The 144179-nt window shown below is 38.6% G+C and overlaps 9 protein-coding genes and 2 long non-coding RNA genes across 72 annotated transcripts in view; 3 read left to right on the forward strand and 8 right to left on the reverse strand.

The window, feature by feature from the left end:
• The window catches only part of cast (calpastatin), a 42729-nt gene extending 34887 nt beyond the window's left edge, over nt 1-7842 (forward strand). For 20 of the 43 annotated variants that reach the window (XM_077193431.1, XM_077193534.1, XM_077193745.1 and 17 more), the window contains 8 exons: nt 82-195; nt 285-389; nt 956-1048; nt 1136-1189; nt 3558-3683; nt 3779-3862; nt 5633-5738; nt 6296-7842. In XM_077193431.1, coding sequence (XP_077049546.1) covers nt 82-195; nt 285-389; nt 956-1048; nt 1136-1189; nt 3558-3683; nt 3779-3862; nt 5633-5731 — 675 coding nt within the window. In that variant the 3' untranslated portion in view covers nt 5732-5738; nt 6296-7842. Of the gene's footprint in view, nt 1-81; nt 196-284; nt 390-955; nt 1049-1135; nt 1190-3557; nt 3684-3778; nt 3863-5224; nt 5258-5632; nt 5739-6295 lie in introns of all 43 variants that reach the window. The other 23 variants (XM_077193395.1, XM_077193485.1, XM_077193692.1 and 20 more) reach the window with 4 other exon arrangements.
• A 1489-nt stretch (nt 7843-9331) lies between these two features.
• Nucleotides 9332-14274, reverse strand: LOC143704515 (E3 ubiquitin-protein ligase RBBP6-like). Its single transcript, XM_077197443.1, is given in 10 exon segments — nt 9332-9407; nt 9607-9746; nt 9848-9944; nt 10023-10099; nt 10101-10112; nt 10357-10398; nt 10912-10948; nt 11060-11159; nt 11439-11606; nt 14211-14274. Coding segments are annotated over 10 exon segments (813 nt in total).
• A 437-nt stretch (nt 14275-14711) lies between these two features.
• cd8a (CD8a molecule) lies at nt 14712-18000 on the reverse strand. Its single transcript, XM_077248095.1, has 6 exons — nt 17884-18000; nt 17102-17413; nt 16595-16687; nt 16382-16486; nt 15718-15757; nt 14712-15323 (listed from the first exon to the last, which is right to left on the reverse strand). The coding sequence occupies exons 1-6, from the start codon at nt 17954-17956 to the stop codon at nt 15272-15274; spliced, it is 675 nt and encodes a 224-aa protein (XP_077104210.1). The 5' UTR covers nt 17957-18000; the 3' UTR covers nt 14712-15271.
• Nucleotides 18001-20732: 2732 nt separating this feature from the next.
• LOC143696903 (uncharacterized) lies at nt 20733-36294 on the reverse strand. Of its 4 annotated transcripts, none has more exons than XR_013186082.1 (9): nt 36142-36292; nt 28064-28171; nt 27887-27912; nt 27437-27583; nt 23740-23832; nt 23472-23569; nt 23295-23320; nt 22850-23000; nt 20733-22484 (listed from the first exon to the last, which is right to left on the reverse strand). XR_013186082.1 is itself a non-coding variant. In XM_077193775.1 (9 exons), the coding sequence occupies exons 4-8, from the start codon at nt 27500-27502 to the stop codon at nt 22919-22921; spliced, it is 318 nt and encodes a 105-aa protein (XP_077049890.1). In that variant the 5' UTR covers nt 27503-27583; nt 27887-27912; nt 28064-28171; nt 36142-36294; the 3' UTR covers nt 20733-22484; nt 22854-22918. The 4 variants fall into 4 exon arrangements, 1 of the variants encoding a protein (XP_077049890.1); XR_013186083.1 differs by having other exon boundaries at nt 22854-23000; nt 27433-27583; XR_013186081.1 differs by having other exon boundaries at nt 27433-27583.
• Nucleotides 36295-41246: 4952 nt separating this feature from the next.
• Nucleotides 41247-50254, reverse strand: cd8b (cd8 beta). Of its 4 annotated transcripts, none has more exons than XM_077193961.1 (7): nt 45926-46087; nt 43821-44168; nt 43111-43203; nt 42935-43021; nt 42611-42644; nt 42208-42260; nt 41247-41512 (listed from the first exon to the last, which is right to left on the reverse strand). In XM_077193961.1, the coding sequence occupies exons 1-6, from the start codon at nt 45969-45971 to the stop codon at nt 42242-42244; spliced, it is 627 nt and encodes a 208-aa protein (XP_077050076.1). In that variant the 5' UTR covers nt 45972-46087; the 3' UTR covers nt 41247-41512; nt 42208-42241. The 4 variants fall into 4 exon arrangements, with proteins under 4 accessions (XP_077050076.1, XP_077050068.1, XP_077050064.1 ...); XM_077193953.1 differs by having other exon boundaries at nt 41247-41530; XM_077193971.1 differs by lacking the exon at nt 41247-41512 and adding an exon at nt 50127-50254 and having other exon boundaries at nt 42188-42260; nt 43821-44002; nt 45926-46091.
• On the reverse strand, nt 49575-56696 carry zmat1 (zinc finger matrin-type 1). Its single transcript, XM_077193907.1, has 7 exons — nt 56452-56696; nt 54868-54974; nt 54697-54783; nt 54469-54601; nt 54113-54373; nt 52768-52858; nt 49575-52167 (listed from the first exon to the last, which is right to left on the reverse strand). Exons 1-7 carry the CDS (start codon nt 56579-56581, stop codon nt 51183-51185), a joined length of 1794 nt encoding a protein of 597 aa, XP_077050022.1. The 5' UTR covers nt 56582-56696; the 3' UTR covers nt 49575-51182.
• A 533-nt stretch (nt 56697-57229) lies between these two features.
• On the reverse strand, nt 57230-83160 carry entpd2b (ectonucleoside triphosphate diphosphohydrolase 2b). 3 transcript variants are annotated; one of them, XM_077193937.1, is made up of 9 exons: nt 83120-83160; nt 62822-62985; nt 62391-62541; nt 59968-60127; nt 59537-59764; nt 59107-59376; nt 58919-59038; nt 58219-58353; nt 57230-58035 (listed from the first exon to the last, which is right to left on the reverse strand). In XM_077193937.1, the coding sequence occupies exons 2-9, from the start codon at nt 62910-62912 to the stop codon at nt 57826-57828; spliced, it is 1365 nt and encodes a 454-aa protein (XP_077050052.1). In that variant the 5' UTR covers nt 62913-62985; nt 83120-83160; the 3' UTR covers nt 57230-57825. The 3 variants fall into 3 exon arrangements, with proteins under 3 accessions (XP_077050052.1, XP_077050033.1, XP_077050042.1); XM_077193918.1 differs by lacking the exon at nt 83120-83160 and adding an exon at nt 63808-63994 and having other exon boundaries at nt 62868-62985; XM_077193927.1 differs by lacking the exon at nt 83120-83160 and adding an exon at nt 63808-63944.
• LOC143697018 (uncharacterized) lies at nt 82652-85262 on the forward strand. Its single transcript, XR_013186132.1, has 3 exons — nt 82652-82755; nt 82844-82964; nt 85155-85262. It is a non-coding gene; the product is annotated as an uncharacterized LOC143697018 (long non-coding RNA).
• Nucleotides 83472-115418, reverse strand: grin1a (glutamate receptor, ionotropic, N-methyl D-aspartate 1a). Of its 11 annotated transcripts, XM_077193802.1 has the most exons (23): nt 114746-115398; nt 108128-108262; nt 105108-105284; nt 101997-102059; nt 101143-101240; nt 99934-100055; nt 97488-97662; nt 97091-97235; nt 96726-96812; nt 96463-96598; nt 95420-95547; nt 95151-95315; nt 94833-94951; nt 94129-94241; nt 93888-94036; nt 93655-93812; nt 93045-93206; nt 92684-92793; nt 92207-92352; nt 91803-91856; nt 89650-89676; nt 89107-89217; nt 83472-85451 (listed from the first exon to the last, which is right to left on the reverse strand). In XM_077193802.1, exons 1-23 carry the CDS (start codon nt 114992-114994, stop codon nt 85383-85385), a joined length of 2898 nt encoding a protein of 965 aa, XP_077049917.1. In that variant the 5' UTR covers nt 114995-115398; the 3' UTR covers nt 83472-85382. The 11 variants fall into 11 exon arrangements, with proteins under 11 accessions (XP_077049917.1, XP_077049938.1, XP_077049995.1 ...); XM_077193823.1 differs by lacking the exon at nt 101997-102059; XM_077193880.1 differs by lacking the exons at nt 89107-89217; nt 101997-102059 and adding an exon at nt 90229-90274.
• On the forward strand, nt 88862-97081 carry LOC143697009 (uncharacterized). Its single transcript, XR_013186121.1, has 7 exons — nt 88862-89148; nt 89494-89591; nt 91147-91321; nt 91869-91987; nt 92194-94047; nt 94144-94187; nt 96540-97081. It is a non-coding gene; the product is annotated as an uncharacterized LOC143697009 (long non-coding RNA).
• A 9499-nt stretch (nt 115419-124917) lies between the features above and the next one.
• On the reverse strand, nt 124918-140640 carry LOC143697027 (cholesterol 7-desaturase nvd). 2 transcript variants are annotated; one of them, XM_077193981.1, is made up of 7 exons: nt 140015-140640; nt 133895-134083; nt 131389-131567; nt 131181-131306; nt 127460-127579; nt 126176-126352; nt 124918-125305 (listed from the first exon to the last, which is right to left on the reverse strand). In XM_077193981.1, the coding sequence occupies exons 1-7, from the start codon at nt 140439-140441 to the stop codon at nt 125144-125146; spliced, it is 1380 nt and encodes a 459-aa protein (XP_077050096.1). In that variant the 5' UTR covers nt 140442-140640; the 3' UTR covers nt 124918-125143. The 2 variants fall into 2 exon arrangements, with proteins under 2 accessions (XP_077050096.1, XP_077050101.1); XM_077193986.1 differs by lacking the exon at nt 133895-134083 and having other exon boundaries at nt 140015-140533.
• Between the last annotated feature and the right edge of the window lie 3539 nt (nt 140641-144179).

A 144179-nucleotide genomic window follows, 5' to 3' on the forward strand; every position in this document is an offset into this window, starting at 1 on the left:
GTAGTGTACTTCATGTTTAATCTGAAAAGCATCTCAATGTTAATTTAAACCTCTCTCATTTCTCCTCATTCTGTTCTTTAGCCTTCAGGTTCAGCTTCAGATGCTTTAGATGCTCTTGCTGGTGATTTTGTCGCTCCTTCTTCTGCATCTAAAGTTCAGTCTGCTGTCTCTGTACCTCCACACGCTGACAGACAGGTACATTTCTAGTTTATCCATATTTTCACATATTATACATGTTCATACTTTCCTTTTATACTGATTTTCTCTTCTACTTTTTGGTGCAGTTGTCAGAAAGTACCTCATCAGCTTTGGATGCCCTGTCAGACACTCTGGGAGACATAAAAGCAGCCCCTGAGCCTGCCCCTGTCCCGCCTAAAGCCGTCGTTAAGGTAACACACCTTTTTAATAACTGTGTCTTTCCACTTTCCATACACACAACTGTGTACCAAGCAGAATCAAGGCCGACTCACACCAAATCTGATGCGATTACATGACCAACACTACTTATTTTTGTAATTAAAAAAATACTATCACCATAAAACTACAACAACCGATTGTAGGACATTTTGAATTTGGTATAGACATCATCTGCCTTTTAAATAGGTCATATAATTAAAAAAAGAATAATTTTCATTGGTCTTTTGAGAATAAGAGTTTGATGCACTATGAAAACAAACCATAACAGCACCCCAACTTTCTCTTCAGTTCCAAAAAAAAAACATGTTTATTTGTTAAAGAGATATTATGTGAGATGATACACCAAACTTTGTGTTTCCTGGTATTGTGTGGTGCCTGCAGCTCTGTATATCCTTCCGTAGTATCCCAGTGTTAGGAAAAACTTGGCTGAAGATTATCTTACTGACTCGTAGTGTATCTTTTCACAGGCTTCTTAAAGGTAAAATATGGTCATGTAAACTATATTATGACAGTACTGCTTTTTCTCTTCCCACCACAGGAAAAGGATATAAAGGAGGAGAAAGTGAGTAAACCAGGTGAGAGAGACGACACCCTTCCACCAGATCATAGGTTCAGAGAGGAAGGCCGAAAGGTGACTTTTGCTTCTCCATTATGTATCAAACTACAATACTTATGTATTAAAACTAAAAATGTGACAAATTTTCCACTTGTTCTTTAGTCTTCTCCACAGGCATTTGAAGCATCAAAGCCGAAAGACGTCAAACCAAAGCAGGTACTTTATGAATCACTGAGTGTATACGATATATACTGTATATATATATATATATATATATATATATACAGTGTATATATATATATATATACAGTGTATATATATATATATATATACAGTGTGTATATATATAAATAAATAAATAAATAAATAAATATATACATACAGTTGTGGTCAGAATTAATGGCACCCCTGGTAAATATGATCAAAAATGGCTGTAAAAAATAAATCTGCATTGTTTATCCTTTTGATCTCTCATTCAAAAAATTCGCAAAAATCTAACCTTTCATTGAAGTAAAATAATTAAAAGTGGGGGGTAAATCACATTATGAACGTTTTTCTTTAAAACACGCTGGCCATAATTGGCTCCCTGTTATTAAATACTTCTTGCAACCTCCTTTTGCCAAGAACACCGCTCTGAGTTTTCTACAATAATGCCTGATGAGTTTGGAGAACACCTGACAAGAGATCAGAGATCATTCCTCCATTCAGAATCTCTCCAGATCCTCCAGATTCCCAGATCCATGTTGGTGCTTCTTCTCTTCAGTTCACTGCACTCATCAGGTTAGGGAACTGGGACGGTCATGGCAGAACCTTAATTTTGTGCTCAGTTACACATTTTTGTGTTGATTTTGATGTTTGTTTTGGACTGTTGTCCTGATGGAAGATCCAACCACGGCCCATTATAAGATTTCTAGCAAAGGCCGTAAGGTTTTGATTTTTTATCTGTTGATATTTGCTAGAATCCATAATACCATGCATCAAAACAAGATGTCCTGGTCCTCCAGCAAAAAAATAGGCCCACAACACATAAGATCCAGCAGTATATTTAACCATAGGCATAGGGTACTTTTTATCCGTTTGCACCAAACACATCTGGTGGGTTTGCTGCCAAAAAGCCCATTTTTTGAGGCGAGGAGGATTTTTCTTGAAACTCTCCCAAACAACATGTGGTGATGTAGGGGTGGTTTGAAATTTTTTTTTAAGGCTTTTTGACCCCCAAGACTCAAGTAATATCTGTAATTCTCCATCTGTGGTCCTTGGAGAGTATTTGGCCACTCAAACTTTCCTCCTCACCGTGCAATAAGAAAATGTTGACACACGTCCTCTTCCTGGCAGATTCGAAACATCTTTATTTGATTGGAACTTCTTAATTATTGCCCTGATGGTCAAAATGGGGATTTTCAATTCTTTAGCTATTTTCTTAAAGCCACTTTCTATTTTGTGATGCTCAACAAGCTTTTGATGCACATCAGAACTATATTCTTTGGTTTTACCCACTGTAATGGATGATTAAGGTAATTTGGACTTTGTGTTTCCTCATATTTAAACTCTTGTGAAACAAGAAGTCATAGCTAGACAGTTTCCTAGTCAACCTGGTGTGCTAAAAAAAAGGTGAATATTAATGGGAATATACTTCAGAGATATTTTACTCATAAAAAATTCTAGGGGTGCCAATAATTGTGACCAACGTGTTTTGGAGAAAAACATTTATTTCATATTGTGATACACCCCCCACTTTCAATTCTTTTACTTCTACACTTTTAAATTTACTATAATTCTTTTTTAATGAAAGATCAAAAGGATAAACCATGCAGATTTATTTTTATAGCCATTTTTTATCATATTTACCAGGAGTGCCATTAATTCTGACCACAGTTGTATCTGTTTTGAGAATCTCTTTTTTTTTGTTTAAAAGAGAGATCATGATTTCCCCCACGATTCTGAATAAACAACTAAATAAAATAATGTGTACTTTACTAGAGGTTGACAAAATGTTATTTTCTGCAGTCCATTTAAAAATATTGAATTCATTTAAATGAATTGTTTTTTTTAAAGGCTTCAAAGAATGATTTAATGATTCGCTCATAAAGACTTCATATAAAATAAAATAATTTTTTTTAAGTCACTTGTTGCCATCTCATGGCGTAACGATGTAATGATACAATCTTTTTTGAAGAGTCATGTTACTTTCAAAAGGTGATTTGCTCCATTTTGAGACGAACTTTTAACTTTTATCCCAGTTCTTATGTGATCATTTGAATTATTGTAAGACAGAAATAATGATAATGTGTGGTTGAAAAGACTTTTTTTTGTTTGTTAAGCTGTTTCATGAACTGCTTTCTCTGGCTCAGTGGCAGCGCCAATGCAGATTTGAATGTTTCACTGTGATCGTACTTTTCAAAGGTTTAATAGCTATAGCCGAATCGTTGTCATTTAGGAATAAGATCACAAATCGTGTGTTTAATTCGAGATTGCGATCTTTTAACGATTAACCATCCAGCTATAATACTGTACAACTTCAATAAACAATAGCTAAAATTCTACAAATTTGTTTCATTTGACTGTTTGTCTGTCCATCTCTCAGACATTATTCGATGACACAACGGCCCTTGACATGCTGTCTAGTGATTTTTCTGCAGTACCGACCATTAAGCCCTCTGCACCTGATGCCCAACACTTCACCCCTGAACCAACACCGCCAACCCATAAGGTACCATAAACAAACCTGCATAAATAACTAAATTATCCCTCTAAATTCTTTACACTAGTACTATGTTTGATTATTTCTATTGTCTTTGTTTACAGGCATCAGGTCCAGTTTTGGATCAGCTGGCAGGCAAATTGATTCCCAACCTGACCGACCCCAAAGCCAAAGACAGCAAACCAAAGGTAAGAATCAGTACACAGGTCAATTGTCATTATGGACACTTTTCACAGATACCCCTTTTCCACCAAAAAAGAACTGGTTCGGAACTGGCGTTGGTTCAAAGTTTGTTCGAGTTGTTTCAACTTACGAACCTTCTCAGAACCTGTTTGTTTTTCCACTGACTAGAGCGCCCAGCGAACGACGTCGTTACGTCACTGTGTACGTCGCTATACGTCTTAGCTAGAAACGCTTGCATGTACAACATTACTTTGGGATTATCTCTACCTCGTGTACCAAGAAGGCTTTAAAAACAATTGAAATATTTAAGTCTTTTAATCTTTTCCTTTGATATGTAATCTTTTCTGATTAGTTATATACCCCTGTCTTGTGTCTTTTTTTTCTTTCCGTTTGTTTGTTCTATATTGTGACTGTTTTCTTCTTTGCTTACATAATGTTTTCAATAAAAAAAAAGCTAGAAACGCTTGCGCCAACTTCAAGCATAACAATTACAATGGCGGACTACATTGTGTTTCTGCAAATGTTTCTCCTGGCTTTGCGGTCAGAAAAGATATTTAGAACACATCTAAACCCGCCCCCAGCCCCCGACGTAAGCATGACGTGGTAAAAGAACGGTTCTCTGGTTCTAGTCCAGCAAAGAGTTGGTGCCGCTTTGGAACCAGTTTTCCTGGCCAAGAACCGGTTCTTTGGCTATCGAAACACAAAGAACTGGTTCGCGAGTAGGCACCGGCTCCGAACCGGCTCTCAAAATGCTTTGGTGGAAAAGGGGTATGACTGTGATGATGCATTTCCACGTTTTTTTCCCCCACATTTTCATTTTTAACATTTAACATTTAATATACATTTAGTCCTATACAATGTGTCATATTATCTTGGCAGTAAATTACAAAATCCAAATTAAAGCCACTGCGAGGGTGTTTCTGAGGCAGTGATGGCAAATTTGTCATCTTTCTCTTTTCTGACTTCTGTAATCAGTCTCTATATTTTTCCCTCTTTTTGGAAAAGTCATGGCTATTTTATTTTGATATTAGAGCACATGGGAATCCAAATATTATATTTGCTGTCATCTCTTATTCACCACTACAGAAGTTTACCTAACTATGATGACTTCCGCTTCTGACAAACCCAGAAATGTGAAAAGGGTCCTTTATCTTGATGTTGATCATCATTTTTTTCACATATTCTGGACATTCTGTTCCTTCAGAGAATTTTTTTTTTATTTCCCTAATCTTCCTCTGAAAAAAATATGTAGCGGGATAAAAAAGTAGGAAAAATTATGCTATTACTGTATGAGCACCAGGCTTTCCCCCCAGACCCTTTATACTGGTTCAAGCCAGTTTATTTCAGGGGTCTCTATCTGATTACAGGCAAAGGGGGTCAAACCAAAGTCTAAGCCAAAGGTAGGTTCTATATGAATTGAAATGCATGAATTTACTTCTTATACAGTAGCTTCGGCTCAGGAACGGCAGCATGGAGAAACACAAACTAAAAATCCCATTCGCTCACCATTCCATCAGCTGAAACGCAATCACATGGCTGTATATATGCATATTCATCCAAACATCTGGCAGGTTTGCATTGTTTGAACACTGTAGCTGGTCTGATACTCAAAGGCTTTGCATTTATAAACTGCTGAGGAGTCATACAGCATCCGGACACCTGATTATTTCATTTGCACACATGTAGTGCTGTTATGCCACAAAGCCACCCACCATATGCTTGAAATGTTTCCATGGTTTGGTTTGTATACTTAAAATTCTGATTTTGTGTCCCAGAAACAGTCAGTAGAAGATTCTTCAGCCATGGATCAGCTGCCCGGTAAAGTGAGCTCAGATGTGGTGCCTTCATCTTCCACGAAGGGCGGAAACAGATAGATTGCACGTCAGTGCCTTTACAAACCTTTTTGAATTTAATTTAAGTTTTTATATTATATTTACACTACTGTTCAAAGGTATGGGGTCAGTAAGAATTTTTAATCGGCAAGGATGCATTAAATTGATCAGAAGTCACAGTTAATTCCAGATTCCATTTCAAATAAATGCTGTTTTTTTGCACTTTCAATTCATAGGAGAATCCTGAAAAAATAGTTATATTGCGGTTTGGTTTCCAGTAATGATATTACGCATATAACTGTTTTCAACATTATTAATAATAAGAAATGTTTGTTGAGCAGCAAATCAGCATATCAATCATGTGACACTGAAGACTGGAGTAATGATGCTGAAAATTCCATCACAGGAATAAATTAAGTTTTAAAATATATTAAAAAAGAACACAGTTCATTTAAAGTGTAGTAATATTTCACAATATTACGTTTTTTACTGTATTTTGATTAAATAAATGCAGCCTTGGTGGAGACTTGGTTGACATCTTACCAACCCCAAACTTTTGAATTATAACTATTGAAAAATAACTATTTCATGTGATTTATTTCTCAGATTTATGGTGCGTCTCCTCATCCCTAACACAAGAAACCATTAAAGGGAGCTGCTCGGACAAGAAATATATTTTATGGTGGACACGGAATAAAATGAAAAAAATATATAACTGCACAGAGACTCTTAAACATGTATTTTTTAGAGCCCCCCTCCTCTCTTCCCCTCAAGCAAAGCAAAAATAAATCAAATGGTCTTTTGTGTCCTTGTGACTGGTAGAACATGCATGTACGGAAAGCGCATGTATTGTTCTATTTTCCGTCATCTATTTTTGGTGTGGTGTTGTGATATAATTTTTTCCACAGTAAAAATATTTTACCCCATATATTATTTTTTATTTTATTTTTTCCATCTTTAACTGGGGGTCTCTACAGTCTTCCGGTTCACAGACATGACCGTCTATTGCTGTTCGAGGATCTATTGAGAAACTAGTAGGTTATGACTTCATCGTTTACAGTACAGGAATTCCTGTAAGGAATTGCAGATTATGATTATGATTATGATGCCTTTTGAATGCTGTTGTATGTTTGTATGATGACACTAGTCAAAAGAAGGTTTGTGTGGGAGGTGTTTTTTCTTTGTAGTTTGTTTCCTTAAGTGCACTTACATGGATGCTCTTGGAAATAACTGTAAAATGATTTTGCTAACACTAAATGAACCATTGGCCTGTTGTCATCACAAAAGCCTTGGGAAATAATTTCACTGCTAAAGTTTTTTTTACTTGATATCGGGGGTCAAAAAAGAACTGTTTAGCTTAAAACCAAGGTTTTAAATGTATTTTTTAGAGCCACTAATAAATTCACAGGTGTTGCATTAGATGTGTTGGAAAAACTCGAATCGGTTTTAAGGGCAACCACAACATTGCTATTTTGTTTAACATCAGGACTCTTTTTTTCGCTCTAAAATGCTCAAATAGCTTCCATAGCTGACAGTAGAAACAAAAATATGACTTTTAAACCCAACGGTGTCTTCCATATTTTTTTGCTCATAAAATCTTCAACAGATCCAGACAGGTTTTTCTAGACTCTTCAAATATGTTGTGTACTATTAATTGTGGCAGGATGGTATTTTCAAGAAGGGATTTTTACTCTTTAAAAAATAAAACTAATAAGAAACATAAGCCCTTTTTGTTGGTTTTGTTAGTTTGGAATGTTCTGTTCTTTAAGTCTTTATGCAAATAAAGACGTAATGATGATAGGGGCGCCGATACATTGTTTTTGGGTGTGTTGACGGCGTTTGCTTTCATTAGAACTGATTAAGTCCATCTTTATGTATGTTGTGATCAAACCTGCAATGTATTTAAGACCCTATAGAAGGACAATGTGACGTTTCTGGAGAATTACAAAGCACGCAAGGGACAGTGTTGCCAATTCCTGGCTTTTTCCACAGGTTAAAGGTCACTCGCCCATTGATATTTTTGGTTTCTCAAACCATTGTATACCTTCAGAACATTTCGTATATAGCCTATGGAATGAGTTTATGAATGGGATTATTTTATGACACCTTTGCATCCTCTTAATCTGCCAATAAATAGGCAATCTCAAGCGGGACATTTTTTAATCTTTTTTTTTGTGTTCCAAAAACATAAGGTAGGACTAATAAAGCTTTAAAACAACATCAAGGTGAGTAAATAATTAGCCTATTGAATTTCCATTTTTGTGTAAACTGTGCCAGAGACAGTCACAGAAAAGAAGGTGTGAAGAAGCAAATAAACTAAAAAGATAAAAGTGCACCAATGATTGTTATGTATGGCAGTGTTTTAAGCTTAAAACGTACTTTTTACTGGTTATTTTTAGACCACCAATTTTTGAGATGTTATCTGACTTTTTTATTGTTTTTTTAAATTCATTCATTTATCAGCAGCTGCCTATTATCTGCCAAGTTATTTCCATAGCCATATGATGATTTTTAAATCAGTTGATGCTGTTTTACTGCAGCTTTGTCTTTTTCCTCATCTGTCGTTCTGCATATAATTGATTTTAATTGATATTGTTACATGACATTGTTAGATTGGATGACTTCATCAGAACTTGCCATACTTTGACTTTTAGTGATTTGACGCCACTGGGTTGTGTTATAGTATTTATAACTACAGTATCTGTATATAAAACAATAGAAGTGCAATCTCCCCATTTAGATAGATAAGTAAACATGCGTGTGTGTGAGAGAGAGAGAGAGAGAGAGTGAGTGAGTGAGTGAGACAGACCGACACAGGGAACCTGCCCAAGTGGGACATGGAGACTGAAGTTAAGTTTATCTTTCAGAGAATTGTCATGTATCCAAGTGGTAAAATTTCTTAAATCTATCATTATTTGCTATTGTTTCTATAACCTTTATTCCATTAAAATAAAAAATAAAAAACATATTATACACAGTCAAACCAAAATTTATTCGGACACCTTCAACATTTCTCACATTATAACAGTTTATTCGCTATAGTTTAGAAAATGTTGATAAAATATGAGAACTTTTATCTTTTTAAAGAAGAGTTATCAAATTGATATTTCACTAGTTTTGGCCATCCTTCTGTTAGACTGTCTCTCAAATGAATCAGGTTGAATATCTGCCCGCTGTTAAATTTAAGTACATTATTAGATAATACCAATTTAGGTCAACCAATTACCAAGCAAAGCTTAATTTTGTTTAGTCTGTGGTGTAAAAATGTCGAAAAAACACTTAAGTAAAACATAGTCAGGTCAAAGTGTATGAATAATTTTTGATCCCAAAGTTTTATACATTTTACTGGTAATTTTTGGTTATAATATGTCACAGTTTACTTTATTTTGCTATCCTCACTTACATAAATGAACTACAGTGCCCTGCACCCACTAGTAAAAAAATCGATCAAAAATTATATCTGGCGTCCAAATAAATTTTGGTTTGACTGTTTATATTTCTCAGTTTCTTGATGTAAGCGAGCTTGATGATTCTCCAATGCAGGACTGAAAGTCTCTGTCTCAGTATCGTGGTCTCTATGGTGTGTATTCTGGTCTATAGTTTCCCTCTCACATCACATCCCTTCTTTGATGGCACTAGATCTTATGAGGATGAGGATGAGGATGAAGGCTGGTCCGGGAAGGGCGGCTTCTCTTTCTTCCCAATAGCATAGGCTGCACTAACAGATCAAGCGCAAACAGACCTTGTGTACCGTGATGGCGACTGTGAGATTTAAACAAACACTAGAACATCCACCAGGGCCAAGTACCCCGGACAGCAACATAGTGTCGGCCCAGATCTGGCCCACGTCTGAGCCGTGTAGAATACACGTACTGGATCTGGGCCGACGCTGTTGCTGTCCGGGGCAATATACTCACGCATCCATAATGGGAATGAAGTATTTCCCACTGTGGTCCATCATAACTCCCTTCTGGTCAGAATCCTCCACCTCCACCAGGAAACTATGAGGAATCCCAGAGCATTTCTGTAAGCCTTTACCAGGAGCAAAACACTTGTCCTGTGAATTCACCAGTGACATTCAAACTCTGACCACACGAGCAGAACATGGGTCAAAGAGCTCAAGTTCACAAAAGCAGTGATCTCTGAAAGCCCGGTTACCCCATTGGTTGGACAGTTTTTAATGTGCTGTCCTGGGATCCCACAGCGGAAACAGACGTAGTTGGGTAGAAGCAGTCCAAGCATCTTCATCTCATCAATGATGAACGTCAGAATCGGGCATCTCTCACAAATGACATACATCAACTTCAAACCCTGCCAATGTCTGAACACTCACCTGCTGGAATAATAGCACAGACTGGTCTGGTAAATTACAGCTTTTATTTTGTCCTCCTCTGATGCATTTGACTCAGCCCAGATTCTCAGTCTGTTTCACAGGCATTCGCAAGCTTTAATGTTTATAACTGATACGTATATATAAGAGAATAAAGCAGCTTGTGTGTGCCATTGTGTGATTTCTGCTCAGTTTGTTCTGCAGTTTAACTCAAGCAACTTCACTTTATAATTTGTTTTGATTTTCTGCACGAAACACTTTTGTTGTCGTCTTTATGACACTTTAAATCCAAGTCCAATACAGTGCAGCAGAATGTATTTCTCATTTATTTCAGTACCTTTAGAAGCTGATCCGGTGAAACGGATGAAGAATCACCAATCTGCTGCTGAAATAAACATGAACACAAACACACAAGGCTTATTCAGGACAACAATGAGGTCAGCCGGTCTAGAGGCTTGTCTGCAGAAAGCCAATCAAAATGAACACGCAGGGCCTTGAATGTCGGGGAATCAATACGTTTTATTGCATAGCGTTGCAGTGAATGAGATTTATTCATACAAAATATGCATTTGAAATCTTACAATACTGCACACAGAATGAACATATTATTTAAAACCATTGTGTAAGTGGAACTGGTCTTACCTTCGTCTGGAAACAAGCAAATGTATTTTCCTGACAGTTTGATCAAAACATTTTAAAACATATAGTGAACGTTTATCTGTCACGTATGGGAGGAACCAGTCGCCTGTGTGCCATACGTTACAAATAATAATACACATCAAAATGGGAAAACAGGTAAAAGTGCTCAAATATTCAATTAAAAACTTAACAAAAGGGAGTTATTAGACTTGATCTCACTAATCATGATCAATGCAACAGCTTTTCTACATACTGTTTTTGAAGATCCACTTGACGGTTCAGACCGATTACTGCTAAACAAAACACCAAAGAGTTCAAATGACTAAAACGCCAATGATGGACTGATGATTCTTCACATTACATCTAAATGATGAAAGTTGTGTTCATGTCACGTGACTTACTTGACAAATCCTTTGTTTGTGGGTTTCAGTCTAGCAGCAGGGATTCGTCTTATGATGACTGAGGTGTTGTTGGAGATGAGGGCTTCATCATCAGTGTATTCTGCCAGCAGAAAAAAAACAATAAGACCCTTAGTCTCTCTCTCTCTCTCTCTCTCTCTCTCTCTCTCTCTCTCTCATACACACACACACACTGACAGAAAGTAGGCTACCATAGTTTCTTTGAGTTCCAATAAATAAGGTATTACTATTTGACACCATTGCTGTCATAATAACACTACAGTACTACAGCAGCAGATACATTAATGTTTTTATTGAACATTGTGATTTTCTAAAAGCATTAACTTATTTGTGCTCTGAACTGATTTGTAGATGAACTCACCTTCTCTAGTTTGTGCGCTGCTGAACTGCAGGCCACAGAGCTTCAGTCTCTCGCGTCTCATAATTCGGTGTTTCAGCTCTCTCAGGGTGATGTGAAGTCCTTCAAACTGGACCGTGTAGTTGGTGAGTTTACTTGGAAACTTATAATGAGCACAAGGCAAGTTGAGTTCTTGTGTTCAGATTCCACCACACAACAATTTAAACTGATCAATCGATCGACTCAGATATCAGCTCAATAATCGTCGAAACAGTAGCCTGGCAATTTTTAGACTGGGCACTTTCATGTCCTTTGATCATATTTTATTAAAAAAAAAACATTTAATTTAGAAAAATTTACACTTTCCTAGTTAACTTTGCAATGAAAGTACTGTAGGAACTTTTTACCGATAGTCTACGATGATTTTTTCCCCTTTTTAAACATCATTATAGATGCAAATATTGCTGTTTTGTGCTTGTCCCACACTCAGACTTCTGATCTTCAATAATAAAAAAGAAGTGTAAAAAATTTATTTATCTTTTTTTCATATATGACTGTAAACAGTATCAGTAAAATAATCAAAACATTGTGGTATTTAAGGTCAGAGAACTATTAATGTGATTTTATATACAAAATGTAGTTGTCCCACAGTATTGCCATCATTTCCACCACATCGCTGTAATGTCCCTTTTAAAATGCTTTTTTGAAAGATTGTTTGGGTAGTTTCTATGGAAATAAACAATGTCATCACAGCACATGTCTGACATGGAGGAGATTTTTAATTTCTTCACCAACTTGGAGAAGAAAACTCAAGGTAAATCTTGCTTGAAATGAAAATATTTTAATTGTATGTCATTTCCAAACATGGCGTAAGATGAATTGAGTTTGTAAATAAATAGATTTTTTAACTTAAATATATGTATTTTGCATGCATGCAATGCTAGCTACCAATTCATAGCTAATCTGTAATACTAGCTTGGATTTTTTTTTACAAAATACTGCAGGATTGTCATTTCCACCGTCATCATTTCCAATACATTCCTTCTTGGGTGGAAATGACAAAGGCGAGGTGGAAATTACATTTATGCTTACAAGGTGCAATTCATAGATTGTGTGGCTACATATGTATATTTTATTTATTGAAATGTACAATGCTAATATATTTATTCAAATGTTTTTTTGTTGACATGCCTTTTCATCTATTTTTAAGATGCCGCGGAAGTCAAGTGCAGAAAGGTCTCAGTCCTATACCAAAACAGAACCAAACAAACTAATGACTAATGAGATTAATGATTTGTTAAATGGAATTGTCTGTTTCAAAGTTTCAAATAAATGTCTTCTGTTTTTCTACATGGACGTTCATTCATTGTCATTTCCACAACACCCAGTCATTTCCACCCCTCATAACTTTCTTAAAAATATCTACAAAATTCTAATCACTCATTAAAAACTTCTGCATATGGGATAATGGTCCACTTAATATTATAACACAAGTAGTTATTTTTCTTAAATGTATCTAACCAATCCAATATTATATTTCAGGTTGTGGTGGATGTAAGCTTTGTGTTTTGGCCTCACGACAATTATTTACTTAATCCACAAATCTATGGTAATTGCAATATAGGTATAAACTGGTAATACTATGTGTGAAAGTGGTCTTACACTGTTAAGAAATGATCTATTTCATAATATTTTAAAATAATAATCAAATATTTACATGTGATGGAAATGACATTTGTTCAGTGCGGATCGTAAAATATGTAAAAAAAACATACACAAAAAACACCAATTTGTCTTATAATGTAAGTGCGTTCTCTTATGGATCATTAAACTAGACTAGTTATATTTAACTGTTAGACTGTGACAATTTTGATTTGAACACTTTCCCCCCCTCTAGTTCACAAGGCCAAAAGCGCATGTAGTTGAAGAACCACCCAGACACGGAAGATTGTGGAGAATGATGCTGATGAGACCGTCAGATTTACAGAAAACATCAAACAGAACGTTGCCATAGATACTGATCAAGCGCGTTCATCTAAAATTCGCTATGACGTCACATGCTCCTGAACTAAACTACAACTTTCAGCAATGCAAAACCAGTACAGGCTTGTTTTAAAAAAAAGTTTTTAAAAGTGTTTTTTCTTCTTCAAATACTAGCATATATGTTTTGTGTTTGCTAATAAAGCACTGGGAATTGGGAATTGTTTTGCATGCTGTTTTAGTTTAGTAGGCTACCCTAATATTTGCGTCCTTGACCTAACAGACCCACACCTTTACTAAATATTACTTTTGGCATGCTATGCTAGTGGTGGGAATTTTGAATTAAGTAACTCGGAAAAAAATAATAATTCATTGACGTTGCATATTTACGCCAATAGGTGACGACAAATGAACGACAGTCTTACTCTAATCAGCAAATCAGTGAACAACTGATGAAAAACTTCAACGATAGAACGATAGATAGAACGATAGATAGATAGACGATAGATAGATAGATATTTCAAACTTACGGTGGTCTTAAATCCTAACATGAGATAGCCTATCATTAAAGGGAGCTCATTGGACCTTAAAGCCTTATTCACTTAGGAAAATATCCTGTTGCAATGTTAAAGTTTTTTTTTTCCATTTGATTTATGAAGTTAAATGAGAATCGTTTAGGGTCTGCTCAAGGTTTTACACTTGATTTTCAGAACCGCTTATAAGTTCACAGGTGTTGCGTTACATGCGGTAAAAGTCAGAATCTTTCACTTTCACTTTAACTCAATTGTGTTGGTTTAAGGGCTGCCGCAAAATTACCGTTTTGCTTAACATCAAATGTCAAAATAGCATCCAGCTCATGACTGAAACTGAAATACGACATTTAAACTAAACATTGTCTTCCAAAAACGTTTCTTTCTGCTCCTGAAATGTTGAACGGATCCAGGCAGGTCTTCCTAAAGAGATCACAGACTTGCTTGTGTTATTAATACAACAATTCGTTAGTTTGCTTTGTTCTTAAAATCTTTATGCAAGATGAACTAATAAGGACTCTGGGTTATACTTTAGATTAGGGTCCAATTCTCACTATTAACTACGGCTTTTGCCTCAATAAAGTTTGCCTCAATGTGGTAAAACAATAAAATCATAATGTTGTGATTAAGCCTGCACTGTATTTACACATTAACACCACCAGCATATCTGGAAGATGACTTTATTCTTGGGTTCCAAGTAACCTCCTGGGTTATTTAACCTGAAATTGTCCATTTTAAATTCTTCATGTTCTTTACTATAGGATGAATGCATGACACAGGCCATCACTTTACCCAAGAGCCTTTTTTTCAATTGAATTTTGTTTATTTACAATTAAGTGTAGAAACAGACATCAACAGGAAAGCAATTTGTTCTGTAAAGCTGAGTTGCTCTGTAAATAATGTATGAGTCTACATGTGAGGTTTATATCACTTACAGCCAGCAGATGGCAGAAATCTCTTTTAAACAGGTTACAATTATACAACGTTGTACTTTGAAGCCAGACTTGCTACAAATGCAACAATTTAAGCCATGATAAGCCCCAAATAATAAGCCTACATTGAAGCAAAACATAAAACATTTCACCAGGAACAGATTAAGACTATCAAAAACCGCATAAAGAAAAGATGTGATTATTGTCAGTGACAGTAACAGATACAAAGACATAACTATAAAAATCACCTACATTCATTGAAACAGAAATCCTGAGGTTTGGAACATTTTCATTTTGAAAGATTAAGATTGAATGTTCTACAGACTGAATAATAATAAAGGAGGAAACCACTTTTAAATGTACTTCATGAAAAGAAAACTGAACCAACCAAAACATTCCTGCTTCTTTACTGGAACTAGAAGTGGTTGTTGGGCAGTTTAGCGTGGCCAGCGTGTCTGGGTTGAGCTCTGAAAATGACAAATTGAGATGTTGAACAGAAACTATATTGTATTAAAGGGATAGTTCACCCAAAAAAGAAAATTCTGTCATAATTTACTCGACCTCAAGTAGTTCCAAATCTGTATGAGTTTCTTTCTTCTGTTGAACACAAAAGAAGATATTTTAAAGAATATGGGTAACCAAACAGTTGACGGCACCCATTGACTTCAATAGTATTTTTTTTTTCTACTATGGAAGTCAAAGGGTGCCGTCTACCTTTTGATTGCCAGCATTCTTTAAAATATCTTCTTTTGTGTTCAGCAGAAGAAAGAAACTCATTCAGGGTTAAAACAACTTGAGGTCGAGTAAATGATTTTTGGGTGAACTATCCATTTAATGATAATTTGTGTCACTGTGACTTACTGTCTTTTGTAATGGTGGGGACACCGTCTGGTTCTTAAACCTGGAGAAGAAAAAAAAAAAAAAAAAGAAATCCTTCAACAAGATTTAAACAACTAAGTTTGCCAAAACTTAATCAGTCAAAAAAATCATGAAAACATGTTTTTGTGAACATGAGCATAAATTTGAAATGTGTAAATCTAAAACTAAATTAGTGTCCTCCCATGTGGGGCTCGGTCTATGACCAGAACCCTTCCTCATTAGTTTAAAATTTAGGATTGCATCTTTAAAATGAGACCTGTGTGCTCTCTACTCTAGGTAAGAAAGGGCCTACTTAAAATAACTTATTTTTAAGTGTAATTACATCTTTGGTTGTGTTTTTATAGATTAAGAATAGTTTAATTGTTCTTACATGTCCTCCAAATAATTATGTGTAGGAGTTTTGAGAATCCTTTGCATGCATAGTTATTGTTTCTCACCATTGAAAAACGGATTTACACATGTAGGCTATTATTGGCATAATTGTGGATATGTTTTAAATGGCTGTGCTCAAGTCAAGCAGTAACTGTGTGCGAGAACTTATATGTTCCAAAACTTGTACATGGTCCATAACCATTTAAAAAATAATTGAAATAAGAACATCATCTACTATACTTTGAATAATTTAAAAGGTGTGGATTTGACTTACGGTTGCAGTACAAAATTGTGGCGATCAGCAGAATGAGGAGAAGAGCACATCCAGAGGCCAGAGATGACAATATCCAAATCTCACAGATGATACGAGGCTTCTGCTCTGTGAACAGATACACCTCCTAATCATTACAACGCTGTATTATATTATACAAAGATTTATTTTTCAATTACCATAATAGCATATAATATATATATATACACAACAAACCTGCTTTTTTGCAAAAACACTGTGATATAGTTGTAGATTGTGTAGTCACTGAGATCGGCTTTGTTTCTTTTGGAGGAGGTTGGGTTGTTGGATCTGAAACAGAGATATTAGCTAATATGATCCAATGATATTATTCTTTAATGTAACTTTATATTTCCACTGGCAAGTCCCCCCTATTTTAAACATAAACCTCACTTTGTTGTTACTGTTAAATGTATGCTTAAAACAAAACAAATGAATTTATCAATGAGGTACCAAAATAAATGTAGACAAATTACAATTGATTCAAAACAAATGATTAATATTGCTTCTCAATTAAATTGATCTTGTTTTAAGAATGTTTAGGGGGGGGGGGGGGGGGGGTTTACTGGAAAATGACACAAAATGCTGATTAGGAAAATTATTTTTTCAGATCTCATATATTGCATGACTCTTTTGAAAATTCAGATGTGATCAGTGTTTCTGATTTAAGCTGACGATGTTAATGTTTACCAGTCAGATACCCACCTGGTTCTCCTTGAATTTCAGTCTGTTCTCCAAAGAAGAGTTTATTGTTGTTCATGTTTGCGCAGATATAAACACCACTGTCTGTCTTTTTCTCGAACGATTTAATGTCCAAATGTGCCTTGCCTTTGTCTATCTTGACATTGTATTTTTCAGTTTTTAAGGCATTTTCCTTTATGGTGTCTTGTTTAACACTGAATAAAAAGTCTGCACCTTTACTGTTTATTCGTAACCAGAATGTCATGGTGCCGGACTGTTTAGGGTTACAATCAACTCGAACCTTCGCTCCTTCTTTATAGATCTCTGCAGAGACTCCTGGAGACAAAGAAATGTTTTTAGATTAAGAAAAAAGACTTTTAAATGCATGTGTGAACAAATATCTAAAACTGATTTTAACAGAAATGTTTTTATTCCCATGGTCACATTAAAAGTCATGTGCAACTGAATTTCTCTGCATTTAGTGGTGCGAAAATAGAATTAACTTGTTTCACCATTGAATTAACTGAAAGTAACTTGTTTGCAGCTTTTTATACTTTTAAGCATGCCAATACAAATATATATCATAATTTCTGTGTTGTATCATCATTTCCATGCGGTTTCTGTGCTGAGGTAGTTAGGCTAAATGTTAAATAAAAATTATTATTTTACAGTTTAATTGACTGTCTAATGGCTGTACATAAAAACAACATGCAAATTATATTTGCTCTATTCAGAAAATCTGTCAATCGTGTACACTTTCATTACATTTTATATAATGTAATTGCAAGAGAAAATGTTCAACTCACCATAGAAGAGAGACAAACTCACACACAATCCAATGTATATTTGATACATTTTTTCCATTCTCAGCACAGACATTCAGTTCTTCTAACAACAGGAACAAAACTACTGAAAGAATGAAACAAAATCTCCTCGTCTGCCCCTCCCAATCCCTCACGGTCTTGGTTTTCAACTGTGCTGCAAAAACTGTACTAAAGAAAATAAATGTACTATAAATAAAAAATAATACAAGCTTGTAAATGTACTATTAATACTACTAATTGTGACATTATATATATATATATATTTTTTTTTTTTTTTTCAAAATAAATAACATTTAAAGATGTAAAATAAGTGGCCTTGAAACAAAAATAAAATGACTGTATGTTAGATAAATAGCATACATTTATTTTTTAGAAATACAGGTGCACAGTCAATTTTTTGTGTACATTCCATGTAGGTGAAACAATACAAGAAACAAAACAAAAGGTAAAATTCTTAAAGTAGAAATTGTAGGCTAATTGTGCAAAAAAATAGTATACCCTGTAGGATAAAGTGATGAACATCTCTCATCATTACACGATTAGGTGGAATTCTGTTATATTTTTTTTTGTATGTTTTTTATGTGGATCATTGTTAAAATTTGGTCTATAAAACAGGTGGTGGTTGTTTTTTAAGTGGCGTATTGTCAATGTAGTGGTGCAGCATGCTCTCAGCGTGCACCTGAAGGGGGTCTATGCACTAGCAGCAGCACGAGCACATGCACCGGCGCGCGCAGCTCTTTGATCGCGCATCAAACCGCATGTGACGCGCTCCTCTGAGTGGGGCTTTACTGCAACTCTGGACCCCCAACGTTCATTCAGCTTAGAAAATTTGTCGTTAGGGTGTACAAAGGCTATTACATATGTGCACGGAATGTTTTTGCGTCCACGCGCTTTGTTCGTTTACGTTTCTAAGATCTAGGCTATTTATGAACAATTAAATGAAGGGAATATTCTCACGCTCACTTTTTAAGACATTTTCTGTTTCTTTCACTTACATTTGAAAGTTCAAGAAATTTCACTTTCATCACTGTTCTGCAGAAAAAGTAGGCTACACAAATCAAGTAGTCAAGTAACCTACCTGAGTAAAGGTAGTATAGGCCTACCCTAGATAGATAAGATGCCCTAATCAAATATTGGTATACTCACTTTCTAATTTACTTCAGTAAATGTTGTGATGGATTAATGAATAAAATAGTAACCCTCTGGGGTCCTTCATTTCAGGGTCACACTCAGGGTCTTCGGGACCAAATGGTCCGGAAGGGTTTGATTCATATTTATTAAAAGAAAATCATATTTAATTTTTTTTACTTGTTTTTTATAATATTTTTTCTTTTCTTTTTTGGTGTTTTGAGATAATTTAAGATTTATAATTAATATTTATGCAATAAATATGACCCATTTTCCCCCCATTGAATCAAATAGAAAATAAAAAAATAAAAAAATATATATTTTTATTTTTTTTAAAGCTGTATTTCATTTTAGAGTCAAGCCTAGACCTCATAAAAGCAATTTTTGAAATTAGATGGATGCCATCTGGTGGACAAACTGAGCATTTTAAAAATGCAAAACCCATATGTAATCTGAATTTATTCGTTTGTTTATGTATAAAAGTGTGTTTGTGTGTGTGTGTGTGTGTGTGTGTGTGTGTGTGTGTGTGTGTGTGTGTTTGTGTGTGTGTGTGTGTGTGTGTGTGTGTGGATGTGTCTGTTTTGCACTCTTGATGTTTTATAGATTCACCCCTTCACTGTTGTGTGCTTTTTTTCTGGATCGTGGCTAATTTGTAGATTGTACGCACAAAAAAACTCTGTATTGTCACATTTTTGCCAAATTCCCATTCATTTCCTATGGCGGGACCATTTGGTCCCGAAGGCCCTGAGTGTGACCATTTTTTTTACAACCACTTAGACTATTCAAATCCTGTCCCCAATTTTTTGGGGTGTTCATATACCAAGTACCAACAAAGTCACCAAATTTCGGACTATTCCGATGAAGCTATGATTTTACACATTTGTTTATTTAAATTCTTCGGGACCATTTGATCCGAAGAACCCCAGAGGGGTAAACTATATATCAAACTAATCATAACTCTAACATCTAACCTTACTTCTCTTTTAGGGCTTTAATATTGAAAAATTTGAACAAAATGTTGGCTAGCCTACTGTTCGAAACCAGTTGAAAACTTGTGTCTTTGGGTATGTGGAAAAATAACAAATATGAGAAATGAAACTACAGATTGAAACCTTGTGATTATGAATAGCCTAACCAAGAAAACAGAATTTGCTCCTAGTAACAGAAGGGTTTGCATATGAAGAACCAATCAAATAGTAGAGAAATTATGTAGGCCTAATGTTTAAAGTCATTTTTTGCCATGCTCCTCTATATAAACTGATGTATTCCTTTTCCTGTTGGGATTCTCTAAGGAATGCTCGGTATCCTCCGGCCGTGATTAAAGCATATTCGAAGGCATTGTCTGAAGTCTGTTGGTGATTAATGCTGAGCAGGGAACTCAGCTGAAGTCGACTGTAGTATCACTGGAGTATTGGAGCACTCAGCTGACTGTAAGCCCTATAAGTTGAATTTACTTAAACCATTTGAGGAAACCTGTTGCCCCAAAAAAAAATAAGTAATGGTAACTTAAAAATTCCTTTTAATTTAACTTAAAATGTTTTGTAATATTAATTACTTTTGCAGTTATTACACATAGAATATTTAAGTTAAATGTACTAGCCCGGATACTTAAAAAATTGGAGCAAACTGGTTGCCCTAAAAAAATTAAGTAATGTGTATTTGATAACTTGAGTAAACTTAAATGAAATAAAAACAAGCAAACATAAATTTTTCCCCTCTTTTTATTTCAATTGGAATCTTTTCATATCAAGATACAACACAGTGAAGAAACATCATTCCTTGCCTTCAAGTTTAAGAGGTTTCTAACTTTAGTAATAAAAATTTCTCTACTCAGAAACAACCCTTAATGAAATGCTTGAAAGAGGCAAAATGTGAAAATTCTCCGGAGAATTTTTTTTTTACCATAAAAAAACTGTATATGTATACAGATATAATTAATACTACATAGTTTGCATTCACTTACATTAAAAAAGTACAGAATTCAAGAAGCACAGCAGATTTTTTTTTAAATTGAATTTTAGTTCAATATGTACGCTATTACACTAAGTTAACTGACTAGAGGCCCACAGAGAAGGAAATGAATAGTTTAAATAAAGTCGTTATTTTTGTTTGTTTTTGAGCAACAAAAAGTATTCTCGTCGCTTGATAAACTTAAGATTGAGCCACTGTAGTCACTTGGACTATTTTAACGATGTCTTTAATAACTTTTCGAGGCCTGCAAGTTTCAATCCTTTTGAAGCATATATGGAGGAGTATGGAGGGGTGATCCAGCTCTCAGATTTCATCAAAAATATCTTAATTCGTGTTCCGAAGATGAACGAAGGTCTTACGGGATTGGAACAACATGAGGGTGAGTAAATACTGACAGAATTTTCATTTTTGGGTGAACTATCCCTTTAAATGGAGTCCTTCGTTAACTGGATATTTTACACACTTTCAGCCCCAGTTGTGCACAAACTTTTTTGGTTGGCTGCCAGGCCACATTCACTGCAGTTTTGCTACCAATACTTGTAATGTATAAATCCATTTATGGTAGCATTGTCCATTCAACTCAAAAGACATTGGTAAAAGGTATTAATTTCAATTGTACTTAAAGGGCTTTGTTTACCCAAAAATTAAAATTCTGTCATTAATTACTCGCCCTCATGTCATTCCAAACCTGTAAGACTATGGTTCATCTTCAGAACACAAATCAAGATCTTTTTAATGAAATCTGAGAGAATTCTGTCCCTCAATTGACAGTCTGCAAAACTATCACTTTCAAGATTCATAAAGGTAGTAAAGACCTCATTAAATTAACCCATATGACCTAAATTTCATGAAGCAATCAATGTAAATGCTTGGTATGCACAAAAAAACCCCCCGCTATTTACAAAATATATGTCTCCAATGCACATTCACAAGAGCACCATGACGCCACTGGAGTCACATGGATTACTTTATTGATGTCTTTACAACCTTTCTAGGGCTTTGAAGTGATAGTTGCGTAGACTGTCACTGAAGGGACAGACAGAAAGCCATCAGATTTCATTAAAAATATCTTAATTTGTGTTTGAAAGATGAACAAAAGTCTTACAGTTTTGGTAGGACATAAGGGTGAGTAATTAATGACAGGATTTTTATTTCTGGGTGAACTAATCCTTTAAACTGCAGAATTTTTATTATTATTTTGAGCCTATTTTACTTTTGTAAACAAATATTTTCAGATTTTCATATCATTAACCAGTATTACAGATATTCAAAAATGTTAAAAATACTGAAAATATAAGTCTGGGAGATACTGATTAAATGATTCTGAACATTAGTAGCAGACAGGCCTTATTAATGGTACCAGTAACATTTAAAACCAATTAATAACTTATAGAGCAGGTCTTAAAGAATGCAGAAGGGTCATCCCCCAAAATGACCGGCAGTCCACGAAGGCAAAGGGACCTAACATCTGTTGGCTTGGTGGTCTGGAAGATATTGGAGATATTGAAGTTTGTTAGGGATGCTCACATGCATGAACCAAATTACTGAGCTTCCCCCATATTTATCAGATTTTGGGAAGTAAAGAATAGGGCAACACAAGTTGACAAACAGGAAAGGAGAGAGGAGAGAAAAGGGAGAGAACTGAAGGGTAAAAAAAAGATGAAACAAGAAAAGTGGAAATGACAGAAAAAAAAATGAGTAAGAGATTTAAGAATGAAAAGAAAAAAAAGAAGAGAAGTCCAGAGGAAAGAGTTGAGACAAGAAAAGAATAAATAGAAGAGATGACAAGAAAGGAGAGAAATAACAATAGGAAAAATAGGGTGTAGACTGATGAACTAGACAAGTAGACCCACCTTTGTCTGACGTAAAAGGTCAGCCAAAAGCTGGCCAGCGAGGCCTTTCTTCCTGAAGATTTCCATCAGATTTGCAGAGTAATGATCAAGTGCATCAAAGAACTTCTCTGAGATGTTTCCCACCACTCTGTTGAACTCTTAATAAACCTAAATAAAGGTAAAATAAAACATAGCAAACAATACTCAGCAAAGAACAATACTCCGCAAACCCACACGACAGACAGCTAAACTTGACTGGTACATCTGCACTTGGCTATTGATCAGATGATTTGGTGTAAAATTGGGATAAGTGAACTTTAAAGACATTGAATGATTTAAATGTACATAGACATTCATGATGCAAACAAGGAAATGGCTCAGTTCTAGCATAAGTTCCATGTTTGAGTCTATAATGTTTAAATAGCTGTGATATTTTCTCACAGTTAACAGGACAATACTTACACTTCCAAAGCATTTCTTCCTGACATCTGCAACAATAAACAAGATAGTTCAACGTTAGAGAAGGCATCCATCCGTTTTTTAATGTATAACATTTTAACCAATGACAACTTATTCCATTTAAAACAATGGCTGTATCAAAATTACAGTTTTATCTAACCTTAGCTTAAATACACTCACCAGATTTAGTAAACTGTGGTCTTCATGTCTCCGATGGAAACCACGTTGTATCTATGTCGAACATGCAGGGATTAAAATGGGGCGAGTGAGAAAACCACCTAGTTAACAGGTGAAAATGTCACGACCTGTTTGAAGCATTTTATTGCACACAAACAGCCCCTCAATAAAAAAAATAAAAAAATGATACTGATTAAATGATTCTGAACATTAGTAGCAGACAGGCCTCATTAATGGTACCAGTAACATTTAAAACCAATTAATAACTTACAGAGCAGGTCTTAAAGAATGCAGAAGGGTCATCCCCCAAAATGACCGGCAGTCCACGAAGGCAAAGGGACCTAACATCTGTTGGCTTGGTGGTCTGGAAGATATTGGAGATATTGAAGTTTGTTAGGGATGCTCACATGCATGAACCAAATTACTGAGCTTCCCCCATATTTATCAGATTTTGGGAAGTATAGAATAGGGCAACACAAGTGAACAAACAGGAAAGGAGAGAGGAGAGAAAAGGGAGAGAACTGAAGGGTAGAGGAGAAAAGATGAAACAAGAAAAGTGGAAAGGACAGAAAAAAAAATGAGTAAGAGATTTAAGAATGGAAAGAAAAAGAAAGAGAAGTCTAGAGGAAAGAGTAGAGACAAGAAAAGAATAAATAGAAGAGACGACAAGAAAGGAGAGAAATAACAATAGGAAAAAGAGAGTGTAGACTGATGTAGACAAGCAGTAGCGGATTTAGCGTGGGTGCTTGGGTGCGGCCGCCCCAGGGCCCCGTGCCAATAGCTGGGTTTCAGTCACGTGATTATGATGACGATTATGATGACGCGGGAAGGCGGGCGATTTCAGATGGAGGGCAGGAAGTAAACATGGAGAATACGTCTATGGAGGAAACCGTTGCGGAGAGTCCGTATTGAGTCTAATTTACCTTGATCATTTAATGTCCCATTCCCACTGATCCCTTGAACGACAACCTAATGCTATATAAACACAGACACAAAAAAACACGTTGGCTAGCTAACATACCGTCGCTGCAGAAACGGCATTAACAGACTCTGCTCCTCCCAAACCGCAGATGTAACGTTACGTTAAAAATCCACTTTTTGCGACGTTGTTCTTTGAGCTTTTTACGATGTTGTTCTGTGAGCTTTTTACATTTCTCACCTTTATGAATGACAATCTTTGGTACTCTACAAAAACCCTTTCCCTTTTCTCGATTAGAACGATTGGAGCAGCCGTAAACTACACAAAACATCGATGGCAGATCCTCAGCTATTTCACTTCCTGCCTTCCATCTGAATTTTCGCGCTCTCGCGATGCAGCAGCGTGACGTCACGTGAAACCAACCTATTAGGGGCCCCTCAAACGCTGCCGATCTTGCATCACGGGACAGGAACAGGGCCCAGGCAAAGTGCAGTTGGTACTCAACCAGAATAATACGTTCCTGCGGCGGTAAATTGCGGGTGTGTATTTGCTGCCTTTTACGCTAAGAGGCGCTACAATCACAGACTTTGTAAAGTGTCAGTTTATTCTCTCTATTGCTTAATCTGCCGCCACGCCGCGGCTCATTCTGAACAATTGCTTTCAATATAAAAAACAATGAAAATGTAAAAGAATACTAAAATTAATTAAGTTTGAAACCCCATAGCACATTTCAAGGTTTAAATAAAGTGTCGGGACAGTTTATTTATTTAAAACAGGGTTGCATCGAGTTCAGAGTTTATTTCCTTGGCGATGCAACATAAGAAACACAGAATCTTATGCTTGCGACATTTAAAATTTTTATTGCAAAAGAAATTGCAGCTAAATTAAACTATTAAAACAGTACAAAACGAAAATAGTCCAAAGCAACAAATTATGAACATGCGCTTTTCTTTCCCTCTCTTTTGGATCTATTTTTAGCAAGTTTATTTTGTCTCGTCACTGCGCGCGCCGGGTCTCTCTCGAAATTAAACATTTCAGGGTAAAAACACATCATACAGCTGATAGTACTGCATATGTCGCTGCGTGTCATCCATACAAATCATGAAAAAAAACTAACAAATTATTTAGCCTTTGTTGCTTCAAAGACATGCCTTGTTGAATTCATTACAATAAAACAAGGTTAAACGAATTTAAAACGTCTTTAAAACGAATTAAAGAGCTCTGTATATACTGCTCACTGCATTTGTTTCTTGGCATGAACGCGTTTCGTCACCAGATCACGTTTAGATAATGCCAGATTGCTGACAATCATACACACTGCTCAAACATTCTAAAACTCTACAAAACCAGTTGAAACAACTGGATTGAAAACTTCAATTGAAATATTGTGTGAAAAAACTTTAAATACAATAAATAAACTACAATATTTATAATTTAATAAGATATAGGGCCTACATTTGGACACATCAAGAGATTTATCCTTTTATCATTTTGCCTTTGCATGCTCATCAGGCTATCCGACACTCTCCATATGAAAGACGGAACATTAACACCTATTGTCCTGCAGCACGCACGATAAAGCCAATGAACTGTCCCTCCAAACCTCCAAGCAAAACATACAATCTTCAAAAGCATGTTTATTTGTTGTCATGAACAAAATGTTCAAATCAATATTAAATTCCACAGGGATCTTTGGATCCTTACAACCAGGGTGCATGCAATTTATGAATTAAGTTTTATTTTATTTTTTTATTCAAATAAATCTCGAACCACAGTGCTTTGTGGTGCTGCTATAAACTAAATAACATTTATAGATTAATTATGAACTTAAATTAAACAATATCGCAACATTTCGACAAATAAATTATTTGATCTGTTTTTACATTTTAATTTACATTTAATTAGAGCGAGATTTTCACCCTTGCCTTGTCCTTTCCTCATTGGAAAGCGCTCACATGATAGCTAAACATGTTTGAGTAGATCCTCTGAACCTCTTAGTTTCAGATGGATTACATAATCAGATGACATTTATTAAATATTTAGACATTTAAAGGCTTTAGACATAGCCGATTTCTTATCGTGACTGAGCTGAGGCAAACTTGTGATTTCGGTTCATTTTTGTGACTCGCAGTTCCCGGAGACAGAGACGACAGATAAACTTTTGTCGTTAGCCTAATATGAATAAAAGTTTACAGTTTTGAACAATGTAGGCTACTCTACTCTTATCTGTATGACCAAAAAATCACGGAGTAGCCTATTAAGTTATTTTAGCTGTTATGAGAAAAATAAATCCAAATGAACGCGCCGCCGCGTTTGTCGAACACTAATTCAACATGCCAGAATAAAACCCGACTTTAGAACAATAGTGCCACTCGGCGTGGTGTGCCAAAACACTTAATTATAAACTTCAATATTACATTCAAAATAATCTCAAAACGCTTTGTGACATTTTGAAAAGCCGTGCATGCATTGAGGCCACTGGAACCATGAACGTAACTGAAACGCTGGTTTGGATTTTATTTTTTATCGTTTAAACGTGCCTGTTGCATATTTTATTTTACGTTTTTTTAACGGTATTAATTTTAAAGGGTAACTAAACACTAAAACAACTTTTTTTAGTTAATGACCTGTAAGAATGGAGCTTCATAAATGCTGTTCATTGATTCAAATAAATTTTGATATTTTTGTTTAAAATGTTTTAATTCTACAATATATGGTTTAAAAACGTCTGAGAGCTGCCCTCTTCAGGTTGAACGGTGGCTACTGCAGTTGAATTTTCCTATTGGAAGTTGTGGTACCCTCTGACATCAGAGGGTACCAGCTAACCACGCCCTTGCCTACAGAGAGATGTCTCAGGTGCATGCCCCCCCTCCGCTGGGCTCTGCCCACTTTTCCAGCATTTTTCAAATATTGCCAGTGGGTGGAGTCAGGCTCTGACCAGGGGTTTAGTTACCCTTTAAAATGATTTGGTAGCAGAGGGCCCCATGATGAAGCTCTGCCCCCACCGCACTGAGAGTCTAGCTCTGCCCCTGTAGACAGTTAAACCCACCTTTGTCTGACATAAAAGGTCAGCCAAAAGCTGGCCAGCGAGGCCTTTCTCCCTGAAGATTTCCATCAGATTTGCAGAGTAATGATTAAGTTCATCAAAGAACTTCTCTGAGATTTTTCCCACCACTCTGTTGAACTCTTAATAAACCTAAATAAAAGTGAAATAAAACATAGCAAACAATACTCAGCAAAGAACAATACTCAGCAAACCCACACGACAGACAGCTAAACTTGACTGGTACATCTGCACTTGGCTATTGATCAGATGATTTGGTGTAAAATTGGGATAAGTGAACTTTTAAGGCATTAAATGATTTAAATGTACATAGACATTCATGCATTCATGATGCAAACAAGGAAATGGCTCAGTTCTAGCATAAGTTCCATGTTTGAGTCTAAAATGTTTAAATAGCTGTGATATTTTTAACACAGTTAACAGGACAATACTTACACTTCCAAAGCATTTCTTCCTGACATCTGCAACAATAAACAAGATAGTTCAACGTTAGAGAAGGCATCCATCCGTTTTTTAATGTATAACATTTTAACCAATGACAACTTATTCCATTTAAAACAATGGCTGTATCAAAATTACAGTTTTATCGAACGTTAGCTTAAATTCACTCACCAGATTTAGTAAACTGTGGTCGTCATGTCTCCGATGGAAACCTCGTTGTATCTGTGTTGAACATGCAGGGATTAAAATGGGACCGCCGTGGGCGAGTGAGAAAACCACCTAGTTAACAGGTGAAAATTTCATGACCTGTTTAAAGCATGTTATTGCTCACAAACAGCCCCTCAATAATAAAAAACTTAAACTCAAAACAATAAACAGACAAAAAATTCTGATGAATTCGTCAGGAGATCGAGCGGGATCGTGTTCTCCGCACGCGAGTGAAAAGGGTTAACGTAGTCTGAGTAAACGTTTACTTTGCAAAGTGTCCGGAATACAGTAAAAAGTGTCCGGAATACAGTGAGTCTAGTCTTTTACTGTGCAAAGTGTCCGGAATTTAGTGAGTCTACTAGACTCACTGTATTCCGGACACTTTGCACAGTAAAAGTCCCGTAAGATATCAATCCGGGGAAAAATAAACCTGATTGGCTCGTCTGTCTCTGGGGGCATGCCTTCCACATGTTCCAAAATTTGATTGACAATCATTTTGGAGATCTTGAAAAAACGTCTCTGGTTACGTATGCAACCCTAGTTTCCAGAGGGGAACGAGACGCTGCGTGACAACGCTTTGGGAATGCCCCTGCGTGAGTGCGTCATGAAGCACGTATGAAATCAGTCCAATGGCGAGACGGAACATCATAGGCGGGTGACATCATCGACCAGGAAACTATATAAGCACCCCAAAACACAAGCGCGTCAGCTTCTGATAAGACTGAAGCAAGTGCTCACGGGCATGCTGGGAGTATGGCATAGACACGCAGCGTCTCGTTCCCTACAGGGAACTAAGGTTACATACGTAACCAGAGACGTTCCCTATCAGGGAACTCGAGCTGCGTGACAACGCTTTGGGAACGCTAATACCAACGTCGCCATACGAGCAAGTGTCCGTCGTGTGAAGTCAGAGCGCACATTCGGACGAAAGCACCTGCGCCCCTGGAGTGGAGCTGAAGTCGAGATGATAAAACTTCACGAATGTGTGCGGTGAGGACCAGCCTGCCGCATCACAAACATCCTGGATTGATACTCCTGACAGGATAGCCTTAGAGGCAGCCATACTCCTGGTTGAATGAGCCCGGACAGCCAAAGGAGAAGGCTGACCGGCAGACTCATAGGCAAGTGAGATGGCCTCGACCACCCAGTTGCTCAACCTCTGCTTAGATACTGGACAGCCCTTCTTAGGGGGTCCAAAGCAAACAAATAGCTGTTCACTCTTTCTCCACAGGGCAGCTCTGTGGACGTACGCATCTAGGGCCCTAAAAGGGCAAAGCAGATTTAGTTTCTCTTGGTCCGAGGTCTGAAATGGAGGAGGACAGAAAGCCTGCAGTACAATAGGCCTGACCACATTGGTTGGTACCTTGGGAAGGTATCCCGGCCTAGGGAGGAGGAAAGCCTTCACCATGCCTGGTGCAGATTCCAAGCACGAGGGAGAGACCGACAGAGCTTGGATATCTTCTATTCTTTTTAATGAAGATATAGCCAGAAGAAAGATAGTTTTAAGAGTGAGGAATTTCTCCGAAACTTCTTCAATGGGCTCGAACGGTGCTAGAAAGAGACCTTCTAGAACAACCGCCAGGTCCCAGGTCGGCACCCTCGTGCGAACTGCTGGCCTCAGCCTCAGAATGCCACGAAGGAAACGGGTTACAAGTGGGTGTCTCCCGAGAGAAGCACCACTCAAAGGGATGTGGTAAGCAGATAAGGCCGCCACATACACTTTCAGTGTGGAGTGGGATAACCCTGTGGAGAAACGCTCCTGAAGGAATTCCAGCACTACACCCACCGGGCAGTTAACTGGGTCCAGCTGGTGTTCTCCACACCAAGAGGTGAACATTTTCCACCTCAAGGCATATAATTTCCTAGTGGCCGGAGCTCTGGAGTGGAGGATGGTCTCCACGACCTCAGTCGAGAGACGAGATTCTATGTGCTGGGCCCCCTCAGAGGCCAAGCCCACAACCTCCATAGATCTGGGCGGGGGTGAAGTATCGACCCGCTCGCCTGAGAGAGAAGGTCCCTACTCATCGGAATCTGCAGAGGAGAGCCGTTGAGGAGAGAAATTAGGTCCGCAAACCAAACTCGGGCCGGCCAGTACGGGGCTACCAACAGTAGACTGACCCCGTCCCGGCGAACCATCTCCAGAACTCCTGGGAGCAGAGCAATCGGGGGAAATGCGTACAGGCGTGACCTCTGCCACTCCTGTACCATCACGTCCAACCCCAGAGTAGCTGGAGGACTTAGGGAAAACCACAGTTGGCAGTGTGATGTTTCCCTGGATGCAAATAGGTCTACCTCGGCACGACCAAAATGTTTCCATAGGAGCTCCACCACCTCGGGGTGGAATCTCCACTCCCCGGGCCTCAGCCCCTGCCTCGACAGGATGTCTGCCCCCTGATTCAAATACCCCAGGATATAAATCGCCCTCAGTGAAAGAAGCTTCCCCTGGGACCATAGAAGGATCTGGTGAGCCAGCTTGTATAACGGGCGCGAACGCAGACCCCCCTGATGGTTTATATAAGAGACCACCGATGTGTTGTCTGACCGGACAAGAACATGGTGACCTCTCAGGTCTGGGAGGAACTGTTTCAGAGCCTGAAACACCGACATCATTTCTAGACAATTTATGTGCCAATGAAGATGATGGTCCTGCCACAGACCCTGGGCCGAGCGACCACTCATGATCGCCCCCCAGCCTGTGAGAGAGGCGTCCGTCGTTAGTGTTACACGACGACACGGAGCCCCCAACACAGGACCTAGGGACAGGAACCAAGGTTCTTTCCCAATAGCCAGAGCACGGAGACACCGTCGCGTGACCCTGATCTTGCGGAGCGGGTTTGCCCTCGGGGAGAACCCCTTGGTCCTGAGCCACCACTGCAGTGGTCTCATGTACAGCAGCCCGCAAGGTATAACTTTGGACGCTGCTGCCATCAGACCCAGAATCCTCTGATATTCTTTTACAGTGAGTGACTGGCCTAGCTTTGCCTGTTTGACGGCTAAGAGAATCGAAGCTATACGAGCAGGAGACAGACGTGCCTGCATCGTCGTCGAATCCCAAACCACGCCCAGAAAAGTGTTCCTCTGTACTGGAGAAAGCACACTCTTCTTGGCGTTGAGCCTAAACCCCAACTTTTTGATATGGGCGAGAACGACATCTCGATGCCGAATCGCCTGATGCTCCGATTGAGCCAGAATCAACCAATCGTCGATATAGTTTAAAATGTGGATGCCCTGGAGTCGCAGCGGAGCCAGAGCTGCATCCATACATTTCGTGAAAGTTCGGGGAGACAGTGCTAGGCCGAACGGAAGAACCCGATACTGGTACGCTTCGCCCCCGAAAGCGAACCTCAGGAACTTCCTGTGTTGTGGAAGGATGGAAATGTGGAAGTACGCATCCTTTAGATCTATCGTGACAAACCAGTCCTCGGACCTGATCTGTGACACGATCTGCTTGAGAGTAAGCATTTTGAATTTGAGCTTCCCTACTGAGCGATTTAACAGGTGCAGATCTAAAATTGGACGCAACCCCCCATCCTTCTTTGGAACGATAAAATATCGGCTGTAATAACCCAACTCTCTGCTGGGAGGAAGAACTCGTTCTATAGCCTCCTTCAGCAGGAGAGTTTTCACCTCCTGTTCCATAACCAGAGCCTGCTCGGGGCCCACCAATGTGGGCAGAACCCCTCTGAAGCGAGGCGGACGTGATCTGAACTGAATCGCGTACCCATTCTCGATAGTCTGCAGGACCCAATGAGATACATTTGGAAGGCTTTTCCACTCTGCCAAAAATTCTACTAAGGGTACCAGTCTCTCGAGACTGGCCTCTGGAATATTTTGAGTGGCAGACACAGTGCCCTGTAACAGCGCACCGGCAGGGAACAACTGGTCTGACCACTCTAAACTGCTCCTCAGAGCGGGCGAGCGTCCCTCGGGAAAGCGCTCGCTGGGACCTTCTACGCCCCGGCACACAGGCGGGGTTGGCAGAACGGGCCCCTGAGGGCACCGAGAGAGAACGGGCGCTGTGTACTGCAGCGAACACCTTTCTCTCTTGGTGGGGACCACCCTCAGTACCCTGACGTTTCTGGCGTCAGGGCTTCTTCTTCGACGAAGCCTTCCTGGCGACAATAACCGTCCTCAGATCGGCCTTGCCCCTGAAAGACCTCGTCTGAGAGCGCCGCGCCTCGGCCCAGTCTTGCTGGGGAGGAGCACGAGACGCGACACTCCTTTTCTGTTGCGCCCGGTGTGAAGAGCTACTCGACGGCCGGGGCTACTCCCGCCCAGCTGCCCCGGAGACATTAACACGGAGGGGGAGAAATTTCTGGAGCGCCGCCGCCTGCTTTTTCTCTTTCTGAAACATCTCGATGACCGAATTCACTGAGTCACCGAAGAGGCCAGCAGTTGAAAGCGGGGCGTCCAGGAGAAAAGATTTTTCCTTTTCCTTCATGTTGGATAAATTCAACCATAAGTGTCTCTCCGTTGCCCACTGATTTGGCCGTCTCCTTGGTGGCACAGAGAGAAAGATCTGCTGCCTGACGTAATTCTCGAATTACGTCAGCACTAATTTCATCCCCCTCACTCATATCTTTTAAAAGGTCTGCTTGATATGCTTGTAATATCGACATAGTATGTAAGCATGCTGCCGCTTGACCTGCCGCCGAGTAAGCTTTGCCCACCAAAGCCGAGGTATTTCTTAATGACTTTGTGGGCAATGCCGGTGTCTTAAATGACGATGCCGTATCTGGAGATAGATGGCTCGCTAGCGTTTCTTCAGCCTTAGGCATCGCCCCATAACCAGGAAAGAATGGAAGACACCGGCGTGGAGGTGCAGCACGAGACGGCAGAAATCTTTCATCTAGTTTACTTTTTGAACGAGATTCCTGTCTATCAGCTAGCCACTCGATGCTTAATTTTTCTACAGCATGAGTGAGCACCTCCATAAGCTCACTAGTTGGAGACTGAAGTGACGAGTCCCCAGTCTCTGCTGTATCAATACTTTCAACATCCAGATTCTCAGAACTGGATAATTGAAGTGATGGTGCCTCAGCCTGGGGCGAAGAAACCGCAGCGCGTGCTTCCACACCCGGATCTGAGGCACTGGATCTACCAGGTAAAGGCTGAGATAAGGCAGAGCCTGTCTCAATCCCCGCTGATAGATCCATTTGCGATCCCCACGATTGAAGCCTCCGCTGTGCCCCGGCAGCAGCGTGACCCGAACCGCGGGGAGCGCGCACCGAACCACTCTCCTCGAAGAGGGCTCGGCGGGAGCGGAGCGTTTTTATTGACATACGCTCGCAGTGCTCGCAACCAGCTCCCTCGAGAGCTGACTGGGCATGCTGCACTCCCATACAAACAACACACAGATCGTGAGTGTCCCCACCCGTGATATAACGTGGGCAGGGATGAACACACTTTCTGAACTGCTGTTCGCTCGCCATATTATATATATATATATCGTTTCTTTATAGTTTTTTTATATGTGAAAAACTCCTGCCTAGCAATTTCTAAGGACAGACAAAAACACTTTGAGACACAGACTGATATATTCACACACAGAGCGCTTGCTGAAGACTCAGAAGCTGACGCGCTTGTGTTTTGGGGTGCTTATATAGTTTCCTGGTCGATGACGTCACCCGCCTATGACGTTCTGTCTCGCCATTGGACTGATTTCATACGTGCTTCATGACGCACTCACGCAGGGGCGTTCCCAAAGCGTTGTCACGCAGCTCGAGTTCCCTGATAGGGAACTGCCGGGAGATGCAGTGTCCGGATTACAGTGAGGACTCACGGTGTTCCGGACGGCTGAAACTTTGAACTCACTGTGTTTCGGACAGGGATAAGGAGTAATTTCTAATATAAAACATACATTTTAACAACTATAAGCTGGTGAAATAATGATATTAATCTTTCTTTATATGTTGTATATTTATTATTAATAGCCTAAGTGGCTATACACTCTTTTAATCGACGACTGCTTATGGGTTATATGTAATTTAAATATAACTTAATGGCTTGAAATGTTGTTAAATTGCATGTAATATTGCAATTCCAGATAACGTGAAATTACACAGATGTGTTGAAATGACCTTTAAAACAGCATTTAACATTAACGTTAATTTAACTCGAGGTGTTTTAATTAGGGTCCAGTCAGTAATGCGCCGCTGCCGTTCAAATTCATGTCGGAAAAAAGTTCCTCATTGAACGTGTATATCCCTTAAAGTACAATTATTTGCAAATTGTAACTCATAATTATTTTATAAGACAATAAGAATGTTTTTTGTCATTTTCTGGTGGGTGATCATGTTTTAAGCTTAAAGGGTTAGTTCACCCAAAAATGAAAATTATGTCATTAATGACTCACCCTCATGTCGTTCCAAGCCTGTAAGACCTCCGTTCATCTTCGGAACACAGTTTAAGTTATTTTAGATTCAGTCCGAGAGCTGCTTGTCCCTCCATTGAAAATCTATGTGCGGTAAACTGTCCTTGTCCAGAAAGGCAATAAAGACATCATCAAAGTAGTCCACGTGACCTCAGTGGGTTAGTTAGAATTTTTTGAAGCATCGAAAATACATTTTGTTACAAAAATAACAAAAACGATGACTTTATTCAGCATTGTATTCTCTTCCGGTTCTGTTGTCAATCCGCGTTCACAAGGCCAGTGACGCTGCTGACGTAAGACGCTGCTGACGTGTTATCTGGTGCGTCCGTGTATTCGGGTTCAAATATGTCTGGTTAAAAAAAATGCAAGTCTTCCCCTGTGTCGAAATCCTTAGACATGTTGGCAAAGATTGTTTTGTTTACAGCGTGCGTCTCCCTCAGACTGTAAACGAAGCTCGGGCGCACCAGATAACACGTCAGCTCGTCTTACGTCAGCGGACTCATGAAAGCGGTTTGACGACAGAACCGGAAGAGAATACAATGCTGAATAAAGTCGTCGTTTTTGTTAGTTTTGGAACAAAATGTATTTTCGATGCTTCAAAAAATTCTGACTAACCCACTGAGGTCTTTGATGATGTCTTTATTGCCTTTCTGGACAAGGACAGTATACCGCACATAGATTTTCAATGGAGGGACAAAAAGCTCTCGGACAGAATCTAAAATATCTTAAACTGTGTTCCGAAGATGAACGGAGGTCTTACGGGCTTGGAACGACATGAGGGTGAGTCATTATAATGACATAATTTTCATTTTTGGGTGAACTAACCCTTTAAGAGCCGTTTTCTGCGGAGGTATGCTTCTCCCCTCATCCTTTTGTCCTGCCGGAAAACCCTCCCCCCGCCATTTTCTGAACAGTCACTGGTGTACGTTAGAAACTCACGTTGATTTCTTTGAAACGACTGGCTCTGGAAACTTAGGGTTGATCGGAATCGATAGAATAGAATGCGTGTGGCTGGGTGGGGGAAGGGGCGTGGTCAGTACACAAACTTTACAATTTTAATCCATTAAATTTTAAATGCAGTGGTAATTTAAATGCTTTAAAATAAAAAAGTTTTCTACATATTCAAATATGTCTACAAAAGTAGTAGAATTCACTTACATTTTTATAGTAATGCATTCAAAACTTAAATAATTTATGTACAATACTTATTTGTTTAATTACATATGATATCCAGGCTAACAGAATATTATAGGAAACTAACGTCGATTGTAGACGTTCGGGGACGTCGATTGAAGACGAGACTTCTGACTCAACTTACTTGAAAAATATAGCTAATTAGGCTTTCGTTACTGTCCACAACCGCTTTTCCAAACTATTGTTTGCAATTTTTTTTAATTAATTGGGTGTCAAGGTGATTATGTGGATATATGAAGTCAGTTCTCCTCAAGTTCACTTCACACAGGTGTTCTAATACCACTTGTGTAGTCCATTACGTCAACTAACACATTCCTCTAACATTTTAGGACCAGAACGCAACACGACACTTTTTGTCTTTATTTGAGACACTTTGTGATCTCAAATCTCCTTTTGCGAAATGTTTAGCTTTAAAAAGAGGGTTTGTACTATCTTATCTCGGTGAGGAAAAACTCAAAACAGGTCTGAAAATCACCTGACGTCATGACGGTATCAGAATATAACGTTTCCCAAGAAGAGTGGAAAGGAAAGTTGTTGATTGTTTTGTACGACAGCTTCAGACCACCTTAGTTCTGTAGGCGTACAGAGTCTCAAAATAATATGAATGTTAAGGGTGAAGGGGAAGGGGATGCTGCCCACACACGGTTACATAACTAACAACAGCGCCCCCTTTCTTTCTTATGTCGCAACACGGTCTGACGTAATGTACATTTAGGCCTACGTCTCCTGGAAATTAACGTAACATTTACATCATGTAGTTGGATAGTGGAAATATGACTTTACGACATTATCAACAAAAACAAATCTGTTGATGACCCAGTCAGGTGTACACATCTTATTAAAAAATTGCAAAATTATTGTTATTTTATCAAGTGTAGTAGTGCTATGTTTATCAAAAAAAGTGTTATATAAGTATTCTATACTGTACATAATAAGAATTATTATTGTTATTATTATTGTTGTTGTTGTTAACATTGTCTAGTGAGTTTGAAGCATTAGAAAGTCACCTATAGCCTATATAAACAATTGCAAAAATAATAATTTAAATAAAATAATAATAAAATAATCACATAAACATTATATACATACATATATTTATAATATTTATGTAATTATTTTTATATTTAGGCTATATTATATTTTACATCATATATAGGGGAGAGCGGGGCACAACCTAACGCTTTTTGACTTTCTCAGTTTGTGTAAATCTACTTAGGGGTCTTTTTTTTGTCCCACATTATTTTCACACGTCTAATACAATTATGTGGTTTTGTTTTATTAATACAGTGTATACTTTTTTCTTGATATACCCCGAAAGAATGGAAGTGAAATGTGACAACATGCCCCATAGGCGGTAACATGTCCCATAGGTTGTAACATGACCATATGACAGCTTAATAAAAAATCAAAAAAATCTGATCTAATAAAAAAACATACAAGACAAACTAAAATATTTTCTCAATAAAATGCAATTATTAACTTTTTCATAAAAAATAATGCCATTTTTTAATAATTAAAGTTTTTCATTTCTAAAACATTGACTCTGTCTTTATTCCCCTTTTTCTCATGTTTTCTCTGTAAAATTCATAAAAGTATAGAATAGCATAGTTCTAATAGGGGCACATTGTAATGCAGTGTTACAACATGCTCCACCTGCACAACTGATTTAAACCCTGCTAGTGACTTCTGCTACTTAGCGAAGCATTAAAGAACCATAGTTCTGTTAAATAACATATTGGAGATTAAAATAATATCAGATTTGTCTAATTTAAAATAAACACCAAAAAACAGAGATGAAAAATTAACATAAGTGTTAAATAATTAAAATGTTAAAATTAAATAAATGTTTTGTGATATCTTCCAAAGATTTCTGAATTTTGGCGCAATTTTTCCTGTATGTTGATATGGCAACTAGTAAATACTCTTAAGTTTCGTCATGCTAGCATGTGTGGAAGTATTGAAAACAAGGGGGTTACTGTTACAACTAGCCCCGCGTTAGGTTTTGCCCCGCTCTCCCCTATATGTATCTCTTTTGAGTTTGTTATCTCCACTTTTCTACCTCTCACCTTTACCGTGAAATCGCCTGGGAAGGTGCTTTAATATGTTTTACCATATAAAATTTACTAATATTTTGTACATTCATAAAAAAGGTTTGAATGTGAACAGCTCAGCTAAAGATGAACTAGATTATAGAAAACACATTAAACACATTAAAAATGAAGAAAAACACATTTGAACACTTCTCTAATCGAAAACAAAGGCAGGGACCATATGACTGTACAGTAAATCTCACATACAGCGTTGATCCTTCATAAAGGGGAGATCTGTTTTTCATATCTTGCCGGTGGGTGTTCAGGAAGACCTCCAGTCAAACAGAGAGACAGTTTATAACAGGCGGTCCACCCTCAGTTTCCATGGCCCCCCATGTAGGTTTGAGTCACTTTCTCAGTCTGGGTAATTTCTCATCATCCACTGATTTCTTACCTGGGCATCCCTGTCTGACTCACCAAACGAACCTGATCTCAGAGACGTGGGTCTCAGACCCAAAACATAGCTCAGAGACCGTGGTGGGATGAGGGGGATGGGGCTTACCTGGGGATTCCTTCGAAGAAGAGGGCCAACTCATCCTCACACACACCACAACAGAAAATTATTACATGCAGTAAGACAGCAGCCCACCTCAGAGAGTGATCAGTAAAAACAGACTTTCAGTCACTGCAGTGATAACAGCGTTAGGATTCTCTTCATTCAAACTCTATGCTCTCATCTGAAGCTCAGTGGGAGGGATCAGTTACAGATCACAACCTGGTGTAAGTATACTTCTGCTTTCTTGGTGATAGTTTTATACCTTCATGTTGAGACTTTCCTGGGGTCTCAGAAATCCTGAATGTACTTAAATAATAGTCATTTCTAAATTAACTTCTTTTTTTCCTTAAAATTATTATATTTAATGTTCCTCTCATCTAATCAAAACCCAGTTAGATATTATCGAAGCTGTAGAGCCTATACAGCGAATCAAAGTACAAGTGCATTTTTTCAGAAATGTTATATGTTGCTTTTTATGGGGTGATTTAGTATATTTATTAGTAACTAATAGTTTCTGAACGCCAGCTGAACTGGATACACATTCACAAATCTATACATGACAGGATTTTTTTAATTCCCTCCATTATTACCTCTTCTTTCTCTAAACATTTGTAAAGTGACATGGGTTGCTGCAGGCTACATATAGTTGTGTGATTGTATTTTACTTATTGCACATGCTGATCAAATAAAACAAGCTGTTTTAGCATATATATATATATATATATATATATATATATATATATATATATATAATACTGTCATAAATTATATATATATACAATTTGTGAAAGTATATTTATAGTATATTCAGTATTACCATTGAAATGAATGAAATGAAATTTCAAATACATGTAATTGTTTTTTAGACTATATTTTTAATGAATCTACACACATTCGCAATTGCATTCATGGCAGGATTTTTCAATGTCCATTATTATCTTTTTTCTCTTAACATTCATAAAGTGACATTGCTATAGGCTACATTTTGTTGTGTGACTGTATTTTACTATAGCTTGTAAACATGCATCTGTTCTGTTTTAGCTATACAGTATATGATATATATATATATATATATATATATATATATATATATATTATATGTGTGTGTACACACTGTAGGAAATTTTAAACTGAAGGCTTATTTGTTTGAAATAGCTTTTAATCAATGATACAGTGTCATGCTATCTGTTTTATTGTCTGCTATTTGTTTTTATTGTGTTTATGTCGATGCTATGTACAGCACATTGGTAAACAGTTGTTTTAAATAGTGCTTTATAAATAAAGTGACATTGACACATACATATATTAAAATATATAATTCAATTTATAAAAGTATTATATTTATAGTATATGCAATTGAAATGAATGCAATGAAATCTCAAATACAAAGTGATAGAATATATTTTAGATGTTAATGAATCTATTGTGTTTAGATATAATATTTGTAAATTAAGTATTCCCTGTTGTCATTGAGGGTTAAGAATGTGATATTCTATGTATGTAATTCATAAATATCATTTATATGCTGTTATTTTCAACCCTTCAAATGAATCTTGTGTCCCTTTTAATGGATTTCGCCTTGAGACACAGAACAAAGATGAACGCACATGGTAATTAAAAATGGTAGATATTGCACACAGTGTAACATAAATACCTATGGGTAATTGGGTAATTTTTCAAAAGGCTTTAAATACAAATGGTTTTATTTCATGTTCTTGTGTGCAGATGCTCATCGTTAAAGACAACGATCACAGAGAAAGTTATCAAGGCGCAACAAAGGATAAGAACTTCAGTTCTTTTTCCTGAACATTATAAGTTTAAGGAAAGTTAACCCTCAAGTATGACATGTAATTTATTTACAAATACCCACTTTATTGATATTAAATGTATTTTTACAGCTTATACCTGATATTTTCTGTGAGTAATGAGCTTTTCTTCTTTTTTACTTTAAAGAATTGTACACTTAAGATGACCTTACTCTTATAAATCATTTTGCAAATGCAGTTTTGTGCCCTTTTTTGTATTGAAATAAATAACGCTAGATGTAGCTATATAAATTTAATGTGTTCTGTTTTAACATTTTTAATGTAACATGGTTTAACATGTTTTTTCTACAATCAATAAAGAAATGAAAGGAACAGGGCTTTCCCCACAACAAAAAAATCATGTTTTTCTATTTTTGCACATCTAAATTATTAAGCCCAACAAAATGAATTGCTTTTACAGTTCAGAGACTGTAGAGCTAAACAGTGTAATGGAGGTCTTGTGTTGAGAGTCTGTGACGCTCTCCATGTGGCAAGGTCTGTGGTCTCTCTGTGGTGGTTTTGCTTCAGTGTAGTGCTGAGGAGCTCAAAGCTGAACGAGCGATGCGACAGAGATAATGTTCTGTCTTTTTGCACAGGAAGGGGTTTGTTCATTTGCCTCAAAAGGAAGAACAGCTGCATTTTCAAATTGAATGACAGCACAGCTTCTCTCATACCTACATTTTGTTTATTTGACACAGACCTTTTATTTATTTTTTGATTGTATTAGTTTTCCCTTTAAATAGTCCTTTTGATTTGAAATGTTATTTGTCCAAATTTGCATTGTATTTTAGTTGTTGTTATAGTCATTTACCAGCTTTTTACTGGTGTTTTTGTGAGTTTTAGTGGACAAATAAAGTCAGTACTCAAATTCACACCGGTGGCCTATACAGTAGTAGAGTAACCACAGGTGTAGTGTAGTTCATCACATTAACTATCAACATGTGCATTTAGTCTTAGGTAGTCTAGTTGATACATAACAAATATTTAGAACTAATCCTTGCTGCGATCAGATACCAGGCAATATCATTTGGTATAGTTTCATAAAGGGAGCACACACCCTCAGAGGGAAACTTGATAACACCCAAACACATAAACCAACACTCCCTCAGATATGTAAGACAGGGGGACACCATACAAACAAGTGTCATCACAGACAAATAACTCACAGAAACACTTAATAATACACTCATTTGAAAGAAAACATAAGTTTAATTTAACAATGATTAATACAAACTATTTAATGAGCATAACATTTAAAGCATAAAGAAATCAGAAAACTGTACATTCAATCGCAAATTAAACATGCTCTGTTGTCGAGAACAAAACTCAAAGCTTGATAAAAACATGGGTTTAGTCCAGGTTTAGGGGGAGTTCAGTTTTGTGGTAATCCTGGTGGTACGCTCAGCTCTGGTTTAATTCAGTCAAGCCAGACAATGGAGTAATTCATGGAGTGGACTGTTGGTTGAATAATGTCTAATGAGACACAGAACTGTGAGTAAATTTAAAGGGATAGTTCACCCTAAAAAGAAAATTCTGCCATCATTTACTCACCCTCAAGTCGTTCCAAACCTGTATAAATGTGTTTGTTCTTCTGAACAAAAATGAAGATATTTTGAAGAATGTTTGTAACCAAACAGTTGATGGGCCCTTCAACTGTTTCAAAATATAATTTTTGTTCATCAGAACAAACACATTTATACAGGTTTGGAACAACTTGAGGGTGAGTAAATGATGACAGAATTTTCATTTCATGGGTGAACTATCCCTTTAAACAATTATTTTTATTCTCTCTCTCTCTCACACACACACACACACACACACACACACACACACACACACACACACACACACGCACACACGCACACACGCACGCACGCACGCACGCACGCACGCACGCACGCACGCACACACACACACACACACACACACACACAGACAGACACACACACACACACACACACACACACAGAGACACACACACAGAGACACACACACACAGACACACACCCACACACACACACACACACACACACAGACACACACACACACACACACACACACACACACACACACACACACACACACACACACACACACACACACACACACAAACACACACACACACACACATTTTATCAAATTGTAGATACTTTTTGTTTGGAGATAAGGAGTCTGTTCTCCACCTCATCGCAACGGATTTGTCCTATGGAGAAAATAGCATAATAAACGTTCTTTTAAAAAAGCTTAAAAAGCTCATGATATTGGCAGATATAGTTAAACAAATGATTTAAGTGTTTATCAAAATTTCAATGAGCCTAATAAGGCTGTCAAGACACAGGCAATGCAAACACACATGTAAGGACGAGGCACGAGTGTTGCAAATCAACATTAACCCACAACTATAAAATTCCTGTTTACTTGTGTATTTTCATGCTTGAAAGACAAAAAGATAATTTAAGGGATGTTTTAATCCTAGAAATAACATTCATTAAATAAATGGTTTGATTTAAAAACAAAAAACAAAAAAACAACTGAAATCTCTCCTCAACTTACTTGGTGAATCGATGTCTGCATTTCTTAGGAAGACCTGTTGTCTCATTGTAAAAAAAGAAAGAAAGAGACATTCACACAAATGTTATATAAAATCCAAATCTGAATTAAATTCTTTACACATTTTTATACAATAACTGTTTAAACTGTTACTGAACTATAAGCACTGTGAAGTACTTCAGAAACTTTCACAATGGACATCTAAATGGGGCATCTGAGCATTTGTCAAATGGAAAAAGTTGTGAAGCTCTTTCTTTGAACACTGTGTTGTACCAGTCTGTTACAAAGACATATGCGATTTCTATGTGTGTGTGCGTGTGTACTTACGACTGAAGTAGTAAAGAGTGCCTGCAAGTGTAATGGCCAAAAGCAAAAGTGCACCAATTCCTGGCCACAGCACCGAATGTTCACAGCCTGCAACACAATACAAAGAAACCAATCAAACTAAACAGAATAAAACAGCAAGAAATCATCAGCATCTAACAGCATGCCTTTGTCCGCACCTTTAGGTGAGTGGCGGTTGGGTTTGCAAAAACAGGGCTTTACGGGTTTCTGGTCTGTCTTGACTGTTGGCGGCTGAACTGTTGGAGGATTCACTGGAGAACAAAGAAAAAATAATATCAAGACATAACAAACAGTTTTTGCATCCATTGTGGACACTGATTCAAAAGAAAAAATTCGGACCTTTTAATGCCAAATGAAATGGGTGAGTGTTATAATTCTGAATATGAAGAGACAACTAAGTCAACATGTCAGGTCATGAACTTTCCAGACCAGCAGATCCCAGACAAGTCAAGACTGCTTGAACAGAACTCTGGGATTCTCAGGCCAAATATCTCGCTGTATGAATATCTCTCCACGTCATACATCACATCAGCCATTTATTTTAAGCTTGATGATCTTTTGATGTTCTTAGAGCACCAAGAAAAAGAGGATAAAGACTGAAGATTTGGAGACATCTCCACCTTCATGCCAGGTGAAGATGTCCTCACTTCAGGGATGGAAACCTCAATGCGGGTCTGATTTTGATAAGATGTCTCTGTAAACCAACATGTAGTATCTCAGTTTCATTGCTTTGGTCTTCTTGACTTTCTTCAGCCTAAAATTATCATTCTGGAACTATCGACAACACCATTAAAGAGGGAAACTCAAGTTTTGACAAGAAAAAAACAGGGTAGTGGGGCAAAACAGAGGAGCAGAGCACTGCCCATACCTCCAGGCAAAATGTAATATCCAGCAGAAACCTTCTTAGTTTTAAAAAGGCAGGAATAGAAGCCGGCGTCGTCTTCTTGTATCTCCATGATGCGCAGGGTGTAGACCACCTTCTGTCCGGTGGACGTGCTACACTTAAACTTAGAGGATGGGATGTTCTCTCCATATTTCTCGCTGCTGGCGCTGTTGAAATACATCAGAAACTGAAGAGTCTTCCTACTCTCAAGGTACCGGTACCAAAACACCTCCTGGCAGGTATGATCTGGACATTCACAGTTCAGAATTTGCGTGCCATTGATTTTGGAGTAGAAAACATTCGAAGTAGCTTGGAAGGAGGGCAGAACGACCGCTTAAGGAGAAACAAAGGAGAAATCATGAGTCCGGCTTTGTCCGTGTTGCACATTTTGAATTTAAGGTTTAACTACGTAGTTTAGCCACATTCAGTTTTAAGTGTTTGGATTTGTACCTATTCAAAGGACATGTATATATATATGTGTGTGTGTGTGTGTGTGTGTGTGTGTGTGTGTGTGTGTGTGTGTGTGTGTGTGTGTGTGTGTGTGTGTGTGTGTGTGGGAATACCATTTTTACAGAACATTACAAAAATTCAAATTTAGTAAAGTATATAACGGCAGTTATTAATTTTCCTCGACTTCTCAGAATCAGAATCAGAAAGAGCTTTATTGCCAAGTGTGCTTGCACACACAAGGAATTTGTTTTGATACTGAGGCTTCCAGTGGACATATACAAATACAACATGAAACATAATACTACAAATTATAAGAATAAAAAATAAAAATATAAATATATGAGAATACAGAGAATACATAATAATTCTGCAGACTTCCTTATGCTAAGCTCGTATTACTGTAGCTCTTAAGTCCTGGTTTGTTCGTTAAGGACAATGATAGTCAATGATAGTGTAAAGTCAGATATTTTAATGTAACACTTTTTTGTGTCGAAAGTATAACAGTAAAAGACCACAAAGGTTAAATGTAGAATTCAAAACTGAAACAAAATAAAAGGCTGAAAAGACATTTTTACGATAGATGGAGAACTAGAAACACATTAGTCAATTTCCATTCTTGTTATGTAAGAATGTAAACCTGAATAAACAGAACTCTTGGGTATATAGGCGATTTATGTTGTCTATATTCTCTTGCAAAAAAGTTTCCTCTCTTATCAGTGCCTGAGGGAAAATGGCACATATGTGGGCATAGATTCATACAGTATGAGCAGAAAAAAACATAATAATTTATGTCAGAGAATGGAACAAAAATCCATTCACGCATTTTACAATATTCAGTTTAGTACAAAAAGCAAAATAGGTTGAGAGTGTGAAAGAATGAAATTGAGTCTTTAGTGAATCGGATTTCAAATTATTGGTTAACACTGACTTTATTTTTTATTTATTTTTTTCAATTAAACATATACTAGATGCAAATGAACAATCTGTTCTACATAAGTGTGTGAGACTCAGTTACAGTGGATTATCTGGCTTGATAACACTTTTTTCGATAGTCCACTTGAGACATTCTACTAACTATAATTAACTTTGCAACTATGTCACTATTAGTTTTTTACGTCACGATTGTCTGCTTAATATCTGCTAACACTTTATTTTGATGCTCCTCCAACAGACATTTTACTACATGCAACTGCATGTCAACTTATTCTAGAAACCCTAACCTAACAGTCTACTTATACTCTAATGAAGGTTAGTTGACATGAAGTTGCAAAGTTACTTATATTTAATAGAATGAAAGTCTAAAGTGGAACACCAAAATAAAGAGTTAAACATACAAACATTTGTATCAGATCCAAATATTTTCAAACGCAAGAAATTTGTAAATTGCCGTAGGATGCAAAACACCTTTCGGCCTAAAGCGAACCACTGAGGTCATCACAAAGATATTATCAAATATTCTTTAAGAATACCATCTTTAGCAGAATGTCTCAAAAATTCAAAATCAGTATTCAAATAAAACATCTTCAACTTGTACATACTTCTTTACGCTAAGCTCACATTACTGTAGCACGTAAGTTTTAGGTCTGGTCCCATTATAGAATTTGATGGCTCTTAAATATAATGCAAAGAAAAGTTCTTACCTGCCATCCACACGAACACATAACAGCACATGCAAGAGAGGGTCATCCTTGGGCGTTTGTGTGTGAGCTGTCAACTGTGTGTCTGTGTTTTCCTTTCTGTTCTTCATGTGTCACACTGAAAGGAGGGCCTGCAGTGTGTGGGGCCAATGAACCAATTACTGAAAGCCTATCAGAGAATGAGTCAGAGGAAACACACATACACATAAAACATCAAGGAAAAATCAGGAGACTTTTCAGAAAAACACTTATTTCAAGTTTCGTTAACAAGTAAATAGCAGCTATTGACTGTTGTACATACAAAAGCATCAAACGTTTTATACTAAAAACCTCTAAAGTACACAATTATCTTTCAGCGTGCAACGTGCCAACGCTTAGATTGATTTTGCTAATGCACTGTTGCAAAAAACTAAATGATGAGACAATTATGATATGATATAGTGAAGTTTAATAATGATGTGAAAGTATGTAATTTCAACACATTTTGAAGACATAATCTATTTTGACTGCATCCTGACAAAAAATAGATGATTTCAGAAGTTAGATCGTCTGCATCAAGTCACTTTTTACAGACACGTTGTTAGAGAAGTTCGAGGATTTCAAATGACGCGTTAAAAATCTAAACAACATTCAAGAGTATACATGTACTCATAATTGAAATGATCTCCAACTTCTCCAAACTCACATATTTACAAAAATGTGATAAAACCCACAGGTCATTCTTTTATTTAAATAGTTCCAGTGAGTATAAAATAATTTGTTCTTCTCTTCTATGAAACCGAATGCGCAAGCTTGCTGAACCCTAAATACCTTCCCTTAAATGATCTTTTACCCAAACGCAGGTGTGTGACCCGAGAAACACCTGGATCTGTCCGCAGAGCACCACAGCTGGAACCGCATCAAATCAACACAAACACATTATATAAAAAAAAACAAAAAAACACTTGTGATGAATATCAGACATACCTGAAATTAAACAAAGATCCCACTCAACATTCTACTAATGCTGGATTAATGGACAAACAACATATAAAACCTCGTAATGAATTAATCAATGCTCACATTGATTTAATGCAATAAAAATGAAAAAGTACAGATGGAAGCATGTGACCAACAATATTGCAGCATGGCAGTTTTACCTCAAAGTGTTGGTAGAGTATAGGCTTTACATTTCTGAAAGTGTGGTGATAGATTTTGAGCTTCGTAAGCAGCCTAAAGTGTGCGACACTATGATATATCCTGGACTAAGATGAAATAAGGAAACAAATTTGTTGGGAAAGGTGACTGAAATGTGTCCAAAATGACATATCTTTATTCCTTACATGCCTGTAAACATAAAACTATAGATGTATAGTCAAGTTAATTGTTAAAAATGTCATTTAATTAATTGTATAAACAATTATTTTCCATATTTTAACAATCATGTTATAGGAATTACACTGAATTTCTACACTTTCTGAATATTTTTATATTAAATTATGGTCCCACTTTATATTAAGTGGCTTTCAGTACTATGTACTTATATTAAAATTAATAATTTGATACAATATACTTATTGTGTACATACATGTTTTTACATTGTATACTTGTATTTTTAAAATACCTGCATGTAAGTACAGCTGTAATCAATGTATGCAATTACATTTGTAATTACATGGTTGACCCTTCCCTTACACTTTAACATACCCTTAAACCGACCCATACCACACACACCTGCCCCTAACCTTACCAGTATCACATCTCAATAGCGGCAAAACAGTTTTACAATACAACATGAACACAATAAGTACATTGTACTTATTTTTCGATGTAAGTACTTAACGCCACTTAATATAAAGTGGGACCTATATATATATATATATATATATATATATATATATATAAATAATTAAATAATATTAAAAAAATCTAAAATATCTCCCCCTCTGGATTTTAACAAATCACAGCTTGAGTACATATACATTTTCAGAAAATAATTAAAAAAAAATTTTTTTTTGCATAGCTTCATGCGAAACTGTTTATGAGAAACTTTTGTTAATCATGTTATGGCTTGGACATATATTCATATATAACCAACACTTTTTTAACAAATTTACTTACTGAAGAAAAAAACAAGAAAATGCATAAAGGTATTGATGAAATAAATTATTTTATGAATACTTTTATGAGTTAAATTGATACATTTTTTAATACTGGTATAGTAATTAAAATATAATATTGAATGATGAATTGCATATGTACTCAATCTCAAGTCGTATTGGCTGAATTAATATTTAGGTCAAACTAACAAAACAAATAGACCCTGATAAACTTGCTCAGATTAAATATGCATGCCGGAACGCATCTTTTTTTTCACACAGTGTAAAACTCTCTTACACTGGAATCACATATCAATAGAGCAGATCAGTTTATTCCAAGGCCTCTAGGTTGGACATACACATTTAGTTCATAATACTTCATAAATAAAAATTTTCACACCAAATTTACACTCACGTCAGTAACACTAAAAAACCTAAAGAACAAAACTGCAGGCCGAGCTCACTTGTTACACTTTTGCGCCACAAAGTAAAACAGTTGGTTTTGTTCAGAAGCACAAAATTGATCAATTCATTGAACAAACCAACATGCTGGTTTTCCACTCTGCGTTCTAGATAAAATTGCACTGATGAAGTTTTTGAGTGTGTGGGACTCTGGAGCCTGAAGCTCAGGGGGGCTTGTGTGGGAGTTTTGAGATCTGGCTGAAGGGGCTCACGGGCCCGTGGAGGGGTCGTGAAGAGGGGAGGATGTGGGAGACGCACATGCCTCAGAGGTCGAGGCTACGATAAAGACACAGGGAGTCGAACCGCACGATTCTTTGAAAACAGGAGATCTCAGGGGGCTCGAGAGAATGCTTCAGTGCGACTGTTGACGGAGGGCTTTCAACTCTGTGGTAACAAAGGCTTAGGAAAGAAGTTCATATAGTTCTGAAGTACAAAAACTGCGTGAGAAGGAACAGGTGTTAGATCCACAATTTAATATGCATTAAAATGCATTTGAAGATCAAAACATGATCACTAGAATTTCTAACATTAGAATTCATCCTAGATGCAAATTCAAGTGATAGTTCACACAAAAATGAAAATTCTGTCATCATTTACTCACAATCATGTCGTTCCACGTATACAGTACCATTAAAAAGTTTGGAATAATTAAGATTCTTTTTATGTTTTTGAAAGAAGTCTCTTCTGCTCACCAAGGCTGCATTTATTTGATTAAAAAATACAGTAAAAACAGTAATGCTGTGAAACATATTTGCAATTTCACGAAACTGTTTTAACGTGTAATTTATTCCTGCTGAATTTTCAGTATCATTACTCCAGTCTTCAATGTCACACGATCCTTCAGAAACCAATCTAATTATATTTAATATCACTTATGATCTCATTTGTGCTTATGCATATTCAAACTCTATCAAAATTGGGAAACAGAAAATATCATGCAATCATCATTGATGATTGGTTACTTTCATTGATGTCAAATCTCACGTTGAATCTTTGAATAGGTGCAGACAGAAGGCATTTTCCCTGAATAATGAATTTTGGTCTGTTCATGACTCAAAAAAACAAACAAAATTCATATAGTTTCAAAAGACATGGAATATACTGCACAAGTCTTTTATGATAATTTCATGATGCATTTTATTGTAATTTTGGGCTTACCAGCCCATCTCCCAATTCACATACGAGTTTGGAACGACATGAGGGTTAGTAAATTACATAATTGTCATTTTTGACTGAATCATCCCATTTCACATGCAAGTGTGATGAAGAACTCATTTGAAACTCATTTACAATCGTTTTACCCACAATAAATATGTTCTATGAGATGTCAGAAAGTTCTCTAAAACCAAGAATTGAGTTGAGAATTGTTTAATGAAGCCATTGGAAATCAGATACGCACGATTTCTTGATTGTGATAATAGTTTTGAACTCTCAAAAAGGGAAATGCAGCTCTATACTAGAAAGAGGTCAACAGAGTAGCAGTCGTGTCCTCATTCAACTCCTGCACCTGTTAGACCTGCAAACAAAAATATTCCTGTATGCTCCTGCATCAAACCAGGCTGATGTTACCTTACTGTTTCACACAAACACAAATAAAACAAAACAAAGGATTGCAGTTTGAGCTCTTCTGATACAGGGAAATGTTTAAGATGTGCAAATCTGACCTCTATTCAGACAACTCTTCATATAATTCTCGCCGCTCATTATTGTTGTCTTTCTTGAAAACAGAGTCAGGGTTTGAAAGGCGTTTCTAGCAGTTCCAGATCCAGTGTACATGCTGGCAATCAGCACCCCCTTGAGGCTAAAAGTGGAAATGCTTCAATTAGGAACGATTCATTAATGAGATCTTTAGAAAAACAATAAATACTAAATCTATGCTGCCATAGACAGCGGGAGGGGTTTATTTGATCAAAGCATGAAGCAAGGATGGCTCATGTAGTGTGTTTTTGCATCACAGCACAAAGTATAACATTTCTACCGATTTCTCCAATAGAAGAGTGCAGCTCTAGAGACATCCTATATAGTCTGTAGTCCTGAGCATTTCAAGCATTTTCTTACCCTGATGTCATTCCAAACTTGTATGACTTCCTTTATTCTGTGAAACACAAAAGGAGAGGTTGAGGATAATGTTTACACTGCTTTTTTCCATGCTGTGAAAGTGGATGGATGCTGTCGAGCTCTACAAATGACAAAAAAAGCACCTCTTTAAACAAACAACTTGACAACTTGGTCTTTTGGTGTCATGTGATAGCTTTGCATTTGACAAACTTTGTAGAAAGATAAATAGCAGTTTGAGTATATTGGAGATGGCAAAATTTTCAGTGAACATCAACATACATTTTGATCTATACATCACAAACATATAGTGCATTAAGTTGTATCGACTACATATTTTTAGAGATTGACAGCTTCCATTCACATTCATTGCATTGGACAATACAGCATGAACATTCTTCAAAACATCTACTTTTGTGTTCCATAGAAAAACAAAAAGTTTTTCAAGCTTTGAAATGAAATGAGGGTGAGTAAATGATGACAAAATATCATTTTTGATTCCTTAAAAAGGAATTGAGAGCAGTTGATTTACAGTATGAAAGAAAGGCCTTAAGAGTTCAATGGAGAGCATAAATTGTGAGATGGGTCCAGTAGATTTTAGTGCTCTTCTGAGGTCCCGTGCAGTTTTATTACAACAATACTGTCAAACCACCATCGAACAGTCTTTAAAAAACACCAAGAATAGTTTCATCCCAGAGCCTTTCCTCTTCTGTCCTGTTGTCTTCTTGATTCATCTTCTCTTTTCCTTTTTTCTTCTCCTTTTTGTGTTTTTGTTTGCCATCTTTTGTTTCTGTCCTTTCCTCCACATGTTCCTCCATCCTTCCCTGTGCTTCCTTATTTTGCACCACAACCTCTTGTTTCTCCAAGAGTTCCTCTTCTTTTTGTCTCTTTGCATGCAGTCCATCCCCATGCCTCCTACTTTTCTTGCTTGTTCTTCTTTTACTTCTGCTTTCCTCGTCTTCGCTAGAGCTTCTGTCTCTTTTTCTTCTCTCCTTCCATTTCTTATTTCTATCCTCATCTCCTTCTACACTTCCTCTCCTGTCTTCCTTCAGTCTCTTTTTCCTTTCAGCCCGTTCCGGTTCTCCTTCTCTCCCTCTCTTTTCCGTATCAGACCCATCCTCCTGATCTCTTCTGCTCTTCCCTCGCTTTCTCATCTTCCTCTTCCGTCTCCTCCTCTCTCTGCTGTCGTAACTGCTGCTGCTGTCACTACTGCTGCTATTATAGGAGCAGGAACCTGAGAAAGAGGAGGAGCTAAATGACTCAGGGCTCCTCCCTTTTTTATATAGATGACCGGGTATGAAAGGAGGACGGGATTGTGGCATATATCCAGGCCGATAGTGTGGGACAGGGCCTCTCACCCCAAAGCCAAACTGCTGGACCTGAGACTGGAATTGTGGGGGCCAGTGAGGTCGAGGGAAACCAGGAGGCGGAAAACATGGCATCAACTGGCCAGGAGGCATTTCTTCTCCTTTTAGTGGACCTTCTGTTGTACTCTCATCCAGAACATTGCTTGCTTTTCCCAAAGTGCCGGGCCCTGCCTTGGGCTCCAGTCCCCGGGCCTTCTGCACCTGGATGTAGTCAGCCAGCTCATCCTGGAAGGAGTCATACACTTTCTTCTGAGATTTGCATAGATCCATAACTTTCTTCTCTCTAAGGACCAAGATGAAATACAAAGTCAACTTCACTGATTCAGATGGCTGATAACAAGCAGATTAGGATTAAAATAGTTGCATGTAAACTATTAATCAACCAATATGGGGTTTCCAATAGCGTACGCAAATAAGTAAAATGCAGAAGCAATAGCAATATGTATATGATTATTAAAAAAAAAAAGAAACGGTAACTGCTTTTTTTTTTAAGTCAACAGGAAATTTGTTCATTTGCAACACATTTTATTTCACTAATGCTACATATTTATATAGAACATTCAAACAGAAAAAAATCTATGGCAGCATTTTATCGATGAAGGCATATTTAGAAAGTAAATAAGATTCATTCTGATTTCATTTTTAATTTAAATTATTTGAAAGCAGACAATGTTCACTTGGAAGTTCATTCATGAAGAATCCATGGTTATATCGTCGATAATGTAAAAATGTCAAATATTGGCTAATTGGCCTAGCCGATATATCGACCTTTCGCAAATGAAAGCTAAAGTTCAGTCTTCTAAACCAAGATACAAACCCTAGTGGCTACAACAAAGAAAATATGGCATCAAATGAAATAACTAATGAAAGTGACGTCACTCACTTGGTGAAGTGTTTGTTTCCCTGCATGTGTGCCTGGTACATCTCTATTGAGCTGAGCACCAGACAGCAAATCGGGCAAGTCAGGGAGCTCACTGTAGTGTGTGAGAGGAAAACAAAATGGTATGAGAAAGAGGGTTTAATAACAAGGAAATAAAGCAAATATCAAATGTAAATCCTCAAAACATGAATCTTCAAAAATAAGTGAACTGACTACAACATTTCTGTTTACATCAATGGATTACATACATTATGACCTCTTAGGCCCTGTTTACACCTGGAATTAAGATCCGTTTTGGTCGATCGGATCACAAGTGGACGACTCTAAATACAGGTGTAAAAGGGGTATAAAACGTTTTGAGCTTGTCCACTTTCGACCACTTCCAGAGGTAGTTGAAAACGCATTCGAACAGACACAAAAGACTGGCTTCTCTCCACCTACTGACTTATGAGTAAACATTATGGGAAGCATGCTAGCCAGAGGGGATTTAAACTTTGTCTGCTTGAGACCTAAGTTTGGCATGAAGACGAAAAACGTACCAAGCACAATGTATTCTCACCATTCCTGATTTCTAACATGCATTCGAAACGAAAGCTGCTTCTCTCTGTATGTTTTTGCATCGTCTTTCTGCATGTTCATATGTAAATTTTGTGAGCTTATTTTGTCCATTACATCGAAATATATGAAAAAAACAACATAAATTTACCCTCCCATTGACCCTTCCCTTTGAAGAAATCAGGACAGAATTGGTCGAAAGTGGACAAAAGAGACGGATTAAAAATTCATTTAATTGAAATGATGTTTTATTAACAAAGTTCGGGTGGAGCACGTTTTCGAATTGAATTGAGCAGATGTTTACTGCCACCATCTGGTGTTTTTTTGTTATTGGCGATTAAATAGCCAATCTATCATCAAATATAACCTTTGTATTATTAAATAAACCAAATATATCATGATGCCCTATATCGTATATGAAGTAAACTATATATATGTAGTCAATGGTATACGCATCCGTCCACCACCCTTTCTCCATACTTCTAGTCCTAACCATTTACATATGGGGGGGGTGGGGGGGGGGGGGGTGTACTTTGGGTTCGGGCCGAACTCCGCGCTCGGAGCCCTCCCTCCGGACAGCACGCCAAATATGCATTAAACTTACTCCCTCTAATTGTATGTAAGTGTGAACTCGTGAAATAATTTTAATCAATTCAAATGTATTAATTTAAATAAGTTTATTCAAAATTAAATAATTAAAAAACATTATTATAAATATTATTAAATCAAAAAATTAATTCATTTTAATATAAATAAACTAATGTGGTAGCTGTAGATGTATATTAACGTATACCATGTTCTGACTGTTCCCCCATCTGGTCCAGCATCTCAATTCGGGCCTGGTTCCGCTGATGCTTCCGGCCGCTGTAGTGCTGCTGAGCAACCAGAGGGTTGTTGAAGGAAGCGCTGCACAGCGTACAGTACTTGTTGGGGTCATCGAGGTCAACCTCCTGATCGGCCGAACCAGAAGTATCGCTCTGCTCCTGACTGATCGGGTTTTGTACAGCATTCACTGATGGGAGGGCAACTGGAGATGTGGGTTCTAGGATGGGCACTGAAAGTAGAATGATTTGAAAGGCGTTTATGAGAGGTTTTGCCCACAATGGTGAAGAGCCAAACTCAACAAATCCCAGTCTGAATTTGTCTCACCTCCAGGAGGTGGAGGATTGGTTTTTCTCATGTTCTTGGCATGAACTTTGCCCTCATAATGCGACTTGGCCACAGTGGGGGAGCTGAACACCATGCTGCACAGCTCGCAAAACTTCTCAGCAGACAGACCTCTCTGTAACAAAAAATAAAAAAAATATGAAGAATTAAAGCATGCTAACACACACTTAAAAGCAATACATGCATATTCGGTAATATCTGTTACAATACCAATAGGCCTCCACAGTCTTGGCTCGTCTTGTTCATTTTAGCTTTGTTGTTCAGGTACATCCTGACTCTTTGTGCATGCTTTTTGCCCTGGTAGCATAGAAAGCAATGTTAGAAATATGACTGCAGCCCTTTTGAGATAAACTTGAAACAGAAAAACTTGATTTCAAAAACCTCATAATGAGAAACTCTCTGGGACTCGTGAATCAGGGTTGCTTCACACACATGACAGAAGTCATCCGTCAACAGGCCTTTGAGAAGATCACTGTCACTCTGAGACCCTGCAGGAAAATCAGACAATAATATACACATTTAAACAGATGTGCTTTAAGGTTTGAAATAACTTGAACATATTTTTGTGCAAGTTAGCATGAGTGATGTGGTTTGTGTAGACAGGATCTTACATTAGTACATTCTTACAAATCAGATTTTCCTGGGGCATATGACATTTATGATTAGAAATAGATTTTAGATACAAAGTGAGGCATTCAGTAATACTAGTCAACAAGAAATGAAGAATACTGTAATGTATCTCTTAGAAATATAATTACATATGGTTATCAGTGTATATCAAAATTGATTTAACAAATGACGAGCATGAGCAGAATGAATTCTGTTCATGAATTATTGCTCACATAAACTGTTGAACTGATCTAAATGTGACAATTCACACAAGAATGGTATTACGGACGATTTACAGAGGAATTCGTTCTGCTCATATTTCATGAATGAGGCCCAATGTGTGCAAGCAAAACATACTAGTAATAGTATATAAGGTTCGTGTGGTGCAAAACTAGTGGAACTAGTCAAAATGTTAAAAAATAAATAAATAACAGAATGAAGGATGCACCCATGTACATTAAAAACACACAAACACAGTTAAAGGCCAATAGTTTTAAAACTGAATCTAGGCATCACATTATACTGTAAAAACGAAACTATTAAAACTGATTAAAAAAATTATAATAAATTATATTTTGCATCACTAAATAGACAATTAGTGCATGCTGTGGTTTCTTTTGTCAATATTTTAATGAATGCACTGCTGCAATGTACCTCTAAATGAAAGAGTGATGTTCATGTCAAACTTACATGAATTCTACGTCCATTATTTGCATAAAATGGTGATTTCAATTCACTCGACAGGGCAGTTTGTTCACTGAATGTGTCGTTGAACTCGTTCAAACTATTTAGTCAAAAAAATTTAACAATTCGTGGATACTAAAGTTGCATTAAAAAAAACTAAATTTGGATTTATTAATGTGTATTTATTTGTATTGCTGTCTCATAGAAAATACGCATTTTTGACAAATACCATTTTTTAATTTAAATAAAATGACAAATTAGTTTTTTAAAAACGGAAAACGCACTAAAACGTTTTAAATGAATGAAGAATAAGGATTCATTTAGGCTAAAAATACATTAGCTATCTGGCTAGAATGTGGTTTAATCGTCGAATAAACCGAGCTACACGATGTTTTGTTTCATTAAACCCACGTTTTGTGTCTTATCGTGTATTTTCAGCCGATGCACTACTTAAACACAGATTGTTGTTAAAAAAGGGATTTTTGTGGTGGTTGTTTAAGGTGAATAACTAATGGGTATTAATATTTAGCCTAGCCTAGCTTGTTGGCTCGCTAAGCTTTATTACCACCCATGAATCCATCTCAAACAACTCAAACACAAACATTCGATGCAAATAAACTCCATATGACTGCATTTGTGAAGTTTTTGAAGGGTTTCAACTGATAGACTCACCTTCTTCAACCTGAGAAATATTGGTGTTAGTGTTTTGTACTGTTTCTGGATTGATATCGTCTGTATTTTTGATATTGTCTGTTTCCGCACACTGCGGAGAACACGATACACTAGCTTCATGCTCGGACATTTCTTTAAAGCTAGAAATAAATCAAAACTGAAGCAGATTTAACTAAAACACCAGAGTGCTCTACATGGCAATGGCTAGGCTATGAAGGGAGGTGATGTGCGCAATGCGCATGCGCAGTATGATGATCATGATCGCGTTTCTTTACGTGCCAGCCATTGAATTGAGCAGATGTTTACTGCCATCATCTGGTGTTTTTTTGTTATTCGCGATTATGTAGCCAATCTATCATAAAATATAACCTTTGTATTATTAAATAAACCAAATATATCATGATGCCCTATATCGTATATGAAGTAGGCTATATATATATATATATATATATATATATATATATATATATATATGTAGTCATGTAGTCAATGGTATAAGCATAGTTTCTGCAAAAAAAAGCATTCAAATATAATTACTACTACTGTAAAATAATAATACAGTAAAATGGGATCTCATTTAAACAGAGTCAGAATCAACGCCATTTTGGATAATTTCTTTATCTGTGTTGGCTAACCGCTTAAACTGTAGCCAAACTTAGTATCTGGTAAACTGTTAAATCTAGTAAAAAGTAAAATATTGTTTAAAAAAAGATATTGTTCCTTTACAATTACTTATTCAGCATTTCATAAACCTGCATCTGAAATGAATTCAGGATGGTGAATTATTAACATTATGATTTATTCCTTCAGTCTGAGAAACAGGTGAAATGCCATGCATTTCTTGTACATTCACTAAAGACAAATATGAACTGGGCAAAAATAGAGACGAATAACTACAGTTCTGGACCACTGAAGACATTGGAGACAGTTCTCATAGAAAAGACACATAATTCCTTGAATAAAGTATAACACAAGAAAAAAAATAAAGACTAAGAAATCAACTGAAATATGTTAAAATAGTGACAATGTTACTTGTAAAACTGTGAAGGTACCATAATACAGTGATGGAATCAAATGATATACCACAGTAATGAAGGACTGTCATGTAGCATTTAGTATTATTAATTCCTTGTCTCATTAATTGAATTTCAAATTACTTTCATATGGTTTGATGCAGCACATACATCATATCTTTCAATAACCATTTGTCACTGGCAAAACAAACACATTTCCTTCTGTTAAATTAGATGCAATGTTATCACTGACCATTTATAAGAATGCATTAATCATGTAAAAATATTTTTTGTGGAGCGTATTTTAAGACGAGTCTGTCCAAACAAAACACAGAAAATAACTCTATGGCATAAGAGTGCGCTATGAGACACCTCCATTCCTCCTTCTCTTCCGGATCGCTAGGAGAGCCATGTAACAGACGGTGGCAGTGAGGAGGACGGTTAGGAGAATCAACAAGCTGATCCATGCCGCAGGACACAAGCCCTTCCTGATCCCCACAGGTTCCTCTGGAAGAAGACTGCTCACACTGAGTATATAACCCAGAGCCCAGCCCACAGATGCCTCACCTGCCTGAAACATTATAGAGATTGAAAGTTTGGTTTGGGGGGTTTGCATACTGCACATTAACATAATAGTTAAATTTTGCATTTTAATCAGCAGCAAACTGGAAAAATGGTTTCTCTAGCCCAATTCAGAAGTTAAACTGGTTCTGTTATCTACAAATATACTGCATCGCCATGTTGATAAACTTACCTTTTTCTGGAAAGCAACATTTTGGAACGAATTTTCATCAAAGCTATAACCCCTAAGCATTAGCACTTGTATATACACTGCAACTCCACAATAATCCTTCAGGTATTTTTTCAAGTCGGGGGCTTTCTTGGTCATCTATAATGAACAGGAGATATGGATATTAATTAGATTTACAGAACTTCAGAAGTACCTCACCTTTTTACTCATAAGTCAATCTCATAAAAACTGTCTAGAAAATATCCAGGTAATATTTCACCCTGAAATCTCTTTCTCATATATATAGGCCTGTAAGATCTCTTTCATTGTAATTTTTTCCACGAATATTCTCAATTTATCGTTTCTGTGATGCAAATTACATTAACCTCATTCTTATTTCTGCTCTACAATGCATGACAAACTAATATTATTTCAATGGAAAGGTACATCATGTTTCATACATCATAGTAGTACTTGTACTGGTTTTAATTTATGCTGATAGATAAAACATTTTGAATTAGTATTTTTTAGTATAAAATTGTAAAGGATAATATAAAACAACTAACCATCTATATAACCAACTTAATCCAGATGCTATTTGATTTGGGTGAAAATGTGCTTAATTGTCATTTTCAGGTTGAGGTGACATGGACATATCATGAGATTTATGTGATTTGGCAAATGGTGTTATTCTCACACATGCACACACACTCACAAATTATACCTCTTCTATGGTCATATTACACACAGTCTGCGTAGCCTCCTCTAGCTGAGCAGAGGTGCTGATCTTTACCCCTGTTCTTTGCTGGAGATAACTGTGAGTGAAGAAATAGGCGGAGAAGGCCTGAAAGAAAGAGAAATGCATAAGATGCTATTCTATTAAACTCATATGATCATTTCTGGGCCCCTCACCATGAAGCCCCCACTGATGTTGGGCTGGAAAACTCCATTAAAGGAACACTGAGAAAAGGGGCAGGAGTGGAAGGAAAATATTTCAGAAGTGTTGCCAAGACAACTTTGGTAGTCCCCGGTGCCTTGCACTCTGATCCACGAATGAGGGTCGTACGTTTTGGGTCTCCTTGACGCTGCACAAGGCGAATCAAACACTTCCTCCAGCTTGAAGATATCAGTGAAGTCAGATGGGTAGCAGGGATGATACACTTTGCTAGTATTACCCTGCGACTGAAATTAAGACATACTACATGAGTGTTAACTGTGATGTTATTGACACACAGGACAAAAAGAATCAGGACAAAACAAAGTTTGTTTATGACCAATAAAAAAGAAAAGTGTCTACGTAACATATATATTGCAGTATCATTTGATTTGTGATGCATCATACTGTAACCAGGTAGGCCAGGATCATGCGCAGAGCCTCTTCTTTACCATAGCACAGGTAACTATGTGTGTAGAGGGAATACTCTTGCCCGTAGAGACGCAAGGTCATATGGTTTCTCTCGTTTTCAACTTTCTCTGGGGTCTCAAAGGTGATCTGTGTGGATGCCCCACCTAAATCCAGCGCTCCGACTGTTTTTCTGCCGGGGTTAAGCCACCGGCCCACATAGCCGTACTACATAGTGAGGAAATAAGAGAACAAAGACAGAAAACGGCCACTAGATGGCCCAAGTGGTTGAGAAACTGGTAACCATGAATCAAAACATTGGTTTAATATTTAGAACTACGTTTTGAAAAGAAGTGACAAAGCTTAAGTATAATTATTGACTTTCATTTGCCGAGAAAAGATCATACTCTAACAGAATGAAAGTAGGCTACCTTTATGAAGTTTTCAAGGAGGTAGTTCACAGTGATCCAACCGTAAACACCCTCTTCTTGACCACTCAAAATGACTGCTCCTCGAAAACTAAATGGAAAAGATTTGATTTTTTGTTTGACATCTTGAAGAACCTTAAATGCTTTGTCGGGATTGGTAATTCTGGAGAGAGTAAAAGACAGTGAAAATTAAATGTATTTGGAGGATGAAAAAAAAAGCTAACAGCAAATGTCATTCTGGCAGACCACAAATATTATTACATATAAAATATTTACAGACAGAATATACAATGGCCCCAAAAGTTTTTGGACTCTTAAGACACTAAATTTCTGTCTGTCATGACAACTCTCTGAGTATTTGACATGGTAATGGAAATGACATTACAGTTTTTCTCGATTGCTAACACACAATTCATGAAATAATTCACAATTTTCTCACAGATATAAACACAATATAAAAACTACGCACCAACTTGTACAAATCTCAATGTCAAAATCTAATATTTTAGTCAAAAACACATTTTTGTCTCCTTTGTCACAATCAAACTTTAGTCTCATATGAGGACTCTTTTGTAACATCCTACAAGGTAAAACAAAAAGGATGACATCTAGTCGAGAAGACTAGTAATAATATTCACGTTAATCAGATATTGGTTGTGTCTGAAATCGCCCCTATACTCTCATATCAATATAAAATTTATTTCTAGAACACAGTTCCAGTAGTGGGATTGAATGTGAGATTGAATAAGTGCACTCAATAACATCCACAATGGTTTTGGACACCCAAATGGTTGTTCCCTCAATTTTCTCTAGTCTCTATGAAAAGTTTTCTTGGCTCTAAGTATGAATAGGCCTATGTTAGCCGTACTGTTATCTATAAGCTAGTGTGCTCCAAAACAATGACAAAATTCACATTTAGAAGACCAAACCCAACGTTGAAAATGAAAATCAGGTTGATGTCAGAAACCAACATCAGTCGTGTGCTATTTGAGTTCATAGTGTGGCACTTGAGTTAATTATGTTATGTTTGTGTTTTCTGAATGAGAACATTGTTACATAAACTTGTGCAAAATGAGGGCATTTTGTGCACATTTTTGCAGAAAACATTAAGAAAATTGGAATGTGTCTGAAAACAGGTGAATGTGTAGTTAATTAATAGTTTGAGAAATGTGTCTTTGTTTTGAGAACTGAATGAATGGATTGAGGAATTGGGCCAACTAAATCAGTTGTTTTTGCAATTGCATTTGTTTTTGTCTTGTCGGAATAGATCTGCTACGCTGCTGCTGCAGAGCAATACGGGACTTGTTACTGCCAATACACGACAACGCTGTGAGTAAGAAAGACATGCTGCTGCTGTACAATATAGATGATTATACATGATTTACCCGTAACAGATCTGTACAAGTGGAGCTGGGGAAGGTGGAGGGTTTCTGAAGCGGGCAGCAAGCTCATTGGCTACTGATACAGCAGGAACCAATCAACTGTGCCTTATAGAGAATGATGTGATTGCAGGCAGGTTGAGTTAAAGACCTATCAGCCTGCACCATCTGGAGTTTAATGCCAGAACTATAGTTGTACGAATTAGACAACACAACAACCTCTTCTTATAAAACTAACTTCTCTTTTCTTATTTAATGAACTGGTTCCAGTAAGTAAGTAAGTAAGTTCCCCTCAAATTTGTTTCTTTTTTTATGTTACTATTCCAAACCTGAATGATTTCTTTTCTTCTGCTGAGCACAAAAGAAGATATTGTGAAGAATATGGGTAACCAAACAGTCCCAGGGCCCCATTGACTTACATAGTATGGGAAAAATACAATGAAAGTCAATGGGGCCCTTGGCCTGTTTGGTTACCAACATTCTTCAAAATATCTTCTTCTGTGCTCAGCAGAAGAAAAAAATTAATTCAGGTTTGGAACAACGTGAGGGTGAGTAATTTAATTAAATTCACAATGTAATTTCGGGAGGAGTGAACCTATCTAATCTTTCAATTAATCGCCAGAGCTTATAAGCAGCCGCTCACCTTGCTTTGGCATCAGCTGTTTTGACATCCCTCCACCTCTCCAACTCACCAACATAATTTAGGCATCTTGCTACCATACTCATCATCCAAGCATTTGTAGTCCCACTGGGGGGTATATCTTAGCTCGAGTTGAAGCTGCTTTCTCGAGCCCCTCCATTGCGGACAGCAAGCTAAATACGCTTAACCTTATTAGCTTAAAGATTATATGGGCAAAGGAACTCGTGAATGACAGAGTTTTCATTTTTAGGTGAACTATCGCTTTAATCTTCCTGACAATGTAGCCTACATTATTTGAGCAAAATTAACTTTTTGACAACCAGACAGTTTTTTTTAATAATCTTTCTTTTTAGGTATGCATAAAAACTTTCAAAACATCAGTAACATAAGAAGAAAAACATACTCACTTCAGAAGTCTCATACCAGCAGTGGCTCCCAGATACACAGGGGTGCGGTGATGTCTATCTGGTGGAATGTCCCGCATGGCCTGCTTCAAGCATGCCTCGAGGCTGCGGCCTGCTGCACCTCGCTGACCAGCATAGGCAGAGATTCCTCCTCCTGCGCCAAAGGAACACAAAACACATACACTATTTATTTACTTACTTACTATTTAACTAAAAACCTAAAAAGTAGCTAAAGAATCTTAAACAAACATATACAAGAACACAGAGTGAAATAGTTTAATATGCCTGAAAATATATTGTAGATAATCTAGTTTTGATTCTGAAAATGTATTCAAATATTTTGAAACACAACATGCATATTGGTGCTTTTGTGTGAACATGCTTTTAAGATGTATCTTGCTTTAGATGTTTATCTGTATGGCAAATATCTTCACCATTTATCTGCTTGTACATTTGAAGAATTTCAGCAAGTCTTCTGACCTTTGACATGACACTCGCTGTGCTGGGCGACCACGCCTGTGCCATTTAACTTGTCCACCGGCCATCTGTAGGTGTACAAGGCCGTATGTGAGGAGCCAGCGTCCAGCACAATCCCATACTGCGAGAGAGAGAGAGAGAGAGAGAGAGAGAGAGAGAGAGAGAGAGAGTTTAAAAATTCATGTTCAGTTTGATTTTTAGTATATGATTAATGTATTGTCATAACAGATGTTCTGACAGTGATTTATTCCCAGAAATCACTGTATACTGCGAAAGCCAGCATATTTCCAGTTCAAAAACTAAGTATTTGTACAAAATGTGTTTCTGTGACCTGTCACACAGTTATTAACCCACAGCTCCCAGGGGTTTACATGTACCTGGTGACCCGTGACACACTCTTGGAGATGCAATTCCCAGAAGAATCTGATATAACAAGCTTTTCTGAGTCTGCATCTTTATTTGTTCCAGGGTTCACAAGAAACAAAATGACTTTTCTCAATGTTTACCCTGTGAAGGCTACCTCCCCATGGCCACAAAACTGACTAAGTATCTGGTTATAATGTCATTTCAGATTGGTACATGTGATTTAGAATCTGTCTTTCAGATTTTCTGTTGTTGTCTATGACCCAGAGATTGGATATGAATTACTAAGTATCTGAGGGTGAATGTGAAATCCTATACAGATAAAGTACTATTCACAACTTTGAGAGATAAATTACCCATTACACAACTAGCACACCATATTAGTGTGTGCTCAAAACATAATATTTAAAAAACACAATTCCTCTTTGTACCATTTGCCAAAATCATGCCTCCCTCTAATCAAGATAACCTGCATAAAAATGCAAGTTAGCGGAATGGAGGAAGAAAGAAAGAAAGAAAGAAAGAAAGGAAATGTTTTTACATTTTTAATTGTCAAGAATTTATACGTAATGATACTAACCATATACTGCGGCTGCTCTCTCAGTTCAAGTATAGGTACAGTTAGGAGTAGAATAGACACGATTCCAAACAGAAGGAGTGTTCCTGAGGCAATACACTTAACAAACAGTTTATCCATCAGTAAAGTTGGGGTCTGCCTGGTGCAATTCGGATAGTGGAGGAGCAAGGGCAACCCCTCCACCCACCCCTGCTCCTTCACAAAAGTACAACCTTCTCTATAAACTCCACTAATAGAAACAGTCAGTGACAGTGTCAAACTAGATAGATACACCCTTAATTTACAATTAATATTTATTATTCATTATTATATTATGATAATTAATTAAGATATTAAAAGATTCATTAAATGAACAAATTGTTGTAGATTGGAGTGGAAGCACAACATGTCCTGCACTAATAATAAATCTAAATATCTTTTTTTTAATTTTTTGTAGAATGAATGAGGGAGTGTTCCAAACATTCCTAAATTATCTTTTGTATCATCTGTTTGTGACTTCTAAAGGTGTTCACTCGTGCATCTGACTAGAATCCTCAGTCTGAGTCATTCTTGTGCAGCAGAACTAATGTGACGGAGAACAGATTTATTTACAAGGGTTCTCTTCATTCAGTGCTCAGTGCCTCTATTCAAAAGCGGACACAGAAAGCATGCTATGAATAGGACAATTCCTGCCAAGAGCAGAAGCACTTTGCATTAACCACCCTACTTTGTATACACAATGCACTACTCCGTGTGGTAAGAATTTCCTGTTTGGTATTGAAGAGGGAGGATGAAGAAATGTGTGATATTATCTACATTTTGGTGAAATACATGCTTGAGCAGTAATCTTATTTCACGAAAAATTAGAATGACAAAATTAAGTCTGCCCAAACAACCTGATCTTAAATTGATCAAGATGTCAAAAATATTGCAAAGGTTTTGCTTTCAATACAATCAAATCATGTACTCAGTGGTATTATGATTTGAATTTGCATTAGCTTGTAAGGAAAAGTTAAAACATTTCTCGTGAAACACAAGTTTAAAGATTCACAAGCAGTCAGCACAAAGTTTAAACAAGAACCATTTTATGAACAGTATTTAACTACATTTCAAGCGCCACTAGATAAAGATTAACAATTTTAAATAGATGGATAAATACAGTGACTTTGCACATTTTAATAGGCATAATTTTCAAGATCGTGTAATGGCAAACCTTAGGATGTCATTTAAATAAACACAAAACTAAAAAGTCAGGAACTAAGTAACCTGAATGTCTGAATAATTTCCTTAATACACACAAAATTCTCACCCTGGAAACTGTTTTTTCTGTTCCTCAAACAAACAAAACAGCAACATAATGCATAAATGCACCAAATACGAAAACAAAAACATGTAACATCTCAGTCCTGCTTTTCCAGCTCTGGTGTAGTGTTTTCAAATATTGGGACAACAGACTCCTCCTCTTGACACAGGTGCCAGACCACAATGCAATAATAATTGAGCAATAGAATCAGCAACATGACAACCAAGGCCAAAACGACCAGAAGGGCCACCATGAGTCTCTTTCTGCTGCAAAATGGGCGCGATGACCAGTGGTCACTGTGGGACGCTTCCTCCAGTGAGTGTTTAGGCGTGGACAGAAAGTGTTTAATCCAGGTCCCAGCAGGAGCAACAGGTAAAAATAAGCATGCTTCTCTGTCACCCATCATCACAGAAAGAAAAAGCCTCTTGCCCACAGAGCAACTGTCACTACCACCTGCCAGTCAGTGTCTGAAAAAGAAACATGTAGCCTAGTGATATGGTTAAATTAAGCAGCCATAGTGCACCCTGCAAACATGCCCCTGCGGGGCCCACGCTGGCTTTTTGTGGGCACAGTGGGCTAGGGCCAGCCCACGCCAAACCTAAACAGGCCCAGTGCGGGCTTGCCCAGGCGAGGCCCACTGCTTTGGGCTCACCGCGGGCTATCTGTGAGCAGCCCAAACTAGCGTGCTGCCCACATTAAGCCCATGATGGCCCATTGTGGGCCATCCCGTTCGGGCCCAGAGCAGGTTTTGTACCTTTGGGCCCATGCAGGTTTTGTTTAGGTAGCCCACTTTCATACGTTTTGGCTCCTTTTTAAAATTTAATGTGAAATTCATAAGACCTTCCATTTATCTGCTCAGAAGGAATAAAAAGAAAAAATAATTTGCATTGGATTGTGTCTACAAGACAATGCGAGATCCCTTAAAAACTCTAAGAGGGGAGGGGGGGGGGGGGGGGGGGCAGGGGGGGGGGATTCTTGAGGGGGGAGGGGACAGTCACAAAAGAACAGTCACTTTTTAGTGTAGGCCTACTGTGTTATGTATCCTGATTGACTTTATGATTAGTTAAATCTGTTTTGCACAAGCATCGCCGCAGAGTTAACCTTTTCAGACAGTACCGGACAGCGTTCACTTCACGTCTGTGGGCGTTACGCACAGCTCAGTGTGGCCGCTCCAATTTACCTTCAATGAAATCTAATGTAATTGACAGAATTACTAAAAAATATTTAGCTATACCTAAAAGTTAAAGATTTTGGTAGATGTGTGCATTTTCATGATTTATGAGCGACGTTAGTCTAGCAGACTTTTCTAAAAAATAATTTGCTATACCTAAAAGTTAAAGATTTTTTGTGTCACGCATGTCTATTTCCCTCATATTAAATATAAAAAACATGTGGATTGTGGACTGATATTTTTCCAATGTCTGGACTCCTTTATTAATGGAGTAGGCCTATATAAACAGACATTCCAATATATTGGTATTAGGGATGCACGATATATCGACCACATATTGATATCGGCCGATAAATGGTCTTTGACGTTATCGTTATCGAGCCGATAAGAAAATTGGGCCAATATATCAAACCCGATAGATAGATTATTTACTTCAGTTGAGAGATTAGCGCTGTTCACTATGATGGTTCTGAATGATTGGATTCACTTCGAAAAGGAAGATATACAGTTCAGTGCAACGTGTGCAGCACAAATCTGTCACATAAGCTTCATAATATTATAATAAGAGCACTACTGCAAAAGAATGTTGTGAATTCTTGTTCGCCAGTGTTTCAGCGCGACGAGCGCGTTGTGGCGGAAAGAGCGCGTTTATGGAGTTAAGCCTTCATGACAAGCACAGTCAAGTTCTATTGAGCATTCGCAGCATTCTGTGCCATTGTAAGTTGCAATAATATGTTTATTTTGTGTATATATATCTGATTAATCTAATATGGGATGCGTTTGGTTTGAGTTAATGATGCAGTAGCGCTTCATTGTACGGGTGATCATCTTTAGCGTGCGCAGCTTAAACAGAAATGCACATTTATAACTATAATTGGGACTGTCATATACATGCCATTATAATGAGAACATTATTGTGATAAAACGTTGTAAATTCTCTGAGTTTAGTTGCCGTTTCAGCGCGCTTGTTGTGGGAATAGCGCGTCCAGAACAGGGCCTACACATTATGACCAGCACAAGTTCGATTGTGCATTCACGTCATTTTTTGCAGATAAGTCGTGATATAAAGTTGATGTAATATAAATATATGATTAATCTCACATATGATGCATTTCGTTTAAACAACCTGCTAGAAAAGTTCTTCAGTTTCCCGGTGCTCGTTCTCTTCAGCTTCAGCGCGCGCACTTTAAACAACAATGCAAAACATTAAAAGCTGATTGGGACTGTCATATAATTATAATTGTATTCACTATTGTAATAAATTAGTAAATTGGGCAACCGTTGAGTTGATTAATCTTCTAGCAAAGCGATTCAGTTTCGTTCTCTTCAGCTTCAGCGCGCGCAGCTCACACTGACAGCAATGTCATTTGAAACCGTACTTAAGCTATTAAAGATGTTTACTATCACTGTAATATTAAAAATATATATTTTTTTCAAAAACATTGCGTTATAATTGTTCTCGTATTATTTTCATCAACGATATGGTTTGATTGAAATAATTTCCTTATTGTCGGTGCAGAGGCGATTCCATTTTATTGATCCATGGCACGTGCATTTAGTTTCTTTATATGCAGCCCAATGTTATCCAATGACTTATTTAGGTTTTTTTTTTTTTTTGTTAGGCAATAGATATTTTGATAACACTTTACAATACGGTCTCATTTGTTAATGCATTAACTAACAGAGAGCAATAGCCTTTGTTATTGTTATTATAAAATATGTGCGTTCATGTTAGTTCACAGTGCATTGACTAATGTTAACAGATACAACTTTCTTAATGTCTTATAAAATTTTTGGTTCAACTAATGCTAACAAAATTAAACCTTATTATAGTGTTACCATTTTTTAATAAAGAAAGTTGCCCAGTGTTATTTTACAGTTGATTCTGCTACTTTATTTATATTCTGTATTTCTGAATAGGCTACTAGACCTATCCAAAACTTTTCTTTTGCTATTGTTAGCCTATTTATTTGTGCTATACTTTTTTTCAATTTAATTAAAAGATTGAAATCAAGCTTCCTTGTGTTGTGTAAATGTTTAACAACAAACGTACCACATCGTGAAAATGCAATGAGTGAACAAACATTAACGTGAAATAAATGTTTGTAAAAAAAAACAAAATTATTTTTAAATTGTGCATTTATAGTGTTGCAACGCCATTGTCCATGTTTCTGTGATTTCTATGACAAGTTATCGTTTTTATAGTCTTCTCCATTCATTTCCCATGGTGTCAAAAAGACACGGACATCCTGAGTGTGTAGGCTATTTAAAATATATGCCAACATCCAGACAGGCTATTGTATTTTTATTTTTTACATTTCTAAATTCACTCGGCGCTCTGTTAAAAACACTGCACTTTTATTTTATTTTATTTAGTCATAATGCCGGGTAGGGATGGGCATTCGATTAAATTTTCTTAGTCGATCGTCGGGAGAATTAACGATCGACTATCGATTAATCATTAATATTTTTATATTCAAATTCATTATTTATTTTTATATTATATACTTTTTATAAATTAAAAATGCAATGAAAATACAAAAATACAGCGCGTTTTTCCTCGATTGGATCTTTATTACAAGATGATCAACTTGTGGCAGTAAAACTGAACGTTCGGTTAGGCTAAACTTGAAGATATATGCGCTGCGGTGCTCGAAAGCAACGGAACCTGCAGCTGCGAGTTTGCGTTCTTAAACAGAGACCCTCGTTTGTTCCAAAATAATAAATAATAAAAAAAATCATGTTAAACAATAACTTAACCAAAAACATAATAATACTTAGATCTGACAGGTTTTGTCAAAATGTAACTCAGAACTATCCAAGAACGGAGTCGAGAAAGAGAGTGAGAAAGATTAGCCTACCTACTGTAACAATCAATTCGGCTAGGCTACTTAACAAAGCCTCATAAAAAATAACTAGTAACCGTCAAGCCTCGTTTACACTTTCGCCTGGCTCTGCAGCGCGAGTCTCCACAGACTGCGCGCGCACCTCCCCAAACAGACGAGGCGTTTATACTCGACGCGCTCGCCTGTGAAACACCGAATACCGCAATGACGTCATTTTTGCCGCGCTCACCTTCGCGCTCGTGCGGACGCGTCGAGTGTAAACAAGGCTTCAGTCCAGCCGCTGAAAACACCCGCTCTGAGGGGACTGACGTTGCCGGGATGCACAGGTACCTCCGCGCTAACTTGACCAGCCCGGGGAACACGTTCACTTTCCACTCACACTACTCAACGCAGCAGCATTAGTTTAATGATAATCGATAACAAATTAACGTGATCGACGATATTCTTAATGATCAATAATCGATCGTCGATTAATCATGCCCATCCCTAATGCCGGGGTACAATAACGAAATGTATTTTAGATGTAGGCTATACAAAACATTTTTTTGAAATTAAAAAAATATAAAAAGTTTATAAAATTACATAGTTCATAAATTATCACTCGCGTGGCAAGCCCGCGAAAGAATGCAGAGGGCATATATAAAGCTGCAGCAGAGCTGCAGTCAGTGCCCTTCGCCCAGCGGACATCTCTTCTGACTGGATCACCACGGACGACTGAGTTTTCCTGAGGTAAAGAATCTACTTATCACTATCAGATTATTTTAATTACCTTAAAGACTACATTTAATTACATTTAAACAGATTTGTAAATGGCTATGTAAATGATGTAAAACTAGCTATAAATAGGTTATGACATTTCAAAATAAGACCGGAGTAAATAATACATTATTTTAGGACACAGTTTGAACAGGTTTTTTTTCTCAGCTATAACAACTAAACATAAATAACATCCGTTTTCTCAAATGAAACAAATTAAATGGTTAAAAGGTTGTCGGACGCCCTTTTCCACACACAAACAATGACTTTCCGCCTTTTTTCAACATTAGGCCCCAAGACCATACAGTAGGCTACAGTTAAATGCCGTTAAATTCCGTTAAATATGCGTGATGTCATTTGCACCCAAGTGATTTAAACCCCCTCCCTCTCTCTCCCCCCCCCCTCCCTCTCTCTCTCCCCCCCTCCCTCTCCCCACCCCCCCTCTCTCTCTCCCCCCTCCCTCTCCCCACCCCCCTCTCTCTCTCCCCCCCTCCCTCTCCCCACCCCCCCTCTCTCTCTCCCCCCCTCCCTCTCCCCACCCCCCTCTCTCTCTCCCCCCCTCCCTCTCTCTCTCCCCCCCTCCCTCTCCCCACCCCCCCTCTCTCTCTCCCCCCCCCTCTTTGTTGGAAAGTCTCATCGAATGCATTTCTCTATATGAAAATAATTATTCTCTTCTCTTTTTCCAGCTTCATTAGCATCTGTTTGTTGGTAAGTGACCATCTGTGCATCTGTGATTTTTTTGCCATGTAGCCTACATTCTGATTAGTATATTGTAGTGATGTCATAATGTCATGCCCACTCACTTCTTATGTCATGCCCACTCTTTAATAATTGATGAACAACCAGCACATTTTAACAGAGGTGTAAAGTCCAGGTTCAGAAAGTAAAAGTCCACCTCAGTATTTTGTTCCAATCACCTGGATTTGCTAATTAGCAGTTTTTCAGACAGGATTATGGCTGCTGCATTTTCATTATAAACATGTTTTACTCACCTCCAACTCTCTCTGTAGTGCAGATGCATGTGCATCGCTATAGGAGGAGTGCTTCAGCACCCCCAAGAAAGACCAAAGCACCCCGATAGCATCCCCAAAAATAAGTTCTGGAAGCAATTAGCCTATATTCAGGCTGTATTCTATGAATCTATATAAAAAAGATTTTATTCGATTCCTCCTTTTCTTTCCTCGCTTCCTTCCCTCGCGTCCTACAGGGGGTGGAGCTGAGACGCGAAGGAAGGAAGTGAGGAAAGAAAACGAGGATGCACAAATAAGAAATGAGAAGCATCCATATTTGTTGTCAGCTTATGTATAGTGTGTAACTCCCTGTTGCAGATCATTTACGTAGTGTCACGCAGTGTGAACACCACAATGACTTCAAGACACCAGAGCAAGTCGTCTGAACAGCACAGCTATCTGCTGACGTTTAAAGTTGTGTAGTGAGAACTTGGCATTAGTGAAATCAGCTGGCTGAGTTCATGGTGGAATAAACATATAGCAGGACTTTTACTTTTTGACCCCTGGACTTTACACCTCAGCATTTTAATTTATATATTAAAAAAACACTCATGTTTCTTCTTTTTCTCTTTTTTGCTCGTGTCTCAACAGCAGCAAAATCCACCCTAACGGCTCTTTTAAGAGCCAAGACAATCAAAATAGTGCATCTTTGGCTTTGTAAGTATGTTTACTAACTGTTAAACACCTTCTCAGTATCTGGGTTTTGATTAATTGAAGCTATATCATGCGGCAAGTTATCGGTAAAGTCTTAATAAAGACATCGAAAGGATAGTTCCTCTAAAAAAACAAACAAGCATCCTGCATCTTAAAACACGTTCCTCTAATCTAATGTCAAGAAAACTGGACATTTTTATATTCTCGATAACCAATCCTAACTATAAGTTCATTATAGTCTACTACATTGGTAGCATGAACTAATAATGAACTTCACTTCTAAAGCTTTTATTAATGTTAATTTCAACATTTACTAATACTTCATTAAAATCGTGCACTGTAAACTAACATGAACAAACAATGGACAGCTTTATTTTATTAACCAACAATAATAAAGATGAACAAATACTGTAACAAATGTATTGCTCACGGTTAGTTCATGTACGTAAAACATTAACTAATGAAGCTTATTGTAAAGTACAAGCCAGCACACATGGATTACATGCATTTAATTAAGCATATATGATATGGGCTTTCAGAAAATTCCATGTTTGTTGTCCTGCTTGAATACCACAAACACAGCTGTAAATTGTATGTGTAATTTGATCATGTTTATTTGTGAAGTTATAGTAAGTCAATCACATGTATGTATGTTTTAATGTGCTGTATGTTCTTGCTTGTCTTTGTTTTAAACAGGCTCCTGACACTTCTTTTTAGCAAAAATCCTGTCCTTACAGAAAGGTATGTCACACAATAGCAGTTGTTTATAACAGTGTAGCCAAAAATAATCTGTAGTTTAATTGCATTTACATTCTTAAAGTTGGTGTGCAACCAGTGTTGGGTAAGTTTAAAAAAGTAATTAGTTCTAGTTACTTCTCACAAAAACTGAATTAGTAAACTGAGTTACATCATTACAAAAGTAACTAAATACATACCAGGGAAAGTAATTATTGCGTTACTTAAAAAAAATAATAATATGTGAAATAACTTGTATACCCCCAATATACAAAATTTTAAATGAATGAAATGGACACTAAATAGAACACATTATTATTATAAAACATTGTAGACTAGACTAACCACTATATTTTAGTATAGCCAACAGCATGATGGGGTGTGCAAATGCTGCTCAAAATAATTAAACATTTTAGTGTTAGTGCTTTCTCTCCGTAAAACGGCAAAATTTGACAACAATTTATTAGTTTGCCTGATTATTTTAACAGAAGATTTATGTTGACCGCATGTTTGACTCGGCAAGGAAGTGAAAGTCCTATATATATTTTATCTCAGATTACAAGGACATGGCTTCCAGGAGTTATTGGACTAAGCGCCGACACACATTAAGAATCCTGAATTCTTTTGATTCATCACCTTCTGTTCAGGAGATTAATGGTGGTAAAAGTTTGGGAGAAGTTAATCCTGAATCTCTGGATGTCAATGATGAGGAAGATGATGTTTTCATGGATTGTCTAAATTCATTTGATGACTGTGGCAACATTAGTGATGAGAGTGATGCAGTGGAAGATGGTGATACAGACTGTAGTGATGAGAGTGATACAGTGGAAGATGGTGACAGTAGTGATGAAGGTGATACAGTGGAAGATGAATGTGCAAAACTATCAAAGGTGCTGTGTGAGTGGGCTCTGAGGAATGATGTGCCACAGAACACCCTCTCAGATCTTCTTTGTGCACTACAGGAGTTTCATCCAAATTTACCAAAGCAAGCTCGCACCCTGCTACAAACAGCCAAAATAGCAGCCAATGTTAAAAACATCAAAGGGGGTGAATATATACATTTCGGCATTCTCACTCATCTGCGGACAATTTCAACTCTCATCAACGAAGATAGCAACTCTATTGGCCTCCAAATTAATGTTGATGGGTTGCCCTTGTACAAGAGCTCTGCTTTGCAGTTGTGGCCAATTTTGGGAAAAGTGTCATTTGAAGAGGAACCTTTTGTTATTGGAATTTTTTGTGGCAATAGCAAGCCTCTGGATTTGGAGCAGTATTTGTCTGACTTTGTGCAGGAGGTAGCTAGCCTTGAGCAAGGCTTTGAGGTGGCAGGAAAGAACTTTACTTTAAAGATTGACTGCTTCATTTGCGATGCTCCTGCAAGATCGTTTATTAAAAACATTAAGGGACACAATGGGTACTTTGGGTGTGAGCGCTGCAATCAAGAAGGAGTCTATGTTAAGAACCACATGAGTTTCCCAGAGAAGACGGCTACACTCCGCACAGATGATCAGTTCTCTAGACAGGAGGATGAGGAACACCATAGGGGCAACTCTCCCCTTGCACGGATTAACATAGGCATGGTTACAATGTTCATTTTGGACTACATGCACCTAGTTTGCCTGGGAGTGACTCGAAAATTGATACGCTTTTGGATGAAGGGAGATTTTTCTTGTAGGTTGGGCTCGCATGCAGTGATGGCTATCTCTGTGAGATTGCAGCAGCTAAGGCAGCATATGCCAATTGAGTTTCAGAGAAAGCCAAGAAGATTAGCAGACATTTGACCGGTGGAAAGCCACTGAATTCCGCCAGTTCTTACTTTATACGGGCCCAATTGTTTTACAAGACATCCTTTCCTCTTCTCACTACAGAAATTTCATGAATCTCTCAATTGCCATGTACTTGATGCTCTGTCCTGCCTTGTGTAATCATTACTGTGACTACGCTGATGCTCTCATGAAACATTTCTTAAGCGAATTTGAGCAGTTGTATGGTGCTGATGAATTGGTGTATAATGTGCACAGTTTGACTCATTTGGCTGATGATGTTAGGAGGTATGGAGCTTTAGATGGAGTGTCAGCTTTTCCATTTGAAAACTACATGAGAAAGCTGAAAAAAGCTTCCCGGAAACCACAGTTTGTTCTTAAACAAATATTTAACCAAATTACACTTGAAAGGACATTTATTACATCAAAAAAAGCAAAGAAGACAGACAGCAAGACACCTTTGCTGAAAATGAGACACTCATGTGGTCCATCAATACCTAACCTGCCTCACTGCACCCAGTATAAAAAGGCAATCTTTCAACAGTTCTGCGTTGCCACAACTACTGGGGACAACTGTGTGATGGCTCAAGGGAAATTGGGACTGGTACAGAACATACTATGTGATGAAAAGACCAATACAAAGTACATAATTTTCAAGAGGTTTTCAAAGCTAGATTCCCTTTATTCCAGTCCTCTAGATTCAAAAGACATAGGTGTTTATAAAGCAAGTCATCTAGAAAGTACAGACCAAATAAACTACCTGTCAGATATAACAAGAAAATATGTTTTGATCCACACAGACACAGAATGGGCAGCCATTCCATTTCTCCATTGCTACTGAGGGTTTTTTCTTCTTTCTATTTTTTTGTAAATGTAAATGTCTTCCACCAGCGAGTCACCTTCAACCAGCGAGTCACCTTCCACCAGCGAGTCACCTTCCACCAGCGAGTCACCTTCCACCAGCGAGCCACCTTCAACCAGCGAGTCACCTTCAACCAGCGAGTCACCTTCAACCAGCGAGTCACCTTCAACCAGCGAGTCACCTTCAACCAGCGAGTCACCTTCAACCAGCGAGTCACCTTCAACCAGCGAGTCACCTTCCACCAGCGAGCCGCCTTCCACCACCTTCAACCAGCGAGCCACCTTCAACCAGCGAGTCACCTTCAACCAGCGAGTCACCTTCAACCAGTGAGTCACCTTCCACCAGTGAGCCACCTTCAACCAGCGAGTCACCTTCCACCAGCGAGCCACCTTCAACCAGCGAGCCACCTTCAACCAGCGAGCCACCTTCAACCAGCGAGTCGCCTTCAACCAGCGAGTCGCCTTCAACCAGCGAGTCGCCTTCCACCAGCGAGCCGCCTTCCACCAGCGAGTCGCCTTCAACCAGCGAGTCGCCTTCAACCAGCGAGTCGCCTTCAACCAGCGAGTCGCCTTCAACCAGCGAGTCGCCTTCAACCAGCGAGTCGCCTTCAACCAGCGAGCTACCTTCAACCAGCGAGCCACCTTCAACCAGCGAGTCACCTTCAACCAGTGAGCCACCCTCCACCAGCGAACCACCTCACCAGCGAGATGGCCCTGTACAGCATTGTTGAGTTCCCAGATTACTCAGTAGGGATTGTGAGCAGCAAATGGCTTAATGAGGACTCCTCCATAACTCTGTGGCCACCTTATATTGACCCTGGTAAACAGAAGGCAGCTTTGTTGATGCATGAAGTTCCTGGAGAGACTTGGAAAGCGCATGAAATCTGTGTTTTGGGCACAGCAGGTAGATTTTTTTTTCTCTCCCAGAAATGTATATAACTTAAACTAAGCATTGCATGAAATGTGTCAAGGTAAATGTGAAAGGATGAAAGACCTATTGACATTTATTTTGTTTCTTACAGTGGATTATGAAAAGGCAAGATATAAAGCCAAAATGGCAGAAACAAATCTAATTGTAGCCAGTGAACCTGAAGAATTAGATCGCAGTCAGCGGTCAAGACAGTAAGTGTTGTTCTATTGCTTTTACTGTCTAGTACATTTATGCAAATTAGGTTAAATATTAAACATAAATTATAGTGCTGGTGCATTCTAAGTTATAAATGTTGTGAACAAGATCCTGAAAGCAAACTATTACTATATCTAAAATAGTATGAGCCAGTTATTTAGTATGAGCCAGCTGTTTATGTGTGTTAAAATGCATTCTTGGATTGTTTTTCCTCATTTTGTGCAGACCTACCAAACGCTACATTGATCTCGAGCCTGAACCTGCTCCACTGAAAAGGCAGAGACAATCACAAACAGTCACAGCTGCAGTCGTACACCAGCCACCAGTTCCACCATCACCCATGGGTTTGCCACCTTCTGGTCATAACTCTCTGGTTACTCTGTCTCCAAGCCACCTTCCACCCCCGAGTCGCCTTCCACCAGCGAGTCACCTTCAACCAGCGAGTCACCTTCAACCAGCGAGTCACCTTCCACCAGCGAGTCACCTTCCACCAGCGAGTCGCCTTCAACCAGCGAGTCACCTTCCACCAGCGAGTCACCTTCCACCAGCGAGTCACCTTCCACCAGCGAGTCGCCTTCAACCAGCGAGTCGCCTTCAACCAGCGAGTCACCTTCCACCAGCGAGTCGCCTTCAACCAGCGAGTCGCCTTCAACCAGCGAGTCACCTTCCACCAGCGAGTCGCCTTCAACCAGCGAGTCACCTTCCACCAGCGAGTCGCCTTCAACTTTCACCTGAGGTCCACCTTCCACTTGCAAGCCGTCCTTCACCTGCAGCCTTCCCCCTTCCTGTGAGGAACTCTCTATCAGCAGGTATGTTTAGTAGACTGTAAAAAGGCTTACACCTCTCTAGCCTTGGAAGCAAAAGTTATTTTTATTCTTTGTGGCTACATCTTGTAATGATGGTTATACAATAAGAGTTGGTTCTTGATAGAAGAACTCAATGTTAATATCCATTTCTTTCTTATTAGGCTAGGCCTTACATTACCTAATTATATGAGGATTTTGTCTGTAATGTATTGTCTGTGGATTTTATTGTTTCATTTGTAGAGATGCACACTAGGCCTATTCTGATTTCCGGTTTTTCATTGAGTTTGACCTGCAATACCTATTTTAGCCGATTCCGATTTCATTTTTTCTAACCACTTTACAGCACACACAAATATTTATTTTCTATCTTTTCTTTAATAGAACATTTTGCATATAACATTTTTTTTAACAGATAATCGCTATAATGCAACTGAATGATTAAAAATAAGCTTAAATGCGTGTATCTTCTATAAATATTTTTATTATTCATTTTATTTTCAGACATACTCCAGTTTTTGTTAAAACTCACTACACATGTTTATTCTGTGCATTTTGAGCAAATAGAAAATAAAATAAGAAATAATTCAAATAGAAATAATTTCTATTTTGTCTATCGAAAGGGTGCTTTCACTTTAATTGAGCTAACGGCACAGCAAAAACTAGACTCAGTGCCGAAACCCACTTCACTGCTTCACTGCACGCACGTGACGCTCACGCTCTGCTCATGCTGTCGTTGTGAATGCACTCATTGGTTAACATGCACTCCAAAAAAAATATGCGCCGCTCACGCTTGCGGTGTGAAACTGCTGTGATGCTGATGCTAAGCGATGGTAATCATGAGTGCATTTGACTGGCATAAAATCGGCATATGGACTGACCGGCCGGTCGCCGGCCATGGCCGATCACGGGAAAATCGGCCCATTCCGGTCAATCTGTGCATCTCTATTCATTAGCCCATTTAATATTTTCACCTATTACAGATACAATAGTATTTTAATAACATTAGTTATCATGTATTTGTGTAAAGGCTATGTATTAGTACTATAGTATAGTACAGAGAAAGTGACACAGAAAGCCACAAAGGCTGTTCAGACTGCAGGCATTAATGCTCAATTCCGATTTATTGCCAGATCCGATTTATTGCCAGACTGACTGACTGACTGACTGACTGACTGATTTTTTAAATGTGGCCTGCATGCGCAAAAGAGTAAATGACGTAAATCGAGTTTATAGCCTATTATTCTGCTAAAACGGTCTCTGTGCTCAGTTTTAATTGTTTTCTTCCTTTTCAGGTATTGATAGATATTTAGTCAGTACACTAGAGGAGATTAAGGACAGGCTGACTATGCTGGAGAGAACAGTGGCAAATAGCTCTCGATCAAGCACAAAAGAGGTCACATTGCCTGATGACGTCATATTACCCCTCCAAAGCTACCAGGACATGGATATCTTGGAGCAAAAAATGGAAGATCATCAATGTCGGAAAGATTTGGTATGTCAACAGTAGCTCTTCTCAAGACCAATTACTTTGAACTAGCATTGACCGAGCCTCTGGCTCTAACTATATGGACAAAAGTATGCAATTACACCCTCAAGAACTTAAATGGCATGCCATTCCAATCTATATGCATTAACATGGACTTGGTCCCCCCTTTGTAGTTGCAATAACTTTCGCTCTTCTGGGAAGGATTTTCACAAGGTTGTGGGGTGTCAGTGGTATTTTATGCTCATACATCCACAAGAGTTTTTGTGAAAGTCAAAAAAATATTATTTAACAATTTCGTCTTAAGTGTTGGAATGCGCACCAAATAAACTAATTTCTTCTACGTTGAAATTATTTTAAATGATTACATTTTCATATTTGTATGCAGAAACAAAAATTGATCGACATGCTCAGGGTTAAGAGAGTGACAGCAGAATATCTCGCTTAACTTCATCATACAACCGGGGAATTGCCGCTTCTGTTAAAAACTTTTATGCTTATTTAAGACATAACCAACTGTGTTTAGAGGATACTTACCAAAAAAAAAAGCAGGATGTGCAGTATATTGAAAAGAAATATTAAAAGTGCGATAAGTCGGGAAAGAGAACGGAATTCTTTGCACATGCTCCGAGCGCAACACAGACAAGCATAGCCTTTGTCTTCGGTTGTGCACCTAAATGGCCAAATAAACACAAAAATTTATCAAAATGCCAAGTCGAGTATTCACGTAAACACAGTAGATGTAAGTACTGTGTGCATTCTCTCTTTCTCTCTCTCTCTCTCTCTCTCTCTCTCTCACATGCAGACAGAGAGGATTTATGTTCATCAACCACAGTCACAGTGAAAGCCCTTCGCAATTAATACGTATTGAAACTTTATTGTTTGCTGTATATTTGTTTGTTTTTAGTTGTCTATCTATGGACCTAATAATTAGCTGCTGTTGACATTTTATTGAAAAATCCCTTTTTAATTTGTGTATGTTCCTTCCTGTTAGACTGCCTATCTAGGAACCATTGGTGGGTGTAATGTCCAGGTAGCAACTAGGAGAATATTGACAACATTGATTGGCCATTCTTTAGCCACTCAATTGAACTGGAATGGCTCAAACCAAAAGAGACCTTTTCAGAGCCTGAGGCTAAAGAGGGTTGTAACAGGTAAGCATGTGGTATTAGAAATGGCATGTATTAATTACTTCCCATACACCATGTTGTCTCATGCCTATTTGCTTTTCAGAGGCTGTAAGAAAACGTTCCTTTCAGCCAAGTCCTCGTGATTCCGAAATTGAGAGTGAGATAAAGGTGTGGCTGCGGAATTCAAGAGACAGAGCGGGTGGACGAAAGGAGCGGTACCACCGTCTGCTGACTAGTCAAGAGACCTCGGGGGAAGAGTGAACTTTGCCAATGAATGATTAGCACACCAAACTTTTTTTTATTTTTTCAGCAAAGGTATTTTTATGTTTATTTGAATTATTTTTATATTTGTATGGATGATTTTTAGTCCCTTTCAGAGTGTTAAATTACCTTTATTAACCTGTATTGACCTGAATTGAATGTTTCATATTTTGTATTTAATAAATACATTGATTTGAAATCCCTTTGACTACTGTACATTTTTGTGGTGACTGCATTCATTTCAGATGTATAGAATAATTGTTTTTCCCAAAGACTTATAGTTATAGTAGCCGAAAAGTATTTATAGTGAAACAGATTAATTTTGAAAAAAATAAAATTAAAATAAATAATTGTGAACAAGATCTTTTGTTTTAGTTGAATAGTGCCCTGTGTGTGCGGGCCCTGTGTGGGCTTAGTGAGGGCTTCCTGGGGGCTAAGGGAGGGCTGCCCATGCAGGGCCAACGTTCTGCGGGCCCTGTGTGTGCGGGCCCTGTGTGGGCTTAGTGAGGGCTTCCTGAGGGCTAAGTGAGGGCTGCCCATGCAGGGCCAACGTTTTGCCAATGAGCAAATTCTCATGGGCCCTGCGCTAGCAGCCTGCTGGGGGCCCTTAGGCTAGCCCTAAGTGGGCCCGGAAAGGGCCAGTGCGGGCTTGTTTGCAGGGCAAGTAACAACACACACACACAAGTTGGTAAACCTATCATTACGAGGACATTCTATAGACAAAATTGGTTTGGGTTTCGTCTCGTAAAAAAGACTTTTTTGGATTGCTATTATTAAAGAGATTCATGGGGTAGTTTTCGTTTCCCTGGCCTGCATGTATTCTGACGCACTGATCAGGAATATGAATAGTAGTCCAAATGTCAGCCTTGCTTAGGTTTTGTGCTGTAAATACCTGTTTGAGGTTCTTTTCCACATAATTTATTGACATCTCTCCCTCATGTCGACTCGCTACGCTACCTCCCGATCCCGCAGTTTTTTTTAGCTGCCCATTGCCGCCCGCAGCAAAGTTCAAACCGCCCGCTCCCGCGAGATTTGCGTTGGGTCCCGCGGGATCCGGCGGGACTCAATCCCAATGCAGCCCTCTATCTCCAACCACCAACCCTACCTAACCTACCCATTACAGATAACGTTCTGCATTTTTACATTATAAATGCCCCCATAAGGACAAAGATTTCGGATATTGGCATCTTTGTGGGGACATTTGTCCCCATAATTTACGGGTTATCAGGCCAAACAGACCAACACACACCTGCTGAAAGAGGGAGCAAAGCTATCTAGAATATCATAATAGAAGCTCAGTATAGAGAATCATTAAAGCAACTACCTAGAACGCAACTGCACAGTAGCACACTAAAACATACCAAACCCCTTTAGCAACTACATAGCGATGCCATGGCAACCCCCAAGCAAAGTGAGTTTTCCACAAAACCAGCGCCACACGCATTTTCTTAAGAAATAAATCTAGTTTTAAGCCATAACAATTTACCACGGCAGTTTGTTCACGCTTTAAGAATCTTTAAGTTGTTTGTTTAATTTGTCTTTCAGTTAACTTATTTTACGACAGTGGCGACAGCGGGGCATCTGCCTGCAAAAACGAAGGCTGCATTTTCAGGACCACACTTCTAGGACCGCATTTCTAGGACCCATAGGTTTTTAGTGACAACGCCACCTACCGAATTAGAGGACCAGCGAAGATGGATGACATTCAGAGTGTGAGTATCAAATGCGAATCAATTTTTATTTGTTTAACTTTAAAAACAATTGTGATTCATTTCATTGGAGAGTTAACGTTGCCAACGTGCTGGTGATTTGCTAAACAGTCTTGAATGCATAGCCATCATATATTAGCCTCTAATGCTGGAAAAGGAATTGTTAGCACATTCATTTACCGGAACTGTTGTATGATAAGCCTGTGTTGACTTATTTACAGCACAATAAACTGTAGCATGTTCGTTCTGAAAGCTTGTTAATTAGGCTACTCATTGTTTTTACATTTTAATTCAGTTAAAATAATCTTATGTGTTATGTGTACGTCTCTTCATTTTGACATGGTTTTATAAAGTTGGTTGAGACATGACATTTTAATAGTCAGACATATCAGTGAGGACTAGAACCTTTGTTCCCACAACATCAAAATCATTTTTTTCCAAATTCTTTGAACAGCATGCAATAATTGTATTATGAACATTAATTGGTATGAAGATTGATATCATTTTTTTAGCATTATCATTACTCTGTGGTAACTAAGATCTTTTAAATATGAAATTTAAAATTAGAGAGTAGAACGTGTTCAACTAAATGTTTCTTATTTAATTCACTTCTCTTTCTCTCTCTTAGGAGTCAGTGATGATGTTGTCCATGTGTTTGTCCATCCATTGAAGTTCTGTCTATGTGGTTCACGTCATGATCAAATTTGTTTCTGTGTGTGTTCAAGTTCAGTTGTTATATATTATTTTGTAAAATATTTTGTGTGTTCAATTTCAGTTGTTATATATTATTTTGTAAAATATTTTGTGTGTTCAAGTTCAGGTGTTATATATTATTTTGTAAAATACACAATCTTAAATCTACCCCCAGAGTCATCCTTGTCTTCCCTTTGTACTTGAAAATGTGGTCCATCTAGTGACTGAAAAGACTAACATGATTCCTTGTTTATTTTACTTGAGTTATTATAGTATGCTACTTAGACCCAATAAGTTCTCAACATTGAACCCGGTTTAATTGCAAAAAAGAAAGTAGTATTTGGGTGTAATACAACTTGAAATAAAAAACTCTAATGTAGTTAAAACTGGGTGGAAATACTGCCTTGGTGGGATTTTTTTCGGTCCTCCAAAATTAGGGTCCTGGAAATGCGTTCCTGGGACTGCGGTTCTCCGACTCGGTAGGTGGCGCTGTCACAAAAAACTAGGTTCCTAGAAATGTGGTCCTAGAAGTGGGGTCCTGAAAATGCAGCCTCCGGGACTGCAGACAGATAATATTGACAGCGGTGGCAGTTTTATGACAGAAGTAGCCTATCTAGCAGCACAATTTGGCGCAACCTTTACTTGAGTAAAAGCAAAACAAAAAAGTAAACAACGCTAAACCAGCTAAAACCGAATTCCCTTATCTGTTTTCCCATCAATGATGTTTTGTCTACTTTTACTTTTATTATTTAGCCCTACGCAAGAGAATGAGCCTAACGTTAACCGTTTTTTAGGGGAGGAAAAAGGCTTGTTTAGAATAGGAGAATCTCCATCTCCGTTCAGTCAGTGGAATAAAGAGACCCCGTAAGAACAGGTAACAACACGACGCTCGCGCACTTTATTGATGATAATTAAACCGTCGCGTTCTAGATGGTGTGAAACAGTTTAAAATCATTTCGACAGGCTGATCCTGTTTTAATAATCGAGCTATCATTTAGTTGTGCACAGCAAAGACTAAAGGAAACTCACCTGTTATAGACGTCAGTGTTTTGCAGAGGAACACTCTTCCCAATCCCCTCGCTATAGATACCGCCTCTTAAATAGACTGCCAGGCGTTTACATCATACTTTCAAATTCATATTCTGAGATAAACAAGTCACTTTTTGACCATTAACGTTGACGTCTGATTAATTATTGCATACTCCACCTCTCCAGGACTGTCAGTAGCTAATATTAACTTTTTGGGAAATGGATTGTGAAATATGTCTTTATTTACTGAAATAGACTACTATATATATATCATTAATGGATATTTCCAGAGTTAGCCTAATATAATATTACATACATTGTGCTCACAAAATTGAGAAGACAATTAGGCTAGTTGTGGTCTGGAACTGACATGGCACAAATTTATTGGCACAGAAATGTTATTTCTAAATATTTTTGTCAAAATGCAAACATTATGTGTTCGTTTGAAGAAATATCTAAAATTAACTGAAACATATATGGAGCATTTATTTAAGTATGCACAGGATATGTGTGTTATGTTTGATGTAATTTATCTCATTGTGGTCATTTACAGTGTGACAGTTTATCATAAAAACACTTCCTTATCAACATTTTCATATGACAATCTAGCAGTCCAGGCAACATGAGCTGAATTCAAATTTCACATGCCCTGAAATCAGGTATAATTGTTCCTCTATAGTACAAACCACATTCATTGACCCAAGCAAGGAGAAAAACATACTATGCATACACCTGTCAGTTTAAAAAGGCTAAAACCTAATGTAGTAGAAGTCAACAGTTAGTAAACAGAGGATATCTGGGGTATGTACTAGAAGAATTTGACATATTTAGAAACAAATCTTTCTAAATCTCTTGATATGAAAACTAGAAAATGAGTGTTTTGTTCAAATCAAACAGCTGACAGTTACATATAACATATTTCACATTCTCAAATGTGCATTTTCATATCAAGTACGAGTATTACAATCAACATTTGGCAAATTGCATAAATTCCATATGCAGCTTCTGACAGATTCACATTAAAGTGCTAGATAAGTGATCTCTCTTACAGGGGAGTTTCCATAGGTCATTTATATAAGTAAACATTTACAGTAATCTGGCCTTATTTGTACAGCTTTTGTTGATGTTTCTCAACTCCAGAACTTGGGAACGGGCCAGTTTTGCCATCTAACCAATAGGTGTATACGAAACTGCAGCACCAGCGTTGAAAATAAAGGGGCACACTTGGGATTTTCTCATGTAAAAGATCTCTGGGGTTGTCTGAGGGGATGACACACAGAGATGGTTTTGCATGAGATGCCAAGTGCTAGTTGGATGAAAAAACTCGGCCCCTTGATGCACCCTTCAGACTGAAGTTGAGAACGACTGCGTAAGAACTTTAACGAGGAAGAACTGTTTGTACTAGTTGAGTTTGAAGGAGAGTTTGCATGTGCAATTAGTCACATCTTCAACCTAAACTTTTAATTATATCTCTTTTATGTGATATGTGGAGGGGTATACAAAATATTTCTGTTGTCCTTAATCCTTCAGGGACAAATTTACATGCATATTACATGCAGAGGGATGATTGAATTAATATGAAAGACAATGATATTTGAAACAGCACAGCTTGTGTGCTTGATTGGCTGAGATTTTGCTTTATAGATTATATAGACAAAGAATAAAAAACAATGAACAGAATGCTTGAACAGAATGCAGAAATGCAAAAAAATGAAAGAAGATAAATAGTCATATGTATATGATGAATATAATTAATCTTATACGTACTACAGCTAGTTAATTCATTAAATAGCGGCCTTAGAATCGGCCTTGCGACATGAGAAGTTTTGCTCTTTGTTTTAAATTATACTGTACGATACTTAAACCACTAAATCAACATGATAATCACTAATACTAATAAGAAATATTTCTACATAATTATAAAGAATTTATACAGAAGAAGTTCTGGATGGAATGATGATGATAGTGTATACTAAGTTTAGCTTCAAGCTGAATGGAATGTGTTTATGTGTTTATATGGTCTGTGTGTTGGCAGCGTTCCAGTGCATTGCAGTGTCATGCCATTCCTTTCAGTCCACCATCAAGATCCGACAGGTCCCATTGGATCTCCATAAAGGTGAAGTGGCTCAGTAGTTCTCGTTCGTGATGTATCCATTGTGCAAAACCTAGAGGAGTAGTACTACAACGCTCCTCTTTAGTTCCATTTTGTTTTTCTCTTAAGAATGAACATGTCTTTATGTTAAACTCTCCCTCTCTCTCTGCCTCACACCACCGTGCTGACAGACGGGTCGGACAAGTTGAGTTGGCCCGTAATGTCTGTGGGTGGGAATTGCTGTAGAAAGAGAGAGAAGGTAGAAAACACAGAGGATAGAGAGCATTAGTGCGACTGTTACCTTTCATCTTCCCCAAAAGACATTTCCTTCTTTACCCCTAAGGCAGCACGTAGCATGCAAATCAGAAACAAGGGCTCAATTATTGAATGCTTCAGATGTCATAATGCATTTTTCTAAATTTTACCTTTAGGCCAGGACTTGAAAACATTTTAAAGGCTATGTTTTGCAATTGAACGCAACACTAAAATATTCCATAACCATCCACGGAGGTTTATAAAAATTTGAAACAATGAGGAGAAGTGTTTTTCTTGCTATCCTGCTGCCTTAGGAGTTTTTTTTAGAATAATATCAAAAGAAGAGGAAGCAGGTTCTCTGCTGTGAGATGGTTTTTAGGTCACCTAATAACCTTTGTGTTTATTTATATCTGCAGTATTAGGTCAAAAGTCAAAATGTATTTTGACACTTGCGATATACTTCGTTAAATATATATGAATGGCATTGCATTACATAATGTAATATAAGCCAACTGACATCTGCAAACCAGTGATGCCAACCAATGACCTTTGCCTAGCTATTTTTACAATTGCTTTTAACCCAGTTGGCTCAATGTGGTTTCTAGTGGATATATGGTATCACGTTCAAACTAACACCCCAGCAGTGTAAACAAACACAGTTGTAGTTTATCTGGACATAGTTGGTTCAATTGTTGACAACCAGAAATTGTCCAAATACTTTTTGTCTTCATTTCAAACAGTGTTACATTTGTTTTATTTATAATTTAAAACCTAAAAAAGCAAAATATTTGACTTAAGAGTTTGTTCAGGAATAAGTACCAGATGCCTGCATCCAGTATTTTGTTGTCTAATGCAATGACATTAATACATATTTAAATTTGGCTTAAATGTCTAAATACTTTTTGGGCCACTGTATATTTATATTTAAAATATATTTAATTCTCATGCAGTTGCAGTTCCTGTTTCCTCATCTCAAGCTTAGATGTGTTTGAGGGCAACAAGCTGTTTTCTCACATGGGCATCTGCAGTGCCGCGTTGGCAAAACACTCAATGACATGCAGGTGCCCAGTCAGAAGGCAATTTCCACAACAAAAAAATAGTTTTTGCTTTCAATTTCCTTTTTTGCAAGCTATAAAATGTCTCTCCGTGAGGCTTGCCATGTTGCAACTGCAAGGACATTTTGATTAAAGATTGTGTTTTGATCTGACCGTATTATTCAATTCTTATTTATTTTTAATTCTTTTCCTTGCTGTGGCAAACTGTGAAACTGAGGCACAGAGAGCTTTTTTTGGTTAAGATGTAAGTGACACACTTTTTGCAGTCTGTTAATCAAGACTGAATAAATGTGAAGTAAATATAATATGTACATAGCTAAGGAATACATTTACAAAAAAAAGCATATAATGATGGAAAAGCAGCAGCGAAGACTTTCAGATTGCTATACATTTTAAAAAATAACAAAATTGTTCTACAAAAACCAAGGACACATGCAATGTTTGGATGTGAGTTTTTAAATAAACAGTTATGCATATTAATTATGCATTTAAGATGTACCTTACTAATTATAGCATGTGTCCTCTTTTATAGCTTACTGTTTTTTATTGCTATGGCATTGCCAATAATTAAGCATATAAGCTCAAAATATGATGCAAAAACTCTAAAAGCTAAAGCTTAAGGCAAAGGTTCTCATTGTCAAAATCATCATTGTCGTATTGCAGAATAGATGTATTCAGCAATACTTCTGATGACACCGGGAGGCTTTTTCATTTTTTTTCTTCCTTGGTGTTGCATCAAGAATGCCCTTAGCACGCCTTAGAGAGAATGAGAGAGTTCTTGTTATGTTCACTCAGAAGGCTTGCTGTTGGCACTTCCAAATCAAGCCCACAGTGCCCCCTGGTGAGAGACAGTGAATCAGCAAAAGAGACATAAAGTGTGTGTATCATCACTACCACAAATAAATGCAACTAATTCTACTAAGGCAACCAAAACACAGTCTCTACTTCTACGACAGATATATCGCATGCTTGCAGAGGAAGAGAGAGGCTGTGTAGCATGTACATCATGTGGGGGACGTCGACAGTTATATATCCATATATATCCACTTATATAGAAAGAGAGGCGACACTGATATCAAAAAATAAAAGGATGAAGTAAACACTGTGGATGGTTACTCTGTTTTTCTCTTTTCACCTGGATTGCTGTGCCTTCTCTTCACCGTTCACCACCCCACCCCACTTTCCCCATTCTCTTAAACATTTAAAGGGGGGAGGGAATTAACATAATTCCTAAACAAAATGTGAGAAAAATTGCAATATAGTGCTAAATAAACAAACCGAAAATAGATTTTGTCTAGTATTTAGTATAAATATCAAATATGGATCCATTGCATTTAGAACTGTCTCGATAACTGGAAAGGTTTAACCATGGCAACACCTTGACCTATTTATTATTTTAAGTTTTTTAAAAAATAGTAATATTAATTATTATGTAGTGATTAAATTATCGTAGTTTTGTGGTTAGCGATATATTTCAAATCTTCTAAAGCCACACAATTCTGTGCGAGGATCAGACTGAAATTTGAGCCATTATTCGCTGAAAGTTTTTCATAGCTCTCAAATTTAATTCACACCTACATTCAAACTTGGCTCGTCACATCAGGTTTTATGTCATTGATATCAAACGACATTAGTTTAGCGTGTCTTGTGGCTTATTTATAAGACTTGGAATATAGCACATAAATAGTTTTTTTTGGTCCTTTTTAAAGCTGCTATTATTGAATGGAGAAAAGCAAAGACATTCCTCTAAACATCTCCTTTTGTGTTCAATGGAAGAAAGAAAATCACACAGATTTGGTAAAACATGAGGGTGAGTAAATGGTGACAGAATCTTCATTTTAAATTCTCATTCCTTGAAATAAACTTTGTTAGGACCTTAAACAAAACAGTTGTACAAAAGAAAATCATTGTTAATTGATGATTCCAAACTCTGAAAGGGAAGTTCCACTGTAAAAAAAAAAAACGTTATTCTGCATGGCATCGGTTGCTCTGATCAAACACCACAACACCAAAGCATGCCGTCGGGGAAACAAACATTGCAAGATTTGACTGTTCATGATATCAATCACGTCAGGCAGGTTTGCGGACGAGAAACACAAATACGCACAACATCCCACCAAAAAGAGACACACACGTCCAACCGCACTAACACACGCTTCCACATCCAGAGGTTGCAAAAGGGAGAGAAGCAGCCCAGAAACATCAGGAATTGTGCAGCGCCCCTTCCTCTTGGAACTGCTCTTAGGTTGAACTTTTTTCCTGATTCTGACATCATTGGGTTTTAAAAACCTTTCAGCTTAACTCTTAAGGATGGCTATGCTCTTAAATCCTTACTGACAGATGGGGTCTGGATGGTGACTCGATGACTGACTGACAGACACGTGGCCGTGGCCGAGATGCCAGGAATGGAGGAATAACCAGAGAGAAATGCGGCTCTCTTGGTTTCAGACATGGAATGTCGTTTAAGACAGAAGAAAGTAGATACAGAGAGAGGAGCGGAAGAATAGGACGAGAGAAAGACAGACGCAGAAAGAGGAAGAGAGACCGGTCGAGTAAAAAGAGATGCCATTCCTTAACCTCCTTACCGTGTCTTTGGAGGACCTACGTCTCTTGATGCTGGAGGCCAGGTTGGTACTGATGGACCTAAAAGAGGGTTTCGTTTTTGGGTCGCTGTCTGCTCTACCACTTTTCCTATCCTAAAATAAATATACGTAGAACAATTATTCATGTTCTCTGGCTGGTTTTCAACTGCCAAAACCAAATCCCTTAATTCCCCGTTGATAAACTATCTTAAACCCAACAATCTACAAATATGAATGGAAGTCAGACTTGTTTGACGTAAAGAGAATTGGTAGAATGCAACAGATTTGGTTGCAAAGAGTGGCAGGAATTTCAAATTCTCAAATGATCTTCCTTGGCATCTGTTTTGTGCTGTTTCATAAATACTTGCTGTTAACACATTATGGTTTTAGGCACAGAAGAAGATTAGGACCTTTTTGACCCTTCCCTCCCACCGTCCAACAAAAGTGACCCACACGGCTACTCTCTGGCCTCTACAAATGGTACTAAGGTAATGCACAAGACTGGGTGTGTTTGTGTAAGAAAAGGTCGAATTAAGGTATTCTTACATCCTGAGTCTCTACAGAGGAAGAGGGCTGCATTGGGGAGGAAAAAAGAAAAATAAATAAATATTTATCCACTTGCTTTAAAGATCATATGACTTTAAGATCCATAAGCAAAAGCAGAAGGCAGCAAAATGAGCTTGCTGAGGAAATAATGACATCAAAGCCAAGCAGTCTGTAAAATCACAAAACAACACTCTTATAGGGAAGTACAGCAACCAATAAAATGCCAAAAGAGCACAGGATATTAAATAATTCTGATCAATACATGAATACTTATAAGAACCCACTTTTAGCGTTATACTTTTTATAGGGTGTAACGAAAATTCACACCACACATAAGGGACGTACTGCATTAGGTTTTCGGAGAGTTTATTATAAGCGCGGTGTGAATTTCATTTAGACTCATGCAGAGGGCGGTAGGATCAAAGGTATGGATAAAGTAAGCAAAATGTGGACAAGCATACAGTTGACTTTGGCTGATGGAAGACTCTCAGGATCATCTTCACCTTTGTTTTGGCCCTTTAAAATGAAAAATCATTCGACCCCTGTTACCAATAAAAAATCTCCCACTTTGGGACTTACCACTATGTCTTTGCGAACAACTTTACAAAACACACTGTTGTGTTTCCTGAATCAAAATCAAAAACAAAAGAAAAAAAAAGAAGAAGCAAAAAGCCTCTTTGGCTGTTGTCAGAGCACTGTGTGCATTAGCATGCTGGATCAATGCCTGCACAGTGAGACACATAACTGGTTGCAAGCCTAAGACATAGTATCTCATGAGAGCACATTCACGCTTCATTCAGTTCCGCATCGTCCTTTTTTTCAGTGTTTCCTTTTTGTTTTCTCATTTTCCTGAAGGCAGTGCACTTCTGAATGGGCTCTGCTCCAAGAGACAACCATTAACCACTGAATTGTGGGCAGCATGTTTTTTGACATTTCTGTGCTTTTAAGATGACAACAGAACAGTCCAGTGTACAAAACTGCAATTTGGGCAGGTTATTCAGAAGTGCAGTGTGTGTGTGTGTTACACGCAGATCCCTGTATGAAGGTGCAGTACACAGAAGTGCAAATGGGGTATTTGGATATGAACATTCATATTGAAGTACACACACAAAACATTTATTACATTTACACACGCAAGCTCTCAAAGATATCTCCTTCAAAAATTGTGTAAATTCCTATGCAGAAAGGAATAGCTGACAAAACCATTCTAATACGCCTCTGTGAATGATCCATACAAACTAACTTTAGTGATAGCTTAATATTTACCCTTCACTTTTATCAGGCATAGATCATCTAAACTCCAAATGTAACGGTTTTTTTGTCCTCACTACTTTATTTCCGCTTGACCTTTCTGTATAAGAGCCTACATGAATGTACATACAGAGACGTTTATACGTGTGAAGCAGATGGCAGACATTGATAGTAAATTGACCTGTTCACAAAGACAAGAGACTGTGATCTTACCTTTCACTGCCACTGCTGTTTATTCTATTGCAGCAGTTCTGACCTTTTGTCACTCTGAATAAAGAAGCAGCTTGAGGCTCTCACTGCCTCAATGTACTTCTGCCCAGCCTCCATCCCACTGGCCCACCCCTCACCAAATATCACAGTCTCACTGGGAAGACCTCCCAGGACTTCCCACTAGAAGACATTGGCCTCAAAGGACACACAGGTGAGCAAGAGTTTGTAGCAGACATTTTGAATGGCCTGTGTTAGACTATAGCATGGATTTGTGCTGGATAAGGCTTTTGAAATATTGGCTTCTATAATATGTTTTATGTCATAACTCTTGCACTGTTTTTAATGGTATAGGCTGGGACATCTGTTGCTAATGATGACAATTAGTGCTCTGTCCTGATTTCTTAATAGCGATCTGTTCTCTTTAGTATAGCTTGATGACGTACGCCAATAGTATACTTAATCAACATTAACGTTTTAATATTGTAAACATTAATTTTGCAGTCTACATTATCTTCAGGGATTTTTATTGAATCTAACCTTAATACGCAAAGTAGTCTGAAGCATTGAAGTGGTTCATGCCATGAAAGCAGCTTCATATTTGAATGAACTAAGCATATCAGCAATTTTAATTAAACTAATTTCGCGTAGCAAGGATGACGTGGCAACAAGACGGATCAGCTTGTTTTACATACTAAAGATGGTGTCCCAGCACCCACAGCTTGACTCCCTGAGCCCTCCTTATTGTCCTGTTGGTACAGATAAGAAGAAGGAGGCTGATTGAACCAGAGATGCCTAGACAATCTTAGACCAGCCATGAAAATGGGAAAGAGGGAAGTTTTTCTTTATTGGCCCTTTTAGAAGCCTAGGAACACGCAATGTAAGTAAGATCGTCCACCCTTGGTCACGACACCAAACAGTGCAATCATAGATCTGTTTAACAGTGCAACCAAGGATTTGTTTTTTGCAAAGTTGTATGTAAAACTTGTGAACTAAAGCCCTAGTACAAAAAGTAGTTCTTATGTAAAAGTCTGTTGGGAGGTCATTCCCTCATGTTCACCATTCTTTTTACCGCTTGTGTTGTAGGAGAGAGCTTTACCTGTAGGTTCTTCCTCCAAACGTTGACGGCCGCAAAGGCTAGCTGCATCTGCTTCCTGCGGGCGTCTTTATGGCGCTTGTATGCAATTTCGATAAAGATGAGGAAGATCCCTGCTGCAATGCCCCCAGCAACTAGCATGAAGACACCTGTGAATGAGAGGGATGAAGGAGACTGTCAAATGATGAACGGAGACACAGTACTCTGCGAATCAACCCATAGAGGAGCTGGAGAGGATGGAGCCTCTGTGTGATGGAATCCTACATGTATTGCCCATATATTTAGGGCCTGCTGCTGAAAACCATGCAAAATGGATGGATGTTAAAGGTTAATGAGTTTGTTACAAATGTGAACACCAACATAAGTGAGCATAAAACAACAACTAAAAGCATTGGACAAAAAAAGGCCCCAATACATTACCTACTGTACCTTTTTTGTCCAATCTCTTTTAGGTTACTCTGTACCTTAAATGGACCATACCTGCCATATTCTCAAAGGTGAGTGTGGCTGGGGCATTGCTCCTTGAGTCACACTCCTGGTATCTCACCCAGGTTTTATCTAGGTCCTCCATGAAGCCATTCTCATGGGAACTGCAAGGGGTGGTGGAGAGCAGGAAGAGAAGTTCTAAAGTTAATAAGTTGCTTTTGTGAGAAAAAAAAAACGATAAATCCCACAAATTAACCACTAGCACAAACACTTATATGTTCAAGCACACAGAATACAGAGCAGGGATGGAATAGGGGAAATACACAGAGAGAGATGATTAAGTGTCCAATGATGAGATTTTATACAACAAAAACTATACAGAAGCATATAATATGCTGCTTCGGCTGGGACAGACCTGAGAATAGCCAGGGACACATTCTGTTTCCAGGGGCTGTCCTTGCGCATGCCTATGCCAAAGCCCGAACGGAAAAACAGCTCTCCCGTGGTCACCAGGTCGCACTTCTGCGAGGCTTCAAACTCCAGCACCGCAGAGTCCCAGATGAAAGCATGCAGCTTGCTGTGGGGGCAGGGGGAAGGGAGGAGGACGGGAAGGGTGGGGGGTTACGGTGCAACAGTACAGTGAGAAACAACACACTCGTGGCAACCACCCCCACCCACCCTTCTTGTGCAACTTGTGTTACCAGAAAACTAGACTGCAACCTCATAGGCAAATGAAATCCAATGCCGGACGAGTGGAGCTTTGTCCCCCATTGGATTCCCTCAATGACGTTTTTGCTGAAAACCTGAAAAAGTTGTTCTTTAGCTTATTGTTAATATATGTTATGTGTGGCACATAGCCGGGCCTCTCGTGAGAAGGGATATGGGCCAGGGTCACAGGTTAGTGCAGCAAGTTCTGGCACTGATTTATATACCTGAGACCTACAGGCCCAGGACCCTCAAGCCTGTGTGACTGATTGACTGACCATGAGGCCAGACCTGCTGGTGTCTACCCAGCAGGGACTCACTTGTCCCGAACAGCCTGGATGGCTTCAGCGGCGCTCTCATAGTTGTGCTTCTCCATGTGGCGGTACATGGTGCTCAGCTCAACTTGTCGCCGGAAGTAAATATCCACCGAACTCTGTTTCACTGTGGCATAGATGAACTTGTCTGATGGGTTCCTTAGCTGTAAAAAAGCAAACTTACTTTATACATCTTAGAAAGCTTTACTTTGGTACTTCAAGTGCTTAGAGAAACATACCCTTGGGTCATTGATGCCGGTGATGCGCTCCTCAGGCCGGTCCAACACCAGGAAGGCAGCCAGGTTGGCAGTATAAGATGCTACTATAATCATAGCAAAGCCAGCCCACACCATTCCCAAAATTCTTGCTGAAAAGCTTCGTGGGGCACCTGGACAACATGTAAGTAGTCAAACAAATGTCAAATAAAATTGATTTGTTTAATTTAACATGACCAGAAGCAAAGTTTGACTTTCACAACACCTTCTCCGATTCCAGAGTTCAACAAGACGCCCCAGGAAAACCACATAGCTGAAGATAAGGTGAGGGCATCCTCTTCTTCTTCTTCACTGTTTACTTTAAACCTTCCAAATGGGCTGGAAAAACCAGGTGAAACAGTGATGATGAACAGTGATGAGGTAAAATAACCCATAAGTAGTCTTGAACCAAATTTTCCAATATCCCATTGAGAACCAGTTTCTGGTTTCTGGTTCACTTAGCACTTGCCAGTACCATAGAGAGAATTATAAAAGCCGTGGAAGCAAAGCGAAGAGACAGAGAGAAGACAGGAAAAGACAGAAAGAGAGGGAAAAGAGAACAGGCTCACAGAGTGCAGCCACTCAACCTCCCCCACTTCCATGGCGACACTAACAATGAAACGTGTTCAGCACTCTCATGTACTGTTGAGACATCCTGAAACAAAGGTGCTACATGATCCCAATGAGTGAAACAAACTACCTAAAAGACAGAACTAACAACACACACGCACGCACGTGCACACACACACACACACACACACACACACACACACACACACACACACACACACACACACACACACACACACACACACACACACACACACACACACACACACACACACACACACACACACACACGCACACACAGCACCCTATGAACACACATGGAACAGTTAGCAACACTCTCAACCCAATGTCTTGTTGTACCTGAACCGGTCTAGTAGGTAAAGCATCACCGCCACCACATGTACCGATAAACCCACCAGTAGCCACAATGTGCTCTGAAATGGCTGCATGAATGAGTCCAGAGTACTACGAGGAATTTCCTGAAACACACATTGCATGGCCACTTACATACATTTAGCACATTCCATTCACTCAGTACATGCTCTGGTAGGTACAAACAGTACTGTAACTAGAATAGCAAGTGGTGACTGGCAATGCTGCTATTTTCAACAGTGTTATACTGACGATCTGTAATGAAAACACAGATAGAGTGTGGTAGTTGGAGTAGTTTAATCATACCTTTTTCACAAGGATAGTCAGTCCCTGGTATTTGAAAGGCTTGGAGAATTCTATGTACTGGGCTCTTTCGTTGTTGATTGTCAAGGGAGCAACAATCATATCAGCAAGGCCACCCAGGAGCTCACCCATCATGCCGTTCCATTCCTTCTTGTTACTGTTATTTACCTATGCCACAGAATGATAAATAGAAAGCAAAATTATTCTTTGTGTGAACTTGTCATTTGATAATCAGGTTGCTTATTCTTGACAAAATAGGAAAGTATACTTACTCTTTCCTGTGTTCCAAATTTCCCATCTGCCACCAGGTGTACTTCATAGGTGAAGTTCATGGTCATTGCCAATTTGATCAGAAGGTCAACGCAAAATCCGTAGCAACATTGGGGAACAATTGGGCGTCCTGTAACCAAACCAGAAAAAGTGAAATTTCATTTCATCTGACAAAGTTACATTCGGAAAATCTATATTTTGAAAGCCCACCACTCTTACTCCACTCACCCCAATGCACTCAGTTATTCAGAGATTGTCTTCTCTTTTAGATAGCAGTGCTCTCAACTTTTAGACAGCATTGAGGTCTGATCAATTCCAATTCCAAATACAGCTTTCAATCTGCTACTCAGCCAGTCATAGATTGTTTTGCAATTATAACTGAATAAAATATTTTTTTTCAATTCATCTATGGTACTGGCTGAATTAAATTGAAGTAACCGCAACTCTTGTGGTCAGAATGACTCAATAGCCAGATGGGAGCATCTAAAAGAAGTACAATCCTTCTATACTGACTTTCACACTTTACCTGTAGCTTATCTAGGCTGCAACGCAAGGCATACCCACAGCTTTCACTATACGCAAAGCAGAATGCTACGATTGAAGCCCAAGCGACACACAAACATAGTTTGCAAACATCCAGCACATGCACACACATTTTGCATCAAGCAGAAATAGTCAAACACTTACAATGTAAAATACACAGACAGACACACACACACACACACACACACACACACACACACACACACACACACACACACACACACACACACACACACACACACACACACACACACACACACACACACACACACACACACACACACACACACACACAACACACACAAACACACACACACACACACAAAATCGGCTTTAAAAAAGACTTCCACACAAACTCACATGCCCACAGTCAAGTCACACTTTCTACATTCATACATATATAAATACCTGCTGCATATATATGTATGTATGTACAGTATGTATCTCCAGACGGCGGATGTAGAAAAGCACAGTGACAATATAAACGTCCCTGATGGGTTACCTGGGATGGTCTCATTTGGTCCAGTGCAGATCACCTTTTTAATTAAGACTCCATTAGGTGTGTACTCTTCCTTGCAGGTCCCTTCCAGCGTAGTTGGCTTCACATACACAAAGGGTTCCTGATGAATGGTCACTATCTGCAAAAGATGGATGCAATTTTGTTCAGTTTTCCTATATCAAACATATATCAAGCATTCAGGTAATTTTCTGATTCATGCCCCTAATTTTTTTGCACATTTTTGATAAACAAAATGAACTCCGTACCTTTAATCGAGTAGACATCTGGAATCCTCTCGGTCTCTCTGTTTCACCTCCAGGCCAAATGATCTTCCTCTGCTTATTCATCACTACCTAATGAAGATATTTATAGTTGATAATTAACAGGTTTATAGTCTATCTCATAATCTTTGTTCAATCCTCTAATCTAAAATAATTTGCCTATATAAATTCCAAAAGTGCCATTACAGAGTTGGCTTTGAATACAATTCAGGAAATACTTAGTGTTGGCTTGAAACTCTGTATTTTAAAACATTTTAAATGTATGTTTGTATGTCTCACAGGAACTAATGCATGATTCAGGACCCATGTCATGAAATTATAAATTAAACACTGTGAAAGAAGACTTGTACTTGTGTTCCATTGTAAATGCCGACTTGAATCAGTCTGCTCTTCTGGTAGTTGAGAATGCTGTAATGAGCGTATTTTCTGTCTCCGTCGTCATTGAACTCAACACGTCCTGTTAGGCCCTCTGGGTACTTAGAAGACATCAATACCCTGTGGAGTGCAGCCAGAATTGACATCTGAGTAACTTTTTAGTCTATGGATGTGATACATGAAAAATTGCATAGATTAAATATCATGTGATGTGACAGTGCATTAGATCACATTGAACATCTGCCTGTGGTTGTCAAAACCCATCAAAGAATGAAGCGGATGCCCCCTCAAGCCGGACATTGAGGAAAATAACAAATCATAGAAAATCAAATAAACAGGTCAGCTACATGCATGATCTTTAGTAGAACTGACCTTTTAAAGAGTGGCCCGGTCTTCCAGATGTTAGTATTGCCCACGCAGCCCCTTGGAGGTTCTGTGATGTTCTCTTTCTCAAAGAGTTCTTGGATTGACTGGGCTACGACGGCAACGGCATCGCTGATGTGTGCCGACTCATTCTTGCCGTTTATGAGCTGGAGGCCAATCAGCCCTGTGTTGACGTCAAAAATGAAGCAGTGAGCTGTTCACCCTCGACATTTATGAACCCTTTCCAATGCAAAAAACCCATAGGGTCACCCTTTGAGCCAGCATGGGTAAATGACTCTCAAATCAGATGTCAAATCATGTTTTGTCAATTTTTTTTCCACTGGTAGATGAAGCCAATTAGAGCCAGCATATACAATTATTAGTTTTGTCCTTCAGAGGTATGTTAATTGAGACATTTTACCCAAAATGCAAGCTTTGACCCTTGAGGTTGGATTTACTGAAGTAAGCCCACTAGCGCCACCTTCTCCCAAACGGTGGTAAGTCCTTTCCAGGAGACACTAACACACAGTGATTTATGAAATATATCTAAATTAAGGTATACTTCATATATAAATCCAACTTCAGCTGAGTTTTTGTTGTTGGAGTAGGGTTTGAAAGATCCAGTTCTGTAAGAGATCTCCAAAAGTTTACTGTGAAGACTCAACAAGTGCTTAAAGGGATAGTTCACCCAAAAATGAAAATTCTGTCAGTATTTACTCACCCTCATGTTGTTCCAACCCCGTAAGACGGAAATAAAGTCGTTATTTTTGTTTGTTTTTGCGCACAAAAAGTATTCTCGTCAATTGATAAACTTAAGATTGAGCCACTGTAGTTACTTGGACTATTTTAACAATGTCTTTAATAACTTTTCAGGGCTGGCATGTTTCAATCCCTGAAGAAGCCTATGGAGGAGTGATCCAGCTCTCAGATTTCATCAAAAAAATCTTAATTCGTATTCCGAAGATGAACGAAGGTTTTACGGGGTTGGAACAACATGAGGGTGAGTAAATACTGACAGTAATTTTCATTTTTGGGTGAACTATCCCTTTAAGTGTGGACAAAGACAAGAAAACACTGCCAGGGTAAAAGGTGAGCAAGTGTATTGGGAGAAACAACGACAGTAGTGTGAACTGGTGCTCTTCGTATGGCGGTCAAAAATTACATTTTTTTTTTTAAATTAAATAAATGTACTGTTTTTTTAGTTTGATGATCTTTTTTACTTCACATTTTGTATTGGGGATTATTTAGGGGATTTTATGGTTATACGTTTTATTTATAAGGTAGTTATTATCCATTTGTTCACTTTTTATTCTGACTTAACATCTTGAATGTTTTGGAGCACAGACTTAAGTTTGGTCTTTTTTTAAAGATGACACATGGCAGATTATTGTTGAAGTGAATTTTTTTTTAAAAAAGTGAACTTAAAAAAGTTATAGAATTTTACATTTATTGTTATGAAAAATGCACAAGAATACTATTTTAAATTTTTATATGAAATATATATTTTCTCAAAACACATTTACTCTAAAACTTTAAAAATCAAAAATCAAAACCATAAATCTAATCAAGTTGTGTTCCAAATTTGAGGTTGATATTTCAAAAAATTTGCTTTCAGTAAGAGTTGGTTTGGGCGCAATACCAGAAGTTTCAACTAGATGAAATTCGTGTCCCATACATTTCAGGTATTTTTGACCGCGAGGAGTACAAGTGTGACTATTTATTTCAGGACAATTTAACCTTTTCGAATCATGTCTATGATTTTTTTTGTGTTGACTAGCAAATGCCAAAACCTTTAAGTTTCGTACCACTCCAATAAAGTATATATATATATATATATATATATATATATATATATATATATATATATATATATATATATATATATAAAATGTCCGCTAAAAAATGTCAGAAGAGCACCAGAGGGTTAAAAAAACATCACTTGTGCAGTGCCTGGGACATAATAGGCCATTTATAGCTTACCAATACCAGAAACACGTCAAAGGGAGGGTTGGAAAAACACCCTTTATAAATTCACGAAAGCCAGACTATTAATATAATAAACATGATAAAACCAATACATTTTAATTTTCAGCAAAAAAAACAAAAAAAAACAGTTAATGACAATAACATCCTTTTGGTAACTTCTTAATTAAACCTCAAGAGGTCAAGATGAGTACATGGAGTACAATTGTAATTAATCTTGCCAGTGAACCAGAGAACGCAACCGTTATGGTGTAAACTAGAGTGACCCGTTTAAAACCTTTAAACACATAAAGTGCTTAAATGTTTAAACGGTAAATTTATATACGAACACACGTACACACACACACACTAACATTCACAACTCGCTTCATCAATAAAACCTCTCTAGTCAAAGTTAAAAGAACAACTGAGACAAATGGCTTCTTTTCCTCTGCTTCTGTCTCAGTTATACGGATGGGTGTACATTACGTACCATCAGGGGCCTCGCTCAAAGCTTTACCGGACATCTCACGCTCTCCGACCAGCCATACATAGCCTGAGCCTGTCATGTTCAGGAAGCGCGCTGTTTTGTACACGGCGGCTGCATCTTCCTCACTAAAGGCAGATAGACAGGTTTACAACTGCTGACAGAAATATGAGAAGCTCACTGAAGTATGAAATCGCTTTTTCAAAGTTTTCTAAGGCCTACCCTGCTGAAAAGACCAGCTGGGTAGAACTGTTTTTGTGATGGTCTTGCTGGTGGGCCAGCATAGCATAGCAAAGCTGTGCACCTGCAAAACCTGTCGCCGACATGGACTTTCTGATAAAGTCTTGCTAGTTAAGCTAGTTAGGTTCAATACAAGTCAAGCTCAAAAGCATTTGTGGCATGTTGATTTGAAAAAAAATCAAGCATAGAGTGAGGCACAGACAATGGAAGTAAATGGGCCAATTTAGTACTCCTCCTAATTTTATACAAGCACTTACTTGTACATGAATTAAATCTTGTGTAGGCATATTATCTAAGCCATAAGTAGGCCATTTTTATGGCCATTTTAGGGTTTTAGGCAATATATTCTCATGGCAAAAAAGCAGTGTTATTTTAGTATTATTTACTGTATATACATTACAGTTTTTATTCATATTTTGAAATAGCTTTATTTTTGGTTTCAGTTTTCATATTATTTTTTATTTCATTTAATTTTAATTCAGCTTTTTATTTATTTCCAGTTAGTGTTTCAAGTTAAACCTATTTCAATTTGTTGCTATTTCTAATTTTAATTTAGTTTTTCATCTCATATTTATATTTTATTTTATTTTATTTCAGCTTTATTTCAATTAACAAAAATGTTTTAATAGTTTTAGTTAATTATAAACACCCTACAATGAAGTTGTAAAACTGAATATAACTTGAAATAGAAAGGGTAAGAAAAGGAGAAACCATTGGAACTTTCTTTTGTGGTAATAAACATCAAGCCACGAATTCTGTTCATTTAACTTGTCTTGTATCGAAGTTAGAAAATTCCCTCAAGAAACACAAGCAACCAAAACATATGCTGGTCTATTCAGCAGGGTGAAAAGAATTATAAATATGTGGATGACTCATTCTGATTCATTACTCTTTTGCAGGTAATTATACAGTGAAGAGCGAGCTGCAGAGATTTTGGCGGGCTGCTGAGATAACATCATGCGGGAAACCTCTTACCTGGCTGAGAGAATGATCACTCGAGCCTCCAGCTCTTTGGCCTCCAGGAGCAGAGCAGTTAAGTTAGTCTCTTGGTTGAACTGAAGCACTTTCTCGGCCTGAGATTGGGGTACACAATCAGTCAAAGAGGATATTTACTCCCATAAATGAACCATGCTGCCTCATTTAGCACTTTTGGTTGGTTTGGTTGTTTCTGGGTGTTTTTTTTGGGGGGGGGGGGGGGCTGAAAAGGGGGGAAATTATAGAGTTCCAGGAAAACTGCTTCAAAATGAAAAATAAAAGAATAAAAAAGCTTGAAAAACCAAAAAACTTCGGCATTGTCGCATGCAAACTGAGGGTTATCAAGGCTTCAGAGAAAGGACGTGCATGTTAGAGGTTTCGGGGAGTGAGACCGATGCAACCGGAAACTAAAACCAGGTGGAAAGGGGAGTGACAGGTGAGAGGACGTCATTTCCCCAAAGAAAAAGAGTTGAGAAAAAAAGAGCAACGAGGGGATGCTGCAATAGGAAGTAGAATCTGAGAGAGTGTTGTGTCCCAAACTATCGGATCTCCACAAAGAAATGGGATTGCTTTTTTTTTTTTTGAGTCATGCATCATCCTTTATTAAAAAGGAAAAAATGGTAATGAAAGAAGCGGAGCGTTTTAATTTTTTTTAAACGGAAATAATAATCGTTCAAAAGAAATCCATTCTTCATTTAAATCATAAAAAGGGAAAAGTAACTTCTCAACGTAACAAGAAACACGTGCTACCAAGAGAAGGGCATTTCTGGGTTGGCCGGTGATTGGTTGGGCTGTTTCTAGTAGCTACGTTTAGAGATTTTGGAGGGCGGCGTGCATTGACCATGCAAATATACCTTAGGTCCTCTCTTGTTGTCATAGGACAGTTGGTCTTGGTTTTCATAGTTCCTTTTTTTATTCTGATGAGTAATGTGCACAGAGAAAATATGCAGACACAGAAGAATATTATAAACAGTTGAAAATGGTGGGCAGTAAAGCAACCAACAAATTTTCACTTTTCTGCTCCAAATTTGAATCCCTAACACTGGGACTTGCAAAAAACATCATAGACCATGTGACAAGATCGTAGACCTAAACCAAGAGATGGCAAAACGCAACAACATTACAAACTTAAGGAACCAAATGGTGCGTTTCCATCAATCCAGATCAACTGCTTGCAGCAGTGCGTGAATGCCTACCGAATTATTCATGTGACGTTACTTCAAATTCAATTAAGATGACAGACTACTGTGACGGGCTGCCAAGTTAACAAATGGCTCAATAATAATGCAGATATTTCTGAGTGCTGTATGATTGCAGAAGCTCACTAAGAGGACCTTTTTCTCCTGCACCATCTTGAGTTGGGGGGGGGGGGGGGGCTCCCTGGCTCAAACGTTGCCATTTTGCAGTGATATAAATAAACCTCCCCTGCATAGACACACAACACTGGCCGAATACCGCGATAGGCCTGACGTGCTCTCATGCGATTCGCCTTTCAAGCTTCTGAAATTATGCATGACCTATATGTGTGTGTCGTGGCATTTGCTCATTATGGCACCTCAAAGGAAATTAAAGGTGAATACACAGTGGCCTTTCCTGAGCACCTCTTTAAATAAAACTCATGCTGCAGCCATAAACTCCACTGTGCATTCGCTGGAAATAGCTCTTAATAACTGACACTTGTGTAAACTGATAGTAGGAGAAATATGAAAATGATCTTTGGCTCATAGTGCAGAAAAATAAAGTCTCAGTCTGAACTGCATTGGAATATAACAGCAAGCAAAAATAATCTGAAATTTCAGAATTGTTATGCACATGCAGCAATTATTTGATATTTCCTGTCATATTACTTATATATTATTTATCAGACATTAAGATATGTCAGTCTTGCTTTGATCTCTCTATAACTATTAAAAGTATAAATATTTTCTTCAAGTCTATGCGAATTGGTGTTGCTAAAACTTTAGCTATTTGGTTATTATCCAGTAACTCAAGCGGCGTAAGTAACTTTAGAGGAATAGCTGGAATTTCAGAACAAGTTATTGCATTTTCAGTAAAGATTATGATAACAAACATGAGGAAAAATGACCAAAACTACCATGATATCTGGAGCTACATTTTTGTACATAAATTAGAAAAGAGGTCAGCAGTACGATTAAAAAATACACTGTTAGAAAAATTCAACCTTTAGCTTAGTTTCTTGTAACAGTGATACATCATTGTGCTTAATCTAACCATAAAGGGTGCATATTAATATCAGGTACAAAGGTATATCTTTTAATGTACTCTCCCAGGGACAAAGTGTTGTACCACAAAAAAATTTTTCCTGAAAGTTTAGAGAGAATGATGTTCTGAATTCTAAAATGGAGTTGCACCTCTAATGAAAAAGAGAGCCTGATAGAAAAGCACATTACAAGCACCACAAAATGGCTTCCAGGTTAAAGAAACTCTTTTCTATAAATCGATTCAGAAGGCAATTTAAAACTTCAGTAGCAGAGCATAAAAGGCCACATAAAAACTTTTTTTTTTTTAAAGCATAAAAGAAATTTAACATGTACATTGTTTAAAATATCAGGAATAATGTTTTCCTGGGAACACTTGGTGGGCATTTAAATGGCCTTATAAAAATGTAAATTCATTCCAGTGTGTACGGCTTCTCTCGACTGCAGCACACATGAAAAGGACCCACTCAAATATGATGTGAATTTCTGTGATTTTAACTTCAAAAAGCCTTAATCAAACATAATTTTGTATCGCAGTAAATCAAAAAGCAGAAGCTTTTCATGCATGATAACTGAGTCATTCTTACTAACTACAAAATGTGATAAAAATCTAGGCAAGACAAGGTAAATTTATTTATTTAGCACATCTGTGCTTTAAATTAGCATAGACGAAGATAAATAAAACAAATACAAATCAAGGCTAATAATTTACGAACATAAACATGAATTAAAAAAGAGTATATTTTAATGCATCTTCCTAATATATATATATATATATATATATATATATATATATATATAATATTTTAATAGGTTTTCAGGTTGTAGTAAATGGCACAATACATTAAAGGTATTTGTTTAAAAGCTGTGGCACCCATTTACATGGTAAGGTCAATTGTTTTAAAATGAATAATTATATTTTTATTAAATATTTAGTCATTACATACATTTTACTGCTGACGCATTCTGCCCATATTCCATGTCTTTTCTCTAATAGGACACATAGTAAGCTGGTGACCCCTTGAAAAAAAATGCATGATGCAAAGGTAGAAGAAATTCCAGTAAAGCAGCTATGTGGTATTTCAACAGTCTTCCAGCACTAGAAACGTCTCTGTGGGAAAGTAGCTCAATTCGCACCATACCTAAATTGTTTCACTGTTAATAATCTCTCGCAGCAATGAGGGCAACAATAATTACCTCAGCGCCGAGCAGGGGGGATGTGGGATGGTGATTTAGCTTTCATCCCCAAGGAAACTGAGCAGAACCTCTGCAAGAGCAAAATTCCCACAATGCACCACTGCATGAAGCAATCACAGCTTGAACCACCTCATGAGACACTGATAATAGACTTATACAGTATCTGTGGCTCAAGGCTACAAAAATACCAGTTTATATAGTGTATAAACAAATGGCATAAATATGTAAAGAGTCACTGATGCTTTGCAACGCCCCAGGTTATGGTTTTCATTTTGCTCCTGTTGTGGATAGACACAGGAGTTTTTGACTATGGTCGAAAGCAATATGAAATGAGCAAATAACGCACGTTAAGTCAAATCAGAACACATTAGACATGGCTGGCGCTTTTGGTTTTAGAATGTTAGCCAACATTTACAACATGGCATGAGAGATGTGATCACATGACAAAAAAATAAAACAGTTACGTACATAGAAGACCTTTGCGATTGATACACACACGTCTGCATACAAGCACGCACTGGGAATCCTGGAACTGGAACTGGATCTTACCTTGGTCTCTCTCTCCTCCAGAAGAGTTTCTAGTCTTTTCTGTGCAGCTCTGCCTTCATGGTCGTCACTGACGATTAGAATGATGTGATTCCAGCGGAACTCCCGCATCATGTCAAACCACACATGTGCCTGGTGGGAATATGGTGGTACTGTACGCAGGAACGAGAGATGGATGCTCTGGAAGAAGGATAAAGAGATAAGAAGAAAGGTGGGAGACATAAAGTTTAAAAATTACACTTTTTATTTTAGTAAAATAACAAAAGGATGTTTGCTGAACTAGAGGCATTTTTTCACTTTGTTAATTTTTTTTTTATTATGGCTCCTGAAAGAAGGGTAGAGAGAAAAAGAAAAAAAGCTGGTAGACAATGTTTAAAAGTTAGTCTTTATTTTAGTGAAATATAAGGGTGCTTCAGGTTTTTTTTTAAGTTTTTTTATATATACAGGTCCTTCTCAAAAAATTAGCATATTGTGATAAAGTTCATTATTTTCCATAATGTAATGATACAAATTAAACTTTCATTGTTTTAATACTGATGATTTTGGCATACAGCTCATGAAAACCCAAAATTCCTATCTCAAAAAATTAGCATATTTCATCCGACCAATAAAAGAAGTGTTTTTAATACAAAAAAAGTCAACCTTCAAATAATTATGTTCAGTTATGCACTCAATACTTGGTCGGGAATCCTTTTGCAGAAATGACTGCTTCAATGCGGCGTGGCATGGAGGCAATCAGCCTGTGGCACTGCTGAGGTGTTATGGAGGCCCAGGATGCTTCGATAGCGGCCTTAAGCTCATCAAGAGTGTTGGGTCTTGCGTCTCTCAACTTTCTCTTCACAATATCCCACAGATTCTCTATGGGGTTCAGGTCAGGAGAGTTGGCAGGCCAATTGAGGACACAGTAATACCATGGTCAGTAAACCATTTACCATTGGTTTTGGCACTGTGAGCAGGTGCCAGGTCGTGCTGAAAAATGAAATCTTCATCTCCATAAAGCTTTTCAGCAGATGGAAGCATGAATTGCTCCAAAATCTCCTGATACCTAGCTGCATTGACCCTGCCCTTGATAAAACACAGTGGACCAACACCAGCAGCTGACATGGCACCCCAGACCATCACTGACTGTGGGTACTTGACACTGGACTTCAGGCATTTTGGCATTTCCTTCTCCCCAGTCTTCCTCCAGACTCTGGCTTGATTTCCGAATGACATGCAAAATTTGCTTTCATCCGAAAAAAGTACTTTGGACCACTGAGCAACAGTCCAGTGCTGCTTCTCTGTAGTCCAGGTCAGACGATTCTGCCGCTGTTTCTGGTTCCAAAGTGGCTTGACCTGGGGAATGCGGCACCTGTAGCCCATTTCCTGCACACGCCTGTGCACGGTGGCTCTGGATGTTTCTACTCCAGACTCAGTCCACTGCTTCCCGCAGGTCCCCCAAGGTCTGGAATCGGTCCTTCTCCACAATCTTCCTCAGGGTCCGGTCACCTCTTCTCGTTGTGCAGTGTTTTTTGCCACACTTTTTCCTTCCCACAGACTTCCCACTGAGGTGCCTTGATACAGCACTCTGGGAACAGCCTATTTGTTCAGAAATTTCTTTCTGTGTCTTACCCTCTTGCTTGAGGGTGTCAATGATGGCCTTTTGGACAGCAGCTAGGTCGGCAGTCTTACCCATGATTGCGGTTTTGAGTAATGAAACAGGCTGGGAGTTTTTAAAAGCCTCAGGAATCTTTTGCAGGTGTTTAGAGTTAATTAGTTGATTCAGTTGATTAGGTTAATAGCTCGTTTAGAGACCCTTTTCATGATATGCTAATTTTTTTAGATAGGAATTTGGGGTTTTCATGAGCTGTGTGCCAAAATCATCAGTATTAAAACAATAAAAGACCTGAAATATTTCAGTTGGTGTGCAATGAATCTAAAATATATGAAAGTTTAATTTTTATCATTACATTATGGAAAATAATGAACTTTATCACAATATGCTAATTTTTTGAGAAGGACCTGTATATGTATTTTTTAAATGTTCATTTTTAAATATTGTTTTCTATTTATGAAAATCCATCTTACAAATAATAAATTTTAAAAACTGATAATATATTTCAAGATTATTGTGTGAAAACAAACAAAAATAAAATATAGGTAATTCACCACCATCTCTTATTACTAAATGCATCAGCCTTTCTGAACAAATCGGTTGCATGAAAAATTCATGATTTTTAACTAATCATTTAAATGAACAATTCAATAAACACAGCAGCTGCGTCCGAAATCGCATACTCTCTAGAGTAGGTACTTATTTTGAAAAATTAATTACTTTGCGACTGCCAAAAAGAATATTTTCTATATAGTATGATGAATGTGTGTAGTATGTAATCCTGACGTAATGCATTCGCCATGTTGTCATTGTCATGTGACCTGCCAGCGTCAGTTGCGTCGCTTCACTGCCTTTAATAAATCCTCTCCCTCGGCCTCATGGGAGAGTGTCCATCGTATGCACACTTCAGAATCTCGCCGGAAGAAATATGTCATCCGGATGCTTTTTGCCTACTTTTTTATCAGTACTGTGAATTCGGACATATTACTCTTGTCATGTATTTAGCCGACAGTATAATAGGGAATTTTGCGATTTCGGATGCAGCCAGACAATTATTTTGTTCTTAAATTAATCTGTTCATTTAAATTTTGAAATGAATCTGTTCTGAATCTGAAACTAAGTCATAACGAAAGTCACTTTTCGCCACATGCTGGCCTAGGATCCTGCAGAAAGAGTCACTGAAACCCCCATCACTGATCTACAGAATGGCATGTAAATACCACTTGTGAACAGAATATTTTTTTAACGCAAATAATTTCCAATCAAGCTTCAATTTTGTCATTTTTAACAGACAAATTAAACTCGTGATAGTATGAAAAGGGCTTTTCTAAAAGCCTATATAGAGACCAAAGTGCCCATAGTTGAATAAACACCCAAAATGATTCATACTGAAACTGAAAAATAAAAATTTTCTCTCAATGCAGCTCACCTTGTCTGAGTAAATGGACATCCTGGTGGTGAGCCCTACTACAGGTATGCGGTAGAACCCTGCGGTGTAGGAGACCGGCGTGGGCGTCAGATGGTCATTAGACTGTGGTGGATGGCTCACCAGGATGGCGTACACCTGCAAACAGGATCACAGAACTGGTTTCAATACAAACTAACAGTCAAGACTGGATCACAGCCGAGTGATTGGTATGACTCATGAATCTGGGCTCATTCTCTGACTAAATCTATAAATCACTTCAAAGTCAGACAGATGTCAATCAGATGTCAATTTGATTGATTGAAGGATCTTTGGTTGGAGCAAGAAAGACAAAGAGGAATTTGCCTATCATATATAAAAGGGAGGCTTTGTTCCAATTGTACTAAAGTTATACACTTCATTTGATTAGTTTTCATCTGCATATACAATACAATACAATATACTTTATTGTCCCCTTAGGGAAATTTGTCTTGGGCTTAGTGTATGCTGCATTTCCAAATCACACAATAAATAAATCAATCAATCACATGTATTTCACCTAAACAATCCATAAAGTGGAGCAGAATATGTAGGTGGGCGTCATGTTGCACAGCTAAAAAAGGCCCCTGTTATTGCACAAAAACAGCTGCATAAACCATAAGACCAGCAATAAATAACAATAACCAACAGGAAATAGGAATTATAATACAAAGCAATAAATGATGTTAGATAATCAGTGCTAACCATGCAGAGACATTCATAGATATAGATAGATATAGACGATTAAGTCGTTGTTTTTGTTTTTCAATAATATGCTGTATTGAGAAGGAAAAACAACAAGAATAAAAGGTTTGGCAACATTATGTATTTCCAGAGAGACCCTCCGGCACTGGCTCCATCTGTCATAGAACGTCTCTTCTTCAGAGTGGGCAGAGACATCAGTGAGCCAAAGGCGATACAGACTGAGCGATACAGCAGTTTCGCATGGAAGAATCTCACACAACCAAATTAATTCAGCAATTATCCTGACATTCTGCTAACAAGCTACACAACCTTACGGCCCCAGATTTGTTGAAGGTATGTACATAATTGAGTGCTGAACACCCATTGGGTTGACCGGGGGAGGTTGGTGTGAATATTAGCGAGAGAATGAGCAAGAGAGCGAACAGGACGGGAGGGGGTGATTCATGTTCAGCCCCGTTTTTTGTTCAGCGCAGTATCCAGCCCTGAGATAGACGATAGACTCCTACCTCAGCACATTTGTAATGACATCACCAGCCCAGAGAGCACTTAAAGCTGAACCGTTAATGTGATTTTTGCGTGTGCAGGCTTTTAATGAAGCAACGCATCAGGCTGAATTACTCCCACGAGTGTGACAGTAGTTATTCAGAAGTGAAAAAAGTCTCTCATTTACACTTCATGTAGGACATTGCTACTGCAGTACTTGAAGGTTTCTCCTCTTACACTTCTTAGGCAATAGCATGCTAAAAAAACAACTCAAAACTGAATGATCCATCCATCCATCCATACGTATCTATCTATCCATCCATCCATCTTTGTATATCTCAAAAATATTTAAATCTTAACTGTTTATTCATATTTAACTTTAATATTTATACAGTGTATTTAGGTGAACATTAGCTGAATATCTGAGGCATCCTCTTTAACGACATCTTTGCAGATACTGATACTATGTTGACCCTTCCACCCCCATATTTATTTTTATCAAGCACAGTAATATGAAAATAGAAACTGCTTGCATTGAAAATCAGTGATTTTTCATGCATCACCTAGTTTATTTTGCAGCTGCTGCCCTAGGCGATGAGTGTGGAGGGAGATAAGTGTGGTCATCTCACTCATTTCTGACATCAAAGCTCTGTGGGGTCAGCTACAGTACGTTAACCTTTCCTCTCACCGTGAGTCTATTGACCCGTGTGTATCATCAACTGGCAGACTGTCCTGTTTAGACATCTAAACGAGTTATGCAGCTTCAATCTACTGCCACAATCCAAGACAAGTTTCGACTGCCCAAGCAATTCTCCAAAGGTCAATGCCTACACTGTAAAAATGTTATGTTTACTAACTTAAAAAATGTGCTTCATCCGAATTTACAGGTTTTATTCAAGTCAAAAATATGATTGAATATGACTTAACATTGCTACATTAGGTTACATTTTAAGACATTTTATCTATTTTAAGGGTCAAATTATGTAGAAATTGATCCTTATGCATGATATCAAGTGATATTTTCATCATTTTTTCTAAAATGACAAGGCTCCTCTCAATATATGCTGTAAACAATGTTTGTGTCACAGTGTTGGGTTTGTGTTCCCCTGATGTCCACTAGATGTCCTCCTTTCCCACGGTGTCCTTCACTTATGAACTACATTTCCCACGATCCTTTGTCTCATCATTGCACTCAGCTGTTTCTTATCACTGATCATTGCACTCAGCCAATTCCCCATTATCATTGTCGATTCCCTGTGTATATAACCCTGTCTGTTTCAGTATGTGTCACGGAGTCCTTGTATTATGTCCCCACACTTCCGTTATTTGTATCAGACTGGTTCTCGTTTGTATTTTATGTTTTGGATTGCCTTATTGGACTTTTGACCCCTGCCTGGATGACTAAGAGTTTGGATTGCCCTTTTATATTAAATTACTGCTTTTGGATTTTCTGCCTCCAGTGTGTGTTCCGTGACAGAAGGACTCCGTCACACAAGATCCAGCGGTATGTTTCTCAATATCTCTTCCCCAGCCACCGAGCGGGAGAGAATGGAGTTTTTTAAGGGGACCCGATTAGTTAAGTTTCGTGGAACCCGTGGAGGTCGCAGTGGAGGAGGTGGTCGAGAGCCTGTTCACGTCCCGTCTGCCCAGTCAGAGAATCTTCACGTTCCGTCTGCCCAGCGAGAGACTGTTCACGTTCCGTCTGCCCAGCGAGAGACTGTTCACGTCACGTCTGCCCAGCGAGAGACTGTTCACGTCACGTCTGCCCAGCGAGAGACTGTTCACGTCACGTCTGCCCAGCGAGAGACTGTTCACGTCACGTCTGCCCAGCGAGAGACTGTTCACGTCACGTCTGCCCAGCGAGAGACTGTTCACGTCACGTCTGCCCAGCGAGAGACTGTTCACGTCACGTCTGCCCAGCGAGAGACTGTTCACGTCACGTCTGCCCAGCGAGAGACTGTTCACGTTCCGTCCGCCTTCCTGGGCCGGGACTATCTGGAGCGTCTGGCTCGGATCCTGGACATGCCCGTGTCTGCTGTTCCAGAGCCGGAACCAGTGTCTGCTGTTCCAGAGCCGGAGCCGGAGGCAGAGCCAATGGCCGTTCCAGAGCCGGAGGCAGAGCCAGTGCCCATTCCAGAGCCGGAGGCAGAGCCATTGCCGGTTCCAGAGCCGGAGGCAGAGCCATTGCCGGTTCCAGAGCCGGAGGCAGAGCCAATGCCTGTTCCAGAGCCGGAGGCAGAGCCAGTATCCGTTCCAGCGCCGGAGGCAGAGCCAGTGCCATCTGCCTTCTTGGATCTGGACTATCTGGAGCGTCTGGTTCGGATCCTGGACATGCCCATGTCTGCTGTTCCAGAGCCGGAGCTAGTGTCTGCTGTTCCAGAGCTGGAGGCAGAGCCATTGCCCGTTCCAGAGCCGGAGGCTGAGCCAATGCCTGTTCCAGAGCCGGAGGCTGAGCCAATGCCTGTTCCAGAGCCTGTGTCTGTTCCAGAGCCAGTGTCTGTTCCAGAGCCAGTGTCTGTTCCAGAGCCAGTGTCTGTTCCAGAGCCCGTGTCTGTTCCAGAGCCCGTGTCTGTTCCAGAGCCCGTGTCTGTTCCAGAGCCCGTGTCTGTTCCAGAGCCCGTGTCTGTTCCAGAGCCCGTGTCTGTTCCAGAGCCAGTGTCTGTTCCAGAGCCAGTGTCTGTTCCAGAGCCAGTGTCTGTTCCAGAGCCAGTGTCTGTTCCAGAGCCAGTGTCTGTTCCAGAGCCAGTGCCTGTTCCAGAGCCAGTGCCTGTTCCAGAGCCAGTGCCTGTTCCAGAGCCAGTGCCTGTTCCAGAGCCAGTGCCTGTTCCAGAGCCAGTGCCTGTTCCAGAGCCAGTGCCTGTTCCAGAGCCAGTGCCTGTTCCAGAGCCAGTGCCTGTTCCAGAGCCAGTGCCTGTTCCAGAGCCAGTGTTTGTTTCTGTGTGTGTGTCTGTTTTTGTGACTATTACAGTTCTTGTGGCTGTTCCTGAGCCGGTGTCTGCTGTTCCTGAGCCGGTGTCGGCTGTTCCTGAGCCGGTGTCTGCTGTTCCTGAGCCGGTGTCTGCTGTTCCTGAGCCGGTGTCTGCTGTTCCTGAGCCGGTGTCTGCTGTTCCTGAGCCGGTGTCTGCTGTTCCTGAGCCGGTGTCTGCTGTTCCTGAGCCGGTGTCTGCTGTTCCTGAGCCGGTGTCTGCTGTTCCTGAGCCGGTGTCTGCTGTTCCTGAGCCGGTGTCTGCTGTTCCTGAGCCGGTGTCTGCTGTTCCTGAGCCGGTGTCTGCTGTTCCTGAGCCGGTGTCTGCTGTTCCTGAGCCGGTGTCTGCTGTTCCTGAGCCGGTGTCTGCTGTTCCTGAGCCGGTGTCTGCTGTTCCTGAGCCGGTGTCTGCTGTTCCTGAGCCGGTGTCTGCTGTTCCTGAGCCGGTGTCTGCTGTTCCTGAGCCGGTGTCTGCTGTTCCTGAGCCGGTGTCTGCTGTTCCTGAGCCGGTGTCTGCTGTTCCTGAGCCGGTGTCTGCTGTTCCTGAGCCGGTGTCTGCTGTTCCTGAGCCGGTGTCTGCTGTTCCTGAGCCGGTGTCTGCTGTTCCTGAGCCGGTGTCTGCTGTTCCTGAGCCGGTGTCTGCTCCGCCCTGGCCGCCCGAGGGGTCTTCGCCGCCCTGGCCGCCCGAGGGGTCTTCGCCGCCCTGGCCGCCCGAGGGGTCTTCGCCGCCCTGGCCGCCCGAGGGGTCTTCGCCGCCCTGGCCGCCCGAGGGGTCTTCGCCGCCCTGGCCGCCCGAGGGGTCTTCGCCGCTCTGGCCGCCCGAGGGGTCTTCGCCGCCCTGGCCGCCCGAGGGGTCTTCGCCGCCCTGGCCGCCCGAGGGGTCTTCGCCGCCCTGGCCGCCCGAGGGGCCGCCCTGGCCGCCCGAGGGGTCTTCGCCGCCCTGGCCGCCCGAGGGGTCTTCGCCGCCCTGGCCGCCCGAGGGGTCTTCGCCGCCCTGGCCGCCCGAGGGGTCTTCGCCGCCCTGGCCGCCCGAGGGGTCTTCGCCGCCCTGGCCGCCCGAGGGGTCTTCGCCGCCCTGGCCGCCCGAGGGGCCGCCCTGGCCGCCCGAGGGGTCTTCGCCGCCCTGGCCGCCCGAGGGGTCTTCGCCGCCCTGGCCGCCCGAGGGGTCTTCGCCGCCCTGGCCGCCCGAGAGGTCTTCTTCGCCCTGGCCGCCCGATGGACTTTACGTCTCGCCCTGGCCGCCCGATGGACTTTGCGTCTCGCCCTGGCCTCCCGATGAACTGTGCGTTTCACCCTGGCATCCCGATAGACTTGGTGTTTACCCCTGGATGCCCGATAGATTTTTTGTTTTGCCCCGGTCCCCGGTTAAACCCTCACTCCTTGTTCCTGTCTCCCTTCATGGACCTGGCCCACCTTCCCTCCCCCTGATCCTCCACCGTTCCACCTCCCTCCTGAACCTCTTGTATTATATTGTGTTGTGTTTTCTGTGTTTCTTGTTGTTGTCATGGAGCGTCTGGTAGCCGCTCCGTAGAGGGGGGGTTATGTCACAGTGTTGGGTTTGTGTTCCCCTGATGTCCACTAGATGTCCTCCTTTCCCACGGTGTCCTTCACTTATGAACTACATTTCCCACGATCCTTTGTCTCATCATTGCACTCAGCTGTTTCTTATCACTGATCATTGCACTCAGCCAATTCCCCATTATCATTGTCGATTCCCTGTGTATATAACCCTGTCTGTTTCAGTATGTGTCACGGAGTCCTTGTATTATGTCCCCACACTTCCGTTATTTGTATCAGACTGGTTCTCGTTTGTATTTTATGTTTTGGATTGCCTTATTGGACTTTTGACCCCTGCCTGGATGACTAAGAGTTTGGATTGCCCTTTTATATTAAATTACTGCTTTTGGATTTTCTGCCTCCAGTGTGTGTTCCGTGACAGTTTGTCTACAAATATATAAAAAGTTATTTCCATCTAACCCAAAAATGCGCTTCATGTGGTAACATTTCAAAAGTCAAAAATATGATTTACTATATCAACTGATTTATATAATTATATATATGTTATATAATTATATAAGTTATATAATAATCAATCATTTTTAAGGGTTAGATAATATAATTGTTTCCTGCAGGTATTTATTGCTCTTTTTACAGTGCAGTAATTGCTTAGCAATTATTAATTGGCATCACTATATTTGAAGCTCTTTCTAATGCACATATTTGCATATTTAATGCTACACTTTTAAATAACTAAAAAATGCTACTTGTAATGGATAATATCACGCATTTCAAAACACTGTCTTATGAAAGCTAAATAAATTAATTCACTCTGAAGGGTGCATGTTGCATGCATGTTTACCCCTCAGGCAACATTTACAGTCATGTCATTGAAGACTAGATCTTGCCACATGGAAGTTCCACAGTGCAACGATGTTGCTAAAAAATCCCACCTGACTGGAAATAAGATCCTCACACACAGACAGCGCCATCTGAATCGCATTGGCTTTGTGAGTGACAGAGATTGCGGTCAACTTGAATTTTTCCCTTCCGTACACCTGGTTCGCCTGGGTGACCGCATCCTTGAACACCTGCTCGTATCTCTTCTGGCTCAGAACGGCCCCGATGTTCACAATCTTGGGTTCGCAGCCGCCCCGCACGCAGGAGCAGGAGAGCAACGCAGCCAGTAGAAGCAGACGCATCGTGTGGAGGGACAGAAGAGCGCACGGAGAGCCCCGGTATCCTCCCCTATTATCGCTGCCGGAGGCTCGTGTGGGGGCTATTCGGTTGAGGAGATTGAAATCAATGTCCAGTGTGACAATTTTTAGAATCCTAGTTGCAAAATGCACACACACTGCGGAGATGTGTTCATGGTGCCCAGTTCATTTAGGCGATGGCATCTGAGAGACCGGCATTCACTGCAGCCTTTTTCTTAATTCCCCCTTGAGGTCAGGCTGCAGACAGGCAGAGCAAGAAAGTCACATACTACATGAAGCCTGGCCGCAGAATTCAGTGATGCGTCTCGTATCGTCCTTCTCTTCTCTTTGCGCGTCGGCTGCTGTTGTTTTGCAGCGGAGCTGTCCTTGGTGCTGACAGCTGTGCGCGCACTTTTACGCGCGCCCCCGCACCTCGCGTTGGCGTTGTGCTCGAATTAAAAACGCCTCAATGTCATAAACAGCCCATGCGTGAAATTAAAAAAGAGGGAGAATTGTTTTTCCGTTTGGAGTAAATGCGAATTGTGAGTTTTCATAACAGCATAAACGGGTATAAAAAACATATGGTTTATGATAGTCTCGCGTCGGCCATTTATCAATATATTCCGATGTATAACCCACGGATAGCATTTCTGACCATTTACTTTTCAGTTTAATGGATCTAATAAGAGTTACTGCTGTATCTTACAAATAGTTGTCAACTGTTGATTTAATGTGAACGCTTTTACATTATGTTTTTTGCCCCTCTGAACGATCAAATGAAGCATGTAAAACATCTAATTCATACAGATATCATATTTGGTATATACAATAAAGGGTCTATTATTATTGTAAATTTCTTTCATATTAATCATGGTCACATATGTGAAAAACCAGAGGCCCACTGGTTTAGCTATTCACATTTGGAGATTTCAAATTAAATTGAATTAAACAATTTAAAAAAAAAAGTATAAATCTGTTCTTGGATTACTGGATTATATAATGTTGCTTTATTGTTTGCTACTTTCCATTGAGTGCAATTGAGCAACTGTTATAACCATGCCTCCTATGTCGCCAGACATCAGAAAGCCCCTCTTTTACTCTGGGAGAATAGAGAAAACTTCATAATTCTCATCCGAGACAGTGCGGTTGTTTTGGACTCCCTTGGAGGCTTGTGTAATTATATAACCATAATTTTTGTTTTATTGGACTATCCAGGAAGGAAAATAAATGTGCTCCCTTAGAACTTGTGGAATTAAATAGGTTAAAAACTGTGTATAAGGAGTTCAGGCATGGTCAAACTGATGTATTTCCCTATATTCTTTACTGTTAATGACAAAAAAGTATATATTTAGAAGAGACGCCCAGATATAAAAATTAAAGTTTTTCGAGGCTCAGCAAAGAATCCTCTCAGCAAGAACGCATTTTAACTGTATTATGAGTGTATTAGTATATTTAAAGCACCCACACAGATGATTGTTTAAAGGTTCTCCTTGACTTTTTGGCTCCTATAATTTTAGATTCTACCATAGACTCCCACCCAAAAAAAGACTGATTTAAGATGGCTAAATGTTACCACCAATGCTCAGAGATGTATTTTAGATCCGATGATCAATTATGTAAGCACGGCATCTATATTTCAACATTTTCAATCATGAAATCACTTGCTCGGTCTCTCAAACCTAGACTTTAAAAGTAATTACATAAAGTGTCATGTCTGAGAGGTCTTCCTGCTTCCCTGAGCATCCCAGGCTTTAAGTGCTGTCTGTTTTCAAAGGGCATCTGTGCAAAACTCTATTTTTGCTTTATTTTCAGAGATGCATGTTTTAATGCATGTCAAACCTCCAGACAAAAGCAGTGCTTGCAGTGTACACAAAAGCAGTGTAATGCTTGCTTGTGGGAAAAAGGATAGTCCTCTCTATGCAGGTGAATGTGCCGAGCAGCATTATGCACTGGTAGGCTCATAAGGACAAAAGGGGGGGAAACGGTTACCAAGGAAACAAGCCTCTCTCCTGAAGTGTGAAGTTTCAAAGTATTCACATGTAGGCATTTTGTACGCGCTGGCAAGGGTGTTAATGAGATGAAATGACAGTATCGCGCAATAAGCATCCATTACGAATCATTGAAACACCTAGTGTCGACTTGTTAATATACCGATTTTCTTGTACACATAACTTGTTTTGTTTTGTGATTTTGTCATGCTCCACTCATTGTGATTTGATTTAATTTCCCCGTTTTAGAGAACCTGCAATCCAAACCTTATTAATATTTGATTATCCGTGGGAACTAATCCAGCTACATGTGAATGTCACAGTCTGATATGAAGAGGGGATTCGTAAATTAGGTCACAATTGATCTAGTTATTCCGCTGACTTTAAATAATGAATCACGCGCCTCAGGGGTGTGGGGGGCTGCACTTTTTTTTGTTTGTTTTTTTGTTACTATGCATTTATATTATAAAGTCTCATTTTAGTCTGTAGCAGAGAACAATCTTTAGAAATCTAATATATATATATATATATATATATATATATATATATATATATATATATATATACATATATATATATACATATATATATATTTTTGTATTCCATTTATGTTTTTAAAATGGATTAAGGGTGAGTTTAGCCGTGAATGCGCGTGTGTTGGCGCGTGCTATACCTCTCAGTCTGAGGTGTTGGAATACTTGGATGTCTCTCGCTTGCTGAGAGTCACACAAAAGGCTGACCAAGCGACAAGGTTCTCACTGGCCTCGGTCGTGTTCTGCTCCCTCCCTCCTCCACCCACTACCACATCTCTGCACATCAATACAGCTTTGCCAGCCTGCACTGCAGCCGTTATATAATGACGGGCTCCTGCTAACACACACACACACACACTCACATAGAGACGGACCATTTACCAAAGAATAATCAAGACTAATTAGAAGATGACACACCTCTAATGTGTGTGCGTATGCGTATGTATGTGTGTGTGTGTGTGTGTGTGTGTGTATGTGGTGGGGGGATCATGATAGATAGATAGATAGATAGATAGATAGATAGATAGATAGATAGATAGCATATATGTGTGTGTGTGTGTGTGTGTCAAGTCTCTATACTGTATACACACACACACACACACAAACATATATATATATATATATATGTTATATATATATATAAAAATATAATATATTTTCATACGCATAACAAAAACTTTATGTTATTATATATATATATATATATATATATATATATATATATATATATATATATATATATATCATATATAGTTTATTATTTTAAAAAGGGATACTATGATGGTAAAATGGTTGATGTATAACCTGGGGTCACAACAGGTCTTGTAGAAAAAAACATGTCAAATAATATCCTAAGCATTTAAATAAATGGAATATCTTTGTTTCAGTAAATTGTATATATTTCTTTAAATAAACACATTTGTATTTTGACAAAAAATGTATAGAAATAAATTTGTGCCATGTCAGTAGCAGACCACAGCTAATTGTCTTCTCAATTTCGTGAGCATAATATTAAATTTACTTTGTTTTTTCATCAAAATGTACATAAAGTATTTGCTAATGCGGCTATTAAACACGGGGGCGATGACATGCATCATAATGCCTAATATATGAACACAAATTAAGTGTTGGATAAAATTATTGTTTACATAATGTCCCAATAATTACAGTATTGCATTAATAACGACAGTATTGCATTTTTTAAGTATATTGCTTCAAAAATCCAGAATTATTCATCGTATCGCCTGTGTGTGTGTTTTCAGGCTGGTAATGGGTTAAGAAAAAACCTTTCGCTGCTGTTTTGGTATGTCCTAGATGCCAGCTAAGGACCTACATGATGTGTTTCTCATGTATGTGGTATGTAAATCTATTATTGATGTCTGACCCTTTCATCTCTGTCCTTCTATTGCCATAAATAGTGACTTGGTCTACAGTAGCACTGCAAATTGTATGTGCAGCCTAAATGCAAAAATGTCTCCCATAAATATTCTACAGACTGTAGACTCCAGATGGAAAACAGTAAAAAAATGTCTTGCTCAGACATTCACCTCTGCCTACAACCTGTAAATCTTTTTTTTTTTTTTTTTTTTCAGGAAAGATTGGGTAAAATAATAAAAAACAAGACGACGAATCGTGGGGTGAAGTATGCACACAGTGGCATTGCACCAACCTCAGAGGGTTGCTATGGTTATAAATGATGTCCAATCTCTTCTTCAGAAAACTAGGACGCAGACCAAGAGAACTTTCAGCCTGCCAAATGTTACACCAAAAATATGCTATTTAAAACCAGAAAAAGGACTGTCTGTTCTTAAACTGAGGAACAATATAGCTGCTCTACTTTTGACTGTTTTAATCCATATCAAAGACATCTGTGAGGATCTAGACAATGATATATGTGGTTCCGTCAGTGAATTTGAGACGTTGTATCATTTTTAAACCATATGCAAGCGTGTCCTAATTATTGATAAAAGGCAACAGGGAAGACTTTACTGTGTTTCAAGGTTGTGCAGAGGAATTTATGATTGTTTATTGATCTTTATTTTACTATGAACATTTTATGTATTATTTGGGCAATGTAAAATATAGTTTATTAGAATGATTTGATTTGAAGGATAATGTGACTGAAATGATGCTGAAAATTTACCTTTGCATCACAAGAATAAGCTACATTTTAAACTATACTGAAAACAGATTTATTTATTTATTGATCATATTTAGGGTAGCCCTGAGTATCAAAACTTGTGCTTATTTTAAAATTATATTATATTATATTATATTTATATGATATTAAATTATATTAAATTATATCATATTATATGTGCTTAATAATATAGACTGATATTGAAAGAGGGAGCAAAGTCATATCTAGGGTCCAGAACCCCTTAGCAACCACATAGCAACACCCTGGCAACCACCCAGAACACCCTAGCATCTTGGCAACGGGTTTTGCATGGGCAAGCACTGCTCACATTTATTTAAAACATTTTTTAATGGCATCTGTTGTCAAGTTCAATAAATTAGTTCACAGTTGGAGTTCTCGGCCTGAGGCTAGTTTGCAGAAGCAAACAACAGGGCTATCTCAAGAATGGCAAGGAAAACAAGAATGAGGCAGCTGTGTTAAATTGCATTATCCAGCATTCTTGAATCTCATTCGTCAATTTGCACAAGCCTCCAAGAGAGTCCAAAACAACCGCACTGTCTCAGATGAGACTTATGAAGTTTTCTCAATAGGTCACCCAGAGTAAAAGAGGAGTTTTCTGGCGTCTGGCGACATAGGAGGCATTTAACACGGCTAGAGTCCACAGCACTTTTGGCACTCTTTACGGTCACAGTTCAGGAATTCCACGCGATGCTTGCCCGTGGAGCTGTACGATTCATTGCAAATTGGGCAGTCGGTGGATTTGGAGCTCAGGCTGGCCATACTGTCCACACATGGTGGTCTCAAGCTATCAGATTCCTGGCTTATTCTTCTATATGTCATGCTGATCGTTCCATCTGTCTGAATTGGTTCTGGCTCGGTGCACGGAATTCCCTGTGGAATCTGTTCATTGAAATGTTCAATAAAAGAAGATGAAATCTGATCAAATCATACCACCGTTGCATCTGTGTTCAACATCACTGGACATTCTCTATTAAATTCGTTTCCTTTGTCTTAAAGGTTATTTAGAGGTAACAGAATAGTTTTGTCATTCTTTCAGAATCCCCATCAGGACCATCTGCCAGTGCTTGGACATGAGCCATTACAGAAGGTGGTGTAAAATCAGATGTCAGGTGAGTTATCTCCAGCTTGTTTATTGCCAGATCAGCAGTCCCAAGGACAGAAGCTGCACCCAGAGTCTCAGTACGTCAGCGCTTTAAAAAACTTGTCCTACTTCCAAAGTGCATGTGATTCGAAGCAACATCACAGACACTGCCTGAAGTTAAAAACCTCTTGCGTTGTGCAATGCACCTGGAATATCCTCATGTAGTCTATAAAGAAACAAAAAAGTGGTATTCTATTACTGCTGGTCTTTTTAATGTGAAACCTTTCTGAGTTATGCAGTCCAGTTCAAATTACTATAAAATAGATCTGAGAACCAAACTACGTAGTCTTGTACAGTGTATTTTAAAATCTATGAATATTACATCTCAGGCTAATGCAATTATGCAAATAATGTGCATAATCAGTTCTCCAGAAACACATATCATGTCTAATTTACATATTACTGGCCTAAATGCTGTATCTGTTTGCAATGGCTCCCCCATTGTAAAGAGAAACCAAATTGTCAGTTTCAATTTCGGACTCGGTTGTAATACAATATGCAATTTGCTAATTTGCATTCAAGAACATCATTGCATATGCATTATCTCACATAAACAGGCTAATACAAATTAAAAGGCATTGACAACGCAAACAAAATGAGGTAATTCATAACACACACATACACATACACCGATGAGCTAAAACATTATGACCACCTAAACATGCTGTCGGCCCTTGCGCCTGCTGCCAAAACAACGCCGACCTGCCGAGGCATGGACTCTACAAGACCTTGGCGATGTCATGTGGTTTCTGGCACCAAGAATTTAGCAGCAGATCCTTCAAGTCCTGTAGGTTGCGAGGGGAAGCCACCGTGGATCGAACTTGTTGGTCCAGCACATCCCTCAAATGCTCAATAGGATTCAGTTCTGGGGGATTTGTAGGCCAGGGAAACACCTTGAACTCTTCATCATGTTCCTCAAACCATTCCTGAACAATGTATGCTGTGTACATTATCCTGCTGAAAGAAGCCACTTCCACCAGGAAACACCATTTTTATGAAGGGGTGTACCTGGTCTGCAACCATGTTTAGGTAGGTGCCATGTGTCAAATATACGTCCACATAAAAGGCCAGACCTAGGGTTTCATTGGACAGAACATTGCCCAGAGAGTCACACTCCCTCCACCAGTTTGTTGCCGTCCCACATTGGCACACACATACACGGCCGTCTGCGTGATGTAAAAGAAAACGTGACTCATTGGACCAGGCGACCTTCTTCCACTGCTCCAAGGTCCAGTTCCGAGGCCCGCATGCCAATTGTAGGTGTTTTTGACGGTGGATAGGGGTCATCATAGGCACTCTTATTGGTCTGTGGCTTCGCAGTCCCATACGCAGCAGTGTTGACACATTCCTCCCATCATTAAAATCTTGTGTGTCTTGTTCCACATTAGACCTTCTGTTGGCTCGGTCCAGACGGGGTAGCCTTCATTGCCCTCATGCATCGATGAACCTTGGGTGCCCAACACCCTGTCAGCAGTTTGTCGTTTGTCCCTCCCCTGACCACTGTTGGTAAAATCTCACCTCTGCTGACCGGGAGCAACACACAAGCCTTACGTTCAGAGCGACTGACACAGTTGTCTGGCCGTATCAGTTTGGCCCTCGTCAAAGTCACTCAGATCTTTATTCCTGTCCATTTCTCCTGCACCCGCAACAGCTTCCTATCTAATCTACCCAGATTATTATATTATTTGTATAGCTTTTTTCATCTCCTTGTTAAGAGATAATCAACGATATTCGCTTCGCTTTACTGTTTAGTGTTGTCACGTTTTGTGTTTGTTATGTTTGCCTGTGACACTCAGTTTGTACCTGAGTTTCATTGATTTAATCTCTGTCACCTGTTGTCTTGTTAATTAGTCATTATGAGTTCATTTGTCCCAGCTGTGTCTCTTTCCCTTTTCTGTTCTGTGTATTTAAGCCCTGTGTGTCTGTCTGTTCCTTGTCTGTCGGTATTGCTACATGCCTGGTTGTTCCGTTCATGTTTCCTTTGTATCCCGTCTGTGAATATTCAACCCATTCCTGCTTCAACCAGCCCGTGATAAGTGTATACACTACCTGTTATAAAGAACATTTAAAGCATGATTACGATTTATAAAAATGTTTTAGAAAGAAGTCTCTTGTGCTTACAGAGGCTGTATTTATTTGATACAATAAAAACAGTAATATTGTGAAATTTTTACAATTAAAAAAATATATATATATACGGTATAATATATATATATATATATATATATATATATATATATATATACATATATTAACCTGAATTTTAAGCAGCCATTACTCCAGTCATCACTGCCACATTATCCTTCAGAAATAAGTCTAATAATTTTTTTTATATATATATATATATACAGTATATCTGACATTTTATGGCAATACCGGAGTAAATAAAGTGCTAATTTGTATTTAAGTTTCCTTAGAACCAAACAATGATGATTTCATTAAAAACTAAAACTAAATATGTGTCTAAAAGAATCATTATTCAATCATAGATCATCATCACCAGCCATCACAGAAAGGCTCAGTAAAGGATCCGTCTGTACAGCCATGCATGCTCTTTAAACACAGAGTCAAGTCAAGTCAAGTCAAATATATTTATATAGCGCTTTTCACAATACAGATTGTATCAAAGCTGCTTCACAGTATCAATCAAAACAACTTAATGTTTGTTTATTACTGGAAAAAAGACATCCAAGTTTGGTAGAGCTGATCAATGGTATGATTGGTTAATTAATTTTGAATTAATTTGAATTAACAGACACACAAGACACTGCAGGCACGACAGGAGATGAGCTGTTCAGAAGGCTTAATTGACTAGGCCGAAACATCTGCATACCAGCATATGTTTAGGGCAGTAACCCAGAATGATGATCGCTCCATGACAATCAGGATGTATTAACAGGGCAAGACCATATGGTGCATGTCATAGACACATCCTGTCTGTCAGCATGGTCAAACATATTCATTAATGCCACTTAGTATTATGAGACCGACAGTGGATGGAATCAGATGAACTGCACTGGAACTGCACTGCCGCAATGTCCCATTTGAGTGGATAACCATTATTGGTAATTGATAGCAACATGTCCAGTAATTGCACTACCTACTTGGCAGCTATTTGGTGGACACTAATTTCCACGGTGTGTTTTGGTCTATTGGATAATGGCAGGCACCTTTAGTAACAAGCTTGGAGAATAAACAATTAATTACGATGAAACCTGAAACCTGAAGAAGGGCTTTCAGCCAAGTCCTACCACAGTAAACAAATCGAAAGCTTAATACAATATTAAGCTTTCGTTGAATATCTATCTATCTATCTGATATATATCACATAATGGTAAGCTTATTCAATAAAAACCTTTCTAATTTTATGTTATTCTAAAATTAAAATTATAAAAATATAGTATAATATGTATATGTATTATAATTATAGTATAGATACAATGTTATATATATATATATATTTATATTATAATCATATATTTACATCTTACAGAATGATTCCTTAGAATAAGGCCCGTTCACAAGAACGATAACTATAAAGATAACTAATGATAACTATATTTGCATCTACATTAGTGGACGATTTCGTTCTGTTTATTCCAAGTGTGTGCTGCAGTTATGGAACGAGTTATGTGCCCAAGTTTAATACGAAACAGTTGTATCTACGTATCTGGGGGCAGAACAACACTCATGCATTATTCAAGGTACATCTAAGAGAACTTCCGGGAACTTTCTTTTGCATCCATGTTCACAGTGTGCAGAGGTTTGTGTACAAGACCTGGTGCATCTGCAAAGACAAAGGCAATTCTGGGCTTTGGTTTATTGCTTACTGAAGCTTAGAGGACTCTCAGACAGTCCAATCCCAAGACTGCAGTAGCTGTAGTGTGTAATTCTGCAATCAGGAAGTTCAGCAGCACAGTAGATAGAAATACACAACTATTATTTACTGACAGATGATTGTTTGAGGCACTTCAACAAGGAGGAAAGGTCCTTTCGATGGAAAAAAAGTTGCCTACTTTTACACAACACACATGAACAGACATATTTGTAAGCTCATTCTTTTAAGCTATGGAATAAAAAATAAAAGTATAATATCCAGACTTGTAATATCCAAATGCACGTGCACTTTTATTATGCATTTACTTTATTATTGTCTTTGCACATATTGTTTGTTTAAACAATGTTTTGTTATGCAAAAGAAATGCATAATTATAATTTTTGCATAATGTTTTATTTTTTATTTTAATAACAACAAAATATCAGCTTCGGTTAAAAAAATATTGGTGTTATTGGCCTTTTAGCAACCCATTTGGGTTGAAGCATAGTTCATGTTCAGAAGTCTAGAGTGTCATGCTGGTAACGCAGTTGAGGGCTGTTCTCGCTGTAGAACTGACTGAACCAGCGTCTGTGTTTCTGAATAGCAGAGTCTTCTTTCACAAGCATAGGTTTGGAGATGTACGTCTTGTTGTTCCAGATCATCACATCTCGTTCGAACTGTAACAGCAAAACCATGAGTTGAGACATCTCATACGCATCTTTTGCTAGGTATATTGTAACTATACAAAACAGCATATATATATATATATATATATATATATATATATATATATATATATATATATATATATATATATATATATATATATATATATACATATATATATATATATATACACACACACTGCCCGGCTAAAAATAAAATAAAAAGTCATGAAATAAATGTTGTGAAAAGAGGTGTGTCAATTGATAAATGATAATCCTGATAATGATATATAATAAATGATAATTGATAATGTCCTGATAAATCTTGACATTGTCATCCTGGAATATGGCCATGATATCTCTTCCTACATGCATGTTTAAGAAATGAAAAGCTACACACTCCATCAATTGGAGTTAGAAGAACTGTTGCCAAACATATTAGATGCTAGAAAAATAATGATCATTGCAATAATGATCCAATCATAGACTCTTAAGCATTTGCCTAATCCAAATAGCAACTTTTTTTTTGGCCAGGCAGTGTATATGTACACTGAACAAAATTATAAACGCAACAGTTTTCTTTTTGCCCCCATTTTTATGAGCTGAACTCAAAGATCTAAGACTTTTTCTTAGTACACATTATGTACACAAAAGGCCTATTTCTCTCAAATATGATGAGCAGAAATATGAGGTGAGCAGAAGAGTAATATATATATATATATATATATATATATATATATATATATATATATATATATAAACACCAAACTTTTGAGTAAATGAATGAGAAACTTTTCAGATTACAACATGAAACAATGTTGTCAATTAATGTAGAATACCAAATTTAAAATCATCTTTGCTGACACTTCACATCTGCGTTACCTGAATGCACTCTGCCCGAAGAATGAACTTGGGTACCAGGGGAGGGATGCTGTTCTGGTAGAAGATAGTGTGTGAAACACACTGCAGTAACGGCTCAACTGGGGTAACACAGTGCATGATCACACCCCGACCCAAGAAACTGTGTTCAAAGAGCAGGAAAACCAAACCTGGACCCACCTGCAAACATCAAATATATCATTCATATCATCAGGGAGTAAAATGACTTATCTATGCTGCACTAAGACCGATCAAATTGATTAATTCACATAAATCATAACAAAATCGTCCCTAATACTGATAGATTTTGCTTCTCACGCCTATAGCGCTTTCCACCCTCAAGGATTCAGACTCTTTTTAACTTCAACCCTCAAGTGAAGATCCAAGAACAGCCTTGAATTACAACTGTTTTTACACATGCCATCAGGATTATTCACCGTCACTATGGCGACAAGACCTTTACTTTTCAGACAACACAAAAAGAAAAATGTTGCACAACTGACCATGAAGGAAAATTATGGCATTGAGACTTGGACTGCTACATAGACATAGATAAAACATTTGATTACACTTTACTATAGGCTTCTATACTTTAACATTAGTTCATGCACCAAATTAGCAATAAATTTTTTTTAGAGCCTTAATTAACTTGGTTAATGTAAATTTAATTTACATTACCATTAGCTATAATGTAATACGAACAAACATATATTAACAATGAAAAATAATATATTAATAACTTAAATAAATAATAAAATAAGTAATAAAGTAATACACATCTGTTTAATAAATATCTAACCTTAGATAATGTATAAAAATTAATTAGTAATTAGTAATAAGTGTAAAAATGTTTAAAAACATTTCTGAAATGACAGAAAAGCTTAGTATGTTTTGCAGAACAGAATCTGAATTATTTAACCCATAATACGTGATTCATGAAGAAAATAATCTACATTGAGTGCACTGTACAACAAAAGCATCTCATTTGTAAACCTGACGCATCGAGCGCACACACGCACACATGCACACACGCACACACACACACACACACACACACACACACACACACACACACACACACACACACACACACACACACACACACACACACACACACACACACACACACACACACACACACACATTTAATTTACATAAAAGCATGCTCTGTATGCTCTCGCCTAACTCCATGACTTCCTTTCCATTCTTCTAATCAGGCAGTCTCCAGGCGTTTCTCTCAGTCTGCAAAGCTCACACACGCCCTCTAGATGACAATTTAGTCATTACCTGTCTGGCCTTGACGTCTAAATCAAGAAGAGGCCAGTGGCGACCGAACACAGTGAGAGCGTGTTTCACCAACATCTGCGAGCAGTGCTCGTTCGGCTCGGGCTCAGCTTTCCACTCCACCTGGAAAATACACAAATCAAGTCATAACGGTTTGGAAAAAACATGAGGGCGAGTAAATAATGTTCACCCAAAAATGGTGTTTACTCGCCCTCAAGATATTCCAAACCTGTATGAGTTTCTTATTTCTGCTGAACACAATATACACACATTTTTTCCCATACTATGGAAGTCAATGGCTAGTTACCGACATTCTTCAAAACATCTCCTTTTGTGTTCAACAGAAGAAAGAAACTCATACAGGTTTGGAACTTGAGGGTGAGTAAATAATGACAGAATTTTAATTTATGGGTGAACTATCCCTTTAAGATTAAATGGAAAACAGGATTAAATTAGCTCTTTTTAAATAAAAATGGTCCAGTCCACTCAGACATTTATTTCACATGCAAAGCCAATATTAACATTATTAACATATTTTTTCTTAAAGGTACAGTCACAAAACTGTTTATTACATTTGCGCATTTGGATAAAAGATATCTTGAACAGCATTATACATAGGATTATATAAATAAAAAAAAGGTGTCGTTATAAGGCTCCTTTAACCAAGTAGCAAACTCAACACACATAGACAAAAGGAAGTGTGTTTTTTTACAGAAGAGTGGAGCTTACAAGATATTCTATATTTTTATGGTTTTATGATAGTGTTATCCATTTTAATTCAACCACGTATCCTAGTTTTCTGTTGCATAATGAGATAAAAACTTTTGACCAGGGTTTTTATCATAAACTAAACAAAAACTAAAACCATAAAAAATTAATTACTTGAAACAAGATAAACGCTAACTAAATATCAGCTAGTTGCCAAAGCAACATTTCTCATTTTCATTTAGTTCCCTTTCGAGGGAACTCAACACTGCGTCGAGAATCGACTCTTTGGGTACGCTACCTTGGCGTGCGTCTCTGAAGTATGAATGAAACTATTCCAATCCTGATTGGTGTTGCGTCATGACGTAACATGTGACGGCATAACCGGATGCATAAAAGTGATGCCAGCACACACACACACTAGCTTTTCGCTCTCTTCAGCAAGCGCTCTATGTTACGACTGTCTGTCTCATTTGGTGTTGTTTGTCTATCCCTCAATATATATATATATATTATGACGAGCCAGCAGATCAGAATGTGTGTGCACCCTTGTCCTCGTTTTATTACGGATGGGGACACGCATGTTTTGTGTGTGAACTGTTTGGGAGCGCAGCACGCCCAGGCAGCTCTCGAGGGAAGCACTACCCATGAGGGTGCTGCGCTCCCGGCTGGCGTGCTTTGATGAGCTCGGTCAGGCTCGCGTTCCCCGCGGTTCTGGTCCCGCGTCTGTTGAGGCGGCGCGGCGACTCAGATCGTGGGGTTCGCAGCAGGATCTTGCAGATGAGAATGAGACTGCTGCGGCACTTTCTCATTCTTCACCTGAAGCCCCTGTGAGTGGTGCAGAACCCCGCGCTGCGGCTTCTTCTGCCCACGACTAGGTCCCGGTGCTTGAGCTCTCTGCTTCTGAGGAGGCAGAGGTGATCAGCATCGAGGATGACCGTGAGTCGAGCGCGCCAGTTCACGGCCAGGCTTATGAGGAGCTGGTGGAGGTTGTGACTCGTGCCGTGACCAGACTTAACATCAGTTGGCCACAAGATGAGCAGGGAACGCAACTCGTAAGCAAGTTAGACGAGCGTTTCCTGCGGCACAGGTCACAGCCTCAGCGCCGGGGTTAGCCGTTTTTCCCCGATCTCCAACAAAGAGATCTCGAGATTGTGGGATAAACCGCATTCGTCCCGTGTCTCCCATCCATCTGTTGTCGATTATAGCAATGTTGTGGGGGCACGGGATATGGGTTATGGGAAGATGCCTAAAGTCGACGAAGCTCTAGCCCGTTATCTATCTCCTGAGTCGGCATCTTCCCTTAAAACCCCGGCACTGCCTAGTAAGCCCTGCAGAGATACATCTGCTTTAATAGGCAGGGCTTACATGGCGGCAGGTCTGGCTGGTTCATGTCTGCACTCTATGGCTATCTTGCAGGCATACCAGGCCGACCTCCTGAAAGATTTTGACAAGGGGGAGGGGCCAACTCCTGAAGATATTGTGGAGTTGCGCAAAGCCACAGATTTGTCTCTCCGGGCCACTAAACCGCGCTATTGGCCGCTCTATGGCAGCTATGGTGGCCACGGAGAGGCATCTGTGGCTCAATTTATCAGGTTTAAAGGAAAAAGATAAATCTGTTTTGCTGGATGCGCCGCTTTCGCCTTCTGGCCTGTTCGGCGACGCCATTACATAGGTACATCATTACATGGCGCATCAGGTTATTCTCTGGTCCCAAGGGAAAATACTGTCTATCAGAGCTATGTATATTCCGGGGGTTCAGAATCAGGGAGCAGACATCCTGTCGAGGGAGGGGCTGAGGCCCGGGGAATGGAGACTTCATCCAGATGTGGTGAAGTTGATATGGGAGAGGTTTGGGCCCATGGAAGTGGGATCTATTCGCATCTCAAGAGACGTCCCACTGCCCACTTTGGTTCTCCCTCTCACATCCAGCCCCACTGGGGTTGGATGCCATGGTACAGGCCTGGCCGAGGCTTCGCCTGTACGCATTTCCCCCGATTGCTCTGCTTCCGGCAGTCCTGGAGAGGGTCCGTCAGGAGGGCATCAGTCTACTTCTGGTTGCCCCAATGTGGCCGACCTGAGTATGGTTTTCAGACATAATTTCGCTCCTGATAGCTCAGCCATGGCAGATTCCTCTGAGGAGGGATCTATTGTCTCAGGGGGTGGGCACAATCTTCCACCCTCACCCAGAGCTGTGGAAACTGTGGGCCTGGCCTCTGAGGGGGTTCAGTACCTAAACGCTGGTCTATCAGCCGGGGTGGTTGAAACCATACTTAGCTCTAGGGCTCCGTCTACTAGGAGATTATATGGCCTCAAGTGGAATGTTTTCGTCACTTGGTGTAGAGAACATAATTTAGACCCAGTTAACTGCCCGGTGGCTTCAGTTCTGGAGTTTCTTCAAGATCATTTCTCTGCGGGTCTCTCCCCTTCCACGCTTAAGGTGTACGTGGCTGCCATTGCAGCTTTCCACGCGCCATTAAGTGATGGGCCTCTGGGGAGGCACCAGCTGGTCATTCGTTTTCTCCGTGGTACTTGGAGGATGAGACCGACAACCAGGTCCAGGGTTCCTGCCTGGGACCTGGCAGTGGTTCTGGAAGGGTTATCCCTGGCCCCCTTCGAACCTCTTCAGTCGGCTTCGCCTAAAGATCTTACCTACAAATTGGTCTTTCTCTTAGCCATCACCTCTCTTAGGAGGGTGGGAGATCTCCAAGCCCTGGCAGTGACACCAGCTTGCTTGGAGTTTGCCCCTGGCAAGGTTAAGGCCTTTTTGCACCCGAGACCGGGCTATGTGCCTAAAGTGCCTGCTAATACGGCTAAAACTAAATTAAATAAAACTTAATAAAATATAACTGTATTAAAAAACAATAAAAAAACCCACAAACATTACTTAAACTTGAACTAAAATTAAAGTGAAAAAAAATTAAACAATCTAATTAGAAATATTAACAAAATTGATAAAAGTATTTCAGTTATGCTAAAATAGCACTGCTGTTGACAAAGTCTATGTGAGGAATCAAACCTTCCAGTCATGCCGTATAAACTCCCAGGTCTTGCTGTTAGTATAGCGCAGATCAACTCCACTGACGATACCTGGAGTGTGCAAATGAGCCAAGTGTGCGATGTCCGCAGCGTTCTCTGGAATCTCCTGAGAAAAGACAGAACCAAAAGTGACTGTCAGATACAAACATTATATTTACATACGAGATGGATTACTTATGCTGTCTCACCTCAATGTGTGCATTAATGAAGTGTTCAGTACGACCGCGGTACACCCATTCCCCGCGGGTGATCTCGCTCTGTTCTGGCACTTTCCAGCTGGGCTCGAGCCCGTCACAGTGAAACCACACCAAAACCAGCCCATTGATCTCACGGCTGGGCCAACACCGCACCTTCGCAAATTCGGGCACTAAAAACAGTCCAAACAAATGTCAAATACACTACTGATTCAAAATTTTAGGCTGAGTATGATTTTTTTTTTTAAAGAAATTAATACTTTTATAGAGCAAGGGTGCATTTCTGTCATGACAACTCTCGTTTTTGGCGTGGTATTGATATGACATTGTTGATATGTTTGGTCTTGGCGGAATAGATCTGCTTCACTGCTGCTGTTGGTTATTGCTAGTTCTACTGCCAATACATACACAACTCACTGCTGTGAGCAAGTAAAACATGCTGCTGCTGCTGTACAATATAGCATACATGAATTAACCGTAGCAGATCTATACAAGGGGAGCTGGGGAAGGTGGGGGGTTTCTGAATGAAACCCTCTAGATCTGAAATGCTGAACAAGTATTTTAAGGTTCAGCAGCAAGCCTATTGGCTACTGATACAGCAGGAACCAATCAGCTGTGCTCTATAGACCCCTTTTGCAGTTAGTAAACATGGTGACGTTTTTTGTGGGCGGAGCTTAGATGGAGGCTGAACGATTCCTCGGGCCACGCTACACGACTTGTGTGGTACGATCCGAAGTTCTGCCTAGCCAGCGCCAAGGCCAGAAGACAACCATGTATGAGTGATATTATAGTGCAATTTTAATGATGTGAATATTTTCTAGAAATAAAAATTCCAGATACAGCAAATTATTTTTTTAACTTTATGTATTTGATTATTCTTTCTTACCAGGTTCTTCAAAAAGTCTAGTCACAATCAATCCACAACAATGAATACACTCCTAGATGATTTACAAATAATCACAATAGTTTAGAAAACATTATGCAACAAAATTTCAAATTGGAGTCTGTACTCTGTCGATTCTGGCACCCAACAACACAGCACGATGACATTTTATGATCCTCATTTATCCCGAATATGTGCTGGTTTGTATTGGCTGCCTCCAGTTTTCCCTTTGTTTTGTCTCCAGCTAACGTTGTGACGTAATTGTGACGTCGGTGCAAAAAGGGTCTATAGAGAATGATCTGATTGCAAGCAGATTGAGTTAAGACCCCTGTGGTTAAACGTTTTTTTTTTTATGTTGTTTAGATGTCTATGTGGAGTTTTTAATATGCTTTAAGACAAACCATGTGCAAATTCATCAGTCAACACCATTGAGTATTTTCTCCTTAAAACTGCAGTGAAGTTAAGACAGTCTCAAAAACCCATTTTGAAATCGCCTGTGTTTCTTGCATCACTAACTACCTTGTAACCAATCGCGTATGTGCTGGCGGGCTTTAGCATATCATTAACAGCTGTGTAAAGCAAGGGAGTCTCAAGACAAGCCAGATTATCCCGGTATATTTTAATGTTGATATGAAAAACGGGTACATTTAGTTATATAGCGGGTGAATTGTGTATTTGATGTATATTACCATGTTATGATGAACTATATGCCTTTCTCCACTGACTTTCTATAATGTTCAAAGCGTTTCTAAGCATGCTGATTTTTAGAAGGCAGCTGTCTGACTTTAAGATATTACTGTTATGTGTCTGGCATTGTAGACAGCGATACATAAAACGCATTATGAAACATTGACTTTTAGACAAGCTTGTATAATGCACTCTTTCACTTACATAAATGGTTAAATTAAACCAGTATTTTCACTTGCCATTGGCGGCGCTTATCTGCATAATCAAGAATCCGAGTGTACTAAATAAAGCAAGGGTGTAGAGTTCAATTCAAGCTTTTTTAAGGCATGAAGAAATTTTTCTCAAAGGAAACAAACGTTTAAATATGTCATTTTGGTGATCAAAGATTTTTTTTGAAGGATACATTTATTGACTACAGGGGGACTTTAAGGACCAATCAGCCTGTGCGATTCACGACAGAACTTTGTATTAAATCGATCAAAAGTGACAGTAAAGACATTTATAATGTTACAACATTTTTTTTTATCTAAAATAAAAGCTTTTGAACTTTCTATTCATCAAAGAATCTTGAAAAAAAGTATTTCAGTTTCCACAAAAATATTAAGCAGCACAACTGTTTTCAACAAAAATAATAACATCAAATGTTTCTTGAACAGCAAATAAGCATATTAAAAAGATTTCCGAAGGATTATGTCACTCTGAAGACTGGAGTAATGATGCTGAAAATAAAATAAATTTTAAAATAGAGAAAATAATTTTTTTTTAATAACATTTCACTAAAATTCTTTTTTTTACTGTTTTTAAAAAAAAAAGAAGAACATGTACGTATCATTTGCACAAAGTTATATGCCACAAAAACGATACAGTCATCAAATCACGTCATATAAAACACATCTTAAAAATGTCTTCATTTCTTTTCGGATCTCTTACCTTTATCTGCATATGGAATCTTGACACATTTCCCATCTACCCCACGAAACTGCCACCCGTGGAAGGGACATTCAATACAGCCCCCTACGACTCGCCCCCCCACAGCCAGGTTGGCACCTAAGTGGGGACAGTAAGCATCCAACACATAGGCTTTGCCATCCTGCCCACGGAACACCGCCACCTGCTGTCCTGGACAAAAATACAACTAAACGTCATTTCATTTTGCTGTAGTCTTTAACAGTAAAAATAGTACTGTATGCTGCAGTTGGTTACAATAAACTGAAGGGGGAAGTATTGGTCTTTCACAAAAAGAACGACGAGACTTCTTCAGGTAAAGGGTGCAGGAAGCAATTTCTGAGAATCATTGTTGAACACTGTTGATATTTAAAATCAACCATAACAAACACACCCCTGACTTCATTGCTTCGCCCCCAAAATGCACAAACACACAATGCGGATGTCTCTTTACCATAGTTTGTACAAACTCTTGCTTGTTTGTTCATTTTTTGTTCTTCCTTGTCATCAAAAACCAATGTTACTCACATATGGACCAAAAACAACGCATCCTCTGCGTCTGTTTCAGGCCTTCCCATTTAGGACTCTCCAGCGCTGGAAAGCTATTCTAATATTAACGCAGGTTCAAGCCCTTGCCTGATCATTACCCTTCTTTTTCCAGTGATATTCCCCTGACCATTTCTCTTTTGTAATGTCTTTTAGCCATCTATCTTTCAAAAAGTTTTTCTTCAAATCTCCCTCTAGCTCACTCTATGTCCTACACATCATGAGTGGTCACACCCCCTATTGCTGATTGGCTACAAGTTTTTGTGGCGCTCGGTTTGATCAACTTTCAACAGCGTTTTCAGAAATCGCTTACTGCACTTTTAATTGGGTAACTGGAAACTGCCACAGACTTTCATTCTGAATTAATTTTCTTTTAGAAAGGGTCTGGCCTGATTGTTTATGCCCAAAATGCCAAACACTAAAGCAAGGAAGAGGTTTGCAGTATAATAATAACTACCCAGAATAACTGACATTTCATGTCACATCAATGAGCATGTGTGACACTAGTCTGGATTTTACTATTACGTCTCAGCCTATATCATGAGCCAAATGGAAAAGTTAATAATTAATTAAAAACCAACAGTAAAGTGTGTCAGTTAATAATCAGGCCTATTGTTTGTCTGCCAAGCTGCAGTTTTTATATAACCAGGAAGAGGCGTAGCAACAATCAAGATTGTAAAAACCAGGGGCCGGTTGCACTAGCTGTGAGTAAGTTACAACTTAGCCTATATTTGACATAAAAGGGCACTAAGTTACAACTTTCACACTACTAAATAGTTTTGCGTTGCACCATTAAACTTAGTTGAAGCATAACTCTCTATATAAACTAAATATTTAATGAAGCCTCCGATCAGGAGTAATGGTTAGAATAAAATAACTGCATCAATAAGCTCTTTTACCTGACAGACTTTAATTCTTTAGACATATATCATAATGCTGACATTTACACTCGCTTACATTTTATGAGAGAGAACATTATGTGAGTAGATTACTTGCGGCTCATTGACACGAACCCGTCCTAATAGCGTGCAGCTGTGTGCATCTGTCCCACCGGTCCGTGTTGTGCATGTCAAATAAAATCAGTCATAATCAATAAATGTCATTTCTTACATTATTTGTATCAGTACTTATTTATTTATCCTTATTCCTTTAGTTTCAAATTCAGTTTCTGAGTGTTATTTACATGTAAAAACAATTATTAGATAGCACACGTACGTCTGCAAGATGTCTGTTAAAGATCACTTCATCTGGAAAGCATCTGCTGTTTACTAACATCTGAAAGACATTTCCGAAATGTTTATTTGAAATATGACAGGAAACGTCCTATAGACGTATTCCAGATGAGCAAACGCTCTAAAAAATACATCTTCAAAATGTAAATACGCACATCAAACATACGTCTCTGTTATGTACGTATGCTATCAGGCATGATTAAGTATCGTAATGAAAACGTATCTTTACCGTTTACCGCAAAAGAAGTTAGAATGAATGATAAACTGAAATTGACAGTTTTTCAACACAACTTCTGCTTACGCATTTGAAGGCTGCTATTAGATCATTGAGGGTAAATGTCATATTATGCGACTACGTATTACTTTATGGAGAGCTTACAACCAACTAGCTACGTTCTGCCTTACGAACAAATGGTGCAACGGAATGAAGTACAGAGTTAGTTACAAACTAGCAAGTAGTTATAAGCCTCTAGTGTGGACTTTATGTTCCAATTTAAGAAAGAACTTACGAACTGCTACTGCAACTCTACCCTGATTTGCAAAGTCATTCTCACTCCTCAGGTCTACAGCGACAGTATCGAAAAACTCACTTTCTGTTATGCTGACCTAAGGGGTTTTATTTGCCTGCAATGCAGAGCCCCTGAAAAAAAGCTCCAACTCTCAGATGACAAAACTGCACAAAAGAAAAAGGCAGTGGAAACCAACAAACATTATGGCTGGTAATAGCAAACGGTAACAATAATGTGTGTGAAAATACTCTGTATAGTCCAACCAAGCAAATACAAACAACAAGAAATAGCCTAAGTCAATATGAAGAGGTCAGACATTAAAATCATATTATATTTAGACAGAGGGAAGTGTGTTGGAACTGAGGCAGCATATCAGTTATCTGATATGATTCCTATGAGATATATAGCTGATATGTATACTATATATAGAGCGAGGGCAGTGTGTTTGAGCTGAGTCTGTTATCTGATATGATTCTTATGGGACATCTAGCCGATAGGCCATTTAACTATAGTTTTATCAAATGCACATCAATATGCTGTAGCAGTAACTGGATGCAATTAAATGCTGTGCCCTTTGAGATCACTAAAGAAAACCAAATTTAGCTGTGTCACTGCTGCTTTTTAGTCTGTGGGTTTGTGATAGCATCAAGAAAACATATAACCACAGATGTCTTTAACATTTGGCAAAGATGGGTCATCCATAATCTTCACTTTAGCATACTTTTAAAAAGAGTACTTTTTATGGGAATAATTGACTTTAAAATAATATATTTAAGCGCAAACTGAATATTACGTTTTCAGACATTTAATTGCATGTTATCTACAATTAAAATGAAAAAAAAAAATCTATTTAAATGCAATTAGTTGAGAGTGCGTTTTGACCCACTTAAAGGGATAGTTCACCCAAAAATGAATATTCTGTTCATAAAAAGTATTCTCGTCGCCTGATAAACTTAAGATTGAGCCACTGTAGTCACTTGGACTATTTTAACGATGTGTTTAATGACTTTTCGGGGCTGGCAAGTTTCAATCCCTGAAGAAGCCTATGGAGGAGTGATCCAGCTCTCAGATTTAATCAAAAATATCTTAATTCGTGTTCCGAAGATGAACGAAGGTCTTACGGGGTTGGAACAACATGAGGGTGAGTAAATACTGACAGAATTTTCATTTTTGGGTGACCTATCCCTTTAAGTACATCTTTATATGTAATTTCATAATTACTTGTTTGGTCTTTGGAAATATGGTTACAGTGTAGTCGAATGTACTAGCAAGCATTAATGGTAAACTAAAATATACTTTAATTTCATTTCATTACATACATTACCTTTAAATGTAACTACAGTTATAATGAAGGACATTACATGTGTTTTAGTACTGTAATCATTAATTATTAATTTGGAATTATTGCAAGCACTTTTTAGTATACACTTAAAGGGGTCATATGATTGGTTCTAAAAATAACATTATTTTGTGTTTTTGGTTTAATGCAATGTGTTTACGTGGTTTTAGGTTCAAAAAAGTCATTATGTTACACATACTGTACATTATTGTTGCTCCTCTATGCCCCGCCTTTCTGAAACGCGTTTTTACAAAGCTCATCGTTCTGAAAAGCGCGGTGTGCTTGTTGGTACTACCTTATCACACTACAAATGCAGACGACCAAGCTGATCGATCAACTTTGTCAGCGCGACTGGACCAGATCGTATCAGATTGGTAAGGTTATTTCATTGGGGACATAATTACTGATTGTAATGATTTATACTGTCTTTTTATGCGTCGCGCCGCGCTACTGGTGTGAGAACACTATGTAAACATTAAACTATATCCGCATTATTTTAGGAAGGTGTGGCTGAACCTTAACTTTTATGAAGAATATCTCTTTAGGTTTGACACTTAAAAGGAAAACAAGAAATTGCATCATATGACCCCTTTAAGTGTTAAACAGTCAGGATAGTGTAATCTCTTTAAGTGGCTTTTTATTTCATTAATATTATATTATTAGCAGTCTTTTAAAAAAAAATACTTTTAAGACTTGACATACACTACAAGTGCACATTTTAAAACAATGATTTAAAATGTACTTGAAAGTTCAGTCAGAGTGCCTCACAGTGGGGTTCAAATGTGGATTAGTTAACCAGATTTGGTCTGAAACACAATGCAATTTCATTTACAGTATCTTTTATCTGTAAGATCTTTGGTGGTGACAGTCCAGGTTTTATAATAGTAATCAAGAGTAGAAAAGGGCATTGCAGGTTTGACAGTCTCTAGGTTGCAAAAAGCACAACAGTGTTTCTTTGTATCCCAAAGACAAAACTACAAAGGTGTTTTTTGTTTGGTTTTCATTGAAAACTCAAAGGTCTCTGCAACATGATAGGACATCCTCCAGCAACTCAGCTAAGCAACAGACACTTAAACATAACAAAAAGCCAAGCTGAGCAACAAAAGACAAAGACTTTGCAATGACAGGGCTGGACGTACAGAAGAGTTTAACTCTGGTCATGACCTTTGAGGTTATAGTCTGTCACAGAGTGATGCATAATGAAAATGATGGAGATTTAATTTATTTTCAGACGCTTCTTCCGCAACCCTGTCTGAAGTCAATAAGAGGCAACTTTACACTCTTCTAACCCAGAACCCTGATCATCTCTCAGAAGGTTCTTAATAACTTTGCGGATTTTCCATCAGAAAATGATTATAACAAATATTAGCTGCATATCTAATGCTTCAACATAAATTTTACAACATCCTGCCTGTGAAATATCACCCAAATAGGTTCAACTTCTGAATGTTGATTAATTATGCCATATTTATACATTTAAAATATTTATTTTTAGGTTAATATTTTTTATGCATATAGTATAAGGTATATTTTAGATCCTGTGTTTGTCAACATTTCTTCAAGCTTTGTCCTTTTTAACACCTCATTTAAATAGTCCTGCTGTGTGTAAAATAATTTTAAAGTACAAATGGTACATGTAGTCTCTCAATTTATGAGATCATAAAAATTATTTTTCTAATATTCATACAAAAATAGCTGTTTAAAAAGGTTTAGGTGAAGTAAAAGGAATGCTGGGAATCGGGTAAACGGGAATGCAGGAATCAGGATTCAAATGACTTGGTTTCTGTGACCTGAAAACATATCTGCTACAAAACAGTGAATGGAAAGCTATTTTAGTCCCAGTCCCCCATCTGCATCTGCGCAGCGCTGGAAGGAAGACACATGGATGAAAATGTGCAGTCTAACAGGGAAACACTGGCGGTCTGTAATTCATTAATCATTTTTAACTGTTAGACCTAATAAGTGTCTAACAGGTATTCATGCATATAATGGCAAGCTATTTTGAGTTTTAATCATTCCCAGGATATGATGTTTTGATATCGTCAATTATATTTTCACAAGCTATGTAGGCTATCATTCTTGATATCAGGAATGGATTTTTTTTTACTAGCAAAGGCATTTATTGATGTCATATCATCAGTTCATATTCTACGAGTTTTTTAATGTTGAAATGGCGCCAAAGCTATCAAGGTAATTACAGATAGCCTTTAAAGAATGTGTTTCTTACTAGTAAAGAAATTGCAAGTAAATCAACTTTTGAAAAGCGGTCCGCAAAAACGCATTTCTGCGACGCATGCAGCCTTACGTGTCCCGTGATGTTTAATGATGTTCTTCCCCCACGATCTATTTAATAACGTTTTATATTGCTTCTGTGCGACTGTTTGTGCGACACGACACAGCTCCAAAAACGATAAATAAAACTGTGGGGCATTTTTACCTGCGATTCATTTACCATCTTTGGCGGTTGTTATGCACCTACCTAGCACTGTCACACTCTTCACATCTCCTCTCTCCAGCATGTGAGAGTCTAAAACCCGGTACCAGCCGTTTGGATAAACTGGAGGTAATTCTCCAGTCTTCCGTCGCCGCCGCACCTCGTTGGCAGCCTGGGCACGAGAGCGCCCGTCCTCCGCGATGTACCCCACCTCATCCACACCGCGGAGCAGCTCCAGAGGAGCGAATAACAGTCTGTACAACCAGCCCATCGCTAGGAGGAACACGCCTGCGAAGATGCAGGCTGCCGCGCGTGTAGGGGCTCTTGCTAGTCCGGTTCTCCGCCACAGTTCTGGGTATCCACCTCCGAAGAGCGTGTCTAATGGATCTTGGACGAGCATGACGAAAATAGCGGTGAGACCGATCGCAGCAACCGCGGCCGCCTTGAACAGTGATGCCCGTGAATTCTCCATGACACCTGCGATGTCACACACTCTGACAGTCAGTGCTCTCGACAATCCCTACTTCCCATTTTTGTTTCTATGCAGACAGAAAGAGGTAGAGTTTTTTTTATGCATGATTTTTCTTAATGTCACACACACAGCATATGTCTGTATAGCGCTCAAGAGCGCCGTGGATACGTGACGTGACGAGGCGCACGATTGACACCCTGAGACCACGCCCACATGCAGGTGAGATTTCAGAGCGATAAAAGTACAGTGCGAAGTGCATTGGCAAATTCTTTGTTTTGATGATCAGTTTATTAAGAACGATGAAAGGTAGATGGAATGTATGTGGAACGTATGCTAACTACAAAATATGTAGCCTACATTTTAATAACATTCCACATTTCTTTTTTAATATGAATTTCTCATAAACAATTAGCCTATCACACACCCAACATATTGAGTATTTCCCGTAACAAGACATTCCTTAGATTTTGCAAACTCCTCCTTTCTTTTATTCACCAATGAATAACAAAATTATCAGAATAACACATACAATCATAACTCGTCTCTTAGTCTCCTACACATTCCGCCTTTTCCATAAATCAACGCCTCTCCATATATCTCCATATATCACCTCCATTTTCCTAACCACATTTTGTTAACTTTTAATTCAATCAGGCAATGGTTTTACTTGGTAAGCTCTATTTAATGCCCTATTTAATAAAATCTGACCAGAAAAGTTTTATAATTTTATCCATTCTTCTATCGAATGTTGTTCAAAATTAACTCTGAATTTTCCATTACGGACTGTCTTTTTAGCTTATTACCGTACTTCATAGGGGGCCTTACCTATGTTTCACCCGTTTCAATTGAAACGGGCCCCGCCCTCCAAGGGGGCCCCCAAAATACCGGCAAAAATCCCATTCATTTTCTCCATAGGATATAGATTTTCAGCCATAATGTCTAAACCATCCGAGGTAGACTGACCACAAGCTACGAGATTGTGAAACGAAAGTTTCTGCTCCTATAAAAACCACAAGTCAGTATGAAATCAACATTGTTTTAAGAAAAACGTGTTTTATTTGCGATCTTTTGGAGAAATACTCTTTTACTGTCTATGAGAATACTACACTACCCACAATCCTAAGCATAACACTGAGGTCTCTGATTGGTCGAACTCCCGGTTACCATGGCGATGTTTACCTCCACCCGAACGGCTTAAGTGATCTGAAGTATAATAACGGCAGTTTATTTGTTTATACATTGGCCTTTTTTGTCGTTAAGTTAAAATGTTATTTTGAGCAGGAACATAATTTTAAGAGGAAAATGAAACGTAGCCTACATATGCCAGTGGTGCTGAAAAACGAAAAAGATATTGGACAACAAAAGAAACGCTTTATTCAGTCTACCAAAAGTGACCTCTTTCTTTGGTCCAGGCGAGATGACAAAATCACTGGACAAAGATGAACTTATCAGGGCATTCTCAGCACTCAAACACAGAAGGGTGGATTTCTAAAAAGGGCTCAGGTGAAATCTATGCCCGCCGCCCGGTGAGCTCAGCTGTCCACGGACGCGGGCCCATCATTGTATTTATGTTCGGTTCGGTGTCAGGCAGACACGTTTTCTTCTTTGCTTTTGTTAATAATTTAAGTTGAGGGGATGTTTGAGCTGTTTATTTTATGTCAGCCCAGACAGCTGAAAATATACTGCGCTAATCAAATTAGTTGTCCATGAGGGCGAGGCTTATTCCAACGTAAAACGCTGTATATTTGTATATAGTTTTAATCAAATAAGGTTGGATGACTTCTATGTTGAGCTGCCTGTTCTTGAAGCTGAAAGTGCACGCAATAAAATAATATATCACTGATGCAAACCAACAGGAATCCTTGCTATTTCTGCTCTATTATGTTTATGTTTTATATGAGTAGGGCCCCATATTAGTTATTGAAACGGGCCCCCGAATGCATAAGGCCGCCACTGCCGTACTTCACATCAATTAATAGATTTTCTACTTTCCTGAAAACATTTGCCTCTGAAATATGTTCTAATGAATCAGTAACCACCCAAATCATTAGATCTATATCAATACTAAGCACTAGTTTGATTCAATCAAATAAAATCATAAAGATCATCACAAAAACAGATCCTTCTGCAAAACTTAAACCATTAGTTGGTTCCAGGTGTGTTGATCATCTCGTTTGCCCCATGGACATCCCGTCTTCACCAGGGTGACTCTTTGCGAGTTGTTGCAATGGTCTTTCCTTCGTTGGCAAGGGAGGCCGATAGCACGAGCCCTTGATCCCTCATTTTGTACTCTGTGGGATGGTTGAGGCTTGTCGGTGTACTCTAAGGTGAGAGGCTTAGACCCAGGTGTCACACGATTTTTCCCTTAGATCAAGACCGCACCCCCACTGGAATGAACCATTTCCTGCCTGCTGTCACCTGTGAATGCAGACCTTATGTATTTTTGTTAGTGACCGCTTGTCTAGCTGGTCGTCCCGTTTGGTGTGACCTGTGGAATTTTCACCATTTGTTTACATTTTGCCAATTCAACTCTGTTTCTTCTCATTTTACAAATCATCTTATCACTAACTAATTTCTTGCTCACTTAATAGCACTTGGAGTCCTTTTTCCCCTGAAAAACATTCAACCTCTTGCTTATGTTAACAAGACAACATGTATACATTTGGAACAGAATCAGTTTTGTTTGATGCAATCCATCCTGACATTCTGCAAAAGGAACATTTTTAAGTGTGGGGTGGACAGGGCAAGCTTGGTTGCTCTCTGCATTTCCACGTTATGCGCTGCACAGGTGCCACAATAATAACCCAGTTTCCTGTTGAAACGTTTCCTGTTATTAGTGTGTCTGGCAATTTCCTTAAGACATCTTTCTCTGCCTCTGAAACAAATATTAGAATATTACAAAAAAAAAATTATGTTTTCTTTTATGTTTATGTTTTTCTACAAACATTTTCAAAGTCATCAATTGTTTCTATCAGGTCAGGTCATGGTGTACAGACTTGGTCAATGTCGGTCAATCAACATTCTTTGTTCACAATAATCATAAATGTGAAGGACTCTCTGGATAATTTGATATTGACTTAGCCAATATGTCACTTTGTTGTTGCTGTCAAATCTATAACATTTTAGTTTATCTCAACCCATGATGGACGCGATCTACAACTTCACCAATTTACATCAATCCTTAAACTGATCCAAAAAGTAATTCAAATCTACATCATAAATGACAAAAGTAATTACTACCAGACAGAGCTTGATGACCAATCAACTTAAAGCTCGTCCCATGTGCTGTATTGTCTTTTCATCAGACTGACTCAGAATTAACATCTTTAAAAATTTTCATTTGCCTTGACCCATCTGTAATGATAAAACACTCATTCCAGTGGCTAATGACACAATATACACACTATTCAGGCGGAGTATTAGTACCGAAGACTGACACATACAAGACATAAAGTGCTGTCACCATCACACACACTCATACACTCACATGTTAACTGCTCATATTCTCTTATTCATATCATTTGATGTTAACTCTAAAAATATTTAAGTTTTAAATTAGATTTTAAACTTCACATTCTCCTCTAGTTTATTATCTAATTTTACATGGTCTCTTAACCAGTTTCAAAGCATGTCTGTTCATTATTCAGTTGATTTTAGTAAAAGTCAGCTGGGTTGTTTTGGTTCATTATCACTATTTTTGCTTCAGCTTGCTTTAGCAGGCCGATAACAGAAAGACAG

Source organism: Siphateles boraxobius, unplaced genomic scaffold, assembly GCF_051911475.1.
Source record: "Siphateles boraxobius isolate OS27281-9 unplaced genomic scaffold, OSU_SipBor_1 11, whole genome shotgun sequence".
Lineage (NCBI taxonomy): Eukaryota > Metazoa > Chordata > Actinopteri > Cypriniformes > Leuciscidae > Siphateles > Siphateles boraxobius.

Coding starts and splice junctions, on each gene's coding strand:
- cd8a (XM_077248095.1), bottom strand. CDS start 17,956: ATGTCTGTGCTGAGAATGGAAAAAATGTATCAAATATACATTGGATTG. Junction 17,414..17,883: donor GAGTTTGTCTCTCTTCTATG/GTGAGTTGAACA, acceptor CTTTGTCTCCAG/GAGTCTCTGCAGAGATCTAT. Junction 16,487..16,594: donor GTGTTTTTGCAAAAAAGCAG/GTTTGTTGTGTA, acceptor ATCTGTTCACAG/AGCAGAAGCCTCGTATCATC.
- grin1a (XM_077193802.1), bottom strand. CDS start 114,994: ATGCGTCTGCTTCTACTGGCTGCGTTGCTCTCCTGCTCCTGCGTGCGG. Junction 102,060..105,107: donor TGGAGGAGAGAGAGACCAAG/GTAAGATCCAGT, acceptor ATTACTCATCAG/AATAAAAAAAGGAACTATGA. Junction 93,813..93,887: donor CCGGCATCAATGACCCAAGG/GTATGTTTCTCT, acceptor GCTTTTTTACAG/CTAAGGAACCCATCAGACAA.
- LOC143697027 (XM_077193981.1), bottom strand. CDS start 140,441: ATGGAGAATTCACGGGCATCACTGTTCAAGGCGGCCGCGGTTGCTGCG. Junction 131,568..133,894: donor GATTCCATATGCAGATAAAG/GTAAGAGATCCG, acceptor GACTGTTTTTAG/TGCCCGAATTTGCGAAGGTG. Junction 131,307..131,388: donor TCATTAATGCACACATTGAG/GTGAGACAGCAT, acceptor GTCTTTTCTCAG/GAGATTCCAGAGAACGCTGC.
- entpd2b (XM_077193918.1), bottom strand. CDS start 63,924: ATGGATAAACTGTTTGTTAAGTGTATTGCCTCAGGAACACTCCTTCTG. Junction 60,128..62,390: donor GCTGGTATGAGACTTCTGAA/GTGAGTATGTTT, acceptor TACTCTCTCCAG/AATTACCAATCCCGACAAAG. Junction 58,354..58,918: donor GTAATATGACCATAGAAGAG/GTATAATTTGTG, acceptor TGTTCATTATAG/ATGACCAAGAAAGCCCCCGA.
- zmat1 (XM_077193907.1), bottom strand. CDS start 56,581: ATGTCCGAGCATGAAGCTAGTGTATCGTGTTCTCCGCAGTGTGCGGAA. Junction 54,975..56,451: donor TATTTCTCAGGTTGAAGAAG/GTGAGTCTATCA, acceptor ATTTTCCTGCAG/GGTCTCAGAGTGACAGTGAT. Junction 52,168..52,767: donor GGAAACAAACACTTCACCAA/GTGAGTGACGTC, acceptor CTTGGTCCTTAG/AGAGAAGAAAGTTATGGATC.
- LOC143696903 (XM_077193775.1), bottom strand. CDS start 27,502: ATGGAAATCTTCAGGGAGAAAGGCCTCGCTGGCCAGCTTTTGGCTGAC. Junction 23,833..27,436: donor ACCTTTTATGTCAGACAAAG/GTGGGTTTAACT, acceptor AATATCTTCCAG/ACCACCAAGCCAACAGATGT. Junction 23,523..23,739: donor CATTCTTTAAGACCTGCTCT/GTAAGTTATTAA, acceptor TGTTCGACATAG/ATACAACGTGGTTTCCATCG.
- cd8b (XM_077193961.1), bottom strand. CDS start 45,971: ATGACCCTCTCTTGCATGTGCTGTTATGTGTTCGTGTGGATGGCAG. Junction 43,204..43,820: donor ATATTACATTTTGCCTGGAG/GTATGGGCAGTG, acceptor TTTGTTCTCCAG/TGAATCCTCCAACAGTTCAG. Junction 42,645..42,934: donor CACTCTTTACTACTTCAGTC/GTAAGTACACAC, acceptor ATGAGACAACAG/GTCTTCCTAAGAAATGCAGA.